General features: G+C 40.0%; 2 protein-coding genes across 9 annotated transcripts; one reads left to right on the top strand and one right to left on the bottom strand.

Annotated features, from left to right (window-relative positions):
* The first annotated feature begins 926 nt into the window (after window positions 1–926).
* Window positions 927–75,512, top strand: OSBPL1A (oxysterol binding protein like 1A). 5 transcript variants are annotated; one of them, XM_030500835.2, is made up of 28 exons: window positions 927–1,014; window positions 6,364–6,486; window positions 10,061–10,146; window positions 12,178–12,252; window positions 13,354–13,465; window positions 14,558–14,643; window positions 18,280–18,424; window positions 19,160–19,227; window positions 19,307–19,351; window positions 20,413–20,486; window positions 20,569–20,632; window positions 21,580–21,681; window positions 23,116–23,238; window positions 24,359–24,440; window positions 27,069–27,175; window positions 45,867–46,029; window positions 53,249–53,402; window positions 58,672–58,747; window positions 60,254–60,388; window positions 62,396–62,493; window positions 63,310–63,492; window positions 64,013–64,120; window positions 64,207–64,296; window positions 64,556–64,682; window positions 67,941–68,057; window positions 68,689–68,812; window positions 70,653–70,743; window positions 74,331–75,512. In XM_030500835.2, the coding sequence occupies exons 2-28, from the start codon at window positions 6,366–6,368 to the stop codon at window positions 74,431–74,433; spliced, it is 2,859 nt and encodes a 952-aa protein (XP_030356695.1). In that variant the 5' UTR covers window positions 927–1,014; window positions 6,364–6,365; the 3' UTR covers window positions 74,434–75,512. The 5 variants fall into 5 exon arrangements, with proteins under 5 accessions (XP_030356695.1, XP_030357538.1, XP_030358378.1 ...); XM_030501678.1 differs by lacking the exons at window positions 927–1,014; window positions 6,364–6,486; window positions 10,061–10,146; window positions 13,354–13,465 and having other exon boundaries at window positions 12,172–12,252; XM_030502518.1 differs by lacking the exons at window positions 927–1,014; window positions 6,364–6,486; window positions 10,061–10,146; ... (10 more) ...; window positions 24,359–24,440; window positions 27,069–27,175 and adding an exon at window positions 29,668–30,212.
* Window positions 75,513–79,997: 4,485 nt separating this feature from the next.
* Window positions 79,998–119,440, bottom strand: TTC39C (tetratricopeptide repeat domain 39C). Of its 4 annotated transcripts, none has more exons than XM_030505467.1 (14): window positions 119,047–119,440; window positions 108,308–108,356; window positions 106,593–106,721; window positions 105,506–105,620; window positions 101,590–101,944; window positions 100,051–100,219; window positions 92,973–93,066; window positions 92,100–92,207; window positions 91,465–91,574; window positions 90,708–90,831; window positions 88,116–88,213; window positions 87,286–87,390; window positions 84,261–84,299; window positions 79,998–83,584 (listed from the first exon to the last, which is right to left on the bottom strand). In XM_030505467.1, the coding sequence occupies exons 1-14, from the start codon at window positions 119,190–119,192 to the stop codon at window positions 83,495–83,497; spliced, it is 1,731 nt and encodes a 576-aa protein (XP_030361327.1). In that variant the 5' UTR covers window positions 119,193–119,440; the 3' UTR covers window positions 79,998–83,494. The 4 variants fall into 4 exon arrangements, with proteins under 4 accessions (XP_030361327.1, XP_030363878.1, XP_030362196.1 ...); XM_030508018.1 differs by having other exon boundaries at window positions 101,756–101,944; window positions 119,047–119,115; XM_030506336.1 differs by lacking the exon at window positions 119,047–119,440 and adding an exon at window positions 109,717–109,830.
* Window positions 119,441–121,896: the final 2,456 nt, after the last annotated feature.

Here is a 121,896-nt window from a genome sequence, read left to right on the forward strand (position 1 = left end):
AATTAGAAGTCTAAACACAGTAAATTTGTGTTCTCTCTGCAGGTGTGGAGCTGTTCCTTTTCCTCTTTTGGTACTTTATTCTTAAAACAGCTATAGACAACATAGGAAAATGTAGTGTGCCTCATTATTTATGTCTCAAGAGTTTCACAAGAATTGCTCAGGTTTCAACTTGCCCACTTTTGGAGCAGGAGTTTCATCTTAATCTTTTGAGATAGTTTCTCATGGCACCTGTGGCTCCTGCCCTGCTTTTTCAAGCTCTCCTTCAGCATGTGACACAGACTCAGTCATGCCTCAACACCACAAAGCTTCCTTAATAAACTCCTGTAGGATTTCAAAGGCATAGTGGGAGTTTTCAAAATGCAAACCCCTTCTCAGGTGCTAGAGGCAGAAAACCAAGGTGCTGGCTATTGACTTCAGGTGAAAGGTGTAGTGGAGAATAAATAAGGGCAGGACAAACAGAGAGGAAGGAGGGATGGACCAAAGGGGCTTGAATGAAGGGAATGCTTCACTTTTTGTCCCCAGCAGTACCCAATCTCTCACTCTTTCAGGTTGCTTTTGGCCATGCTGCTCTTAGGAGCAGTGTGTGCATTCGCAATCTCCTTTTACTTGCACCGGCAAGTGTATAGGAGACTGAAGCGATTGCCAACGCGACCCTCTGGTGATACATCATTCTTGAACTGTCACAGTCCTCTTCTGAGGCGTTTTGCCCAACCCCTCCGCATCTCTCTGAACGCCTATCCGTGCCTTCGCGTTCCCCGCTCTGGCGGCTCCCCTCAGCAGGGGCTGGGGCTCTCTCAGAGAGCGCAGAGCGGAGCGCACCCCGTGAAGCCCCTCTTCACCTTAGACGGCTCTTCGGACAAGCCGCCTCACCCAGGCACCAGCCCCCCGGCTCCGGGGGGCGGGGCCGCGCTGTGGGGGCCGGGCCTCTGCCCCGCACCGCCCGCCCTGCGCCGCGGGTTGTGGGGGGAGCGGCCCGCGCTGCCGCGACGCCGGTGGCGGTCACGTGCGGGGTCGGTGCGTATAACAACGGGGGGGAGCAGGGGTGGCGGGAGCTGCGCGGAGCGGTGACCCGGGCGAGGCTGGCGGTGGGTCAGCACACCGCCACGGGGGGTGCGGGGACATGGGAGCGGCGGGAGACGCGCCCTCTCGCTGCCGTGTTTACGTTGTCGCTGCCGTTACTACGCCTCACGCTGTTCCTCTCTCTCGTGTCCGCGGGGCGGGAGGGGACGCCAAGTTCAGCCAGGGCCGCCGGGCGGGGCAGGCTGCGGGGCTGGCGCTGCGGGGGGAGGAAGGGGGGACGGGGCGAGATACGTGCCGCCGCCGGGCCCCTTCCCGCCCCGAACGACTCCAGTTCGGGGCCCGCCTCCCTTCTGCCGCCGCCGGGATCATGTTTGGGGCTGGGGGTGTTGTTGCTTCCCCGCTCTGACCCTTCCGCAGCGGGACCCGGCAGGCCGCCCGCCGTGCGGCCCGGAGTAAGGCTCGGCTGGAGGCTGAGGAGCCGAAGCAGAGGCAGCCGGGGGAAGGCTCTGGCCTTTGGGAAGCGGCGTGAGCGCTCGCTGTGGGGAGCGGGTGGCCCTTCCTCCCCCTGCTCTCCTCAGCTTTGGAGCCTGGGTGTGAGCGCACTTTTCCCCCAGGCGAGAACCTGCCGTGACGCGTGATCCTGCCGCCTGAGAAAAGTGTTTAATTACTGGTACTGGAACGAACTGCTCGGTTCCAGCCGCTTGTAGGGAACTTGCAGGCTCTGCTGAAGTTGTTGCGTGCTCGGAACTGCCGTGCTTGCTGCTGCTCCGGTGAGGTCTCGCACTAGCTGTGGTAAGCTTGATAAGAGCTCCTGGGCTGAAAAAAGAGTCTTTGATGTTACAGATCTAAACTGTGCACACAAAGCAGCCAGGAGGTGCCTAAGAACGGGGATTAGTTGAAATAGCTATTGCCTTGGCAATGGTATTGAAGAGATACTGTGTTACTGTATCTGTGTTCATTGCTACTTACTGCATCTGTGTTAATTGCTGTGGAGCAGACTAACTTTATTTTAGATAGGTGATGCTTTCACATAAGGCTGTGTCATAGAAGCATGTGCAACTTCTAGATCTCTAACCGAAGATTGAAAGAACTGCTATTAGATAACATCACTCGTGATTCTAGTACAGCAGCTCTTTCCTCTTGGAGCAGCTTCTCTCAGTGCAGTGTGTTGTGTGGGTTTGTAGACAGGTTCTGTCTGTTTGTGCGGTTTGGTGCGTTTTGTCCTCCTCCTTTACTAGCATTGCATCGTAACGTGTGCACGCTGGGACATGTAAGAAGACTTCCTAAGCAAGGATCATCCTTTCCTATAGGAATCTAGTTTTCATTGCTAGAGGGAGATCTCTTGAAATACTAGCTAGTGCTGTGCTTTTTACCAACCTTACTATTTGGCACAAATAAAAAGCTTCCTACACAACCAGTGGCAGCTGACTTGGAGCCTTAACGTTGAATTGGGCAGTGCCAGTACTGCTTCTGCTGCTTGTCAAGCTGCAGCAGAGTGAAAACCAGCGGTGTTCTGCTTAGTAGGTGTTGTTGCTGTTCTGGGCTGTGTACATGGCAGGAGGCCTCAGCAGAAGAAATTAAAGCAAAAGCACATGGGTCTTATCAATAGTGCTGCCCCATGGTCGGGGTGGTGCTTTAGGTCTTTGTAGACTACTTTGTGAGAAAAGCAGCTGGCTTTGTTTGGGCTTTTCCCTAGCAGTTGGATGAAGTTGGTAGTTTATATGGCAGTAGTTAGGTAGCCTTTTGTAGTTTAGTATTGTGCAGACCTCCCTTAAGCAGGCATGCAGGCAGAATGGTAACCTGGGCTCTCCACTCTGTGTTGGAAACAACCCCCGTGTGAAGGCAGATGCTGTAATAACATGAGAAGATCGCTCTGGCATAGGTCTTGTAGAAGATAAAAGCAGAGCATCTCAATGCTATTTTTTTATGCCGCCTTAAAGGGTAAAAGTCAATTAGCCATCAAGTACTGCTCCAGTAGTCTTAATGAGTTCAGCAGAAGTGCTCTGCAGTCACATCTCGGCTGTACAGGAGACATTAAATACTGTCCTAGTGTTTTCTCAAGGCATACCAGTGACTGTAGAGACTACCATACGAGGCATAAAGCTGAGCTGTGAAAGGCAGTTTAATCTATATCAGTTGTTTAATGGAATAAGGTAATGATGGCAACACTACTGACTGAACAGATGTCTGCTCTCTTTAAGTGGCTAGTAGCTTTGTACAATTCGTATAGGCTAACCTGCGAGTAGTATCTTATGGCGAATAAATTCAAACTAAGCTGCTCTCTCTGTGCTGATGGTGTGGTTTGGTACCTCAAAACTGGTGGGTGGGGATTTTGGAGCTCTCTTGGTAGTCGGTTGTATGACCAAATAAAGTCCTGTCTCCAGGACAGTGTGTGAAGTACAGTTGTAAGTGCATAATGTTTGAATGCTTGTGTATGGATTTCTTTCCATACTCTTAAACTTGCCTCTCAAACTTCTGCTGGTGGTTGCTCATCTCCATTATGGAATAAATTCTGTTGCTTAAAACAGTATTTTCAAGATTATGCTCAACTCTATTAAGAGCCCCTTTGCTGTCAGCTTCATTTAGGCACTTAATTTAGCTTGTTAGCTAAAACTTTGTTCTGTATCACTTGTCTGATGAGTAACTGCATGCATATTCGCTTTCCAGCGCAAATTGTAGAAACATTTTCATGTGAATGATCCTTCTAACTATGATTAATAGTCAGACAGTTATGCTTCTGCATCGCTGCATGCTTCAAGCTTACAAAGTCTGTTTGAAATCGGAGGCTTGGCCCAAACAGCAAAGTCTCTGGGGACTAAACCAGTGAAGCAGAGAGGTCTTTCTTGGCCCTGTTACTATGCATGCCACTCTACTGCTAATATTTGCTTTAAGAGTACAAATAAATCAGTGATTTTAACTTAATGACTATTTGTGGGGAGAAAAATCCTGCAAGTAATTTCACAGTGATTCAGCTTTCCGTATCTTGAGCTATTTAAGATTCTGCTCATGCGCATAACTGGCCTTGCTGCATACAAGAGTTGTGCATTTGGATCAGCTTCTTGGTTCCCTTCCCAAGCAGTCTTTTCTTCCTTCTCGTCAATATTAGATGGAAACTGAAGGTTTTTAATGTGTTGAAGGCGCATTGCAATTCATACCTGCTGTGTATGTGGTATGTTGACAAATGATATGGGGTAATGATAGGAGTTTGTTTCATCTGAGACGTTTGAAAGGTTGCTAAAGAAATACTGTGAAGGATTGAGCTTTGCTTCCTGCCCCCCTCTATCCCTGATGGGTAGATCAGCAAAATGAGCTCTAACTATCCTCTTAGCTTTTGTCTGTATAATTCTTAGTCCTGCATTCTATGTTTCCCCTGGAAGACTATAACTTAGTTTCAGAGAATGTATTACATACCGATGAACACATTTGATTTTGATCTTTTAGACACTGGTAGAACTGATTCATTGAGGAAAATTATACCTGGCCCAGTAACAACAAACTGTGCTGTGTTACCTTGGACAAGTGGATAGACTCCTGTTTAAAGGAAAAGGTAGCTTCAGGGCTTGAAGGACTGCTACAAGAACTAGTACTGTTTTGTTTTTCTAGTAGAACTGAAAAGCAGGTATAAATGAGTATTGTCTGTCTACTTCTGGAAAAGGCATTTGTATCCTGTCTGTGGTAAATTGCAGGTGATTGATCCAGTCTGTTCTTCTGAAGCATGCTAGAAAGGGCTTGGTTAGTGTGTCTGTCAAATTATTTGAAAACAGATTCCCTCTCTCCCTTTCCTGGTTGAGCAAAAGGTAGGGGAAAACTTCTTTGGTAGTCTGCCCTGTTCTTGTCTTCTGTCTCAGTCTTGGATATTACAAGATCTGTCACTGCTACAGTATTTTTGCTGCTTACCCAGTGTTATTGCTGTCTCATCTCTTGCTGAGTGGCTTCTTGTTTAAAGTGGTTAAAGAGCTCTCTGCATCTGTTGTAGCTGTGAGTGTGTATGGTGCAGTCAAGCTACCTGTTCAGTGCAGCAGAGTGCAAACAGTGGGACTAATCAAAACCTTTTGTAGTATAGGAAAGCTATCTATGTGAGGCCAGTAATGTTCTTTGTAATCATTAACTGACTGTAGAAATCCAGATTCTGCAGGATCTGGTAAACCCAGTTTTGGGTGAAGATGCCAAATTGCAAACACTAAATATGGACAACCTCTGCTTTTACTGTTGTTTTTAGCGGCAATAAATGGTGTATTGCAGCACAATATTTTTGAGGCTGCTTTTAAAATTGCTTCTTGGCACCTCTTAAAAGCAGTGTATTTAAATAGGACATTAAAATTGATTTTTGCCTGTGCTGAGCTGCTTCTGGGTCCTAATTGTAATAACATAACAGGAAAAAAAAAAAGGGGTCTGTGTGCACAAAATGAAGTCAGATTGTGATTGTGTCAGTGTGGAAAAAGACTGGTTAGGACATCACATTGTAACTGTTTTCTGCAGGAGTCCTGGTAAGTAGCAGTGACGCTTGCCCAAAGGTCTAAGGCTCCCTGTCTAGTTGAGAGTTGTAAAAATAGCTGTGATAACAGGTTTTGTTTTCTCCCTTCTTTGAAAGATGTAAATACTCCTTTTTTTCATAGTTCAAGAGTAGTAGCAAGATGAGAATTGGCAAGTGATGTGTTACGGTTACATGTTAACTTCTTTATGTTGTACTGTTGTTTCTTAAAGATAAGATCAAATCTACAAAGCTGTTTTGAGTATCTGACCCCCTTCAAGTCAAGGTTGGAAGGGGTCAGGTACCTGAGTACAAGATCTGATAGTACCAGTCACTGATGGATATCTGGGGCCTCCATGTGAACAGATTCTGTTCCCCAAGGGTGGCAGCCAAAACGAGACTCGGGTAATTCTGAAGAAATACTTGGGCCAAAAGGTATACATAATACTTTTTCCTCATTGCCTCTGGCAATCTTAAGGGGTAAGGGTGAAAACCTTACAAGGAAAAAGTAAATGCAAAATGGTTATGCTTGTAGTAAAGCTTGTTTGTTTGTGGCATACAGTTCCAACTGCCAAGCCACACTTAGAGCTGAGAAAACTGCAAAGCAAGAAAACATGGGTGTTTTGTTATTTAATTGCTTTGTATGAGGAATTTTAATGCCTCTTAGTGGCATGACTGAGTCTGGACTGTTGAAAACAGCTTGCACATTGAATGGGTTCCAGAGAGGAAATGATCATCTTTCTCATAACAGAGAATGAGAATTTAATACTAACATGTTAGTATTAAATAAGGGAGAAAAGTGACATAATAGTAAGCCATAACTTATAGCAGCATAAGAAATTGCAATATTGGTTCTTTCCTATCTTTATTAGAGATGAGTACTGAAGCAGAACAGCAGCTTCTCCATGATGCTAGAAATGGAAATGCTGAAGAAGTTAAACAGCTGTTGGATACCATGGACAAAGGAGAAATGAGTTTTTATATCAACTGTAAAGGTTAGTAGCCTTCCTCAAATGTCTGTAATCTTACTGTTGAAGCCACATGTAGTGAAACTGTTGTTGACAGCGTTATCTTGCTTTCTTTGGAATGCTCAATAGAGTAATAATACCCACTTAACTGCTTTTATCCCGGGACTTAAGGCCATACTTGCATAGAGGAGAAATCATAAAAGCAGAGCACACACAGTTGTAATGTACAGAAAACCTCAGAGTAATTTGCAGAAGTGTCAACATGCTAAAGAATCAGTATCTCTTTTTGCCTGTGTTCATGCTTATGCCAACTTTGGAGCTTTATAATGCTGAACAAAACAGACTGTGGTTTCCAGGGAGCCTCTGGGATTGTTCAGGAGCCTCTGTCAGGGCTGCAGAGATAAGGTCATTTGTGCTCTGCTAGGTGTGATTTTATTTTCTTTTTTTTAAAGGCCTGTGTTTCATTATATAGTAGCAGGAGCTACATCTTTTGCTACTTGCAGGAATGGTTGGGACGAATCATAGAATGGTTTGGGTTGGAAGGGACCTTAAAGATCATCTAGTTCCACCCCACCCGCCATGTGCAACCTTGTGTAAGCAAGTGTAAGCAACCTTCCACTAGACCAGGTTGCTTACAGCTCTGTCCAACCTGGCCCTGGACACTTGCAGAGATGGGGCATTCAGTGTGTGCTTTTTGCCATCAGCAGGTACATTAGGTTACTTGGGAAAAGAAAGTAAAACTGCTAGCTACCTGTGTCTTGGTCTTTGGCCAACACTAAAGTTTTGGACAGGCATAGCTAACATAGCTATGGCTAAGCAACTTTCCTGCTGAGCATTAGAACTTCAAATTGAGACTGGATTTGCAAGCTTGCTATCAGTTGCAGACTGCCTTATTTCTGTATTCATTTGGTAGCGTATTTCCTTTTATTTACATGTGTTTCTGGTTGCTTCACAAAAGTGGATGTGTATCCCACTCTTTCTGTGGACTGGTGTTTCTTTGTCATTGTTTAACTGTTAAGCAGCACTGAGAAAAAGAGTGCTGTGAAGGGAGAAGGGAGAGAGCAACTATGCTTCCTCCCAGCCATGACAGAGGGAACGCCTTGCCCTAAGGAGCAGGGAAGCCTGTTACCTGAACAAGCTCTATCCCTTTCCCAAGTCTTCATTCTTAATCATCAATTTACTCATCCTTTTGTTTGACTACTCAGCCCTGTTTGTGTTTTCCCAATAGTTAATGTAATCACCTCAGAAAAAACAAGTTGTAAAATGCAAACCCTTGCTACTTCATCTTCAGGGAGCTAGTTCATAATTTAAAGGGGAACCAGACAGAACTTGATAGAGCTGAAGTTCTCCACCCTTACAAGTATGTCCTCTGCAAATATTCATGAGACTCTGTGTAGTGCCTAAACAGTTGGAATAAAAGTACTTTAAGATTCATGCAACAGTACCCATAAATAAGTTGCTGAAATCTTTTGTTAATGGAGGAGATTTCAGAGTTTCAGATGTGTTCCTATACATAACCTGAAGTCAAGAAAGCATAATGAAATAGCATAATCTGCAGTCCTGTATTATATCAAGCGAACTGGTCTCTGGTTAGCATTCCTGTTCAAACTCAAATGTTAGTATTGTGCAAGTGTGCGGCATAGAAGAGACTCTCCTAACGAAGGAAAAGATGGAGTTTAGCTGTTATCCTTCCAGTTTAGCGCTGCATGGCCAGCCAGCTAATACATGCTTGTCAATAGGAGGTCTAGGAAGCTAGGGCAAATGTGCTGGTGATAGTTCAGATTAAACAAAATAATTCTGAATGTGGAATCTGTACACAGTGAAATATGTGCTTTCTAAATTCTGATTTATTCTACTTTCCTATCCTTGCACCTTCCCCAGGGTAATGCTGTCCTGTTTTAAAATAGTAATTACAGGGCGAGGGGAGCAAACACTTGTGGTCACTTTAAGAGAAGTAACAAAAACCTCGACAGCTTGAGAAGTAACTGCTCAGCTAACATCAGAAATGCAAACATTCAGAGTGGATGCAGAACAAGGGCCTCTGGTATTTTATTCACAGAGAACTACAAATCTGGACAGGTTCCTGATTCCGCCTCCCCACCCCCCATGACCAAAGTCCTTGACAGCAGCACTGCTTTGTCAGTCCTGTAACTCATGACTTTCTTGGGCTAACTGTATGTATTCAGTGCAGCTTGGACCTTTTCTGTGTTCTCTGAAAGAATCTTCTTCCCTGCTAGACTGAGGGATGAATGATGTCCATTTAGTACATTATCCAGCATAAATAGCCTCAGAGTTAGTGATCCTCGCAGTATTTATCTTCTGTGGTACTTTTGCTCCTCAATCACATAGGGCAGCAACCCTCTTACAGGCCAGACTGGGATGAGGGAAAATACTAAATCTGGGGTTGAAACAGCAGAAGGAGTTAAGAAGAAAGAGACTCAAATAACAAAAGAAATAGCCAATAAAGGGCAGAAATGTTTAGCTGGAAACAGTTGCAAGAAATGGAAAAATATTTCAGCTGTGAACCACATTCTAATGTTAATTTGTAATACAGCAACAGAAAGAATTATGAACTTGCAAGACCAGCAGTTCTCTTTTCTCGTTGTGCTAATGGCTTGTCTCTCCTCAGGGTAAACTTATGTAGTGTTCCAAGCCTCAGTGCTTGAGGATACACAAAAGGGATAAACTTACTGGTGGCAGTAATTTCAAAATAATTTCCAATGCCTCACTTTCACTTTGCTTCCAAATACAAACTGATAGCTTTTAGGTGGCACTTGGAATGCTGTGGGTCTGTTGCTTAGTAAAAATAAAGCACAAATCAGCTTTGCCTAATACAGTTATGATTGGAAAGTAACATGAGTTGTTAAAGTAGTAATCTCTAATGCTTTAGTATCTTGCTTTTAAAGAAGTGATTGTAGGATAGTTTGGGAATTTCATTTATACAGCCAGTCCTCCACAGCATGCTTTAAATGTTCTTTAAAACAAATAATAGTTCTCCTTGCAAGGTCACTTCTGTGCCTACTTCCTGCCTGTACTTATCATTCCTGCAGAGCCTTAGAGCTGTAGGTGGTACATGAGTTCTACACTGCACAGAGCTTTCAAATCATAATACTTAGGAAGGCTATCATTATTAAAAATGAGTACAAGCACAAGATAACAAAACCCCCCTAACATTAGGTCATCCCTCCTGTTTTGTTTTGAATCCTCTGTTTGGCAGATGGGTTGTCCTACCTCTTATTTGTGTGCAGGAAATAAAATCAGGTAAACTTATGTATGCACAAGATAAATGTGTACTTGCATGTGCTGCTTTCATAGTGAATGAAACTGAATGCTGCTGTTGAACAAAATATTACATGGAAAAAAGTTTAATTCTCCATTAGGCTGCCTGACTTTCCTTTCAGAAGGATTTTGTAGGTTTCAATCTAGTGCTGTCAGACTGCATTCCAGTGTACTAATTCAGATGATATTAATAGTATTGATGCTTCCAGCCTCCTTGCTCCTTGTTACTATGCAGAATGATCATCCATGCCAACCTCCAAGCACATGACAAGATCTTTCTTGTATTGTGACCAAAACTTAATTTACCTGTTTTGTCTTTTAGGCAGAAGTAAATCCAATATGGGTTGGACACCACTTCACCTTGCTTGCTACTTTGGACATGCTGTTGTAGTAGAGGATTTGCTGAAGGTATATTTCTACTTGCTTCTATGTGAAGGCAGAAAATTCTTTGTTCTAGAAGCAGTTAGTATTCATTCAGGTTTTTGTGACAGAAGAAAGGCAGCTTTGCAGAGAGGCAGAGTCACTTCTACAGTTTATCTGCATGTAACATAGTGATAAATGATTGTTAAAACTCAGGAATGAAATAGTTGCAGTATGGGTCAGCCCAGTTTACAAGGACCCAAAATAGTGACAGTGGAAGTCTATACAGTGGTATACAGCTGTTACTCTGAACACTTTTTACAATTGTCAGTACTTAGCTAACTTTCTCATGAGTATGTGTGTTTGTATAACCATCTGATTGTAGGAATTAAAGATGTATAGTATCTAAGTATGCACTCATAAAAGCTTCAGCTTTTTTCAAGGTTAGTGGATATCTGCATATAATAAGCCAGCATCTGACAATTGTAATGCAAATGTTTCAAAGACCTGTCTAGCTTACTGTCTAGCTATACTTATACATGAAGTATATAGCTTAGGCAATTTCACTTACTGAGTTGTGAGAAAGGCTAAAGCAAAAAAAAAAAAAAGTCTGTTACCTAATTGTCTGTTGTGCATAGAAGTGTGTCCAGAACTCTGTGCAAAGTAACCTGTGTATGTTTCTTCCCAGGTGCAGCTAACATAGTATAATTTTTTTTTTTTCTACTATCATTGAAATAATGAACATGTGATGAAATTATGAACCTGTGTTATCAAAGCTGACCTATTTGTCTCTTTGGAGCTATATCTGTGCTGCATTTGTAATTGTTTCTGACTGAATTTATTTTTTTTTATCCTCAGCTCTCAGGGTAGCTTCAACTAATCCTAATTGATTTATACCCTATTCATGTTGGAAAGATTTTGCTGTAGATGGCAAGAACATGCTAAGCAGCCTCAAATACCTGAATTTCATTCAGAATAAAGGCTACCAGCAATAGTCATGACTCTAAAGGAGGAAACAAAGTTGGGATTTCTTTGAGAAGTTCTTCTCTAGCCTGCAGACTTACTCAGTAGATAATGCTGTTCTCAATCCAAGAGGGCTACTTTCTTTGCCCATAGGGCTCTTGAAAGACTATTATTTAAAGAAGAAGTTAAAGAAATAATAAAGGAGGCTGTGCATGTCTGAAAGCTAGGCATATATAGGTATGTCTGTGTACTTGTGCCTAGATTTTGTGCTTAAAGAGTAAGTGAATGAGGAATTACCAGAAACAGAACTCTGGAACTAGTCAGGTTCATCAGTTAACTTTAGGCAGGCAGCAGTGATCTGGGTAAATTATGTAATTTTAAACATATGTGATAAAGTTAAGTAAGTTCTGCCCTCTTTATGACCTTTTGAGATTAGGTAAAGCAGTGTAGAAGAAATTCTTAAGGGAAGGATAGGATTTCTTGGTTTCCTGGAACAGTGCCTGTGCAGTGTGGCAAGCAGTCTTCCTTTCAGATAAAAGGTGTGGAATGGAGAAATTGTGTGACAAGAAGAAAGGACATTCAAGCCAAAGATTATAGAAGAGAAAAGTGAGAAAGTTTCACTTCAAGTGAAAGAATAGCAATAGCTTCCTGGAGGGAACACCACTTGTTAAATCAGGAGCACCAGGAGGCTGGTACTACTCTATGCATCTGTAATAATACATGTATGCGTGTTATACAGTAGCACTGCAATTCTTTCATTAAGTTGTTTAGATTTTTTTTCCCCAACACCTACACCCTCACCCCAATAAATACCCCCAAAACAAACCAACGCCCCCACTCCCTGTGTTAAACTTATTTTCCATATACGTTCTTAAAAGTGAGATGCCGGGAAAACATGCAGGAGGAATTTCCTTTCGAAGCAGTTTATAGATGCTGGTTATAAATTTTACGTATGTAGTTTATCTTTGCTTCCAGGATGGCTGTATTACAGTTCTGATATAATTTGCCATGAGGCCTACGTTAGTGTCCTGTCCTTCCCTTTCCCCCAGTCAGAGAGAATAGCTATATAGTTCTTGCTGGAAGGACATTCAGATGTCTTTGGGTCTCACTGTTTAGGCTGGTGCAGATGTGAATGTGCTGAATGACATGGGGGACACTCCACTCCATCGTGCAGCTTTCACTGGACGTAAGGTAAAGTATGTTGGCTTTTTTAAGCTTCAGTTGTAGAATTAGGGAAATACTAGCAATAAGATCGCTTCAGAAAGATGTTTTTACAGTGTCTGAAAATGACTTACCTGTTTTGGTACAGTGCATTCAAAAGGACTAGGCACATTGCCTAGCTGTCATAACTGTCCAAAATGGTACAAATATGGAGAACACTGGTCCATGGCTTCCTTTGGTATACTTTATGTCCTTTTTTAGCTTTCTGTTGTAAAGATTTTGCTGGCAGATAGGAAAAGAAATAATAGTTGTCTTCACCTGTAGCACTGTGCATTAGTTGAGTTGTGTAACTAACTTATGTTGCTTGTTCTGCTGCTTCTGTGTGTCAGACAACACTGAAGCATAGTGCTACCTCTAGCTGCAGGTTCTAATTCCTGTGTGGAAACCAGTGTAAAGATTCCTGACCTACTACTGAAGTACAACAGATTAATTTGTGTTTGTGCCTAGTATGTTTGACACAGTAAAAGGATTAGGCATTGCTCCTCCCAACTAATTGCGTATTTACATAGAGAGTAACCACATTGTTTTAATCTTAGTAGCTTTTGGAGTGGAAAAAATATAAATTAGGACACATTGGTCTATTTGGTGTCTGGAAGTGCTGTTTCTTCATAGAAAACTAGAACTAAAGCATTTTTTTATAGGCCTATAATGTGAGACTAGTTTGATTGTCTCCCACAAGCCGCCACCACTCCCAAAGTAATACTGGCCCTATGGATAACCTCTTGGCCCTTCAGAAGGAGTGACTATATAGTCTCTCATCAGAAGAGCTATTCTTTCTATTTTTATCTGTCAAATTCAGCATTCACACCAGGTACACCAGCTTTTAAATCTGAGCAGGTCTGTTCAGCTAAAACAGATCTGTTAGTTCCTTCAGGATGACTGATGTGAGAGGGGAGGTTACAGTTGGTCCTACTCTCCAATCTCTCTAAAACATCCCTTCCTGTTTTTGTAAGTCATGAGTGGTGAGAAGCCGTGACACAGCTCATCTCACAGGATGTTAGTAGCTGCAAAGCCCGATTATGGCCTTGTGGTAGCACAGAGATAAGCAGTGTTTTTCAAATTGTTTTCCAGGAGGTGGTGATGTTACTCTTACAGCATAATGCTGATACTTCTATCATTAATGGGAGTGGAGAGACTGCAAAAGAAGTTACTCAAGATAAAGACATAAGGAATATGTTGGAAGGTAACTTTAATAGGCCATAGCCTGTTTTGGTTTGGTTTGGTTTTTCAACACTTGTACATTCTAAAAGCTTATTTTTCTCCTGCAAGTTATAGAAGCTCAATTGAATTTTTTTTTTTTTTTCCCCAATGACAGAATTTAAAGAGAAGTCATAGTTAATGCCTGCAAGCAACTTGGAGAATTAAGTGTTGTGAATGCAATAGCATTATTCAAGTAACTATTTCAGTCCTGCTGGAGTAATCCTTGCTATAGCTCTGAATGGTACATGGCAGTCAAAGCCTTAGCTCACTGTAAGAGGCAGAGCTCAAGTCAAGAGAACTAAGTGACTTTGCGTCAATGAAAGAATTACAAGCAAACTTCTGAACAGTTTGCAAAGGTGACCCAGTTTTGAATCAGATTTAGAACTTGCTATTGCAGTGTCAGAAGTTATGTCAAAAGGAGGAAAAAAAGTAAAAAAACCCCTTTGTTTCCTCCATTGCCTCACAGGTGTTGAAGGTGAGGTAGATGGTGTCCGAATACTTACATAGGCTCACTGCTTATAGTTCTGGAGAGTTCAACAGCTGTGTTGCTTCCTGGGGTTATGTAAATGCTGCTGAAGCTCTGTGTCCAGTACATATATGTGAAAAGTGATCTCTCTTCTGATTCTATATGCAAGTGCACAGGTAACTCCTTTGTGCTGCTCATCTACTGGATTGTTAGAGAAGACTAAAATTTCTGCAGGATGATAGGAAGAGTAGAAGAGAAACTGAAAAGAACACAGGGAAGATCTGATGGGAGTGTCACATAGTTCCCCTGTTTGCCCTTTTACTAGGGAGTGGGGCTGGGTTGTGTTTAAAAAAATAAAAACAACATATATATGTACAGGTGTTTATACACTCATGCATCTTTTCAAATATTACACGTTTTTGATCTGACACAGACTTCTGTGAATAAATATTCCATTTATACCTGTCCCAAATAAATAATACTGGAAACTTGTGCTTTTCTAGGTTTGTTTTGATATAGTTTCTTGAGCACTGTACCACTGTACTTTATATGTACTTGCTACTTTATTGAGACTGACCTTAAATTTGGGTGGCTTTTTTCTTTTTGTAGCAGTGGAAAGAACACAAGAAAGGAAACTGGAAGAAGAACTCTTAGGAGCAGCAAGAGAGGGGGAAACAGGGAAACTGACTGCCTTGGTAAGAATCCAAGTTCCTGTAATAATTTTATGTCAAGTGGTTCAAGCCATAATGCTAATGTAACAACATGTGACATTAGGCCTTGCATTTCAAAGTGCTGTGACTTCAAAGTATTAGTGCTGTGCACCTTGTTACCTTGGTAAGGTGCTGAACCCTCCAGGGTTTTTCAGCCTCCTTGTGGGAAGCTGCACAATAATGCTTTTTCAGCTTCTTTCATGTTTCTAAATACTCTGTTAGTTGTAAATAGCAGTGTAATGGTTCTAGATCTACTGGCTTAAGCTTACGTTTTGTGGATAGTTTAATTTAGTCATGGGTACCTAGGTTTTCACCACAACATAGCGTATTTTAAATCTTGAAAGTGAGCTTTTGTTGTTATCTGTTGCAGCTGAAGTCTTTACTTTTTAATGGACAGTCACCTGCACAGCATAATTTCATGCTGAGTAGGAACTGAAAAATGTGTGTGCACGCAGTCGTAGTAACTCAGGCTGAGCAATACCATGGTGTGGTGAGCCTATTGGAGAAGCAAAACACAGAAGAATTGAGACTGGAAGGTGTGTCTTGAGACTATCTAGTGCAACTCCTGTTCCCAGAGCAGAATAAAATAGAGCAGGTTACCCAGGACTGTATCCAGTTGGGTTTTACTTTTGACATATCCAGGGTCTCAATGCTTGAACTAAAGCTTTTGAGAGTCCTGAAGAGTTTATTGGAAGTAAGACATGCAGTATGTAACACTTTCTACCTAGTTAGCACCTTTAGTAATGACTTCTAAGGCATCAGAGCAGTCTGAATACATCTGTGTACTTCTAATGGAAAATTCACAATCCCTGAGACTTGTACATTGAGAAATTTGACATTCTCATCTGCCTAGAAGCCACAGTGAACGCCTGTTCAAAATCTGTTTCTGTCCTCTCAATTTCTCTCTTCTGGTCTGAAGAGGCCTTGTCCTAACTCCTGTTTGCATGAAAACTGTTTTAAAATCTTTGGTCATCCTTGCAATTTTTATTTGTACTTTTTGTACTATCTTCTTTGAAATGGAGAGAGAACCAGAGCTGTACACAGTACTCAAGATGTGAAAGAACGTTGCATTAATACACTGTCATGGTTGTATTATTTCTAATTAATACACTGGCAAAAGTGGTCTGTTCTTGATTCTGGTAGTTTTTAAGACTTGTTGTATTTGGTGTTGTGTGCCTGCTGACTAAGCTTTAAACTGATGTAGAAAAAGATGGCTCCTCATAGAAATTTGTCATTTAAAGAACTGTGCTTTCTCTTATGTGTCATGTAACCATGCATGCTCATGTAACTCTTCCTGTAAACATTTTCATTTCTAAATGTTTGGTTGTTTGTTTTTTTTTTAAACTGTTTAGTATCATTGAGCTCTGTATACGCGAGGATAACTACATGTTAACCTCTAAAACTTTTCAAAGTACTTACCACGTTTGACCCTCATGCAGTTTTTTACGTCAAGTCTAAACTGATGTTTCTTGGAATCATTTGGTGAATGTTTGGATCTCTGCCCACTGAATTACAATTTTAAAACTCATGATGACTCTTGAGGAAGTCCAAAGAACTTTCTCTACTTACAGCTCTATGGTGTAAACCTCCGTGACTTTCCTACCCTTAGGTTAATACCTCTGTGGAGAATTTGTGTATCTCTTCTGAAATGCCTTTATCTTGAGAATTCCTCATGCTTTGCCTACTGATTTTCAGGCCTTTCTGCTCCTACTGTATCTTTATTAGCTATTATGCTCATGAATAGCTGCTTACATCTACTTTTATTGTGAGACCTAACACACCAGAACTTGTTCTCTACTGCCCTGCTTTTAGAGCAGAGTGCCACTTCCATGAAGGATACTATTTTATTACTAGCTTTCACTTTTCTTGATTATTTTTACCAAAAAAGACCATACTGTATATTATAACACAATTTTCTTGAAGAGTAAGTTTAATGGAGCAGTTTATTTAAACCTTCTTATTGGACTTCAGACCATTTTTTTTTTTTTTCTCCTTTTCCTGCACACACTTTAACTTTATAACTGTTCCTTCTGTTGAAGTTTCTTGAAGTCAAATGGTAGTGGTGGCTTTGTGCTTCTCTTTGTCAAGATTCTCACTAGATCACAGTGTGTTTTGCTACTAAAAGCTAGATCTTCAGTAGCTGAATCTTAACTCACGCTTTTTAGTCTACTTGAGGCAAAACCTGTGTGTTCTTCCTGCGACTTTTCAAACATACCATATGCTTACTGAAATGACTTGGAGAGCTTTTTATCTCAATTAGTTGACGCATGAAACTTTCTTCAAAATATTGCCTTGTAACAAGGTGTGAGCTGCTGAAAGCTCAGGCTTAAAAGGTGTGGAGGCAAGAATTCAGGAGGCAGAGATAAGGCAGATGTAAACCAGCTGATTGGAAAGAGGTAAAGCAGAAATCCTCAGATCTCAAGTATTTGACCTCAGTGTTAATGAGGTTATAATTCTACAAGCTGTTTCTTTTGGAGTTGTGTTCTTTTTTCAGTTGAACTGTAAGTAACAGGACTACTTCTGAAGCACATTTAAGGTGGTTACTGCTGATGCTAACTTAAATTGCTGCTATGGGAATCCTGTTATGGAGTTTTTTCTCTAAGACAGCATTTGGCTAATGCAGGAGGCTGGAGTTTCTCTAAAACTGTTGTCATGCATTTGTGACTCTAGTCTCCTAAGGCTGCTTAAACTATAATGGCTGATGGTGTAAAACAGTTTGGGTAGGAAGGGACCTTTAAAGATCATCTAGTCCAACCCTGATGTACATATCCAATAGCTATGTATTTGAGAAGGAGTGCAGTGGTATTTTAGGATGGTTAGTATTGTTATGCTTAATGACCCTTCTCTTCAATGGTGTCAATTTCTCAAACCATTATACTCAAGTAAAACTCAGGGGGTTTTGGTTTTTGTGGTTTTTTGTGGGTTTTGGGGTTTTTTTTTTTTCTGTTTGTTTGTTTTTTTGTGGTTTTTGTTAGTTTTTTTGGCTTGTGTTTGGTTTTTTGTTTTTTTGACATTAGAGTGGCTGTGTAAAGTTAACACAGTAGTTAAACTTCAGAATGCAGCTAAACTGTAATTGTATAACAGACTGCCTATACTAAGAGCTTCTAAATGGCCTAGGATAGCTCAGTCACTGAGACTCTCATGCCTGCCACCCTTCTGTATAAAGTTTTTACTCTCTGAAACAGGGCGGCTGCACAGACTTGTTCTGGATTTAGCACTGGTCTGTGCTAACTCTCAGGCTGTGCTCAGGAGTCTTATACAGGGAACAGCAGATTTTGATAGAATCTAACAGGGCCATTCTAGCAATGTAAGTGACTGAACTTACAGTGCTGTGCAACTCTATATCTGGCGCTATGCAGTTGAGCAGGATAAATGTTTCCATGTTGTGCGGTAGAGGTGGAAGGGGTACAGCAAGCAAAAAACCTGAAGTGTGTTACTCTAGCTGAACATCTTGATTGTTGTAGCCCTTACCCTTCTCATAACACTTGCTACATGCCCTCTTCATTGCCAGACCTACACTGAAGCATGCTAGTTACGAACAGCTAACTTTGAAAAGAATGCACATGGCATCTGGCAAGGGATCAAAACTGATAAGTAAGCACAGCTTTGTTTTTTTTCCAGTTGAACAGGCCCAAACCACCTTATATCAACTGTACAGATCAGATGGGGAACACACCATTGCACTGTGCAGCCTACCGTGCCCATAAGCACTGTGCATTGAAACTTCTAAAAAATGGAGCAGATCCTAAAATAAGAAACAAAAATGGTGAGTACCAAATGAAAGTATATAAGGTATTAAGAGGAGACAGAAATTCAACAGCTTGTATAAGCTATGTTACCTACTGCTCAGTGTTCAGAGAAAATCTTGTGGTGCTTTACAAGCTTTGGATTATAAAGGAAGCCCAACATTGACTAAATTGCAGGAGATTTAAGACCTGTAGCAAAATACTTATGTATGCTTTTATTTTTCAAACTTACTTGTTTCTGAAAAATTTACCTGCTGTCTGTCTTAATTATAAAATGTGTCTGGCTTTTGTTTTCTTGATGCTACACACTGAACACAGGTAACAAAAAAGAGTGGTAAGACTGCAGATGTGTCCTAGACAAAGTGGCTATTCAGAAGGCGGCTTCTAATGAAAGTGAATCAGGAAAGCTTTATGCAGATGTTGTGTGAACTGCGTACTTGTCATCTGATTAAAGATGCCTCTGTCTTGATATCTGTGAAACTTCTGTTTTGTATAGCTGAAGAGCTAAAAACAAAACTTAAATAAGAGCAAAGGCCTCTCTGTGGCTAGTAGAACTCTCCAGGATGGTTTAGTGCACTAAAATTTAGAGCCTTTTTAGTCTTCTACCCTTGAGGAGCTTATATTCCACAATTCCAAGTAAACATAGAAGCTTGTGGGACCAAACTTCAATGGATAAACACAGTGTCAGAATATTTTTAAGTACATCTAGGTTCATTTGCATCAAATTCTCATGCTTCATCTTGGTTACTAAACAGATCAGACGCCCCTTGACCTAGCCCAAGGTGCAGAAATGAAACTGATACTGGGAGGTAAAACTGGAAAGGTAGGAACTTTTGTATCCATTTAAAATGCCAACGTGTCTAGTTGAAGCTATTCGTACATGAGCTTTAATTTCTGTGCAGGTTATCAACAAACCCTTGAGACGATACGAAGGTCTCTTGTGGAAGGTATGTCTTATTTGCTTTTCTAAAACAGCTTGTAAGACCACAAAGTATGTCAGTATGTCCTTTTTCTGTACTTAGTGAGAATTACTGTATGAGGGAACTTTTCAATAATTCGTTAAATGACTTGACTTTAGTGTAGTGGATAAATTGTAGATGGGCTGGCTAGGTGGAGCAGTTCCTAGATTTGTGGCACTCTAATCTTGACCTCAGTCCCTTTAAAACTGTCTTCATTTCTTAGTAATTTTTATGGCAAAGCTTTACTGTGGTAACGTTTTATGCCTTGTTTGTGTGGCAGGCAAAATGGTGGCTTTTGTGTGTTCGCTTTTTATTTTCCTTTTTTTTTTTTTCTTTCCTGAATAGATGTCTTCGATAGTGTATGAATAATATTTTGCCACAAGTTCAGAGTCTTCAAGAAATTTTAAAGCCTTGAGGGTAGATGTCAGTCAAATGGTTGTTTAAAGCTCGTTTTGCTCTGGTACTCAAGTGAATGTTTTTTCCCTTTTTTTAAAAATAAGAAATAAAAATTCTCAAATCTATTAGATGACTACTTAATTTTTATATTCCTCAATGAAATCTTCAGAGTTCACCTCAGTGCAAATTTTGCTATGTATTCACTCACAATCATAATACAAGGAACTGTTTTTAAACCAGAACTACGTACTGAAGCTTGTGAAAGGCAGTATGTTGTAGTAGGTATCTCTCTATTTTCTTTCTCATTTGATTTTATAGAGTAGAATTGTGTGGTGATCATCAATCCCTATATTAATGCAGCATTTTAGTATTTCAGTTTGTACTAAATAGCAGACTCAACAGAACTTTTGTCTTTGGGTATTTCCAAAAAAGAAAATATCACTGTATAGTCTCAGGTTGCTGTGATCACCGAGTTGCGTAACACAAAATGTCTTCCTAATGACTGCCAGTTTTATGTAATAGCCTTCAAGCTATCCAACTTACTGGGAATAGTAACTCTTCATCTGTTAACCTTACCTTATCTTTTTTGTTCTGTGGTTTTGGTTTGGTTTGGTTTGGGTTTTTTTGTTTATTTTTTAATGCTCTTTTTTTAGAGCTCACGATTTTTTGGTTGGAAACTCTATTGGATAGTTCTAGAGCATGGAGTCCTTTCCTGGTATCGGAGACAGTAAGTTCTGTGTTTCAATTTCTGAAAAGCAATTTAAATAATTCCCATCTTCACTTTACTAAATCTCTTTTTTCTTTCAAAGAGCTGATGCAGTGAATAATGATCATCGTCAAGGATGCAAGCATCTAACACAAGCTGTCTGCACGGTAGGAAGTGAAATTACTTGTAACTACTGTTGTGGGGGGGAGGTGTTTATGTGATGGTGGTCCATACACATAGACAGTGAAAACTTTAGGTAGGTTGGTAAGCATGCTTCTGTTGTAAAAAAAGGAAAAAAGCTCGTGCTGTTGCAGGAAGCACCGGTTCTTGTCAAGGAAATTATTCTTACATGGAAATTGGCCATAAATCTTAAATCTCCTCCACTTCTTTCCAAAGTCTTGAAGATTCAAGCATACATAAGGCTTCCTAACAGGATGCCTCTTCAGTTGTGCAAAACAACTGTTTGGAGCATATGATAGAGTATAGCAAAGGTCTAGTTCCTCCGGTAGCTGTCAGTGGTGACTTGTGACCGACTGTGTAACTTGAGCTCATCTCAGTTGGAGTACTGATCAATTCTGAAGCCGACTCACGGAAAACTTCCTTAAATTCTGTTATGCCTGTGTGAATCCCTTTTGGAAGGGGTGAACAGAGGAAAAACCGGTCAGGTATCATTTATAATACACAGAAAGATGAAGTGTTCAAGGAAAATGTATTTAGGATCATTTCAATACTTTTTCTTCTGTAACTAACCTGTCCTAGTTCTACAGATTGGCACCATGGGTTCTGCTAAACTATAGTTAATGCTCTTATTATATGAAAAGTGTTTCTTGCTTTTCTATATCTACAAATTCCTTAATATTGCTGACATTTTGTCTGAATCAAATGGTGCAAATATATACTATTTTGACATAAACCCCCTCTATATTATCATTCATGAAGTGCAAGACAGCATGGTTTGTGAAACTGTTCTGACCAAATTTTTTTGTAAATTATAGTTTTTCATCAAAACTGAGGCAAAAACTTCTGAGTCAATAGGAATTCTCTTGCTTAGTCTTAAGTTTTTTCTTTTCTTACTGATTCATTTTACTAATTTTCTGTGTTCTCATTGCTTTAGGTAAAATCTACAGACAGTTACTTCTTTTCTGTTAGATGTTTTGATGACACTGTTCATCGTTTCAAGATTCCTAAAAATAGCCTTCCTTCTCAAACTAGAGAGGTAAGAGACTCCTTATTAAAGGCTAAAATGTAGTAACTCCTGTAATGAATAATTTGCATACTACTTGCTGTGCATGCATTAGTAGTGGCTTCAGTATCTTGATCATCAGGACTTAGTAACATAAGTGCAGATATCGAATCTTCTAGCTTGACTATAGACTAAAGAGCAAAAATGGACAGATTGTCATTCTCTTCAAAATTAGTGTCACCTTGTTTTCCAGCTCCATGCCTGTATTATGCCCTGTAATTTAACTTCCTCTTTTTAACTTCTCCATGTGGTAAATACCTATTGCAACTTCTGCTGAACTTTCAGTTTGTTATCCCAAACAGAAGAATGCTTAATGGTACATTCTACTCTTAGCTATTCTCCCAGATGACTTAATAACATATTTTCTTAAAAGGTGGATCTGAAACAAGAGAATAACATTTTTTTTTTTTAAGGGCTATTTGTACTGTAGTTACTAATGTACTTCTGTAGGTGCACTAACTAGAGGTGAAGTAAGGGTGCAGGCAGCTTGGACTACTGTGTCCAGTTCTGGGCTCCCCACTATGAGAGATATTAACATACTGAAGAGAGCCCAACAAAAGGCCACTAAGATGATTAAAGGGGCCAGAGGATCTCCAATACTGAGAAAGGCTGAGAGAGCTGGGACTGCCTGGAGAAGGGAAGGGTCGGGGGATCTTATCAATGTATGTAAATACTTGAAGTGAGGGTGCGAAGAGGAATGGAGCCAGGCTCTCTGCAGTAGTGCCTGGTGATAGGACCGAAGGCAATGGGCACACACTGAAATAGAGAAGGATCCCTCTGACCCTGAAAATGTGAGGGTGTCTGAGCACTGGAACATGTTGCCCAGGAAGGTTGTGGAGCCTTCATCCTTGGAGAAATTCAAAAGCCATCGGGACATGGTCCTGAGCAACCAGCTCTAGCTGGCCCTGCTTGAGCTCAGGGGTTAGACCAGATGACATCCAGAGGTCCCTGCCAACCTTGGCCATTCTGTGATTTGATGAACAGGAAAAGACTCTGCCTCTTAGTTTTGATAGTGCTTGAGGTTTTGTGCAGCAGATTTTGTCACAGGGACCTTGCTGTCTGAACAGAAACCCAAAGATGCAAAATGCATTCCCTAAAGTCTTAATTGATGTGACTTTTTTGTGACCTTGGATAGACTGAGGGGTGGGTTACATTTGTGTTTGAACTTTAATCAAACTTGTGTTTGAACTTTAATCAATTTTAATTTAATGCTAAGTCTGTAGCACTCAATATATTAAAGATGAGGTAGTCTGTAGTCAATTTTAGAGAATCTATTTTCTGCTTATTAAGGTGTCTCAATTTACTAATGAATGTCATGTCAATAAAAAACTTTAATTTGTTCTTTGGCATGTATGGGGATGTGTATGAACTCTATGGTTTGGTTTTTCTTTTCTTTTTCCCACTAAGAGTTGGCTGGAAGCAATAGAAGACCACTCTGCATATAGCACACACTACTGCACACAGGAACAGTTGAGTAGTGATGATGAAGATGATGCAGTACCTGTTACATACCTACAGGATACTCTGAAAGTATGTACTGAATTTGGCTCATGCATCTAGGTGGCTGCAGATTAGTCCTGGTTTGAAATACTTTAGTGTACTTTTGGCTAAAAGTGATGATTCTTTCATCCCATGGATGCATAAATGCCACTTGTATTTGCACTGCTTGCTTCAGACTGTATGCAGAAAATGACATGTTTATCATAGCTACAAGGCTGTGGTTTTCAGTTTTACTAGCCCTACTGCAAGGTAGAAAGTTGCTTGGCTCTTCAGCCAGGAGAGGGAGCCTTGTGTACTGCACTTGGTGACACACAGACTGGAGGATAACAAAGCTAACCTTTACTGAGCTCTACCTCTATAAAACTGGCAATGAAATGGCTTAGAAATGACCTTTTTAACACCTCAGGCCACATTAGATGTGTTGTACAGTGACTGTTCAGACCTACAATGGAAGTGAGTCTTCCTTGATAATTCTAGTATTCAACCTGTGATTCTTGCTTTTTGGCATACATAAACTTCTGAAACTTTTTACTTTAAGGGAAAGTTGACACTGTAATGCAAAAATCCTCCTGTGTTCAACTCCAAATGGATTGTGCTATACCTTGTGGTACAAGAACTCAAAGTAGCCCATGGCAGAATAGAGATGAGAAGATAACTGGTGCTGGCAGTTCTCAGCAGCCTACAGAAGAAGATTGTATTATCTAATAGATAACTGTCTCCAAACTCAAACACTGGCTTGGAATATGATCTTGGGCTGGATTCTTGCAAGTTGCTGTACTTGCCATACATCAGTTAACCTATGCATTTGCTCATTTTGGCTTTAGGTTTGTGAAAGAACAAGCAAAGGCTTTTCCTGGGTTTTCAAACTTTTTAATAAAAAAGGGATGGAAATGCAAAAGAGGTACATACAACATAGCTTTGGGGTTTGGTTTGCTATGCTAATTTAAAGAGAAGCCAGTCAGCAGTATAATGTGCATCAAACTTCTGTTTGCTTGTGTGTCTTTGAAAGTACTTCAGGTAATTTCTTTCAGTTTTAATGTATCTGTCACTGGCAGTCTTTGTTAAGATCTAATGCTCTCCAAAGTTTAAAAATTTCAGAGAGTTCTTAGGACAAGGCACTTCTGAACTAGCTATCCTTGCTGTCTTTCAGAAAGCACAAGCTTGCCAGCAAAGACTTGGTAAAGAGATTTCAGACTTTCTTGCAATGGTTAAATCTTTGGATGCTACAAAAGGTAAAACTTACTCTTGTAAAATGCAACTTGTTACCAGGCAACTAATTTTCTCTTTTAAGCAGCACATGCTCATTGAAATTCAGTTTTTGGGAGCTTGAAAATATACAGAGTTTTCATCATTAAAAAAGATTCCAACAAAGTAACATTATAGTAATTGTTAAGAACTAAGATTTCAGAGAAACAAGTAAGAAGTACTTTGAAAGAAATTTTATTAGCGTCTGTAAATGTAGTGGAAGTGCCTTTAGATACAGTGCTTACTGAATAGTATCATAGGAATGTAATGGTGGGGTTCACTTTCAAGTTTTTGAAACATCTGTAGTTAGCAGCCTACTGCAGAGCATAAGTGTCCGGAGAGATAACACTTGCTAGCTGTCTTAGTCTAGCTTTCCCCTCAAAAGTCTTGTCTTGTAGTGAGTAGAAACACAATGAAATCTGAGACATGATAAAGGCATGATAGAGCGGCATGTTTCAGGGAACTGGAGGCATGGTGTGATGGGGTATATTCCACAGACTTCTGCCATGAGTTTCATGCCAGATTTGAACTTCTTGGGCTTCATTTTAAATAATAACTCTTAAATTAACATGTACCTGGATTTCTGCACCATAACTGCCAAAAATAAAAGCACTGGTATCAACCTTTTGAGATTAGAATGTTTCATCTAATGCCTTAAACAGGTACAGAAGCTGCTCACATATTAAACACACAAAGGAGTTCTGTAAGAACATCTAACTGTTGCTCCTTTCAGCCTGAGTCTTAGTTACATATTGTGACTGAAATTTATGAAGCTTAAACTAGAGAGTAAGTTGTTTATTTGAGTCTGTACTAGAATAGCAGTTTTGGGAAGAGAAAAGTTCTTCCTTCTCAATCCCTGTGCTTTCTGAAAAGGAGTCTTATTTCACAAAGAAAAGTAAGGTTTTGTAATAGATATTTTATTGGGAAGCCTTAATAATACAGTAAAACTGAATTCTTCACAAAAAAACAATTTGAAAATTAGTCTGAGGGGGTAAGTTCCCTTTGGTAGATGTAGGGGCAGTTTCTCCAAGCCCATATAGCTGACCTGAAGAACCAGTAAGGGCATTCACTTTTCTTGTTTGGGTTTTTTTTGGTTTTTTTTTTTTTTTTTTTTTACTAATGTACAACTTGAGTAACCAAAACCTACCGCAAAGCGAACGCAGATATTCTCTCTTTCCTAGAAACTGCTAGTCTCAGCTGATAGCAGGAGTAAGTTCCTGTTTTCCTCCCAATGAATGTTTAATTTGATGAGACAGTGAACTTTTTCCAGGCTCATGTGTAACCTCTAAATCTCAACAGAAAAAACTGCTGCAACTCTCCCAGTTCTCACACTGGGCTGATCTTTGAAGTATTTGAGTCCTCTGGCTCCAAAGAATGCAGATTTGAGTTGCAAGTCTTTCTATGTGGAACTTCTGCTAGAAGCTTTTAAGTAATATAAAAATATTACCAATATAAAAATATTGGCACCTGATGCTTAAATTTCTCTCCCTAAATGTCTCACCATGCTATTCTAATGTATCTTTGAGATACATGCATCTAATATATTATACATAAAGATTTATCCTGCTTCTGAACTCAGTGTGCTGGCCCTTGCTAGATGTTCTTGATAGCTGCTGTAAGTAGAGACTCCTAATTCCAGTGCAGTAGTGAGCTTTAGTATCAAAGACAACAATCTGTGGATATGTACTGTATCTTGTCATGCACAAGCAGTACAAGTTACAAAATTCAAGAACTGTCACTGTCAGACCTTTTAATCTTTGTTGGTGTGACATCAACTTGAAGCAGCTGTGTTACTAAATGGTGTCAACTGATCCTGGAGTCTGCGGCCACTAAATGAACACCAGTTTTAATTGCAACAAGTATGCTTCCTGAGAGAATGGCTTGCTTGACTTCTGAGGAATTGCTGCACATCACAAAATTTCAAAGGTGAATTTTTACCAGCTGGTTGGGTTATCATGATTTCCTGCTTGTTCTAGACATGTAGACCCTTCTATAAATGGTCATGGAAGTCAGGATGTGAGGTAGCATTGCCCTGCCGGCCGTACTACTTGTCTGGAAGATGAGTCCATGAAAATATGATCTCCTTATCTTTCTTTTATTGATCAGTGTCCTTGTAACTCCCCATCTATTTTTTCAAACCTAAATCTCCAGCTGCGCTGTGGTAAGCTTTTTCTCTTCTCTAGAGTACCATGGTATAAGTAAAAAAACCATTTCTCACTTTAACTTATATTAAACTAGTGCATACTTTATACTTGAATTGTCACCTGGCAACTCTGAGCCTTTTAAATCTAGAAAGTGGTTAAATGGAGATTGCTGCTAGTCGCTTTTGCAGTATCTTGCTGACATAGCTTACTATCTGTTTTCTAAGCCATGCTGAAAGAGAAACTCAATCCATTAATATGCCATTTATGCCAGTACTAGAGAAAGGATGCAAAAGAAAGAACTTGCATTCTCTCAGTGCTACTTTTGCTTGCCCTTTCCTCACACAGATCTTGCAGTGCACCAGCCTTCCTGTAGAATATGAACGCTATGTCTGTGTTACTTAAAAGAAAAAAAATTAAGAGCCCTATAGTTTACAGTGTCTCCCTAACACTACTAATCTTTTGTGCTTTCAGGAATATCTTCTCCCATCCTGCGAAAAGTTGATGTGGTCTCTGAAGTATCCCAGAAAACATGTGAGGCCCTGGCTGACTGTCTCAACCTATTTACAAAGCAAGAAGGGGTATGTATTGTGCTGTGCGGGTTTATAAAGGGTTGAATAACTTAGTGTATTTTGCTAGTTCCCTGCTTACCTCTTACAAAAGTAAATACACAAACCCATAGAACTTCATGTCGTTGGTAAGCTGTCCTTTTGCATACTGAATGTGATGAAAATTCATGCTTCTAGAGTCGCAAAGTTCCTCCACAAAAGTATATCTTAGTATAAATGTTTGGAAGAGGCAAAGATTTTGCCTACAAACTACTGCTTGTAATGTTCAAACTGAATGCTTGGATTCAATAAAGTGGTTGCTTATCTGAAGGTTAAAATATTGAGAAAATTCATCTCCCCCCCCCCCCCCCCTTAACTGGGTAACTGAAGTGTTGAACAATATTCTGAATTTATTTTTCAGACCATGTGCTTAGTGGGTGTGTGAATGCTATGTATTGAACTTCTGGCTTTCCCAGTGACAAATATCTTTTATGGTGTTAAACATAATGCAGATACTTCAATTTGGGAATATATGTCAAACTCATTAATTCCTGGAGTAGGAGGTCTGGTATTTTTCTTCCTTCTCAAAGATACCCTAGTACCATGGAATAAACTTGCCTTCCTGTATTATGGTAACACTAATCCTTCAGTTAGCCTCTTGTTGTCATCAGTAGGCTGTGTTTCAAAATGAGGTTTGTGTTGGTGCCATTAGTCTTCCAGTTGTTTAAGTGAGCTGCAAACACTGGCTCCATTGTCTAGGTTTGGTTTAAGATTTTTATTTTTTCTTCCCCATTCCTTTCCAGACCTTTTTGTCTCCAGTCACGAGTCTCCTAGACTCACTTGAGTCAAGCTCTAGCAGAGTGAAACAAGCATTGCTTTTTTACATTGAGTTTTTCCTTTAAGAAAATCTAATATTAAAGTTGCCAGTGCCATTTGTGGATGTGGGGGAAATTGTTACACCAGTGGGTGTTTAGTGCTAGTTAGTATTCCTTAATTGTGTTGGCATCTTGCTTCAAGCCAGACTAAAATAGCTTTCCAGAGTGGAGTATGGCAAAACATATGGTGAAATTGTGTTTCACCTTGCTTGAACTTGGATAATCTCAGTAGGTGTTACAGAGGCCTTATTTTAATCTGAAAGCACATAGATTTGGGCAGAGGGATAGGCTGAGGTGTGAACTTGAATTTCTACCATAGCTACTGAAATCAGTCGGTCATGACAGGAAGATGTGATCCTGGAGAGTTTTGTGCCTTGGTATTTTTAAACTTCTAACTGCTGCAATTTCAGAATATAATGTAGGCTTTTAAAGATGCCATAATCTTATAGGGAAATTCAGCAATCTCTTCCTGAGGCTTGAACCTTTACAAGAAGTTATGTTCCTTGAGTGTTACTGTCCTTAAACCCACCACACTTGGTTTTGTTTTCTTCTGTAAGACATTGCCCTGCTCATTGCCATTCAGTGTTGATTTCTAGACTGTAATTCTGTTGGCATTGCAGAAGCAATATATTGGGTCCCGTATTAGCAAGTGACAGGAAAGCAGTTAAATGCTTTAGTATTCTTTCCAAGTATATTGAATGATAAAGCGTAACTCTAAAGTATCAAGCTCGAATATAAAACACTTTGTCTAAAATATTCTTAAAAGAAAAAGATCTCTTAAGCCCTGGAAGATTTGGCTGCTGTGAACCTAAAACTGCCAAACTACCTTCACAGAATCATAGAACACCAGTTTGGAAGGAACCTCAAGGATCATCTAGTCCAACCTTTTTTAGCAACGCATAACATAGACTAGATGGCCCAGCACCATGTCCAGCCAAATCTTAAAAGTGTCCAGCAACTGGATAATCCACCTTCAGGAAGGATAATGCTACAACTGTTGTTAAAAGCTTCTCTCCTGCATGTCCTGTGGTCTCCAGGCCTTGTCAGCTGGACTGTTTGACTACAGCTTGTCTTGTGGGGACTCCCAGACAGGCCTTCCTCTGAGTAGAGAGGAACTAATTGCTCCACAGTACCTTTCAACTGTATTGTATGTGTCCCGCGTAACCGGGTTCTTTCTAGAACAAATGCTTTCTCAAGCTTGGTACCTTTTTATCTTTGCCTCTTTACGGAGCATTCTTTTCCCTCTAACTTAAACTGTCAGCATACCAGCAGCCACTGCTTGACTAATGGGGCGAGGCTGCTAACTTAAGTATGGGTAACTACAGCGAACACACTCATTGCCTTTTAGAGAAAACTTCGTGTTTGGTGTTGCCTGTCTCTGCGCTGTGTAAGCCGTAGCATAGTTGTGCAGCAGTCAGCACATGACACCACTAATCCAGCACTGAGGAAAAACGATATAAAGGTTCAACTCTCCTCCTCTCCACTCGCGTTAGAAATGTGCGTGAGTGTGAGCCCCGAACGCTCCATCTGTCCGCCGCTTCTCCGTTTTCCCCGGTGCCGCTGTGAGGGGCGGGCCGTGCACCGTGTCGGTGGTGGCGGAGCGGGGCCGGTTCCCCGCTCTCTCCGGAGGGGCCGGCGTGGCCCGCTGCGGTGCCGGTTCCGGGAGAAGGCGTGACCTCACCGCTCCGCACGGCGCGAGCTGCTGTGACGCCATACAGGGGAGCGGGGCAGCGTCCAAAAATAACTTATTGCGGCGGCGGCGGGGCCCCGTGCGGGGCGGCCCCGGCGGGCTCAGGGACCCGCGTACCCGGGGGTGAGCGCAGGGCGGGCGCCCCTGCCCCCGCGGCGGGGCGGGGCAGGGCGCGGCGGGGGCGGTGGCGGCAGCGCTCGGCCTGTCAGGCCGTGTTTACCCAGGCTGGGAGCGGAGTGGCCCCCGGCCGGTTGGGCTTGGTGTTCTTCCCGCTGTCCCTGACGGTGCGCGCCGCCGGGACGCGGAGCAGCGCGTGGGCTTGCGCGGGGCGCGCACGACTCCTCCGCCCTGCGCCGCGCTGTGCCGCACCGCACCGGGGCATCCGCCCGAGTCTGCGGCGTGGTGCAAGGTGAAGGGGCCGGCCCGGCCGGTGCTGCCGCCGCCGGTGCCGCAACCCGCGGCGGCTCTGGGAGCGGCTGTCTGCCCGCCCGACATCGGCTCGGCGGTACGTAGTGTGCGCGGCGCGCTGGGGTTGGGTTTTTTCTTTCCTGACATTGGGATGAACCCTTCGGTGTCGAGGGTTCTTGTCGGTACGGATAATTCTTGTCGAACGATTGAAACATGTGAGGGGAAATGGAAGATAATTTGATTGTTTTAATCCTAGTGCGTATTGAGGCGTTTGTGTTGGAAGTAGTGCAACTTGAACCGTTTTCTGCAGTGACTTTGGCACAAGGTTAGTAAGTGTTGTTTCAAAGCAGGACTTCCCTCGTACCATTCCCAGCAGATACCAGGACCTGCATTCCGAAAGCAGTTTGATTCTAGTGGTTTTGTATCCTAAGGTATTTTTTTATAGTTGTAGGAGAAGTTTAACTTACACTAGCATGAAAAGAATCTTATCAGCTGGATTTTCTGGGTGAGTTTAAAATTTACCTCCAGTACTTGAGCTGCATGCACTGAAGCTGTATGGAACTGGTAGGAAAGGTATTCTTTAAATAGATCAGCTTTATTTTTATTTAAGTTTGCATCTTCATTAACCAGTGCTAGGTAAAGTGTGCTGAGTGTCTTGGCTTTCCTAAGTCTCGATTTTACCATCAAAGGTTATATCGAACAGTAAATTAAGAGCTCGTATTGTATAAGTTTAGAACAAATAGCAGCTATAAGCTGCTATTATAGGCCGTGGCTTTGACCTTCTTCCTTTGTTTGTAGGTGGTGTCAATCTTTCTAGGTTTTTGGTGGTGGAGTTTTTGGGTTGTTTTTTCTTTCCTTTTTGAAACGGGACTTGTTTACAAGCTGGTGAAAACCCGTTGCTGATGAGATAAGGGATTCAGAAAGTGTTTCTTCATGTCTTGGTTTAAACAAGTTGTATACTCAGCTAGGTAGAATTTGTCATAACAACTGAAGCTTGCCATTTTTACAGAAACTTTCGGGTCAGAATGCTGGAGTCATTGTCCTTGAAGTCAGTTAGCTTTACCGTGGCATAACGTGCTCTCTTGTATTTTGTATCTGACGTCCTGTAAATAGAAAAATGCGCACACAGTTCAACTAGCAATCTCTACAAATTCAGTGTACTGCCTTAGTTTATCTCATATTTCTTGGAAACATAATGGAATGTCTGAGGGTTGGATGTGTCTGTGTGTGTTCTTGGCATGCATGCCTTTTGGGATCCACATAGTTGTCTTTAATGCGTGTCTGGTTTGTGGTCTGGAAGATATGTATGAGCATGGCTGTTACCACTTAAACCTGCTACCCTACTGGATCATGAATGAAGAAGGTGCCTGTAAGCTGTGTCCAGGTAGCTCCTTAATGGGACTTTTTATTATCTGTTTCCTTGTGAGGCTGGAGATGAGGGGGGCCGTGATGACAGTCTGCAGTTAAGGGTGAACTACTGATATGGGCACCCAGAGCAAATCTGTCTAGGAAAGTCCTGGAATCCATCAGCAGTCTTTTTCTGCCACCTGGCAATATAGTCAGCTGCGCTGACCTCTGTGAGGTGTTGGGAGCTGTTGGTATGGGGAGGGAGAGGTGAAAAGTGAGTGAGTCAAAATTAGGGAAGCTAATAAAGAGGTTAATTTTATGATTTCCAAGTTAGTTTTCTGGGGATGAGATTGTATCTTGGCTGGTTGTTGACTAAGTTGTTCCACCTAGAACTGTGGAATCCTTAACCCTTTAAGTCATGAAATCAGTGCCTGTGTTTCTCTGTTCTTTCCTCCTTGTGCTTCAAAACAGGTGACAGCCCTATTTTTTACTTCTTCCTTTCAACCACTGGAGCAGAGCATTTCTGTTGTCCATTCTGTCCTGCGGCTCTCACTGGAAGTAGTGGAAATCAAGGCAAGACCTCAGTGTGTCAAGGCCCGTAGGCAATGCCCTAAACAATTGAATGCTGTTCAGCTTGTAAATCTGGGGAAGAGGGGAGAGCAGTTTTCAGACAGTTGGGCACAGAGAGAGGTGTCCTGTGTTGAGAGGCTCAAAATGTGTCTGCATCAAGAGAACCTTTATTGGCTGTATTGAGTCTTTAACTGACTTGACCCTATTTCTTTCTCTCTCTTCCAAATAAGTAGAAATGTACTAGAAATACCTAGTGCAGCTTGAATCCTAATTGAAAGAGACAAGTTCGTCGGAAGGTTCTCTATGCTCAGACAGGTGCCTGGGTAAAGACTGATGTGTTTTCATTTACACAGAACAGCATGGAATATAATTGTTGTGGGGTTATGTGTAGGCATGGCATACAAGAGAACAAAGCTACCGACAGGAAAGTCATTTGTCGGGTTGTTTCTCCTGATAGAACATTGGCAGTTCTAGTCAAGCCTTGATGATTCTTGCTGTACTGAATTTTGGGTGCTGTGTATGCGTATGTCTTTCATCTGTGCCAGAGCTCTAAAGAGGAGATCTTCAAATCGGGGGATCTTGATAGTCAAATGTTTGTGGATGGCATAGTGTTCTACCTCTGGAAGAATTTTCTTTCTGCCATTGTGCTGCAGCCTAGCAGATAGAAAGCTAACTACAGTTTTGTGAAGACAGCGTCCTTATCGGTACTATGTAAAGGAAGCAGTTTAGTGCGTCCGAAGTATCTAGGAGATAGGGGAGTTAAAGAACATAATTTTTTTCAGAGAGTTTCCTAGAGCAGCCAAGATTGAATAGGTCACCAGAGTGGGTAGAGAAGCTAAGCAGCAGCCCAGACGGAAGCTTGTTAAAATAACAAATACTGGGACTCTGTTCAGGGAAAAGATAAGTAAATATTACTGCTTTTCTTTTTATAAAAGGGTATTATGTGTGTTGACAGAAGGCTTAAATTTTGAAGTAGCTGATAAGATCCTTGGTCAAGTGCCGTTTAGGAAAGGCTTCTGGGTGGCAGTCAGTCCTGGCTGACAGAAGGATGCCTGGATGTTACTGTAGGGCTAGATGATGAATTCTGCTCGTCTTTGTAGTACAGCAGGATCCCAACTTTTTGCTTGTTTGTTTTAGTTGTTTGTTGTCTTTTTTTTCTTCTTAAGAGCATGCACTTCAAAAGTTAACTTTTTTCTTTGTAGTTTGCGATATCTTTGAATAAAATATAATGGCAAAGTGACATACTAATTTCTAGTGACAGAGAAACTGTTCCTGACTTGTAGCTCTACAGGCCTATGTGAAAGCTGCTCACACAACTTGTCTGAAAGCATTCTCCTCTTGGTACTGTACTACCCAACTGAAAGCACATTGCTGACATGTTCTTGCACTTTCCAGAGTGGATTAATGCTTTTTCAAAGCTTGGCTTGTAGATAATTTTTTTTTTTCTTGGCAGTTGTTAAGCAGCCTTGTGTAAACATAACTTGGAATACATTCATGGGCCTCTGGGGAAACACAGTGTAAAAACATACTAGTTTGAAATGAGACTTCTCCTCACTGTGTTTCTGCAGTTCCCACTCTGAGATTTACTTCTGAGGTCTTGTCTACAACTTCTTTGGGGATTTTATTTTTTAATGCAAAAGCATGGAGAAAAGGGGCTTAGCTGAGGCTGCGGGGGGTGGGGGGAATGATCAAGCAGCAATCAAGTTTAAAGGGATGGCATTTGATATAGCAAACTTCTCAAATAGGAATTGGCAAGTCTGTTCTCTGTGAATGTAGTTGAAAATGATGCTCTTGCCTCTAAGCTGATAGAGAAGAACAAAAAAGAAATGTATAACATGGAAATTTTCTTTCTGTGTTCTTGCTGCTTACTGCAGTGAGGATATTGCTTGTTTTCCTCTCCGTCACGCTTGGAAAACAAACTGGAGTGAGAAGGGTTCACGCTTCTATTCTTCTAGTGTCACTGTGATTTCATAATGGCATATAAAGCTGATCAGCTTGTTATCAGAGTTCTGGCTTAAGGTGTATCCAGTGTGTTTTGGAAGAATGGATGAACAGCATTGTTCTAAAACTTCCTTGCTCCCAATGTATTGTCAGCTAAGGACTGGTAACATTTAACGAAAAAAATGAAGCAGCAAAACCAGGATTTAAGGCTGAACCTCTGTGCGCAGCGCTTGTTAACTTTGTTTGCTGGGATTTTGCGTGTGAGTGTGTGAGATACTTGACTGCAGCAGCAGTCTGGCTAGATGGTCTGGTTTTGTTCCTCAGCTGCTTAAAACATCAGAAAGCTGAACTGGATAACTGCAATCACACCCGTTTGTTAATTCTCTGGAGGTGTATTTTCCCTCTTGACCTTTCTTTCTTTAAACATAAGGTTTTTATAATGTCTCTTTTTCCTGTAAAGCTGATAAAAGCTAGTTTCTTAGAATTAATGATTTAAAAAAAAATGTTTCTACACATATGAAAAACAAATTTCATGTAGCCTGTCCGGTACTGGATATTAACATGTGCTTTGAGGGAGACACGATATTTAACTTTTTATTACCCATATGTTGTTTTAAAGGCATTGTCTCTGAGTAGCATAAGTAACTTAAGGCTTCATGTCATTAACTGTTGTCAAATCATCTTAAATTTGCCGCGTGGTGGCATTTTTTGCATGCTTTAATTGGCCTCCTTAAATGTCAGTGATTTCAAATGTCTTGCCTTATGGCCTAGTAGGCTGTCCACGTGCAGTTGCGAGGTTCAATGTAAAATTACTTTCCTGGTGTTCTTTGCAGTGTTTTTAATTGGTGTATTTTAGTCACTTCTAGTTCCATGTGGGCTTTTTGTTTGTTTGCTTTGTTGTTGGTTGGGGTTTTTTTTAACTTTACCTGGCCACAATCATGCTTTTCAACCAAAAGTGCTTTTTTTTTTCCACTTTTTTATTCAATGACTCCTCAGAGCTGATAACCATTTTTGTAACAGAGGTAAGTCATAGTGGAATTTGACCTCTTGTCTGATTTTTAATCTCATGAACCAAACATGTACTTGTTGGCCTCCCTCTTCCCCCCCAGACAGCCAGCGACTTCAAAAGCTTTTTTGGTTTTATTATTAATATTCCTAAGTGTATTACCTATGCTTGTTATGCTGTCCGGTGAAGAAATGCATCAGTATAATGCTGACTGCTGAGTCATGAGGTTATCACTAGACTTAGTGAAAGGGCTGTCTTTAGAAAGTGTTCATGTACTGAAAACAAATCACTGTTCTTACAGTTTTCCTTGAAGGTACATGCCAGGCCTGGTCATCAAGGAATGTTAGTAACCTTTTTGTCCGGTGCTTGTATTGTTCTTGACATCACCTCCTTTTAAATGCATCAATAATATCCTTTAAAAATAAATGTGTTGTTATGTACAAATGGGAAATGCAGGCCTATGCTATCCTATAAGGATAGTTGATAGGCACACACAAAGCAGATGATGATCCATTTATAGTAAAGAGCTGAGCTGAGCTGAATGTTGCTGCGAAGGAGTGGTAAGGTAGAGAGCCTCTTAAGAATATAAAGTTATTTGTTGTTATGAATATCCTGAAGAGTCCAGTATAAGAAGATACCCAGCTTTGATGTCAGCATAGCCCTCGTCTGAATATCTCATCTTTGTAGAATGCCCTTGGGAGCGACACCCATGCTGTGCTTACTTTGCCTAGTATAATGTTAAGCTACTGGTAAGGTAACTGTGGACTCAGCCAGTGATTTTGATTAGGAATGTTTTCCCTCTCTCATACTTGTCACTGCTACATTATTAATGTTAAAACTTGAACATCAATGCAATAACTCTGGGATCCGTAGGTACAGTAGGCTTTAAAACATACCTATTTGAAGGAAGTGTGCAGCACACACCATAGCATAGGGGTACTCTTTAGCTTAGAAATAGAACAGTTTAGTCACAGAAGCAAACTATGAACTTTTTCGTCTGCTTTGGAGAATTTTGTGCTGCCAAATCTACACTGCTTCCACAACATAAGCTCGTTCAGGTATGTTGTTTGACCTTCGAATAGAACTACAGCTTCCTGCTAATCTTAGATCAATGGTGTTGCTATTGCAGGTCTCTTTTTTGAGTCAAGAACTGTGGTGAGAGAAAGGGTAAGGAGAACAAAATGACTCTTGCCTTGTCTGGAAGCATTTAGTTTAGCTGGTCAGAGTATCAGCCTCTAAGCCTTGTACAGGTCTGCTGTAGCAGAAGGGCATCTGCAGGAGCTTGGAGACTGAACTGAGAGACAGGAACTAATGGGGCACAGTCATACATGGAAATTTTATCATGGTGGGGAGTAATCTCAAATTGTCAAGATGATGGTGTAGGTCCTCTAGATAATGTGATAATCCATATATGTCAGTAGCTTATACCTTTCTGGAAATGCCAAGAAGGCTATTAATTGTGAAAGTATTCCGTGTTATGAATGCGAATTGGATTGTCTGTTGTTCCAGTGAAATACCTTGCTGCAAGGTCAGACAAACGAAATTGAGGTGAAAATGAGCTGGCCGAGCCTTTTAGACAGCTTGAAACATTAGACAGTTGCATCTGTGTCTTATGGATAGCAGAAATCTAGTTTTGTCTGACCTGTATCTCTTCCAGCTCTGAAGCCACATTTCAGGCTAAGGACTAAAACCAGTGTGGAGCTTGTGGCACAGACAACCAGCTTCAGAAGTGTTAATTTTTGAATAGGAAGCTGGTTTCACTCTGAGTCAACAACGCATCCAGTTGTGTAGCGGCCCTAGTAAGCCAGTAAGAGCCAACAAAAACATAGCAAAAACATGACAGTTGCTTCAAAATAGAAAAGATTAGTACATGCATTCACTGTGATCCAACTGAGAAGTAGTGTGGGGAGGGGATACAAAGAGGTTGATCAAAGTAGTCGGTGGTGTATACTGAAAAATACTTAAGGGAAGTAGTTAGATCAAAACTGCCTTAAGATCTATTTTCAAAACAGTCCTTAAGAATAAAAAGGAAATGTTTCCTGCGTGTGTTCTTAAGAACCCTTACATCTTTAAGTCTGGTCTCTTTGTTTTTGAGACTAAGCAAACTTCAAAGATGTCCAGAGTCTCTTGAAGGGAAAATACGTCAGAAAAAAAGACCCTACCAGATCTGTATGCGTGCAGCGCTATACTGGTCTAGTCCTGTTAGTGTCAGTAAGACCCTTAGTTCAGGGAAGGTTACTTGCGGCACATGCCTCTGAAGTAACAGATGCTTAATCTCACTAGAGCAGCAAAACGTCTTTGGGATGTGGTGGGTTTGTTATTTTTTTTCTTTTCCTGGTAATCTTGTAGCTCTGCAACTTGAAATGAGCTTCCCCAACATGTACACTGCTGATGTCATTCAGTCCTGGCTTGTTTTGGCATAAGCTGTTGGCAGACGTGAATAGCAGCCATATTTAATTTCAACTTTACTCAGAATAGAAACAATACTTAACAGAAAAATGACAAAATCAGAAGGCTTTTGTTTGAACTCTTGATACTTGACTAGTTGTTGTTATAATACTGGAACACAAGTAGGGACAGAGTGCACTCTGAAAACTGGGAACTTCTGCAGCTATCAAACATAAGTAGATTTCAAGAGATTCATCATTTTGCAGTTAAGTTGTTTAAGTAAAATGTAAAATGAATATTTTTGAGAGGAATACTTAGAATTGCCATTATCTCACTTTAGAAATAAACCAGAAAAAGCTCTGTTAATTCTTGACTGGTGCACAATCACTTTGAAGAAAGCAGTTTCTCTGATAAAAAAGCTTAAACCCAAGCTTTTAAGCCAAAACCATCTTTCTAATCTGCCGTCAGAAATTAAGTATTTGCAGTTTGTTCTTGCATTCCTAGATGGGTTCTTGGCTCAGAACTGCAGCGTTCTCGGCTGGTTAAAACTGCTGTGCTTCATCAGTCTCCAAATAAACAAACTTTGACATAGCCAAATGTGGAAACAGGAGAGGGAAAGGAAGGCCTTGTTGAGGAGGAAGTGTCAGTGTCTTAGGGGGAAGGATGATAGGCAGTCTTTGTGCCTAGCATGTGGACAGTTGAGAAACCATTGATCCAGGTGGTCTTGAATTCATAGAATCATAGAATCATAGAATCGTAAGGGTTGGAAAGGACCTTAAGATCATCTAGTTCCAACCCCCCTGCCATGAGCAGGGACACCTTGCCCTAAACCATGTGGCTCAAGGCTCTGTCCAACCTGGCCTTGAACACTGCCAGGGATGGAGCATCCACAACCTCCCTGGGCAACCATGACAGACTTGTGTGTTGGAAGGAGAGTAATGACTGCTCTCAGCATCTCCAGCTCTTCTCTTGAATAACTGTTCTCTTGCTGCCTTAGTGTCTGTCTGTGTTGACATGATCCTGCCAAAGTCTGAGTTTCTTCTGTGTGGGTAATAGCTTGGCGCTTGCTTCCAGCGGTGGTTCCACTGCGTTTTTCTAAGTTTTGTGATTACATCTAGTCTTTTCCTTCAGCAGCAGAATTTTATTATTTTAATAAATATAGAGAAATATTGTAACTCTGTAGTCAGGAAGAATGAGATGTAGCCTTTCCAAATCAGCCCTGCTAAAATCCTTGTCTTGAACTTTTCAGGTGAACATCTGTAGTTGACTAACAATGATTCCTTGTGTTCATCTGGGGAAGGATTGAGGCAGAGTCTTATAACTTGATTTACGAAGTCTTTGGTTTCTTCTTTAGGCTTTGAGTTAGGTGTAAGTGAAGAGATTACCAGTCAGATGGGTATGTATGGGGTTTGCTTGTGTGTTTGGGGTCTTTCAGCCTTTGTACAAAAAGGAACTTTATTGGCAGTTTCCTATATATAGGTCTGAAAGAAAGCAAAATATTATGTCAGCCTTCTGGGGTTTTTCTCTTTTGAATTTAATGGTCTCTGTCAGATATGGTACTCTGATGCTATAGCTATAGAGTCAGCTGGCCAGGCTTCTGAGATGAAGATTGATGCTGTCTTGTGATACAGTAAGTAACCCTTTACTTGTCATCAGTGAGCTCAGCTTACCTGCTTGATTAACTGATCGCATCTGCATTTCAGTAGTTGCAGTAGCAGTAGTTCAAGTCACTGGCAAGTGCTATCTAACTATTCTATTTTTAACTAGAGATCTGATAGATCTCTGAAGCTGGGTAAAAGGTAAGCTTATAGCACAGAGAGAGAAAACCTGAGCAAGAAACAATGGTTGAAGTGTAAAGCATGACTTTTTTGGATCAGTCCTCTGTACCCTGGGGAGAGACGAGGCTATAATGAAGTTTACAAGAGCTAGTTTACTCCAGCAAATAAAGTTACGATAAAAGGCCTTAACATATGTTAAGATAGCAGATGTTTGTCACAAGTTTCTTGTGGTTGATGGTGATGGTTGGTGGTGAATCAGCAAGGGGACTCTGTGGAAAGGCCTATATGTAAACAGGTAAGAACTCTAAAAGTTTTGTGTAAAATATTTACATGTTTTAGGGCTTTAGGAGTCTAGTGATGTGTTCATGAAGCTGACTGCATCTGTTTGGGAACACTTTGTTTTTGCTTTAATGTGAGCTGTCACACTTGCAGTTTTAGGATGTGTCATAGGAATATTTCATAAAGCACTCGTTCCTTTCTCTGATACCTCAGATACCTGAGGTGTGCTTGCAAAGAAACATAGTGAAACTAAAACTGTTCCTGTTTTTGGGGGTTGGAGGGAGGGTTAGGAGAAAAGCAGAATTATACATATTCATATCATACACTAATGCCTGCTTAGTGGGAGTTAAGTCCCAGGAGTAGAGGTAAAAATCAAGCTTGTTTTAAAATTTATTATCTTTCTGGAAAACTTCCTCAATCGAAGCTCAAATGTGGTTAAGACGATGAGAACCATGCGTGAGAGGAACTGGTTTCAGTTTTCGCTTTGCTGGCAGTTTAAGCAACAACTTATCCCTGCTCTAGGTAGCAAAAAACCCAAAAGCTCTTTTTTATAGAAGCATATCCTGTAGAATTAGTGCTGCAGTAGCATGCTTCATAGTTAGCTAACAAAATATACAGAAGTTCTCAATTTCTAAACAGATAAGCCTCGGGGAAGATACTCAAAGTCTTTACGTTTCTTCCATGATGAAAAGGCAGATTTTGTTCAAGACGTGGAGGCAGACCTGAATCTTTTTGAAACTATGTAGTTCTCATTCTACATTAAATGTAAAAGAATAAAAGATTTACTCAGCGCTAGTTTAAACTGGTCACTACAAAGAACTGGCTTGTGCAGAGAGGCACTAGAAATAGGGACTGTATTGTACTAGCAGTAAAACTGCAACTATGTGAGCTTGTCTGTTAGAATAGACAAACAGTGTACATATCAAACTGTGCGTTGAAGTTGTGATTTGCACTATTAGCCTCACTCAGGGTTTATTGGTAGGGGTTTTTGTTTTGGTATGAAGATCACACAATAAGGAAAGTAATCCTTTCTTTGGATTCCCAGTGCTTCCTGTGAGTAGTTTTCCATAGTGTAATGTGTTACAGCGCAGAGCTTTGTAGGTTCTGTCTTTCAGGGTGGTATGTCCTGTTGGAGTAGCTGACCCTGGAAACTAACGGTTTCATATAAACGGATGTAGTGTGAAAGAAATGACAGGTTTTATTGGCATTTACTTCATTACAGAAAGCAGGATTACATTTCCTAATGTCAGGAGAAGTCCCCAGAAAACTGTCAGTTCTACTATAGCAGCATTTTTCTAATTCATTGGTTATGTGATAATTTTCAGCCAGGCGTTAGACTAGCCCTTAGCTTGCTACTGAAATTTGCACCTTGAGTCTGTGATTCGTGGCAAATGTCCCATAAGCAGTGATGTTTCTGGGAGGATGGAATTTTTGTGGGAGTTGAACAAAGTCATTCATTTTTGAAAACCAAAACCCCACTTCCGAGCAGTCGGAAACACTGGTGAGGCAGTGTCACAGGCTGCTCTCCTGCACTCAGCTTACTGCAGAGCAGAATCAGTACACGGTGTACTGACAATGCATCAGAATCTGGCTTCAGATCCTCTGGTGGTTGCTATGTGAAAGAGGTGGTTCTTCCTTCCTACACAACTCGAAAGTCTGCATATTTGGGCATTCTTATTCCTAACACTGAAGTTGAGTGGAAAGTAAAATGCAACTAAATCACACTGTGGTGTTGTGAAGTCTGTCTTCTCTCAGTTCAGGAGAGCCTAGAGCTAAGGTATGTTGTCTTTTAATTTACTATTCTAATGTTAAAGACAGCTAGCTGTACATATTGTTGAGGTGTCTGTATTTGTTCTGTGTCTTGCTTGCTGTGTGGTGTTTTTAGGATTTACTTGCAGCTGCAGTAGCATGTAGCTGAGATGATCTTTTATTAGCTGGGCATGCAGTGGTGTGACCCTTTCCTACCCCACAAAAGTGCCTCTGTTCTTGGGCATTAAATTAAAAGCATCCAGCACCAAACAAAGCAAGTATTTTGTGTATTGTGCTGAGATGTCTTCAGGATGGACAGAGAAGCCTTGGTTACAGCCTGTGCCGATAGAGTTCCAGACTTCAGGCTTTAAAAAAAAACAAGAAAAGGAGGTGGGAGAGAAAAATAGTGATTTGGTGCATATTACTGGTCTGTCACGTACCTCATGGATGCTGAGGGTACAGAAAGGAATGGGTCTGGTATTTGTTACACACAGATAAGCTTTTTGATATTTTGGAATAGGTATGTGAACTTTCTGCTAGTAATACGCAGTGAAGGAGTTCACTTTTAAAACATCCTCTTGTGCTTTGCAGAATTTCTAATGGCATGGAAAGACAATAGAAGTGCCTGCAAATAGCTTGTTGCTTTCCTTTAAAAAACGATAGAATAGAGGTCTGACTGCTAAAATAGTTACGCTACTTAAGCTCCCAATTCAGTGCTTACAGCCTGAAGGACTCAATCTATGGGAAGCTGTTGGAAGCAGATTCCCATTCAGTTAAACCAGAAGTGAAACCAGAACTTGGATAATCAAACCCCTTCAGCTAGAGAAGTGGTTTTTTATAAATTGTTGCACTGACCTAGATACTGAAGTCTTGGTGGTTCTGTGTCAGTGTATCAGGTTATAGCTGAGTCTGTAGCTGTAAGGTTAATGATTCAATGATTGTTTACTTCAGTGAGACAAAGCTAATAGTTTCCATCAATAATTATGAATCTGAAGTTTCACTATAATAATAATCTCTTTAGAGATTAAAAAGACTGATCTTAACTGTCATTGTCTAACAATGCAAGCACAAGCCCAATTTTATTGGTAACTGTATAATTGCTCTTGTGCAGAATAGCTCCTGACAAGGGTAAGGTAGGAAGCCTGAAGAGTTAAACGTTGGGAACTTGGCTTCATGGCAGGCTCACTAGAATGCTCGGTGCTGCTGTCCCTTTGAAGCTCAATGGGAAGCTTGTGATGCTGATGGTGGTACTGGCATTGTGAGGACCAATGACAGGGTTCAAAAAGAAAAAAGCTATTCCATAGCTGGAGGATGAGGACTGAACCCAAGATGATGTGAACTGCCATCTGTCTCAGCTCAGGCACCACTACTGAAGGTACAGAAACTATGACTGTGTCACAAGCTGTGCCTTATTCAGGCTGCAATAAAATGTCTCTTCTGATATTTTCCTGGGTATGTTCAGATTGGGTTTCCAGAGCTGTGTATTGGGATACCTGCATCATTTTGGTGTTGTATTTACTACCTTGTATAAATATTTGTGTCACCGTGTGCAATAGTGTCATATTCAAGTAATGCAACTTCAAGAAATCATCTGATATTCCACTGAAAAATACTGATCCGTCTGTTCAGTTCAATAGACTGAAGTGTGTATGCTTCTGCTTTCTTCATCATTTTATGTTTCTCTTCTTTATACATAGATCCTAAGGATTCTGTGTTAATAAACGTTTTTAAAACTAGTTTGGAAGTTCCTTCTGTAATCTTGCAGTTGTTTCTCTGTTGGAACACTGAAGAAAGACAGGATGGGGAAGAAAAGACTTCTAGAAAAGGGATAAAGCTGAAGTGTCATCTCCAAAAATGGTGGTGAAGTAGCCAGGAAGATGGAATAGTTCACCTCAGAACTTAACCATTGGCCATGTCTTGTGAATGCAAAATAGAGTATGGTAAAATTATGCATAACAGCAATCGACTTGCATTTTGGGAAAACTTTTCACTCAGCTGGTCAATTCTGTTGTTCAATAAACCTGTGCTTTGAAAATAGTGACAATCTGCCTGTATTCCTTGGTAAGCTTCATTTATTTATTATTTATTTATAGTTCTCACATTGACACTGTGGAACTGTTACGATGCTTAAGGACACAGTATAGTTACACACAGTATTTCCAGACCACTGCCTTCAAAGAGCTGCTAGTGTAAACTCTTACCCTTCACCAAGTACTAGGCTATAGAGGTTCATAGAGCCCACCTCTTGGCTCTCTGAACATGTGTGTCCACCCCGCAAGCTCAGTACTGCTGACAAAAGCTTTATATTGGACTTTAACCTCCAGCCCCCAAGTGTTGAATTAAGGTTGCTTTAAAACCAGTTCATTCAGATAGGAATTAGTATCCCAGAGGTTACAAGCAACAAACTTTGACAGGTTTCCTTTTTTCCTTAGCCTCTGGCTAATATCCTGCTCCTTATGTAACTGATGAAAAGGTTTTTTTTGTTACCAGCTAGTAGTGTGTAATTGCTGTACTAGTAAGTGTTTGGCAGCTAGGAAGCTTGGAAGTACACAGAAAAATCAACCTTACTGTAAAGCTGGCTGTTTGTTTTCCAAAAATTGACTTTAGTACACCTTCTGCAATTCTGCATAACTCTGCATTATAGTAGGGCAGAGGAACCTTCAAGTCAAAAGATTTTTTTGGGGGAGGTGTGGTATCTTAAGCCTATGTCTGTTGTTGCTAGTTTAATCACACTGCCATGCTTTTAGAGGATGCAAAAAAAGGTTCATCTGTGGTTTGTTAGATAGATTTTGATGATTTTTTTTTTAATTTTTTTTTTTTTTTTGTCCCCAGTTAGCTGTCAAATGACATTGAAAATAGTTTTAGGTAAAGCTTTAAATCACTTAAATCATTTGTGAAAACAGAATATTAGAGCATAAAGGCATGTAATTCACTACTGCAAAAAAAAATTTGCACATTCCATTTTCATAACTCACTTTGCTGTTTAATGAATGAAAAGGATCATTTTATTTTGTCTTCCACTCTTCATCTCAGGAGAGTGAAATACTGATGCTGTTTCTCTAAATGAGCAGTTTCTTGACTGTTTAATAGCATACGAAAGGTAAGCCCTGCAGAAAGTGCTTAATCACAGATTTTTGCATGTCTGATTTGTATGAAACATTGCGGTAATTGACTTCGTTGGTACTGCCAGAGTGAACTTTAAATGAAAGTGACAGTAACTAGTCCAGATCACTTCTTTCATTTTGTTCAGGGTAAAACTATTAGACAATAAGTGACTTACTGGCTTTGTTGTTTTCAATGAGCAATCCAATTTTATACTCTTTTAATTATAATTTAATTGCATTGCCCCTTTATACTCAGAGCCTGGCAGCCAAACCAGCTGCTTCAGTGTTTGGCACAACTGAGGGGGTGAAAATATCTTCCATAAATCTTTCTCCAGAGGATATGTTGCTGCCAGCATAGAAACTCTTCCCTGGAAGTGGCAAATCTGCTTTAATATCTCCTTTCAAGCCTCTGAATTTGTGCCTGACTGTGCATCTGCTATTTGAGTGGTTATTATAACTGAGGGGGCTGATGCCTCCGAAGTAAAGCTTTAATGTAAAATGTAACCAGATAGGACATAAGAACAGATCTTAAATTAGATTCAAAAAAGTAATGTTGGTATATGTATAAGTTGTCCCTGTAACTGTTCCAAGAGATTAATTATCATGCCCTTGCATGCTCTTAGTGAAGGGGGAGTTAGCATTGTAAACTGACCTTTGAGAGTAAACTAGAGGACAAGGCAGGGGTTGGGGATGCTTTTTAAAAAGGGACTAGAAGGGAGGATGAAAGAGAAAGGAAAGGAATCAATGGTTTAGGGACTGAAGGAGTAGCACGTTGAAGCCTTGCTGGGCTGGGAAGAGGCCCTTCAGTTACAGCCCTCTTCCCTTCCCCGGCAGAAAGAGGAGGCGAGAAAGCACCACCCAAAAAAAAACCCAAGGAGGAGATAGGAATGACATGTTGCTCTCCTGTTACTAGTCCTGGACCCAGAATGTGGATAACATCATCCTTCCTGTAGCCAATTGCATGTGTGGGCTTAAAAAAACTGTCCACCATCTGGTGGCTGGGCTGCTTTTTTTGTCAGCTTCTGGCTCCTCTGTAAACTGTTTTGGGAGTGAGGAGGGAGGGCTGTTTATATTGATGTTAAATCAGTAGGGGAATCTCTTTTTTAACCTTCTGTAATCCTCAGGGTTAAATGTTTTCATCTCATGGTTCAGTTGCAGTTATTTGTAGTTGGCATTCACATTTGCTTTGTAATTCAATTTGGATGATGCTGCTTGGCCCAAATTAGAGCAGACTAGTACAAGGAGCTTGGTGCGTGTGGAAAACGATTACTAACTCCATAGTTAAGGTCATCCAAGTAGAGCAGTAAATACTTCTCCTTGGTTTTAAGGTATGGTTTTCTGGTTTGAATTCACTTGTGGACTTGTGATTTATACTCTCAGCTGATAAACTTGATATAAGAGCTACTGAAAATGCTGAGTAGTAACCCTATTGTCGTCACAAAAATACTGTAATGTTCTCATTAATCTTTGTGGTTTCAGTTCCAGCTGTTTGCCAGTTTTATACTTATTAGAGTCTATTTTCTGAATAGCTTCCAGCTGCACATTCTTCAGAGAGATGAGATTTTATTCATACATGTATCTACTTATAGGTGAGGAATTTGAAACTGGAGCATGAGCAGGAGAAAAACAAGATCTTGTCGGAAGCATTAGAGACACTAGCTACCGAACACCATGAACTAGAGCAGTCGCTGGTTAAGGGATCTCCGCCTCTCAGCATCATCAGTGAGGAGCAGTTCTATGATGCTGTTTCAGGTAAGTAGGGATGTCCAGAATGTGAGTGTGTAGCCAGAATGTGTGTGGTGAATGCATTGCGAGGAGGTGAGGGGTGGGAAGAGTCTCACTTTCAGTGAAGTCTCTGCCTTTCTAATGTGGAACTAATTTTAGGAGAATGCTTCATATGCTGTTTTTAGCAGCCCTGTAAAAATTTTCTTGAGTTCACCTGTAGAATTGTGGTGTTTCACTTTAGCATGACAAAAAATAACCTTAAAAACCACAGGGCAGTGATGAAAGGTCTGATTGCTTGGGTGTCTACGCCCTTTTTTAAAATAGCAAAAGTTAAGGCTCCTATTTTAGATGTAACTGTATCTGGTAGTCTTCTGACTTGCTTTCTCCATGATGATGGGTGTTTTTTCTTTTGTTTTGTCGTTAAGATCAGTCGAAAAAAATCCCTGCTTTTGAGGGATAATGAGGTTAATAAAAGCTTGTGCTATTTCTATTTTGTATGCCAAATCACAGATGGAAGAAAAGGATGAATCAAAGTCTTTTGTGCATTTCTGAAATATTTTTTCTTCCCCTGTCTGCTCTTCAGTTTAGTATCTTTCATGTTTGCATATGCAGACCATGGAAGTAGTGATTTTAGAAAACTCTGAACTGCATAAGATGATTACAACATGCAGTTTGTATGGAGAGGCTGTACAGTACAGCTCAGTAATAGCTGTACTGTATACAGCTCCATAAGTGGGTGATCCCGGAGCACACAGCCGTCTACAACTATGAAGGACCTGGAAGAGCTTGAGGGTGAACATAATCTAACTGTAGTAGATAATTAGGCTGTGATGGCATACATCACAAGCAAGTATGGAGTTACTTTTTCCGTGATTCAAACTGTCTGATGCTTCTGACAGGTAAGAGAAGTGTTCCCAGACTCCTTGATAGGTGTTCTGCAGTGCAGAGCTTGGAGAATAAAAACAGGTGAAGTGAAGTCTGTGTTCAAGTATAGTGCTCAAGTATAGCACTAGCACAGAAACACAGTGAATCAATAGCAGACTTAGCTGATTGGCACGGTAACAAATTTATCAAGCCTTCAAGGAGGAGAAGAGATTGAAGACCACTAGAAACAGGTTCTTCAACCAGAAGCAAAAGAACAGTTCTGCTGAAAGGCCTCAGGCTCTTTTGCTTGTCTCAACAAGGCAGAGAATAGTTGTTTCTCTGGTGCTGCTGGAATGTAGTCGCTTCAGCCAGGCTTGCTTTGTGTATGTGAAAGAATATTCAGTTTTAAAGAGCTGTTTGTCTGTATATCTCATAACTCACCCAGTCTCTAAAGCTTCTTAAATGAAAGTGTCCAAAACCACCTCTCCAGCTGAGAGGTGGTATTTTTTTTCACTTGAAGCTGCAAACAAATCACATTGAGTGGGTTTGTATAACTGTGAAACTTGTTAAGCATATATATACACATATAAAAATTCTCTCTCCTTTGGGAGAAGTCACTTGACATAATTCATCTTGATTGCAATTTAAATAATTTTCCAGGACAGGCTCACTTTCTTGACTGCCTGTCAACTTCATCAGACTTGTGTTAGATTCTCTTCTCAAAAAAAAAGATTTGCAGTGCTTTGCAGTGATCGGGGTCCTCTGTCTTTGAAGGCACATGTCTGGGGGAAGGGCACTCTGTTTTCTATTTTTTTTGGGAGGGGGGACATGGATGGGGGGCTAGAGAAAGGGAAATGTGACATACTTTCCTGGCTTCTCGATGCATGTTATGACTTCCACCATAAACACAAAAGGAATTAGATTTTTGTGGGTGTGGTTGGGAGTGGGTTTTTTTGCTCATCACTGGGATCCTGGTAATGCTTTATAACTTGCTTTTCTGCCGTATCTGTGGAGTCTCAACTAGAAGGCTTCTTGTCTCGGTATGACAAGAATACAGTGAGAGGAGAGAATCCCTGCCCATGGCAGGGGGGTTGGAACTAGATGATCTTAAGGTCCTTTCCAACCCTATCTATTCTATGATTCTAATATTTGGCACTGGCTCAGAGTTCGGGCGTGTGGGTCTTCTTTGAGACAAGGGATATGGTGGTAAATATGGTCATAACAGAGAGCAGAGACTAGGCCTGATTGCCAGAAGATAAAAATTTCTATCTCCAAGAACTCTAAAGTTCTAAGACTTTGTTTTCATAGCTTTTGCTAAACCTGATTTTCAGTCTGGTAGTATTTTAAGTTAAATGGTACCGATTTTGAATAAATATATTCATGAATTAGCTTAGTAGGCTGTACAGGAGATTGAGCACGCACTGATGTATTTTAACAGGGATGCGACAAGTCATAATGTCTATCAGTGGAAAAATGCCACTACTTTGAGAGTATTTTTTCTGTTAGGATCTTTTTGTAATTTTAAATCTCCACCACAGAGGTGATTTTAGAAGTGAGAGTATTGCATAACTCTTTGGCTTGCACTTTGAGCTGGAGAATTGTTAGCTTTGACTTGACAGGTTAAAAGAAGCCTCTGCTGCTTTTTGTTTTGTTTTTTTAAAGAATGTTACCTGCATATTAGACACTTTTGCTTGCTTACTCTCAACAAAAGTATCACTAGCTGTGACAATTCAGAGCAATGGAAGACTTTTCAATCAGGTTTTTGAACAAGAAGTATATTAGAAAGGATATGTTCACAGCAGCAGCTACTTGTCCCCATTTACCATGCTCTGATTCACATTGTAGAGCAATCTGATTGCATGAACCTGACTCCTGAACGAAGCTGAATTGGAAGATACAGGCCGGTTGCTATTGGACACTCAGTCCATGGTAGGAGAGTAGAGCTAATCTGAAGAGAACGCCACCAGAAATGTTTTTAGCTCAAGTGTCAAGTCCTCAGCACCATCTGTTTTACTTGCAGATCTGCTCCAACTGAGCCATGCTACCTGCTGATGTTGGCATACACCACATTGGTCACTGATAAGTCTATGTTGGGTAGTTTTCCTTGTGGAAATTGTGGGCACAATTACAGAAACATCCTCCTTCTTTTCCAAAAGAAAAAACTGGGGTGAGGGACATGTTTGAAATGTGCTAGGATTGCTTACTGAAGCAGTAGTTTATTTGCTGAAGTCTCTCTCCTTTTTAAGTGATATGCTGTTACCAGTGCTTCCTGACTGTTGAGGTAAATCCTAAATCCCTGCAATTGGAGAACAGTAGACACTGAACATGAAAGGAAGAACCTACAGGAAATGGGAGTTATTTGTGTAACCGAAGCATGGTATCCAGTGTTAAGAACAGCCAAGTTAAGGGTATTATTAATCTGACCTCTGATAGCAATAGGTCAGTTAACAGCGCTTCCCGGTGTGCCGATGGTGTGCTGATCCTCTCACCATGGGAGTGGTGGAAATGTGTAATTAAACTTGATAGCACGTGGAGTGCTGGAGCTCTCAGTTTCAGGATTGAATGCTATGTTTAAAGCATGGTGGGATGGGGAGGGGGGAGTTTGGGGAAGGGAAGCAGCACTAAACAAGTAGCAAAATTTAATAAGGCCAGTGGCATCTCCTAGAGAACTGGAGAAGTTATTAGCTTTGATTAAGTATGTAGATCTCAGGAAGCTTGTGAAAACAGAATAGAAATGCATAGTCTATCCACAATGCTGAAAAATGGCTAAGCAGGCCAAGAATTAAAAAGTACTTGATTTTTGCCTTGCAGATAAGATTCTCTGATTATATGCAAAAATTGCACACTCGATTTGGGAAGAGTTTAGAAGTATCCTGATTTTTTCTTTAACAGATTTTATCTGAGAAGTGGGGGGTTTCTGCAAACACAGCTTTGGTGTGTGTTGAGTTGGGTATTGATGTTTTTACATAGATGGAATCTTACTATAAAAGCAGTTATTTAGCTACAGGAATATTTAGATTATACTAAAGCTAGCCCATCATAGTACAGCTTCAGCTGTTGTGTACCACTAATGGGTGCTGTTTTTATGAATAATGCTCCTAAATGGTACAAGAAGTAGTAGACCAGTTCTGTTGCTTCTGCTCGCTTCCTAGTTTGTCACCAGTTACCAGCTTACTTAAAAACTGCACATAAAGCATAGAAACTTACTGCCGTTCCTTCCATGTTTAGGGTAGTTTGTCAAGTGGCTTTTTTGGAACATATACCAAAAATACTGCACAACCTCTGAGAGAACACTGCTGCCCATTTTTAACTATATTCTTGCCTTGAATATAGTTAAAAGAATGAATTCAGGTGTCTCAGAGAGATGGGAAACACCTAGTCAGAATTCAAACCCAACTTTGCCAGTGGTTAAACACTACCTTTCTCAGGTGTATTTATTAACCAAATACCTTGGCCAATCTTTTTTTATCTGGAACTGAAGAGTTACCAGTTGTTGCAATAGGAGATTAACTTGCCTTGAGTTAAGTTTCTTCTGTCATTGCTTCTGCTGTTTCCCCTTGGTCTCCCACTCTTGCAAAATGTAGCTGGTGTTTTTACTGTTACCTTGACACTTCAGGTTTCATGAGCTGGAGAGCTTCCTAGTCTTGTCTCAAAGATCACTTAAAAATTTTGGCTTCTGAACAGGGACTCTTATTCCTTCTCCCCCCCATCTCAGCCCACACTCCCTGAGTTCAATAGAAAAAAACCCCTCATTTTCTCCTAGTCATCTGTATGACAGCTGCTCTCTAGCAACTTGTGAATATAGATCTTTTTTTGCAGTGACGGGGGAGTATGCAAATCTTAATTCAGAAAAGAGTTAGCTGCAAGTACGCAGGGAAAAGCTCAGTCTGAGTTAGTTGCCTATTGATCTGTGCTCACAATACAATACTAGGCTTGCTCAGTGACACCTAAACAAACTCTCAAGGCTTGTGAAGCTAATTGGGTCAAAAGAGGTTGCTGAAGTTAAGGGATTGGAGATGGAGATCTTTAGAGGAGCTGTTGTAGTCATACTTTCTCAATGAGAGCCATTTCCCAGGAAAATGGGAGAGATGTCTCTAGACAGCAATTTCTCATAATGGTGTCTGTTTTCTTTCTTCTACTGTTCTTTATTGTATAACATGCTCTTGTATTAAGCAAGGCACATGCCTTGGAGAAAGGTGGCTGGTCATTGTCTACAGCTCTGGAGAGGTCTGCAGGTGCTGAGCTCAGTCCTGCATAATTGTGTCTCTGCACTGTAAGGTCAGCATTAGGAGAACTGATCCTGTGTAGTGTTTAAAAATCCTTGTTATACTGAGAAGCATATCAGAGAATGGTCAGTGGTTCAGGTGAAGCTTATGTATTCTTCCCTTTCCGCCTCTGGAGTCCTAGGTCTGTTGCAGAAACTCAGATTGAGGGCATTTGTGTTATAACTCTTCTACCATCCAGGACTGCCTTGTTTTCAGACAGGAGAAGGAGCTTTACAGAAGGCAGACTCTTTGCTTTATGTTACGGGTTTGCTTCATGCTTTTCTTGTCATGGTAACTGTTAGCACAGTTGAGCAGCTCTTGCAATAGAGGTGGAATATAAATATATAAATAATATAAATACCTTGAAGGGATTTATAGCTTGTCATGCAATCAGGATACTGAAGCCCAAGTTGTGTTTCACTGATAGAGCATCTCTTCCTCTGTGATATTTGGATATGCAGCAGTGTTTTCCTGACTACCTGAGCTTATGATCTCTGGAGAAACCTGTATTTTATGTAACAGACTTGTCCACAAGTATAAATGTTTCTCCTTATCCTACTTTTTATATATAGTACCCACCAAACTAATGCTTTGATATGTTATACCATAATTTGGCACAGACCCAGACAGACAAATTTGGGGAAACTTGTGAGAAGATTCTCTGGAGTGCCAGTCCACTTTTCTAGCATATCCTTAGCACCAGCTGGCAGTTCTTTTCATTCCCTAGCAACTGGCTTAATATCAGTACTGTCTTGCTGAGGAATAGGGATAGATGTTTTTAATGAAAGGAAAGATCTCCTTTATGCTTCTAGATCTCACTCTCTCTAGAGGGAATGGAGACACTATCATATATCCATTCATCAGGATTTTTTCTTCTTCTTGACCCTTCTGTAATCTGGATGTAGTAGAAAGTGCTCTTGTCACTGTCTACCTAAGCAACATGTAATTTACATGTTCAGAAGCTACTGGGATAGTTTTTTTAAGAGAAAACAAGAAAGCACCTGGCAGTGGACATCTGTGACTGAGATATTCTTTTGAATGGACTACTACTTCAGCAGGTTTTCATTACTAGTTTTGAATTAGAATCCGTGTGTGAGAGATGACTAATCTTGCAATTATTTCTCTGGGTATTTGCAGCCAAGAGCAGTAGCATATGCTGACAGAAGTACATGGCAGGAATGGTGTCTACTACAGTTTGGGTGTGCTTTTTTTCAGAAGCAGTGGGGCTTGCTTTAAGCTCTTCACCATTCAGTATTATACGTGGTTTCTGCTATAGGATTTCCCAAATGTCATAGAAATTAGTGCATCTTTATTGGTCTTGAGCTGGTCCCCTGCTTCCTGGAGCTTGCAATTGGATAATGCTTTGACAGTCTTGTCAGATTTGAAGGAAAAACATGAAACAGAAATACAGCCTTTTGCCAGGAAATATTGACTTTCTGATTTGGAGCAAGAATGTCTTTTCTCCAGAGGTAGTCAAGCCCTACCTAACCGAAACACTGGTTGGACATAAGGTGGTGTGTTGATATTTTTAATTTTAGATGTGATATGGATTGTACTATTAACCTACCTTCCAGAGTACAACGTTTATCTTATTGATTGGCGAGCTTATCATTTAGACTTTGCTGGGACTTACGTGGCGAATATAATCCACTGCGTACAATACCTCCTTCTGTTCTTTGATTCTTGTTCAGTAAGCTGGGAAGTGAAGGCTGTGAGCAGCACCAAATGTCCAGGAATTTAGAGCGAACTTAAATCTTATCTAGAAGAAGAGAGTTAATGCTTGAATGTTGAAGTAACTTAGGTAAGGTACTGGCATCTGTGTGACACTGGCACTTGTCCTGAGCAAGTTGTAGTAGCTTCAATTTAATAAAAATGACAGATTTTGTCTCTGTATGGTAGAGGATTTTTCATGTAGTGTGTTCTTGCTTATCATGCAGTCTCTTTGTATCTAGAGCTTCAGCAGTCTGTGGCAGTACTGGTTACTTACCAAATGGATGCTGTCATCAGGACACAGTAGCCTACTTAGGTTTCAGTTTTGTACAAAGAGGGAAGATCTGCTAGTGACTGAAGTCTAGCACAGGCGGTAGATTCATTAACATGCACCTGCTTTTTTGCAGATTCAGAATCTGAAAAATCATTAAGTGGGTTTGAAACAACGGCCTACTCGCTGGAGGACAGCATGGATTCAAAAGATACAATAACTTCAGGCATGTCTGAAGAAAAGGTTTGTGGCAGTGGGGAGTCACTGTCTAACGGGATCAAGAAACACAGGTAAGATGTTGCCCGTTCTTAATGGCAAGTAAAAGTCCACAGGAATCTCTGAAAAGCTAACTGTGAAAACTTTTTAAACTTTGTTAGGGATGATTGACAAATAGCTGGTTGTGCTATGATTTCATAAAGAATATTTTTTCAAGGCTAGTGTGCTCCTTTGCATTTTGTTTTTTGATGATCGAATCTGAATAAGTAAAAATAAAATATAATGTGCTATGTAAAAAATGGACACACTTGGTTTTTTATAGATCTTATTGAAATCTATGTGGATTTTAATTCCTTCATGTATTTTTAATGATCTATGCCTCCTATTGCCTCTGTAATTTCCAGACACTTGATCCTCCTGTTGGTATGGGGAATGAATGAAAAATATTGTTAGCCTGGCATCAGAAATTCAAATGTGAACAAAGGGAGTCTTATTCTAAAAGTCTCATCCATGTTTTATGTGCTTATTTTGTGTTGTCAAATGATCCATTTTTGTTTGTTTCCTTGCTGATAATGGAGGACAATAGGTCTGGAGTTAATGAGATGTAATAGACACCACTATGCTCGGGTTTCAGTGAAAGGGCAATATAATGTTTGCACTAGAAATCAAGCCAGACTTAAGCATGTTTCAGAAAGACTAGTTTGGAAATGTTTTGGATATGCATAATCATCATGGGGATTCCAGATTTGTGTAAAACCAGGAAATTATTATTTAATTTTACAGAAGCAAGCAAGACTTACTTTAATTACTTGGTATCCTAAATAGTTAAATTGCAGTGACTGTTGAAGTATGTGGTAATGTCAGAGACCTGATGTTTCAAGGTTCAACCTCTGCATGTGTATCCCTCCCACGCTAGGCAAAGACTAAGGCAAATAAGGGCTTGGGTGGAATAATGGGGTGGTTTGGGAAGGTAACATAAAGCAGCTGACTAAGCGTGTTGCTCTGCACTCGTGTGCTGTTAGCAAGGCGGTATTTATGGCCTTGGCTAAGTGCCTTTCCTAATTAGAGCAGGAAGTTCAGGTTTGCGGGGGAAGCACTAGGTAAAGGTGGACATCTGAATTGCATTTATTGCCTTGGAAACTGTGAGGAGAAAGGAGGCAATTCATGATCAACATGAAAATGTTGACATGTATTGTTTTGAAGAGTTTTAACAGGAATTGATCTTCTGTTTACTGTACAAAAGAAATAACTTGGCCAAGTTTCGATAACACTGTATTATGGTGTAGTACTGTAGGGAGCAGGTGACTGAAGAAGCATTTAAGATCTGTTGGTGTTATAAAGGGGAATGAAAAGTAATAAACAAGAAATCTGGAGAGGGACTTTTTACAAGGGCAGTTAGTGATAGGACAAAGGGTAATGGCTTTAAGCTGAAATAGGGGAGATTTAGGTTAGATATTAGGAAAAGGATTCTTCAATGTGAGGATGGTGAGGCACTGGAACAGGTTGCCCAGGGAAGCTGTGGTGCCCCATCCCTGGGGGGCCAGGTTGGGCAGGACTTTGAGCAACCTGGTCTAGTGGAAGGTGTCCCTGCCCATGGCAGGGGGGTTAAACTAGATGACCTTTAAGGTCCCTTCCAACCCAAACCATTCTGTGATTCTGTGATCTTTGTTTATGTTGTTTCTGAGCTGTTTGTCTTTTAGCAGCAAAGAGAGTAGAGGATGTTGGAGTAAAATGGGTCTCTGGCTAATAATAAATTGCTAAAGAAAAGTGAAAACTATGATAATTTAGTACTAAAGAAAAGTAGAAATTTTTTGCATATAGATAAGAATGTATCGTCATATTTTATGTGACTAAATGGCTATAGAGCACATTCTAGGTTGAGCTGTAATGTCAAGCTTTTTTACCTGACATCTTGGTGACACATTGGGATTTGTCCACAGATATACTGATGCAAACTGTTTCTCCCCAATGCTCAGCCAATTTAAACTTAACCTCCAAGATAACCTCAGTGGGTGGGAGTTGTGTGGTATTTCTGGCCTTGTTTCTGAGTCTCTTGGTGTCAGCGGTGTTTGGCCTGGTACAGGATCTGTTTGACATGACTTCAGGACCGTTATCTACCTGGAGCTGCTGGCTTCAGTTTGTGCCTCTTGCTTTTGGGGCTAGTTAGAGAGCATGTGGTCAAATATGCATTTTCTGTAATGTTACCTGTGTCGTTTTTGGAGCAGAAACCTTAACTACTTGATGCTGTGCAAAATGAGGGGGTCCAAATGTTTTGACAGCAGTTAATTCCACCTTTACACTCTTGGGTTTGCTATAACTTGTTTGCTTAACTTGCATTTGTGTTAACCACATGGAAGCAAGTCACTTGGAGAATAGACCTGATTAAGTTACTTTGCTTAAAATCTTGATAACTTCCTGTAGTACCTCAGATGAACTGCAGCTGCATTTGGTTTGCACATAACAGTACCTGCACTGTTTAGCAGTCAGTGTAAGTATTTCTTACCTTCATCTAGAAAGCCTGAGCTCTCATCTGGCTCTCCCATTTGAGTGGTGAGGATTTTGCTCAGGGTGGTGGAGGTCAGTTTTTATTGTGGGGAGCATGTATTTTAGTTTTGGAGATGTAGGAATAAATCTGTTGGTTCCAAGGAATTTAAAGTGTTGGGATGTACATACAAAGATAGGTGAAGCCATCTTTGATTATAGTGCCACTTATAATCTGATGTTTTACTCTGAGTTTTTTTTAATGTAGTTTCCATCCTACTGATTGCTCATAGAGTGTTTTGATAGCAGACTTAATTTTTGAAAACTTTTTGGGAGATGATTTCAGAGATAGGAGAATAGCACATGAAATAATCTGGAAGTATTTGAATCACTTCTGTTTAAGAGGGAAACCTTTAATCTAAGCCAAACTTTAAAAACCAAAATCAAAGAAAAACCCTCCCAAAAAAACCCACAACAAAACCCCAAGAATAAACGCCCCCCTCCAAGCCCAACCAAACAAAACCAAAAAAAAACCTTGCACAAAAATGAAGCATCAGCCCTGATAAAGGTGTTTCAGTAGCATATAAGTCTTGGAGGTAACACAGCAAGTAGGACTGCTGAAACTAACAGCCTGAATAGACTGCATTTAACATCCACTTGTCACTGCTGTTTCCCTGTTATTGCTGATTTTTTGTTGTCAGGTTTCCCTTTGGTTCCCTCACTGGGGGCCTTTCAGAATGCAGACATGTTTGTGTGTAGCTTTGGGGAGCCAGGGCTTTGCTTAGGTTTACATGAAAAGGAAGCTAAACATGCCTTTTTTCACACCATATGTCTCTTTCCCCACAAGATTCCTGTAGCAGCTGATCTACTATAGGTAATGCTTTGGACAAGTGTTTTTGTTTAAGTGAATGATCTTAAACACATCTTATCTGTTCTACTGCACAGAAATTCCAGCAGATGTTTTTGTCATTTAAAGCTAAAGTTAACTTCCTGAGTACTTTCTAAAATTGACATCTGGAAGGAAATTTTTGCATTCATAAACCTTTCCCTTAATCACAGGGAGTGTGTCAAGGTTAGTAGGCCTCAAGTCTTGGCTGCCTGTCATTTTTCCACATGTCCTTACTTGTCCCTGGGATCTTTCTTGGTGGCTTAAAATTGGTGTTTTCTGACTCCCATATCAGGTTTGGCTGATGTAGGTAAGAAGTATGGGTAAATGGATGAAACTGAATGCCAACTTTCAAGTAGTTAAACAAATCGGACAGGTTAGCTTTAATGAAAACGTAAGTTTTTATATGCAGGGAAAGCAGTCCCTGTATATAGTTTAGCAAACTAGAGGCATGTGAAGGGCTTACTCAAAACACAAATACCGCGTCTGCTAACTGCCTTCATTAAAGAATACACAGAAAAAAATAAGTAATCACTACAAATGAAGGTAAGACTAAATACTTGGTGGACACTGTCCTCTCCTGGACATTTGTATCAGAACATCTACACAAGTGTTTTACACCTAATGTTATTTAAGATGATCTGTTTCACAAAATATTTTTGTATCAGTGGAAAGCTAGAGTAGGGAGTGAGTGATATCATGTTGGTCAATTAAAATAAATCCTCCTACCCACTCATCCCTTGCATGGGAGCCGAGTGGAACAAGTCAGTGTTAGGGTCTTAGCTACTTGCTAACAAAACATAGTTTGCTACTGTGAGGATTCAGGCATATGACTTGGTTTTCTATTAGATGGGGCTGCTTGTATTTTAAGGAGCATTTGGTTTGGTTTTGTTCTTTCTGAAAACTGAAGCATCAGCCCTGGTAAAGGAGGTCTTTCAATAGCAGGTAAGTATGGGAGGTGACACAGTAAGTAGGGCTCCTGAAACTAACATCTTGGCCTGAATAGAATTTGTTTTAATTTTTATTTCTTCTTTTGGCGCACTGTTTACCAGAGAAGAGGCGTGGAGGAGGCAGCTACAGCCTGTTCACACTCTAAAAATGATACTGGTTTAGCTAATTTGAGGGGAAACAAAATCTTCTTGGTTAGGAGGGCAACACAATCATTTAGAGTTAACTAAACTTTGAAATTCAAATAGTTCATGCATTTTGAATGAACTGTAGGTAATAAGTATCTTTTGATAATTTTTCTCATTGGTAGTAGCTTCATGATCCAAACACAAATTTTAGTAGTGTTGTGGACAAATTGCTTTGACCTACATTTATGCTTTCCCATAGGTAAATTGGATTAATAATTGAGCTGGTCAGTAGCAGTATGAAAACTGAACAAAATCTGTGCCTGATTTCTTGCAAGGCTGAGAAATACAGGCTGTCTTACACAGACTAAATGTTGGTTTTGAAAGTATGTTTAAGATTCGCCTCAGGATGTGTCAGCCCCCTGTAGAATAGGCTGCTGTGTTTTCTGTTCTTTAATGATGCTGCTTCTTCTGTTGTTCCTGAAGGCTGATTTTAACATAGGCACTAAATGTCATGGCCCTTCATTGTCAGTATACAGGTGACTAGCAAAAAAAATACCCCACTGTTAAACCCTAAAATCTGTTCAGACATAGGTATGTTCACTATGTACCTAACTCAGAAAGAACTTACACTGTTCTGGTAAGTGGTGTAGAAATTCTCTTCCACTGCTCTTATGCACAATGAAAGGAAAGGAATTGTTCTGGTTTTGGAGAAATTCAGGTTTCTGTGCAGGTAAAACAGTTTAAGTGCTCCAAAGTAGTGCTGTCGTTCCCCTTTTGGTTTTTTTTAATTTAAGAATTGGAAAACTCTTACTTTCAAAGAAGAGTATTTGGGTTTCTTAGTCATGGTTAGTAATGGAAAACTTTTCTTACTTCTGCTTTCTTTCCTGTTCCTTTCTGCAGAACAAGCTTGCCATCTCCGATGTTTTCCAGAAATGACTTCAGTATCTGGAGTATCTTAAGAAAATGCATTGGAATGGTAGGTAATCAGAAAGCTATGATAAAAAATGTGAAGTGATTGTTTCACTTGAGGCCCAAATGAAAACTTATTGGGGAAAGGCACATTTTTAATTTGCTGCTTATACTTTATTTGCTTTCACAACTCAAGAAGGTAAGACTTTGTCAGAGCAATATTCCTTCAATAAAAGCATTTTCTCTTGATTTTTAACCCGAAAGTATTTTGTGGTAGCATTTTTTTTCTTTGTAAAAAAACAAAATGGAACAAAAATCCCAACTACTTTAGTTTTGCTTTTCTCCCTTCCTTTTAATATCTCAGTCTTTCCCCTGTCCCTATGGTGTTTACTAGCCAGACGGTTGCCAGCTCAGGGGTTACCTGGTTGACACCTAATCTGCTTCCAGCTAAGGGTGGATTGAGAAGAGCTCTCTCCATCAGATCCCTGCAGTAGGCTGAAAGTACTTACTGCTGATAAACCTCTGCCAGCCTGTAATGTGTGTTTAGTCACTGTTTTTCTCCTCCTCCCCTTGCTGTAGTTATAAACAGCACCAAGCAATGAGATGTGGAAGTGCTGGGGAATACCTGTATCAGCAGCTCCAAGTCTCCTGAGTTGTTGTGAAGCATCCAAGCCTTCTCACAGTGGCTTTAGTGGGAAAGTGTTATAACCTTAAAATACAAAGAGAGCAGGTTGAAAGCCTGTCTTGCATAAGGTGTGTGCAGGAAATAAAGCCGTAAAGATCTTAATTCTGCTTTGCAGAAATGCTGCACAGACGTTGGTGGGGGGAGTGGAACTTGGAGTCGATTGTACCAAAGTGTCTGAGAAAGCTGTTAGTGCCATATGCTGCTATTATGGTTAAGAACAGTGCTGTTTACCATGCACATTGCCAGTGGTCATACTATATGCTTTTTTGCAGGCAGCTTAAAACATTGCTATGTTATGCCTTTAGAGGGCATGCTTTTTCAAAGTGGGAAAGAGAATAAACGGCATCAGAACTGTAGGACCTCTATTAATTTTTTTTTTATTCCTTTTACAAAAATTCCCTTTTTCTTCTGAATACAGGATCCCTGTTTTCACTCCTGTGCCACCACATTTCCATGTCCTTTCTCATCCTCCTTCTCCGCCCGCCTGCCTAACTGCCTCCAAAGAAGATAGTATGTTTAAGTAATTAGATGGCCTGTATCTAATTTAAAAGTAATAAATAATTTAGTCTTTAGAAAGGTCCTTAATACACCATTCTTCCATTGTTTCATCTCACCTTAATGCTTTCGTGATAGGAAGTTTGTTTGTTTGATGTTTGGTTTTCTTTTTGTTTTAAAGGTAGCATGAATGTCAACACAGATAGGCTTATCAGGCTCATAGGGATGTACAGGGTTTTTTCCTTTCAGCATTAGCAGAGCCAGGTCAAGCACATGGCATTAGCACTTAAGAGCATCATTTATTTTTGTTTTATAAGCCAGTTACACTTCGGTCACTGCAGGTCAGTGTATCTAATCATTTGGTTTTTAACACACGTTTCATTTGTGCATCAGGAGTTGTCGAAGATCACAATGCCGGTTATCTTCAATGAGCCGCTGAGCTTTCTACAGCGACTTACAGAGTACATGGAGCATACATACCTCATCCACAAAGCCAGCTCACTTTCCAGCACAACCGAGCGAATGCAGGTACTTCGGGTGTGGTAATTTCTGCAATTTAGCTCTTGATGAATGTGTGGGGATTTTTTTCTTCATAGATAAGTCTCGTCATAGGAGGAACTCCCATAACTTGCTGCATGTCAGATTCTCTTACTCATTAACCAGTTTTGCTTATTGGCCTGGCTTCAGCTGGGATAATTTTCTTCTTAGCAACTGGTATACTGCTGTGTTTGGGATGAGAATAATGTTGATAATACATTGGTGTTTTAGTTGTTGCTAAGAAGTGTTTACACTAAGTCAAAGGACTTTTCAGCTTCTCATACCACTCCACCAGCAAGTAGGCGGGGGGGGGTGGGGCACAAGAAACTGGGAGGAGACATAGCCGAGACAGTGGTCACCTCTAACATTTTGGAATTTCACCTCTGAACAAATGCAGGATTTGAAAAAACTAGTAAAATACATAGGAAAAGTGTGCTATCACCCTAGCAATTCCAGAGAAACACAAATCACTGCAGTGTGCTGGGGCCTGGCCCGTGCCTGCTGAGCCTTTTTCAACACTATTTAGTACCCTCAAAGGGAAGGGAAGGTCTCTGGATCTGACAACAAAATGACGGGCAGCTACTCGAAGCCCTGCACCTGGCACTGCAGCTGAACCAAAGAACCAATCTGTGCTGGTATCAGTTGCCTGTATACACAAAAAGAAATATGGGAAGCTGAAGTCAACTTGATTAGTAAAGGAGTAAGGAGCTTCTTCTAAAAGCAGGCAGGCAGAAGGACTGGACGAGGCAGACTACTTTGAAGCATGGCCATCATGAGAATGGGAGGAGCGAGAGAGGTGGCCACTGATCTGGGAGGAGGGAGAGGAAGAATTCATAAATGAGGTGCTAACTACCTGATCCCTATCCCTGAGTGAGCCACAAGATATGCAAAAAGATTTCAGCTTCATCCTAGTCAGCACATTATCACCTGGCTGCTCAGATGTTGGGTTTCTGGGGCCAGAAGCCTGGAATTAGAGGGTGTAAGGAAGCCAAACAGCTGGAATCCCTTTCTACAGAAGATGGCAGTGACGAAGTGTTTTGAAAAGTGGCACAAGTCCTCAGCCTCTGGCTGTGACTCCTGTGAGGCAGGAAGGAAAAGTATGCCTTCAAGGAAGATGTTTTGTGTCACCCAAGACAAGTGGAGAAAGGTGTCCAGTATCTGAGGGAATTGCTGAAGGTGATTTATGATGACCTGGTCGACAGCAGTTAACCAAAGATCCAGATGAAGTCAGGTGCATGCAACCCATGTGGCCAGGACTGTCATGGGTTAATCTGGCAGGTAGCTAAGGTAGCTAAACACCACACAGCTGCTTGCTCACTCCTATAAATGGGGAGAGAACTGGGAAAAAGAAGTAAAATCTGTGGGCTGAGATAAAGACAGTTTAATAGGACAGAAAAGGAAGTGAAAATTATAATGATAAAAGAATTAGAATATACAAGTGATAATGCAAATGCTCACTACCTGCCAATCAGTGCCCAACCAGTTCCCAAGCAGGGGCCTCTGGCCAGCTTTCCCCATAGTTGATATGCTGAGCATGACACCATGTGGTACAGAATATCCCTGTCAGCTGTCCTGTTGGGGTCAGCTGTCCTGGCTGTGTCCCCACCCAACTTCTTATGCACCCCCAGCCTGCTCACTGGTGGGATGGGGTGAGGAGCAGAAAAGGCCTTGGCTCTGTGTAAGTGCTGCTCAGCAGTAACTAAACATCAATTTGTCACCAACTCTATTGTTATTCTAAATCCAAAACACAGTGCTGTACCAGCTACTAGGAAGAAAATGGCTCTATCCCAGACAAACCCAGGATGCTTATCTAGGAAAATGCTTTGCTTTTCCTAAGGCTTGTTTTTTTAACTGTTTGATGAGAACTGTTTATTCCCCTGCCTTGCAAAGAGAACTTTGCTGAGCTATTGCAGAAGATTCATTCTGTAACACCATGACTGTGGTTGATAAAGACTAAGATCCAGGAGATTAACTGTGTGCTCTTACTCTTTTGAATAGTGTGTTGCTGCATTTGCTGTGTCTGCTGTGGCCTCACAGTGGGAACGTACAGGGAAGCCATTCAACCCGTTGCTTGGAGAGACGTATGAATTGATCAGGTAAAAAGATGCACTGAAGAGTCATATTCTGTGTGCCTGATGTTTCATTAGGCTTGTCAGGTGGCTTGCAGAATGCTCTTTAGCTCGTAGGATTCCACTCACTCTCCTAGCAGCTGCTGGAGTTACTTGCAGTGCATGTTGGTGTTCAGCAGTGCACCTTCCAGAGGAGGGAGACTACTTAACTTTTCAACTCATAGCAGGCAAATGAAATTTGTCAGGTTTAAAAGCAAGTTTTATTTACAAAGATGACTTTTTTCCCTGAAACCTTCTGAATGAAAAAATGCATGGTACATAAGGGAGGTCTTATAGTTGTAATATTCATTATGTGAGTGCCCAGAATACAAATAGGCAACGTTAGTCTATTAATGTGCAGCTGCAGTTAAGGTAAATTTTTCTCTTGGGTAAGGTTTTAGCCTATGTCTATGTGAAAGCTTAAGAAAGAGGTCACTATGAAGAGTAAACACAGTGGCTGATCAGATTTAATAATTCTTGTTGTCTTTTTACATTCTCATAGGACCGTAGAATGGTTTCGGTTGAAAGGGACCTTAATGATCATCTAGTTCCAACCCCCCTGCAATGGGCAGGGACGCCTTCCACTAGACCACGTTGCTCAAAACCCCATCCAATCTGTCCTCAGTTATTTAGAATGAGGATGTTTTATGTATTAGTTGATCTTTTTGTTTTATCCCACGGTTGTGACTAACTCTTGCACTGAATACCACAACTATGCATGGGTCCAACCACCTGGGGAAAAGAGCTGCAACTTCACTACACTAATTACATAGATACATGCTTTTGGTTATCTTTATTTTGCAGAGATGATCTTGGATTTAGACTTCTCTCAGAGCAAGTTAGCCATCATCCACCAATCAGTGCTTTCTATGCTGAAGGTTTAAATAATGATTTTGTGTTTCATGGATCAATTTATCCTAAACTCAAGTTCTGGGGCAAGAGCGTGGAAGCAGAACCAAAAGGCACAATGACTTTGGAGCTTCTTGAGTAAGTTGATAAGTAATAATTGCAGAGGCACAGTGGCCACATCAGTGATGATTAGTGTGCATTAGAGCCTCATAGCTTAGGAATGGACTTGTTTAACATCCACATACTAATGTTTGATGTTTTGATCACTTTGTGGGGAGGAGTGTATGAGAAGATGAAAAGAACTGCCATCGTGTCTCCTAATACACTGCATAGTAATAGTAGCAATAGTTGGGGCTTGTGTCTGCATGTTCTACAGATGCTTGGATGTCAGTCCTACCATGACTAGCACGCTTGAGTCCTGTTCATGTCATTCAGTGCTAACAGTGACTGCACTGAAGTGGCCATTTTAAAGAATTGATAAAATGGATTTTTAAGGAACTGATAAAATGTGTAGCAATAGGATAATAAATTTCTTGAGTTTCCTGACTTATTGCCATGTCCATTTCAAGACTTAGTGCAATTTATAGATGATGGCTGTTTGCAGCAGTAACGTCCAATACAAAGATGCAGTATTTCAATTTTTGTTTCCCTTCCTTAGACACAATGAAGCCTACACGTGGACAAATCCTACATGCTGTGTGCATAACATTATTGTGGGAAAACTTTGGATTGAGCAGTATGGAAACGTAGAAATAACAAACCATAAGTAAGTTAAGAGTGTGAGTGCTTTCACTTGCTAAAAGGTTGAAAAAGTATTTGGAAGTAATTTGTGCCCTCTTGTTCTGCCTTTAGAACTGGTGAGAAATGTATACTGAGCTTTAAGCCCTGCGGCCTCTTTGGGAAGGAGTTGCACAAAGTTGAAGGCTACATTCAGGACAAAAGGTAACAGCTTCATTCCTCATAGGGAACAAATGGCTGCCCTCTGTTTCTGATGGGAGCTGTAGAACTGAATGCCTTTTAACATAGTCTGTCAAAGGCATGAACCTGCAACAGCAAGGGTATGAATTGTGCAACATCAATAATGGAGTTTTAAGAGTTGCTCTCAGAAGTTCTTCTTTCAGATGTTTTTGCCTGAAATGATGAAATAAATCTCTTTAAGCTCCTTTGTAAACTTAGTCTTTTTTTTTTTTTTCTTTTACAGCAAAAAGAAACTTTGTGCGCTGTATGGGAAGTGGACTGAGTGTTTGTACAGTGTCGACCCAGCCACATTCGATGCTTACAAAAAAATTGACAAGAAAAATACAGAAGAGAAGAAAAGCGGTAAACAGGTATTAATCACATAAAGAGGTGGTGTCTCAAAAGCATAAGACAGCTAAAATAATTATTTTAGTAGCATTTAAGAGCATTAAGATTTATTTCACTTAATTTCTTTTCTAGTAGGATACAAAACGTATTGGATGAGTACCAGCATTAAGGAATTAAATGCTTTCTCTCTCAAGGATTTGTATTCAAACTATCCAAAACTTGGAGTGATCTAAATGCTGGCTGGTTCATTACCCGGCTCTTTCTCCCAGGTTGTGTGGAAGAAATAGGATACCCATTAGTTGGACCATGGTTCTGATGATATATGATAACACTGGTCTAATAGGAGGATTTCGACCTCTAGAGGCAGGGTAGTCTAATTTCTCATCTTGATAGAAGATCATATTTTACCGCTTTTACAAGGAATTTTTGTATTTCTTGTGGGAAAAAAACCACCCAAAACAAAGAAACCCATACCATTATTCTTATTTCTTCCAGATTTCTGGTCAGCAGTGTGCTTTTTGTTTAAGGTGTATGATGATGGTGACAAAAAACAGCTTGATGAAGAACAACACTCGCATAATAGCTTAAAACAGGGATTGTTTCCCTTTGACTGGAGCCAGATTTTTTTGTTTGTTTGGTGTTAGGTTTTTTTCTGAAGAAAAAAGAGACAAAGAACTCTGAAAACAGTTGTTCCTGTGCAGGTTCAGATTGTTGCTGTACCTGAGATTGCACCAGTGTTTGTCGTCAAGAGAGCCCTAAAGCAGTGGGGATTACTGCTTCTCTTTGGGTCTGATCCTGTGAGCTCTAAGGAGAAGGAGCAAAGAAAAACACACCCTGTGTCTTTGTTCAGCTACCACTTTGCATTTCCCAACAACGCTTAAGACGATTACTTGAAAATGAAGCATCCTGTTGCATAAAGCTCACGTTGCAGTGTTGCTCTGACTCTAGAAAAGCAGGCTTTTCCTACTCATTTAACAGACTATTTCTGTGTAGAAAACTGAAAGCTTTGTAATGCGCGCTACGAATCGGGCAGTCTGCTGAATGTGTATTTCCACTGCCCCCTTGTGTTTGAGGAGTTGATACTGTTTATGGGTTTTGAGCATCTAGGTGAGCCAAGTTTCATGTATCATGTCTGGATGTGGTTTGTTCCTTCATAATAGTGAAGGATTCATTCAAGCATGAAACTACATGGTCTTTGAAACTTCTCCTAATTAGAATTTTCAGATTTATTTAGTTATATTCCATCTATTCTTCCATGCTGCATTGCTACAAATGAAGGATTGCTTTTCTTTCTCCCTTTAGGGGATCTGCTTCAATGTGAGCCCTTTTGCAAATTCTCCTGGATTTTCCCCCAATCCCTTTATTTTTTTCTTTTTTTCTTTTTTTTTTAATAGGGATAGAATTTAAGGAAAAATAATTTTACAGGAATTAAGGCAATCCCTCATGTATGCGGAGGTGATATTTTACTGACATCAGAAGAGTTATTTGTAGTAGAGCTGGGGTTAGACCAGGATGATCCTGATCTGAATGAACTAGAGCCTATTTTAAATCAAGATAAAGTACTTTGTGCAGAATTTCCAGTGTAAGTATATGGAGGAGCATCATGTAAAGCAACAGCAACTGCTCTTGTTTACAGACATCAGAAGTCTTGCTTTGGCAAAGTCTGTTACTATCCTCCTAGCAATATACTGAGAGGTTGAGCAGCGCTGAGCACAAAATGTGAATCGTTGTGGCAAGAGCACATCAAAATCCACTTTTTAACTAGTTCTTTGTAATTCTTACAACATTTTTAAGGTTATGTATCCACCAAGGCACAAATGTCAGTGTGCGTCGCCTTTCTGTGGAAGTTGGTTTGGAGTTGGACAGTCTGGTATTGAAATGTCTTTGTTTTGATACAAGGATACCTTACTCGTCTGTTCTGCTTCAAACTTTTGACTTCTGCAGGATTGATTGGTGTCCTTTCAAGGACAGAATGTCAGATTGCCAGCACAGTTCAGAGATAGTTGGCTAAACCCCCTGTTTATCTTCCAAATAGCTGAGGTACTGAACCCGGTCTGCATGTTGTTCTGGTTACTTTCCAACCTGTTTGTTATTAAAAGCACTGTATCCAAGCACTCCACAGTGAAACAGAATCCTTAATTCTTTGTCATTTTCTCAGAGGCGCGACACATGAATCATCTCAGAGGACAACCAAGCCTAGTTTGGGTACTGGCTTTTTTTGCTCTGAAACATTGGTCTGTATTATCTGACGCAACCATCAGAAAGCAAAGCTTGTTAGCAGCAGGATTAAAGCTGTTGGCATGTAGCCAATGTATTTAAAGCATTAGTTGCCTTTAAGTTGAGTTTTAATCTCCAGTGCTGGTTTTAATCCAGTTCGTTTTTAATCTCTAAAACGTGATGCTGGGTTTAGCTGTGATAGCAACACGAAGTTTTCTTGGTGGAGCCACATGCATTGTCAGCCACATGCAGTCCGGTACTGTAACATAGCTTGTGTGGCAGAATTAGTGTGAGCAGCATTGGACCCCACCTGCTTTAAGGCTGTGCGTAAAACAGGTGATGGTTTAGAACTAGTTCAGGTCACATCTACACCAGTTATTTTCTACTGCCCTAGCAAGCCTGGGTGAAGTTTTTCCTCTTCTGGGAAACGTATTTCCCAGTGCTGTGGCTGCAGCTGTCTCAGGCTGTATATGTCAGTCTTCACAGCATACCTTTCCCAGAAGAAGTAGCTAATCTAGGATATTCATTTAATGTTTGCAGTTTGCCATTGTAGTAGCGTAGTGGTGAATGGAAAGGAAGGTACCTCTGAGCAAAGAGCGCTAGCATAGGGTTTTGTTGTGTGCAAACTGAAGACAGCATTTGCATCATGAGCTGGTGTTTCTTTGATGTGGAAGGATGCGGAATGTGACTTCTGTTCTTATACTTTAATGAAACGATAGTGGAGCTAAATACCAGGCATGCAAATGCTTGTGTTTGAGGAAACAGGACATCTCTGTGGTAGAAAAATGGACATTTCTTAAAGCTTGGAACATCCAGATTATATATATGAAGACGTTGACGCAAGAAGCTGTTTATAATCTTCCACTGGGAGGGATTTGGGAGTATGTGTGCTATGTTAATGCTGTTATCCTTCTTGACAAGCATCTAGAAGAGTTTTTGTGGCTGAAATTACTTACTTGTGGTCAAGGAAATAATTTTATCTAAGTTCCAGTGTTGGAATGAATGAGTGTAAATGGTTTATGATTTACGTAACTCCTCTTCTTTTCTTTGTGTGCTGCCTTCAGGTGGGAAATACTGAGGAACCAGATGAGATGCCAATGCCAGATTCAGAGAGTGTGTATGTTATTCCTGGAAGTATTTTGCTGTGGAAGATAACTCCAAGACCTCCAAATTCAGCACAGGTCAGCTATGCTTCTGCTCACTGAAAGTGTGTGCTGTCCCATTATTGTGTGTCTTCAACACAAAGCAAATCCCTTTGTTGTCTTTTTTAACGAGTGTGGATTTGCCTGTTTATTGCAACAAACTTTCCCACTACAACTGTAACTCTGTAATGTGGGGTTGGATGGACAGATGCTTGCAAAGCCTGCACAGCTTGAGTTGGTGTGTGAAGGGCTGTGGAGCTGGAGAGCCAGTGGGCAGAATGCAGGGGTATGTGTGCAATTGGAAAGACCAAGAATTGGAACACAAAAAGGTGCCTTCAGTGAGTTAATCAAGGGGGAAATCTCTCTACAGAGATAGGGAAAATACCAGTAGGACTGGAAAAAGAAGATAAGAGAGAAATAGTGCACTGAGTAATTGGATGCTGGCCTGCTTAAACAGAACCACCGTGGATCACCTACACTCTGCCTGACAGTGCAGTTTTGCTGCTGTCTTGAGTATTCCTATCTTGAGTGATTAAACGATAAAAAAAGCACTTAGCTGCTGTCTAAAAACATCATAAAATTTTAAACATCATAAAATCTTTCTTGTGTATTAAGACTAGCTGCTGGAGACATTGTAAACTCACCTTTTATCTTCGTCTTTGAATTTCAGATGTATAATTTTACTAGCTTTGCTATGGCTTTGAATGAGTTGGACAAAGAAATGGAGAGTGTCATCCCCAAAACCGACTGCCGGCTACGACCAGATATCAGAGCCATGGAAAATGGAGAAATAGGTAACTTCAATTATTGGCAAAAGTGTTTTTATTTTTGTTAAAACTGAGGGACTAGAAAAAAGTAAATTCCACATAAAAGTTTTTAGATGAATTGTGAGTAAGTAGCTACCCATAAAGATACATTCCTCCATGCTGCAGACAATAGCTCTTTAATACAGTACAGCCTTCTGCAGCTTCTGGTATGCTTCTGGTGAAAGATGTGTCACCCACTTCTGCTGGGGCTGCTTGGGATAGAGTTAATTTCCTTCATAGCAGCCCGTATATGGTGCTGTGTTTTAGACTGGTGACCAAAGTAGTGCTGATAACGCATCAGTGTTTTGGCTATTGCTGAACATGTGCACAGTGTTAAAGCTGCCTCTGTTTCTGGAGTTGGCAAGAGGCTGGCCCAAACTGACCAAAGGGATATTCCATGCCGTGTAATAACATCATGCTGAGCAATAAATTGGGTGTGTCGGGGGGAAGTAGCTGTGGCTTGGAGACTGGCTGCATATACAGATCTGTTGGTGAAGGTAGTAAGTGCTTGCCTTTGCATCACTTCCATCCGGTTTTTTTATTTCCCTTCACTTACTAAACCATCTTTATCTTGACCTATGAGGTTTTTTGGGTTTTTTTGCTTTTGCTCTTTGATTCCCTCCCTTAACCCATTGGGGTGGATGGGAGAGAGCAAGTGGCTTGTGGGCACACAGTTGCTGGCCAAGAACCCACCACATCACCTACTTGCTTATGGTTCTTCCACATAAGCAAGAATCTTAAACTTCATGATGCTATTTTTTTATTTAGCTTTAGGCCCTCTGCTTCTGATAAAACAGTCTGAGATCTGGCTATGAAAAACAAAAGCCAGTGACACAGGTGTAATACAGTACAGTTGAACTGTACAGTTTTTTCTCAGAAGCTGAAAACCACCTCTTTGAGGCTTTTAAAAGGCAGGTCAGTGAATTCCCACAACCAGTCTCTCCAGCCCGTATGATTCTTTTGTGGCCACCAGGACAGACATACTTGCTTCAGACATCCCCAGTAATTTGTCTAAACTTGAAGTGCAAAAACTATGCTATTATCAACAGACCATATTCCTTAACTATACTAACGGCATCAAGTTTGTGTAGCAGATAGGCTGGTAGCATGTAGTATGTAAGGAGCTGGCAGGGTAACTGAGAATGTCTTCCAAAAATGAACTTCCAAAAAAACTACTTTTCTCTAAAATGTTAATGAAATGCTTTTCGAGGATTCGTGTAGGAAAGAGATGAGCCTTCACCTAATCTGCTTCTTAGTATGACTTAGTCCTCAGACTTTCTGACCATACTTTCTGCCAAATAGAAGCAGTCATTCTGCTTGTTTAGGACCATGGTCCGTGCTACCTTAGTGCGTTAACAAAAAATGAAGGATGCTGCAAAGTGACAATTTGTGGTTTGGAAATGAGTATTGCAACCCCCTGTTGATCAGCAACTAGGCACTAGTAACAACTTATCCCAAACCTTAAAGCAGCAGGTGGTCGGACTTCTGAAATGAATCCAGCATATCTTAATCAGTTTTCCTACTGAAATAAATTCTAGGTATGCCACCTCCCCTAGCTCACATTTGGTGTCACATAGACACATTTTCAGGGGCCTCAGGTGATGGATAAACATGTATTTAGCTGTCTTAAAGATTGGAATTTCATTGACTGATCTCGTGCCACAGCTAGCCTGGCTTTGCTCTTAAGACAACCAGCTGCTCTTCTGTGTTTTTAAATGGACAACATTTACTGCTTCCCTTATTTGCCGGGTCAGATGGTAATGTCCCTGTCTTATATTACGTTTTAATGTCTTCTGTATTTCCGTTTGTGTGTACTTACTCTTTCAAGATCTAGCTAGTGAAGAAAAGAAGAGGCTAGAGGAAAAACAAAGGACTGCCCGCAAAAATCGTTCAAAGTCAGAGGAAGACTGGAAAACGAGGTTAGTGTGTGCTTGCCTCTGTGTGTGTGTGTGTGTAGTTATATAAAAGGTTTTGAACATTCAGGTTAACTGCCAGTCCATGCTGGTGATGTGCAGTGCTGCGTCCGCATGAAGAGCTGGCATCATCAGGTTCGGTAGTGCCACTGTTCTATTTGCAGACTTGGTCCCTGCAGGCTGTAGTGCTTCCAGAGAAAAGTGTCAGGCTTGGTCTCGCTCCCTTCCCTCTCGCTGCTTGCACACCCATATTCAAATTCAAACTGTGCTGTCTTTTCTGAGCGCCTCTTGGTTCTGACACGAAAAGGTGTTGTCACTGATAGCTGCTTGTAAGGACTGTTGTTGCTGATTAATTTATTATCACCTCAAATTTGCATGCTTGGCCAAAGAGAGGAGGAGATGCTTCCTCCAAGTGAAGTGAACTTGATAGCTTGGCTTCTCAGATCAGTTGCTTTGTGCTGGCAATACTGTATTCCTACTGCATAGTTAGTTATTCTCAAAGCTGGCAAAATGACTGTATCACCCAGCTATCAAAATCATGGTCTCCTTTCTGAAAGGGCTACTGACTGCTAAAGTTAGAAGAGCTAAGGGAGAAGTTAGCTTACAAGGATGATTGCTTTTTTACTATGAGAGGGGTCATTTTGGAGTTCCGACACACATGCTAAGTAGAAGCTGTGAAAACATGACTGAATGAATCTAGTTTGACCAGACAAAGTCTATCCAAAAGTATAGTAATAAATTGATGGTCTCTTCACAGAAAAAAATTGTAGGGCTAAAGTCTCTAAAAATAAGCAAGCATCATCTTTTCTCTATTAACTAGCTATTAATACACCCAGACACTGTGGATTAAATCTTTAAAATGCCTGTTTGTAACTATAAATCACTTTTTTCTTTTTTTCAAATGAAGTCACCCATCATCCCAGAGTCCCAGGTTTGGACATGTCTGCCTTTGTCTTTTTCCTGTGCCTGCTCTCCTGAAGTGTTTGGGTTTGTTTGCCCTGAGACTGGTGGAAAATAACATCTTTGTAATGCTTCCAAGTAAACGTGTTGAGTGCTGGACAGTCTTGCACCTCCTGCTTCCTTTCCTGAATTCAGAGTGCTGCTAGCTCTCACCAAGTGTTTTCCAAGCAAGGGATACTCATATTCTGTTCTTCCAGGTGCCTGAAGTAGCTTAAGGTATAGCTCAAAGCACCTGAGGTTAGTATGGGAAATTGGGGAATTCCCAGGGGGCAACTCAGAGCAGTAGTTTTCAAGGTATATAATTAGTGCAGACACCATTCACAAGGTTCTTCAGTTGCTGTTGTGGAGGTACTGTAGACCTGCTCAGCACTGGTCTTGCGATATCGTTTTCCAGGATGTTTCTAAAGCTTTGGCAGAAAATTCCTAGTCTCTGATCTCTTTAGTAGGAATGCCAGGTCTGACTCCTCCAAAGGATGAACATAAAGCCTGTATAGGAAGAGTTGTGCTTTGAGGGTGGGAAAATGCATACCATGAGGGGAAATTCTCCTACTCCCAGATCAACTGTAGGTCTTATCTACAGTATAATATAAACTCTGGTGTGAACTACTGCAGTTTCCTTGCCACAGAAAAGCAGGCTTCTTTGGCTAGTAGTGTTCCTTCCTTGTAGGACAGTTCTCCAAAGTGCCTAGTGATTTTTCTTAAATTATTTTGAATCCATTTTAGAAGTGATGTTTTGGTGTTTCTGAAGAAGTGATTCATGTTGAACACTGAACGTTTTAGAGACTGATCAGTAGTCTCAAGTCTTGAGTAGAAGACTAATTCAGTTTTGAAACCAGATTATCTGATTGCTCTGGGTCTCCTAGGTCTCTCAGACTTGTTTCTTCCCATTGCCTTTCCCATCCTATTGAAGTAGGTGGTTGCTGGAGGAGGGGCACATTGTCCTGACCTGTGCAAGTGTTGAAGACACACTAGTGAGGTATTGGGTGGTAGAATTCTTTAACCTGAGAGATGAGGTAACTGTGCTTTTAGCCCTGTCTCCCAGCAAATGCTTGGCTTTATGCTCCAGAGTGAGCTACACTAGACACACGCATACACTTTGGAATAGCTGACTCATCTTGTGTGGAAGTGATGCAGCAGTTTACCATGTACAGTACTGGGGTGAATGACTTCTGTTGACTTCAGTTCACTTCACCAGACAGAGGAGAGAACCACTGAAGTGTTCTGCAACTGTTCAGTTCACCACCGTGAGGATGGTACAAGGCATTTCTTCCGATGCACATCTCAAATCTTTTGAGCCAAGCAACACTTGCCCATTAGCTGCCCTGCTTTGTAACATAACACTGCACTACTGGTGGCCTTCATGCTGTTGCTTTTTAAAGAGATCAAGTCATACTTGGTCCAAATGTCCTTAAATTTCTGTTCTGAAACCTTATGGTACCCTAGAAGGGAAGAGATGAGTTAAAATGGGCTGCCTTGCACATGCATGATTTGAGTGTGTTTGCTGCAGTGAGGGATATGAAGGAAGTACTGGCTTTTGTGGCCAGTGAGGAGGTGAAAGGAAGCCGTGGAGCCTATGAACAGAAACAGCTTCTAGCAGGCTGACTTGTGCCATAAGCACAGCTTGGCAAAATACAGCAAGAAGTTAAAATGCTGGAGGTCTGGTACTGTGTAGTGTGTGCTGTTGAGGCAGAAGGTTGAGTAACTGGGGCCCCAACCGAACACAGTAACAGCAGCAGGATTGCCAGAAACAGTGTAGGAGAGGAGGGAGGAGGACAAACTTCTGTGCCATGGTGATTTGACAGGGTTGTACTCCCCACTGGGGAATACTTGCCAGTAGTATGGCCTTGAAAGTGCACCTTATTTTACAGATGATAGTCCTCCACAGCAAAAGGCTGCAAACACATGCAGGGTGTAATCTGTGCACCTCCGTATTAGGTGAGAGGGCAGGAAAGAAAGAAAGAAGGTGCTAAACTTCAGTATTTCTACCCACAACCATCTTAGCAAGTGCTTGCAAGTAACTTCCTGCAGATGGAATCAGCTTTCTGGGCATTCAGATCAGGCTCCCAGCACTAACGGTGCAACGCAACACAGTGACATTACAATAAGCCAGGACTGTTCCTGCGGCCTGCGGGCGATACTTCACCTATGCGGAGGGTAACAGGCACACTTGTTCAGAGTGAAGTGCACTGCAAAACAAGGCTGTAAAAAACAAGGGGAAATGTAGATCCCTGGGAAATAATGTTTTTCTGTTTTCAGGACTGCAGTGCTTGTGGTGTTTACATGTCTTGCAAAAACTGTTACTGCTTATGCATGCCAAAATGATTGTTCACAACTGCTTTGAAGTAAGACTCTACCTGCCTTTTATATGTGATAGTCTGGACTGCTTCGAGTGACAAAATACTGTCATCAGTAATTTCACCTGGGAGGCAATTTAAGCTGTGTGGTGGTGAATGGAGAGATCCACCCACTGAAGATGACTTTAAATTCACTTACAAACTTAAATGTAAGAGGGCTCCTGCAATCACAACAATTACTTTGAACAATAAACTGCTGAAGAAGCAGCAAAGCAGTTCTGAACTTTTATAAAAGTGTGTGTTAATAACTTCACTTACATGCTTTATGTTTCCTTGCAGATGGTTCCACCAAGGTCCCAATCCCTACACTGGTACGCAGGACTGGCTCTATTCTGGCAACTACTGGGACAGAAACTACTTTAACTTGCCTGATATTTATTAAAATGCAATAAGGAGCCTGTGACTGCTACAAATAAGTCTTAATCTGGTTTAATGTTTTACTTATCTCCTGAAAAAACTGACAAGTTATCAAGCAGAATATTAAGCATCTCTCCACAGTAAATCTGGTGGTACATGATCTGCCATCCCATAGGTAGGGGAAAAATTTTTCTGGCTGATGGTGGGTCCTGTGTGGACAGAGTCGCCATGGTTTCAAGCTGCCCTGTTTGCTGAATACACCTATATTAGGTTGTGGTGTATGAGGAGTAGAACACCTTCGGCTGTTCTGTGAATACTTTCTTTCATAGAGAACATTGGCACAAATAAAACTGGTTTTATTTATTGTGACATGGGAATGTTTAAAAGCACCCAGAGGAACTGCAATATTCTGTTCTTAGATGAAGAAGGATGTGTCACTTTTGTAAAGATGTAATTTTTCATAAAGTTGACTTTTCTTTTACTAAAAAGGAACTCCCTTGAATCCTGAGCTCTGGTCAGAGATTCCAGAAGCATTCCTGTCTCTGGAGCATTAATGCAGTTGTTTAAGCTGGTAACATTACTCAGAGGTATTTATTCAATGTTTTGTGCAGTGTGTTCTGAATTTTGCTCTCCTGTTTTGCTACCAACCTTATGGTTTAAGGAATTAAGAGCCATTTAAATACCTACAGATTTGATTTGAACTGCACACTAGCAACAGGTTTGAAAAGAATCTGTTTCATGCACTAAAAGTTCTGGTGCCCCGCACCACTGTATAAAGACAAGAACCTCATCAGTCCAGGACCCAGTGGGACGTGGTGGGGAGGGACAGGACTTGTGTCTGTACTGTGCAAACTCCCTGGGAGGAAGTCTTGTGCATTTCAAAGGTAGTACAGCACCTCAGTGAGGCCTCCTGTGCACAGCTGCTTTACCCCTTTTCAGTGGGGTGCATTCAATCTTAGCATGTAAGTTTATATTGAACTGTGTACAGAGCTTCTAGAGGGCAAGCTGCTCTTTGTACAATATTTTAACTGCTGTCTGGAGGTTAGTGTTAATTGAATAATTTAATTGCTGGTAAATAAAGGCTTCAAAACTTCTTGCATCCCATCTAAAGCGAGTGGTGTTTGACAGTGCTGATTGCTTTCTGAGCAAGCCTACTCCAAAAGCTGCTGCAGTGAAGTTGCAGAGTGCGCTTCCCTGTGTTTAGATGGGGTGGGGATGTTTGGGGAACCAGGAGCATCCTCCTTGAACATGCAGATTGCAGCTCTTGGTTTGGACTGCTGATGCTGTTCATAAGGCAATGAGATGCTTTCTATTTTTAGGCTTTGTGCTACTAGGATTACCAAGGTAGTGATGCTGAGATGTATGTGCATAGATAACGGAAAGCCTTTTCTTTGGCAGCCTTTTGTGTGAGGGGGCAGTTCTCACAGTGACCTGTATCTCTGAGCTTACACATACACTGAAGAAGCTGGGCCACTGCAGTGAAATTCACATGAAGGTAACATTCAGGATATTGTGCCATGCTAGGAAAATATAAAATGCATGAGCATGCTGTGCCAGTTGCTGGCTTTATTGGAGCATTTGCATAATGTATTACAGTGTAGACTCCATTCTTCCTGAAGTCCAAACAGCCTGTTTAAAAAAATAACGTGGACTTAGTGCCCACAAGAGGGCAGGAATCCTAGCCCCAGTGCTTGGAACAGGTGTCAGCAAGATCTAACACATGCATACTGGAGCCAAGAAAACCGTATTGGTACAGTAGTTTCTCAGAAGTACAATACAAGTACCTGTATTGTACTGACAGAGGTGCTTTCCATTTACTGACCACTGATGAAGCTGTAGAGCTGGAAGCTGAAACAGGAAGATGACAGAAAGACCCAAGCTTTCTTACCTGACAAGGCATAAGCTTGCTCAGATGATTCCACTTGTGCTGTAGATTCCATTCTCTGAGAACGGCACAATAAATCAGCTGCAGATGGGCCTAAGGTTGTAGCACTTGAGCCCTGCATGTAATTGCTGCTCAATCTTTAACAGAACAGGTCTACAAAGGGAATGATTATTTTCTATGGAAACTGTTCTACATAAGGTGGAACCTCTGCATCCAGCATCAGCTCAACATGCCAACACAGTGATACAACCTCAGTGGCTGAGGTAACTTCAGCTTCGCTGCAGGAAGGCACAGCCTATAGTGCATCTTTAGGAGCAGGTGACTGTGGTGGTTCTTACCACCTTCATTTACATCATTTGCTGCATCAGCAGCACCTTCTACTAGTGTTAATTCACCCTCTGAGGTCTGAGAGTCTTCACAAACAGTCTGCACACTGGTTGCCACATGCCTCCCATAATAAAAAGAATCACTGTTACCTAGGACACGGGCAGCAAACTGTGCTGGCTCAGCAGGGATATACACCAACAGTTCAGGTTCCTCAGGGGATGAAGCCCAGGCAGATCCAGGGTGGGATTTGCTTTCTGCAATGGAATTGTCAATTGATGGGTGTTGAGTTCCATGGAGCTATATTAAATATCAGGTTCTTCAAGGAGCTGGTCTTCCTCTGTGTCAGTACACTTGTCTCTTTGCTTGGGCTCCCCAGAAAGCAAAGTATTTATGTACTCTGATGTCTTCTCTTCCAGTTCCCTCTGCAGTGGGAGGCATGGTCAGGGGTGCTGGCCAACTAGGGAACCACAATGTGAATTCAAACCCGTGCCCTGAATTCACCTTTTTTAAAGATGAACCCCACCAAAACACCCCGTGATAAGTGTAAGGTTGTGCTCAGTCTTGGGTTACTTCATGCGATCCAATGCTGTAGCCTGCAGAAAGCAGAACAGCTGAGTGACTGACACAACAGACTGCAAAATACAGCACCTGAGAAGTGATGTTCTGTGGTGACCTCTGCCAGAACCTCAGAGGAAATGGCTGGGGACTGCAACCTCTTCAGCCACAGCAGTGTGTGAAAAGAGAAGATTATTCCTTAATACAGCTCCGTTCATACTGCAGAACTTTATGGTTGCAAGGGCAAAACCTGAAACAAACCTCAAAGCCCCAGCGACAGCATATGCTTTCCAGTACACGTTTTCAGTGGATACACACAAGATCATTTTCTGTTCCAATAAAACAAACCCCAGAAAAGTAGCTGCATAGTGCTGTATCCTCAAGGCTACCACTAAATGCACTTCTGAGAATCGCGAAGGCAGGAAGATTGTAGGGACAAGCTGTGACCAGGACTCTGCTGTAGGATAAAAACTCATCCACCAACAGTGCTACAGTCTTCATCAAAAAGTTGTAAACCCATCATCTACCTACCTGCTCTGGCACTGCTGCATCTCTAGAAATCCCCAGGGGAATTCCAGCAGCACTGAAGATTTAAGACTCAAGTGTCACTGCTGCTAAAAAGTATCTAGACTATGTACAGTAACTTTAATAAGTAACAGATCCAGAAGAGGTCATTCAAAATTAACAGAGTATTATATCACTTTCAATTTAGTTCACTGGAAAGTATGTTAATGGTAAACTCACCACAAAATGCTTCTTCCATAAAAGAATCCTTAGAAAACAATTTCTCATTAAGAAAACTCCCACATGACAGCTCGTCAGTCCTGGAAAGTGACAACACAGACCATAATATTAAAAAAGTTAGATATGAATATGCTATGGACTTACGAAATTAGTAAGAATAGCTTTTCTATAGAAAGAATAATATATACTTCAAGAATATGTATGATGATGAGAAAAATACATCACTTCTGGAGTTGGGATAGTAATCTAATCTGAAGTCTAGATTTCTGTATGGAGAACATATGGAAGCAGCAGGACTTCATAAAGACATTCAACATACCTGGGTGCAGAGGCAGTTACTTTCAGACCATTCCTCAATTAACACAATAAGAAGTAACTGTAAATTTGCTTCCCGAAGAGTTTCAAAATTCTAGGTCTGCAGAGCTCCGCACAGCAAAAGCCTCAAAGATGTTGAAGTGCAGATGTCATAAACCACAGAAAAAGTTATTATCAGACGTAACAGAAGTATGAACCTACTTAAATATTTAAACAGGCTTCAGCCCCTGACACAAAGCGTGTCTGTCAAACTTAAGAACAACTATCAGGAAAAACACATCGGTCCAAGCTGGAGGGCCAGTCAGCCTAAGAACAGTTTGCCCAACGGAAGATAATCACCTTGTCCCACCATCCTTTGCCCACCTGCAGAAGTAACGGCTTCCAGACAATGTTTAAAGTCTTAGAAATTGGACAGAAGTTCAGCAAATCGAAGTCCCAAATAAGCCGTATTTTTCTGCCAAAAAACAGGCTCAGGTCATTCATTAACTCTTCATTAGATAGTTCATAACAGGTTAATGTATCACACTGCCTGGGGGTACGTGGGGTGGGCTCAGTTTTTGGTTTTTAACTCAAGAGTATCTTTCAAAGCTTCAGATAAATAGGCAGAAGAGGACTCGCATTTTTTGCAAGCACCACCTTCGTATTTCTACCTGCCAGAGACTTCAGTAGAATTCTAAGTGGGAGTTTGCATTCATATACAAAAATCTCCATGAAAAACTTCTTGGTTTTCATATCAAAGGTACAAAATAATGTTTTTATTTAAAGTGTCTTTGTGTGTTTGACTCTGTCAGCACAAAGTCAGAGCCTTTGCTACAAGTGGGGAAAGTGTATGTCCCAGCAGTACAATTATCTTTTCAATACAGGCTTTTAGTGAAAAACTAGGAGGCACTTGTTGTTATGTAATGGCTTTGCTCTGTGAAGCCTGACAATCTCTCTCTCCTCTTCCCCTCTCAAATATTCAATTCAAACAAGCTTTTCTTTCCTCTTAGCCTCTTCACCTGGGAGCCCTTCTGGGCATCTCCTATACATAAGCACAGCTTCCCAAAAAATGACTGAAAACCATCAAAGACCAGACAGTCCTGCTGAACTTAACAGATTACTTGATGTGGAAAAGTCACATTAAAGATAAACAGCATTCTGGAAAAAGCAGCAATGAAAAAGTTAGGGTCTGACAGTAAGACAACTGCACATGAACTTCCTGTGGCTGAAACAAACACACTGGTGGGTAGAACACAGAGGCTAAACAGGTCATGAAAACCTTGGGTGACCAAGCAAAGATTCTGAGCAGCAGCAGGGAGGCAAGATGCAGCTCTAATACACACCTACCCTGGTAACTTACCCTGGGTCCAGTTTGGGGGCCCAAACATACTTTAAAAAAAAAAAAAAACCAAGTGGTCAAAACTAGAAATAATTCAGTATTTAACTCTGGAAAGCCTGTCTCAAGCTGAATTTCTTACTGTCTCAAGAGAAACAGTGGGTTTGGTTGTTTTAATGCTACGTCACTTGTTTGGGATTGCAGAGTTTTTCTTGAAAGCGATTGCTGCCACTGTTCGTATTTTGTAATGATGACTGGAAAGGGAACTGGAGTCTTGTTTATGGGCTCCCCTGCTTTGACTCCACTGGTAGGTTCAACTGGACCCTCAGAACACTATGTATAAGCCCTACGCCAGCCTAACACTTGCTCCCATTCAAACTTCAAACAGTTACAGAGCAATTTTTAAACATGAGTAGGATCAGTTGTTGGAAAGACAATCACACTGGTGTAAACTGAAAAGCAATTCAATACAACATTTGGGGTATTTTATTTAAGAACAAAGCGTAAGTGGACTATGAAACAAGCATTCAAAGTCAGAGAGAAGAAATTAAAGTGCTTGCTTTAGAGCAAATCAGAAACATTTTTCAAAGGTGTAGGAATACAACAAATACAATTGTGTGCGGTTCTTTTTCTTTAATGAAGAACAAGTAAATTTGATGTCTTAAAAACACATCTTAAATCTTGTTCGCTCTATAGCTGATCTCAACATGACACATGTAACTCACTTTCTAAAGCAGAAGACTATAATTATACTGGAAGAACAAATGCTGAGGTAATTGCTGACTAGAAAACTTTGTTACAGTCACCTGACATCGCAGTTTTCCCAATGCTTGATATCATTTGTTCAGGAGGCCACCAACTAAGAGACAAATTTGAGGAGCGAGGGAACAAAACTCATGTCCACGTTTCTTTTTGTTTTACCCAGAAATATAAAAGTGCAAGTTCTGTAAATTAACAACATTTACAGTACATCACAATAAATATGCCACCTTGTGACATCTAAAAACTCTAGTTATTTGAAATTAGTCATATTGAGATAAAAACTGCATCGACGTCAACAAAAATACCTGACCCAGTAAAGATAAGTTTTAACATATTAACTAGCAAGATGCATATTCCATTATTGCTATTAGACCATGCCTCCGAGTTCCAAAGTATAAAAACTTAGCAGTTTACACAAAATACCATTGAAATTTCTCTCATCACAGGCACAATCTAACATAAAAAATAAATTTTGACATTTACAGTGTAGGAGATTCTCCTATGAGGGGAAGAAAAAAAAATAATACAGAAACAGTTCTATTTCAGTGATGACTCGCTAAATCCACAGAAAAGCTGCAATTTGCACAGAGTTAAACTGTTATATGAATATATAGTGTCTTTCCATACCCACTCCTGGCCTGGTGAGAACAAAAGGCCTTTTAGTACATTTACTACAACTTGCTAGCTACTTCTGAGTATGCAGACCTTAGGTATCCCAACACAAATCACATGCAGGTGCTTTGTGTCCTGAACAGCCTAGCCTCACATTATACTTAAGCAGTGCACTTAAAAGGAATTTTGTCAGTAGCTCTATCCTTTCTAACTGTGTCTCTGATTGCAAAACAGTAAGAGTCAGATAGGACAAAATAAGATTTCAAGTACATTAAAGCCCATTTTTAAAATCATTACTGAATTCTAAGTAGTCACTACATATACACAATATATTGTTTTCTAGTCAGTACTTACTTGGATTGACCAAATAAGGTTGAACACTCATTCATGACTCAGTATTACTGTCAAAGTTGAATAAAAAAAAAAACAAACAGTGCACTATCTGTAACACATCTAGATTATAGAAAAATAAAACTGCTTTTGTAAGAGTTAAGAGTCTCTCCTCTCCTTCAGGAACTGCAACAGAAGCATTTAACAGCTCTAGGAATGCCTTTCATAGCAGGAACTGTGTATTTCTGGAGAAAAATAGAAGTGTCTCAACCACTCCATCTGGCCCACCAAATAGGGTATTACTTTTTTCCTCCATATCAGTCTTGCTTTAGATGCAACCTCAAAAGCAAATCAATGAAGGTTAGGTGTGGGCAAGGTCTAAAACTTTGGCAACATATTCTACAAACAGGTAAGGGGAAAAGAAAAAAAGTTTAAGCTAAGGAATTGTTTAAGGCAACCTGACCAAAGTAAATGTAAGGCTTTTGGATAACTACTTCCAAGAATATCCAGTTTTCTTAGCTTTGCAAAGTAACATAATTCTACTAACTTTCTGGTCAGATTTCCATTCATAAGCTTCTTTAAAAAAATATTTACCTTCCTAGAATATGATATTAACTGAATATAAAACATAAGGAGATGCTACGTATTACAGACAAACGTAAAAAGAAAAAAGCTACAAATGAGCACGCAGATGGCCAAGAATTAAAAATTACATGGTCATGATAGAAGATCCAAGCTCTCTGAGGTATTTCAGTATCTTAACACCACAGGTTTGGAACACCACAGGTCTACCATACAGAGACCTAGTACTTTCTCGTGAGACCTCACTTGGAGTATTGCGCACAGTTCTGGTGTCCTCAACATAAGAAGGACATGGAGCTGTTGAAGCGAGTCCAGAGGAGGGCCACGAGGATTATCAGGGGGCTGGAGCACCTCCCATATGAAGACAGGCTGAGAGAGTTGGGGCTGTTCAGCCTGGAGAAGAGAAGGCTGCATGGAGACCTTAGAGCAGCCTTCCAGTGTCTGAAGGGGGCTTACAAGGACGCTGAAGAGGGGCTCTTCATCAGGGACTGTAGTGGTAGGACAAGGGGCAAAGGGTTCAAACTTAAACAGGGAAAGTTCAGGTTAGATATAAGGAAGAAGTTCTTTTACTGTCAGAGTGGTGAGGCACCGGAATGGGTCGCCCAAGGAAGTTGTGAATGCTCCATCCCTGGCGGTGTTCAAGGCCAGGCTGGACAGAGCCTTGGGCCACATGGTTTAGTGTGAGGTGTCCCTGCCCATGGCAGGGGGGTTGGAACTAGATGATCTTAAGGTCCTTTCCAACCCTTACGATTCTATGATATCATGGTATTGGTGTAATTATCAAAGTAGATTTTTGGGTTCGTGTTTTGTTTGGGGGTTTTTTATACCTTTAAGAGGTCACTGCTATAAAGATTCAGCAGCTTGAATGAAAAATATGTAAAACTACTCTGTCCCATATATTTTAATGTAATATTCAAAATATTAAGAGCAGAAATAAGAACAGCCCATACCATAACTGCATGTCAAACAAAGTATTTGGCTGGAATGTACCAGAAGCAGAGATCCTAAATATTGGCATCGTTTATATCACAGTTACGAGCTGGATTGGGAGGGAGGAATGAAGAATGGAAGGAGATGTGAAGCTTAAAATTCACATATTAATCATCATGAAGTCACTGAGATAAGCCACTAAAATTTAGTAAGATCTGCTTTTTGTGGCTCAACAGTTTTTGTCCTCCTGTGTACTGGCTTACACTTGAAGAAAAAAAAAAAGAAGTGTTCTGACCATTCCCAACTTCAACATTTATACCAATTACTTTTATTGTATTATTCTAATGAAACCAGAAGTGTTCCCCTTTCATTTCAGATCTAGATCTATTTTAAAAGGTAAAAATTACACCTGCCAATATTGCTGAAATAAATCATGTATGCTTATTTAGGCTTACCCACAATGTTACAAGCAATTGCGTTCAGCTTGGTTTAAACAAAATAAAAACTGAAGAGTTAGAAACACAAGGTCACTTAACCTTCTTCCTGGTTGATTTACTTTTAGTTAAAATCATAATGTTTTACTAAGCCGTACCAACCCTGACCGTACTAGGAAAGTGTCTCTGGCACAAGTGGTTTTCAGAAGAAAAGCTGGTCTTCCCAACAGCTTTTTCTTCTGCTTCATCTTAAAGTGCAGAAACTGTGGGAAAGGATAACAAGACTTGCTGTCCGTCACTGTGGAACTACTTCCCTTAGAGAGGCTAAGGCTGCGTGTATGCGGACGTGCAATCTGTTCTCAAAGTCATAGCCTGTAAATTCCTCCTGGGGGGTGGAAAAAAAAGAAAAGCATGTAAGTATTAGCCTCCTTCAGTGTAAGACATGAAGATAATTTTACTACTAATGCTTAGGAAGTCATGTTATGAAAGACACTGAAGAAAAGAGGTGAACTGGAGACTGCATGTTGCAATTACCAAAAGCAACAGAATTATTACAGAAATTCCCAGTTGGTGAAGAGAGCAGAAAGCTTCCATTTCCAACATGCTGTTTGGATACCATGTAGTTGAACAGCAACTGGAAAGTTCTGCAAGTCCAAAAGCTCTAGAAAATCCCAACGTGCCCAAGGCAGGAACCAGTTGGAATAGACAAGGAGTGGAGAGTTGTCATTTTCAAACCTACTGTAGCCAAATCTTAGTTGAAATACTTGGCAAGGTTCTAACACTCCAGGAGAGGTCACTAATGAGGGCTCTTCTGGACTGCCCTCGTGCTATGACTGACCCAGAAATACATATCTACATAACATACATAAATGTATCTTTTATACATTCATGTATATTTTATACATTAATATATATCTACATGATAGTGTTGTGTTGTAGATTATAGATAAGGGACACCAACACTCAACATACACATACGCCCTGCCCCAAACTCCCAAAAACACAATCTCCCAAATACCGTCATCTCAGAAAGAAACATTTGCAAGTGTCACAGTTTTTACCTTGGCTTGGAGAAGTAAGGTTTTGCCTCTCGGCACAGTCTACAAAAAGACAAACATTATATTAGAAATACACTGCCAATGTTACAGAATATAACTTTAGCATAAGGCCTGGTCAGTCTGGAACAGTATCTCTATTTTGAAAACAAGGTACCGAGCAAACAAAACCCTCTCAATCCTCAAATTAGGAAACCAGAAATCCTACTGAAGCACCCAGGAAATGCAGTATTACATGTTTTTAGTCTTCTACAGAAAATGAAAAGATTACAGCTTTAAATGCAAGTTGCTACTGATGATGGTGAGCTACAACAATGCAAAGAGAAACAAACAAGACTACAGATAAATGACTAACTGATCCATAGAGTAGTTTTTGTTTCTTAACCAAATTTCAAGCCATTTATTTACAAAACAAGCTATTGGATTTTGAGCATCAAAAGTGGTTCAGAAATCTCAATTTCAAGCTCTTAAGGAAAAATAAAGTATTTTCAGATTAATATTTACTGCTGAAAAGCTCATGTTTTATTTCTTCTCATACAATAAATTTTTATTCTAAGCCTTACAAATAAATAATTAGCTGCCTGGTAAGAGACAAAAAAATAGGTTCTTATTCAAATATATCTGAATATAAACATATTTATTTAGACACTGAATTTAACCAATATAAGACATTTACAAGGAAAAAAATAATCTGTAAACTTGTCGACATAACCATATTAAAATCTTAAAGAACTTTACAAGAATTAAGTTTAAAATAACAAAGATGTTTGATTTACCACGTTATCTGAATCACGTAATTAAAATAATTTTAAAGTTAAGTAAATTTAACAGCATGCTTTTTATACTAAAATGCATGTTCATATCTACACATGTTGTTCAGGTCTTTAATACGCTCAGCTGCTCAGATAAATGTGTTTTATAAAATCCTATTCCCTTCTGTTTCTCATCCATTACAGAGCTCTCACATGACACCTCAGCTAGTAAATGGAATCTTCTATAAACAGCATCCACTCGCCTCTAATTCTAGCTCTTGCTTTTCCCCACCCCATCCCACTTTATTCAAGTCAAGCATCATTTACCTCCTCATTATCCGAGCACCACAAGAGGGAGTTTCCTGCACGTACTTCAAATACTAAGCTCTACCATAGCTTCTCAGTAGAGCTACAAGCCAAGGCTTGTTCAGTCCTCAGCACCCAGCATGAACACTTTTGGTTACTGTGTGCAGTACATGTGAAGCAGGAAGGAAGGAAGGACGGCTTCTACATTCTCAAAATCTTCAGATAACCCACCACACAGTTTTGAGACACTTGATCAAATTTAAATACAAACATCGAACACTACTGGACTCAGAGCTCCCTACCAGGCTTCAAGGCCCTGTTTTAAGCCGTAGAGCAGCAGCGTTTTCAGAAAAGAAAAAAATATTTTTAAAAGCATTTTCTAGTTTTGTCTTTTGTCATGATAATCATTTCTATTGAAAGACTTTCTTTTCCTTCCCTCCTCAGATGATCAAATCTTACAAGATTAAAACCAACTGAAACCAGAATCTTAAGAACACAAAGCGCTATCAGCCCAACTACTTCATGCACGACATAAAGTGATGGGTGGGTTCAGGTCATTAACCTGTAACCGCTTCCCCTAACTCACAACTCGATTCACGAAGTACTACACAAAGTGGCATAAACTCCAAGTAGTGGTGTTTGAGGAGGGAAGCAGCACCAAGAGCGGTGCAGAAGTCACCCTAGTTTAAGATTCTCTGGGCTCCCTAGGAGACAGGGTACATGTAAAGACCTGAACAATCAAATGTATCATCAGCCAAACCATCTGGACAGTCTGAAGGTCAGGTGGATTATTCTCCTCTTGATCCTGAACAACAAAAACTTCACTACTCAGGGTGAAAGACAAAAATGCCAACTCAAACAGCTTTAACAGAATTTAAATTACTGGAATCTCTTTACTTCTACATCCCCTGCAATGAAATGCTACAAAGGTATGCATGCCCTCAGTCCAGCTAGGTTTCCAAGATGCACTGATGTGCAGGACTAGGAAGATACTTGTTCTAAGAGTGGGGATAAATAATCCCTAAGTAAAAAGACTTCTGACATAACATTTTTCCAAATAAGAGTTTGATCCCCAAAACATGGAGCTATTTTAGGAACGCATCAAATTCTATTTGGAGAAGATAGCTATAGGTAAACTTTTGAGACTGAACAGCACCCCACAGAAAATTAAATATATAAGAAAAGGATTCCAGGCACTCATCACACTATATACCACCTGCAGACAGCAAATCCCTGCCTACCCAAGGCATTATTGTCAGGCCTCTGCTGCCACCAGCAGCAGGAACACTAGGGCAAGTGAAAGGAGAGAGAGGTCTTTCTGTCTGGAGGAGTGACAAAGTATTTCCATACACCAGTATTTATATATACTGTTTCTGTAAGGCATGTATGAAAAAATTAGCATCATGGCATGATCAAAGAGATGAAAACTGAAGTCTCTGTGGTGCTTTTTGAGGTAAAGTACTAATTAAAATAATCAAAACAATGTGGTTCTACACTCAGAATTCTTGCCCTACTGCTTGCTGTAGTTTTGCAGGTATGTTCATTTTGCTGTTGAAGACAGACACGAGTAATGGTCAGGAATGTAACAACTGCCCTGAAATATCCCAGAAACTTCCAGGCTCTGTTTGTTTTATTTATTTGGAAAAAAACCCCAGTAACAGCAAAACAAGTCACTGCAATGTTACCGACAGATACACTGAACTGCTCAGAATGTCCTTATAGCTCTTGATATTGAAAAATTAGATGTTGTTACCTAAAATGCATTTCATTTCTTGCTTTGCAAAAAAAAAACAAAAAAAAAAACAAAAAAAAAACCACAAACCCAACAAAAAAAGTAGTAAGTTTTTTCACGTTAGCTATAAAACAAATTTGTAATGCTTCATTTACATTATCATCTATAAACTTTAATAGTTTGTATAGTGGTATGTTGACTCCCCAACCTAATTTTAAAGAGTTTAAAAATAGGTTATTACCTCTGGATTGTCTAACAGAAGACAGCCAAGTTCATAGCAAGCATATGGCTGGACATATAAGTTGTTCTGACGGCACAGTTCATCTTTAGCAGCTCGCTGAAAGAACTATAAAAATTAAAGAGAAAAAAAAAAAAAAAGATTGCAGTAATACATTAAAATTGACTATTTGATACTTAAAAAGATCCAAACAGAAGTACCATTCATTCAACTTTAAGCACTAGATATTAGCCCAAGGTTAAAATGAGAACACATTAAAAATTTCCAATGGTAGAGATTCTTTCAGCAAGGACAGACATTTTTACCAACACTACTGTATCAAGGCAGTAAAATCCAAACAAATCATTCTAATATATTGACTGTTTCAAGACTACTCCAGCATCATATTGAAAAATATTAGATCTAACAAGGATCCTTAACATTAAAGTACCTGGATTATTTAAAATATGCTTGAAAGAAGCAGGAAATAAAAAGGGGGAGTGGGGGGGGAGTAATATTTTGAGCCAGCATCAGCTCCCCTGTTGCTTCTGTGAATTGCATTTTACTATGGGGAGAAGAAAAAAAGAAAAAAAAAAGAAGTTGAATTTTCTTTGTTGAATAAACTAAATCCAGCACAGCAAGACCTTTTCTGTTGTTCTTCCCAGCTTCCCCTTAGCTCTTGCTCCTAACAAGCCACTTTAGCTGTTACGTTCGTTCAACAGTTGGAATTCACAAAACAGAATGATCAATAGCACTGCAAACTAATGGCTTGCCTAACACACTTACTCAACAATATTCAACAGAATAGCTCATAAAAGAGGATTAATGGTGGAAATTATCATTTAACAACTTACCTGAACAGCATCTTCAGAATTTCCTAAGCATTTATGTATGGCACCAAGAAGCAAATTCCTCAAACCAACAGCCGATGAATCATCAACATCCTGACAAGCTTAATGAAAAGATTCCAGTAAACAAACAAGACGGATTGAAATCCTTCCTTAGACAAGAATTGTGGTCTATGGTGATTTAGTCTGATGATTAAAATTAACCAGAAAAAGGAGATGCCAGTAAACTTCATATAAATCAAAGTAATTTGGTTCATTTTAAATAAAACCAATTTTGCATGAACCACATCAAGCAATCTGTCACTCACGAGTACAGTTCTTAACAGGAATGAATGGGCTGCTGTCAAATGCAGTTGGTGTTCTTCTCACAAAAAGAGAACCCATTTCTCTACTGGTCTTTGAAATACACACTAAAAGGTAAAGTTAAGATACGATCACCTCTTCCTAGTGTTATGGAAAACTGGTTTGTCCCAGATTTTGGAAGGAAAATGCACAGTCTGAGTTATACGGAGCACAGGGCAAGAAGTTCAGACAAAGCTGATTTGTTCTGAACTGAAGCCAAGTGACAGACGCACAAAAATCTGGACTTAAAACCCCAGACTAGCGTAGTTTGGCATCACAATTCTCAATGCTGATGAAAGGATAAGGCTTATCTGCCACAACTTAGCTCGTCCACAATCTAGGGACAGACTGTGCCTCAGCTGAGTAGCCCTCTGTTTCCAGGAAGAACAGAATCATGATGCACATAACTGTCTCTAGATGAATTTGGCTCCATTTTGACCAAGCTTATTAGCACCAGCTCTGTTAAATCAAGGCTAGGTCCATGAGGAGCCATTTGCGCTTGTCTGCACTGTCGCCTACAGAAAGGCCAGGTACTGGGAGGCCTGTAAGGCTCTTAATCCCATCAGAAGGGGCTGAAGTGCTGTGCCTGGAGCAGCAGAGCTCTCTTAACTTCACATTCAGCCTCATCTCCTAAAACCCTGCCAGGTCTTAACTAGCTCTGCATTCACAACACAGTTAATCCACAATCCAAATAAGCTATCTATGAATAACTAAGAGTTGGCTGCACGAAGTATTTGGACATTACACAACACACAAGGCTGTCAACTCTTGCTTGTCTTGCATGTCTCAAGTTACTTGGCATTTTACTTACAGAGATACATGTAGATACAAACTAATTCCTTTAAGTCAGCTTCTAGCCCTGATGAAAAGCCTGGAAACTCAGCCCTGCACATTACACTCCCATTGTTCAAGAGAAGAGGAAGCAAATTAAAATAAAATAAAATCCCCTATCATCTCACCATATGGCACATCAATAACGCTCTCATTGTGCAGAAATCTTCAACCAGGGATCACTGATGCAGACACATCTGTCAGTGTCATACAAGAAGGGTATCTCTGAATTGTAGTCTGTACTGTTATTTCACATTAAAATGTGAACCACTGGCTAGGAGATTATACAAGGAAGACCTACACTGCTTCTGAGTGTGCCAGAGAGAAGTATAACCTCTAAAGCTGATTGTTCTGAAGGCAAATGACACACAAAAATTCTCAAATTTACCTTTACTTCACTATATCTAACTTTAAAGCCTTCACCATTCTCTTTGGGACTAGAAAACTAGGGATCTGAATATAACCCTCTGCCACCCAATTTAAATGGAGAAATTATCTTAAATTAAAACCAGAACAAAACCTCACTACTAGCCCTGCCTCTCGACTTAAAGACCAGTAGTTTTCTAGCTTAAGATGAAATCCCCAAAATTTCATAATTATAGGGTAAAAAAAAAAAAAAAAGGAAGTATCTTGGTGGCAGGGGTTTTTGTTTTATTTTCTAAATGAGCAGATAACAACCTGAAACTCAGGCTTCAGAATGTTTGCAGAATGCAAACGAGACTGTTGCATGGAAGGTGGAGCACAGAAAACTTCACGATAAACACAGCTATCATAAGCTTCATGTGACAGACATCCAAAGACATCTGGAGACTAAGAAAGAGCCAACCACAAAATGCTCCTTTCACCACTAGGATGGTCCCAGCAGCCAAGATAAACAGAACCCCTTATGTCATAGACAACCTCACAGACTACATATTTCCTCTTATAAAACCAACACGCAGAAATGAATTGGCAGGGGTTTTATTTGTAGCTAGGTTTGAATAGGTAGCTAGGTTTAAATAAGTTAAACTTTGCTACAACTAAACTTAACTAAGTCAAAGTAAGTAAAGTGACTAAGTAACTAAGTTAAAGTAACTAAGTTAAAGTAACACTAAGTTAAATTTGCTATAACTATAATCATAGTTATTTGAACAATAACTATGATACTATTGTTTCATTTTAAACAATGGGCAAATGCAACTGAGTAAAAAACAACTATATGCAGCAGGCAGTAAAACTTCTCCCAAAACCTATAAAAATGGTAAAAATGAATTACTAAGCTGAATCTTAACATGAGTTGTTATGCTTTTGTTACTCAAACTGTTTTGCTATGGCATGTGCACACAAGTTTAAATTTTCATGCTACAACAACCAACTACTCCACACAAAAGAAGAAAATGATACATCTCATTAAAAAACTACAGAAATCAAGAAACCATATTATACCTTGGCTCATGCGCTGTAGGTTCGAGAGGGAACAGTTTGGAAGGGCTTTCCATAAGTACAATACTTCAATAGATGCCAGGACACAGAGCTCTTTGGTCGGCATTTGCTTTCTAAATCTATCTGCCTGTAAAGTGGGGAGAAAGAAGGATGAGAGATCTGTCATCTGTCCTTTTATAGGGAACATAATATTCACAAACAATATATCACAGACAGTAATTCTGTTTCACCAAAGCATCCAACAATTTTATTAAAACACAGTCAGTGGCAACTTATCTTAGTCTTTAAGTCTGAAAAAGCAAAATCTTTCAATTAATTTAAGGGCTTACATATTGATCAAAATTAAAGCCTCCTTGTATGCAGCCTGATTTGTTCTATTGTATTTCACAGTCCCAAGTACACACTGACTGGATGCTGAAACAGTAACATCTGCAAGAGCATCAGTTGGGAGGTATTTCCTAGACAATTCCTAGCTTTCAAAAAGAACTAAGGCTTTGACAAACAAGACAAGATAAAAACGAGTAAGAAAGGCAAAGATAGAAGGAAAATGTATTTTTATCTTTAATTGCAAGTTGCAAAGCAAATAGTCAATCCACATTTCCTTTGCTAGGTCCTTAAAACACATGACACTTATTTTTCCACAGATGCAACACAGCAAAAAACAGATATATCCTTCAAAAATAAACATCAGTAAAGAATACAATAAAATTATCAAGTGTAATTACTGTACTGAAACAAGTTAGCTTATGCTAAACCAAACCTTTTTCACTGAAAATTGTTCAATCTGATTGTTTTTCCTTTTGAAAAGCTTCTGAACTTCCTTGAACACATTCTGAGCACCACTGACATCACCAGTGGCTCCTTGACATACTAAAGAACACAAACAAGAAAGTGTTAACACTACTGGGATATGAAACAGGAAACATGAAGATTAGATATTACACAGTCACAGGGAAACACAAACTCTCTTCCAAAAAGGATCCAGACCTGAGATTCGACAAACATGCAAATCCCAACTCTCCAAGCACCCCCCCGTAATCATTAACAAGTCAGTGCTCTTTTTTGTATCCATTAAAAGAACTAACACCACCCAATTTCTAAGGATTTATTTATTAAATCTTTGCAATACAGTTATATGACCGGTCACTACACTGACAATCATAACTACTATCAACACTGGGGGGGGGGAAATGTATGCACATGCATGTACATGCATGCATATGCAAGTGTACATTCTATAAAACCCCCAACATTAAGTAAGTCTGGCATAAAGGTGCATAAGCAGCAGGCAGTGTGGAAGACACTATGTGCACTAGTAAATATCCCAAAACAAAAGTGCCAAAACCTTATCACATCACTGATTTATCACTTATCCAACACATCCATTATACTCACCCGCTGTTAAATAAGCATAGTAGCACTGGGACCACCTGGATTCATTTTTAAGCCTTTCAAAGGATTCAAATGCATCTTTGAAATTCATCTCTATCATGCTGCACCAACCTAAAAGCAAGACTAATTTAACTTCAGAGAAAGCACAGTAATTCAAATTTAGAGTCAGTGTTACTGAAACACACAGCCTGCTACGACAGCTGGAGCTAGCTCAACATTTGCAACAGCAACCAGAAAAGTTAAACCCAAAACAAACCAATAGAAACACAGTTAAAGCCTGGTTTAAATTTATTGGGAAATGTTGAATTATAAGATTCCATATAAAGCAATGAATCCACTTCAGAGCAATGACAAATCTATACAGATACCAAAAGCTCTCTTTTAAACACCATATTTTGTAGGATACTGAAACTTAAAAAGCTACCACTTGCTCCCTTGTTCTTCCCACTGTGACAAGATCCCTTAACAAGACACATTTAAAGTTTGAAGCAACATTATCTTCATCACTTTAAAGACTTGTATGCAAATTGAGCACATATTGCTATTGATAGAAGGAAATGAACATGAAATATAGGTCCTGCAAGCTGTGAAGCTTCACTAGACTGATCTGGTTTTGGCACAGAAATGGTGATTCTACAGACAAATCAGATTAATTAATTTCTCCTTTTAAATAATATTCTGGAGGTGAACAGTTTGCCCTTGATTCTACTTGTTGAATTCTACTTGCCTAAACAAGACAGAATCATTACCACAGTCCATCCAAGACAAAAGACCGTATTCTAAAGCCTTTTTTAAAATCCTAATAAAAATAATCCAATTTTGTTATTGAAGTTGCTAGTGTAGACTTGAAAGTGAGTGTAAACACATCCAACTTACCTATTTCATATAAGCAGACATGTTGAATCTCCCTTTGGTCTGTTGCAAGTTCCAAAGCGGTATGAAATGAGGCCAAGGCACTATTGATTTGACACTAACAAAAGTGAAATAAAGAAAAAGAAAAAACAAAACCAAATAATCAGATGTCTGAAATTTAAAATTTGTTGGATACTTTGATTTTGATAAAACATTCAGATTTCTATTAATAGGTATTTTAAAATAACTATGGTTAAAAATATTAATACTGAAGTGTCTCAGACTGCAGACTCTGATTTGATTAGGAAGTCACCATATCCCATTGAAAGGAAAACCTCCAAATTAATTTCAGACTCCACATTATTTTAAATAAGCTAAAACCCACCATAACGCTAATAGTTTGGAAAATGGCCAATATTAATTCAATATACCAGCTCCACACTGCAATTCCTTTGGCAAAATTCCCTTCTCCCAGCTCCCTCGACCTGATCACTGTTGAATGGATGTCTGGGCAAATTATGACAAAGTCTTTATTTACAATAATAAATGAGCATCTTAAAAGGTCCCATAGTGAGCAGATTTTTTCATATATTTTGTATTCATGATATGAAACATAATACAAAAGCCAAATTATAATAGACAAGGGAAGTAAGAATTACTAATACAAAGCAACTCAGTTTTATATTTAAATGAAACTTCAGACAAGAATGCAAACTGCGTGCTTGCAAGGTTCTAATAATGAGTTCCACCACGTGCAGCAGTAAAAATTTAAGACATATGGTATGGAACTTGCACTCTGAAAGTCATGGGAAGTGCAGAACACTACAGAGTTTAAAAAGGCTGGGAGAGGGATAGTAGAAAAATTTAATACCGTAATAATTATCACCAATAATTTACAGATTAAATTTACAATTTCATGATCATCTATCAACCTTAAAAAAAACAGCGTCTGTATTCGTTCTATTTGCTATTATGTTTGAAATTGGTTTTGTGCAGTAAGCTTTTGAGTAGTTTCACTTCTACACTTACAAGTCATACCACCTTTAGAAGTCATATTTTTAGCATTTGCTATTTTTCCCAGTATAGGATGGGACTGCGCCATAACAATCATCATAAAGGGAGTTTTATTAGTGTCATACACAGACAGACTATTTATCCTGCTTTAACAGTGTTCCTATATTTGTCCTCACATACAATTATAATAATTTATACGACAGAAAAATCTTTAAGCCACACTGCTGGCTAAGCATGTAGGTGAAAGAAACCCTTGAAAAAGTAAACCTGTCATCACACACAAGCATAACTGAATTCAATAATTCCTGCAAAATCTGGAGCATCGTATCTTAAGACCGCACACACAGAGAGCTCTAGAGTGATTTTATTTGATTTTGTTATTTGTCTCATCAGGAAAAACTCTTTTAGTTGCTAAGAAACAATTTAACCATAAATCATGTATATTGCATCAAGAGAGTAGAACTGCCAGCAAAGGAATCCACAGCTGTACCAATATAAACACTGTACACTTAGGAAATAAAATAGTGATTAGACTAAGATGCTTGTTGGCATGACAGAAGAATAGACTATATAAAAAGACAGGCAACTTGTATTTGCCCCCAAAGTAACTAGGGAGCCTGAGCAATGAACACCTTTTTTACTTTTGTAGCAACACATTTTCTCCACTAGCTATTACCCCACTGATGCTACAACACGCAACATGACTACCTGGAATGTGTTACAAGCCCCATCTTACAGATAAAATAAAACAGCTCAGTAAACCTGTTTTGAATGCTTCTGAGGGGGGAAAAGAAAATAATCTAAATATTCAGTCCTCTGTGAAGATACTCTGCCTTCTAAAAAACTTAAAAATTTGAAAATGTATTTCACTTATTTGTAGGGCATGTTATTCCACACAATGACTAATGGCAATTACACCACTGTCTGCAATGCCATACACCAGCCTGGGGCAGCACATGAAATACTGACCATCTAGTATTACGCAAGTCTGGTTAGTTGAATATTCAACCTTCTATAATTTATTTCTCTGACTAAATCTCTCAAGTGTTTTGACATCTGCTTCAGTTTTCCTTAAGCATCAAGCTCAGTAATTGTGTTGCTCAGCAAGTACGTTTCAGAGATATTCCTTAATAATTAAAGTCTTCATCATCTCCAGGGACTGTAACATGCTGGAATATGAATTTCCACTCCTAGTGTTAATTCTTCAAATGAATTATCATCAGTTTACTGTTTCAGAGAATAAGCAGAATTATAAAGTCCCAAGAGTCCGCATGTATAACATCACGGCTGACACTTGAAATTTATGTTCCTGAGATTTAAACATATATATATATATATATATATATATACACACACACACATTTGTAATTCCTTCAACAGGCATCACATGTGCCTCTGGGACATAATACAAAGACAAAAACACAATTAAGCCATAAAATGTGTAATATATAGAACTACATAATCATACAGAGGATTATTAAAGCTAGTGTCAGAACTTTAATCTTACATTTCATGACTTCAAATTAAAACCAAAACTAAGCATCTAGAGAGTTTACTGAGCCAAGGCAGCTTCCTGAGCCAACACGTTTCCCCCCAGAGTTGTTCTGAAATCTCAGGACACTTCCCCTCTCCCAGGTCCTCTCTATTCTTGATCAGCACTGTGAATCTGGAAGGCTTTTAAAGAAGTCATGCTCATTTTTAAGGGGAAACCAGCAAACTATATCTAAAAGTGGACAATGTGCACTGGAGGATACTATGGAAATTTCAGTCTCTATTTTCTATTCCCTAACACGCACACGCCCCAGACACCCCCTCGCCCTTTTTTCCTTAGACACACCAGAAAAATCAAAATAGAGTAAAACTAGGAGTCTGTACTTTATAGCCTAGAACAAACAACTAGAGAGGCCCACACAATTGCTGAAAATAAACTTTGACATTCATTACACAAGCTCTGAAAATTTCTTTACTTAACACATCACTGTGACTTTATTGCAGAAAACTCATTTAAGACTCTTCAATGCTTATTATTACTCTTGCCCTCAGACTACTTTTCTGTGCCACATCTTCCCACCCCTAAATAAGAATGATATCACTGATACCAAGATGCCTACAAAAGGCAACTGAAATGCAGGAGTACTTGTCAATATCACATTTAAGCCTGCAATACCACCCTGCACATCAAACAGTGTATGCCCAAATGTACCACTGGTGTTTTGCCCGTCAGCTGGAGTACTTGGTATTTTTCCCTCCAGACTCTTAACATACACTTATACCAACTGAACTCTATAGACCAAGCCTCAGAACCTAAGTTTTCTGTCCCAGCCCCAGAGATTTGTTGTTGTTTATATATACACATCTGGAGTCTGTTCCCAAACAAATAAAATCTTGCCCAGTTCATGATTTTGCCAAACACTACTTTTGCTTTATACCCTTACCACTCTCCACATGAAGCTATCAATCTATTTAACTATGTCTGAGTGGGGTGATTTGTACTATTTAAAAAAATTAGATGAAGATTTTTTTTTTTAATTATGCTAACTGGGGGGGGGGGGGGGGGAGGGAGAGAAGAAGAAGAAAGCAAAATTGCAAGCTGAAAAACAGAAATAGGTAAGAGTCAGAACACCACCTTTTACTCCTGCCACTATATGCCCATCTTTCACTACTGGCCACAATAGCACACTTGAATAGTCTAAGTCACAAGTAAATTGGTATTTATTAACATAATTATAATATTAGACAATACACATTTAGAAAATGGATGGCAATATTTTTATTTTCACAGTAATAAGAAAGGCCCAAGGGTACAGCCAGAAACTCTGAATTTCAGAACAGTGGGTTTCAGCAGCTATTATACTAATTACATTTTAAGTACCCTTTAGGCAAAAGTACAAAACATTATTCTCGCTTGGTTTTAATGGCTTAAGCTTACATGAAACATCATTATCAGCTTCAGCAGAAAATATTTCAAAGATAGAAATACTTGAGGCTGGAATACGCAGTATACCATCATAAGTCAAACATAAAAACAGCCGAAGCGTAAAAGTCAGGAAAAATACTACTTTTAATACGCAGCCTCTTAACTCACTCTTTGAATAAGAGAGACATGTGATCAGCCTACCAGTGCAACCTTTAACTTTCTGGTGCACTTTCATTCCAGCTTTCCCAGATCCTTCTCTCCTTTCCCCTAACTCATTCATTTTAACAGTCTCCAAACGCTTTCAGACTTCATTTCTCAAAAATGTGAATCTGGGAAAAAAGTTGAAAGATAATTTGGTCCACGTTTATAGTACCTGTAAGGCTACTTCTTAGAAAACCAATGTCTGTTAAGGCTTTTATTGACTAATATTCATACATGCTTCTTGGTGCACAAAGCACTATAGAGTCACATGCTCTTCGTTTGTCTTTCATAGCACTGTCACTGTGAAATCTTCCTTTCTCCTCGACTGCCTCCCTTGGCAACTATCTCCTTTGTCAGATCTGTGTCTCACTGTCCAGTCTTTCATTACTGCTTCTGCTTTTTCAACAGCTTTCCCGCCTACAGGTGTCCTGTCCATGGCTGCACTATGCTCCTTACTGTTTCTTTTCCTCCCTAGAAAAGTGAAAAATGCACACATACAGATCTATAGGTGTACGCAGACTTGCTAGTGGAAACTGAATATACATACCATCAGCTGAAATGCAGGATCGAACGCTATAAAAAAAAAAATCCAATGTACTGAGTGCTAGCAGGCTGTAGTAGAAAGCCTATAATGACCACTACTGATCTGTACTTTCGGAACACACAAGCTCTTTTGTATAACAACATCTAAGCTGCCTTTCATCTGTGCACAATTAAATTTTATCACAGAACTGTTAGAAGATGATAGATGTTGAAGACCATAAAATAAGTAAGCTTCATCTCAAGGTATACTTTTACATGCATATAGGTTAAAGCACAGACTTCCCAATTTTGGCAAGCCATCTGAAAATAGTATTTCTGTGCCAGCTGGGAAATATTTAAACCCACCTGTGTATTAACAATTTCAAGGCAGGCCATAATAGCACTTCCCAGGCTTTGCACAAGCTCTCTTCACCTGTCTTGGAAATGATGTGGACATTATAACTCAGCATATCAGTTTGTAATCTAAGAATTTATGTGCACTTCTGGCTCAGAATGTGTGAGACACATGTAACCACAAGTGCATCATGCAGAAATCCAGTGCAGCTCCCTGTGCCATTGCCACCAGATACGAATCTACCTTCGCTATTAATTATTGGCAAATTAAGCTTGTAAATTCCTCGAGTCTACAGAAGAGCCTGAGACATTTAACCAAAACATTTAGACACAGCAAAGCCTGAGTGATACAATACCACTTAGAACAAAGCAATGTGGGACAGGGAGGGCCAGGGGGAGGAGGCTGCTGAATGGAAAAGGTCTCATGCAAACAAACACATGAATAGCAAAGGGGCATTTTAATTCCTGTTAGCAACCACTAAGCTTTCTGCTGACTAAGGGTATGGCTACGTAGCACAATGCACAGCATTCTGCCTGCCTAAGCTAACTAATTTCGTTAACATGGCCAGGCTGTCTCTGGCACAAACTTTCACTTGGAGATGAACTTTGGTATTTATATACTGCATCATTTAATGCACAAATACTATAAGATAACATGTAAAAAAACCTCTCATCTGAAACATAACCATGCTCCAGAAAGGGACTGACTACACAAAACTGACACTCATCCCAAACCCATCCTCTGTATTTACACATAAAAACATATACTCAGCTTACTTACAACTTAAACTTTTGCCCTGCTTGCCCTGGAAGTCAGAAGAATCAGCTGTATTTTATTCATTACACTAAACATGAAATTGAAGGAGGGTGGGGAGTCGTAAATACCAAGTCATATTCTGGCAATCAACGTATTTATATTTGTAACTGCACTTGCATTCATTGTGTAGCTAGTCCTAACATATTTGATTTTTGCCACTAGAATGGAATAATCATGTAATTGAACAAAGACCATTAATGTCTTTCCCACTTGGAAAACAGCCATACTTCCAAAGACTGACAGCTTGTCCATGACAGTGTAATTCCCCAAATGCACTACTGCTTTCAGAAAGACAGCTAAAAAAAAAACCAAACAAACAAAACACAAACTACCAACCAAATCCTACGCAAGAATATGCCTGCAAAATCTGACAGGCCTCTGAAGCCTGCCCCTCTGTTCTGTTACTGTTGTTACCTCCCCCAAAATATTAAGCTGTATTTGAGAGTAAACTGCAAATCCTAGCAAAGAATGACCACCAACATTGGAACTGGATTAGCTCTTGTAATTATGACGTTGAGATGAAGGGTCTGAACATTCTGGGTTTGTGCTCTTGTGTTGGCTTTTCTTGTTAGTGTGACTGCTCTGGAAATATCCTAGTCTGATAAAAGCAGCAGCTAAGAGTTGCCTATTTTGAAGTACTCACCACCATCTTGTATAATCACAGATTCTTAAAGAATAACTCAGCCAAAACCCACGATGCTACTGCAATGTTTGAATAACACTCTGCAACAGCATTCACAAACACATTTTCCGTGAATACATTTCTGTTTGGGTCAGAGCTCAACCTTTGCAATAGAAAACATCCTGGGTTGACATCTTAAAAGCAAAAGCAGTTATCTGAGGGCAATTACGGCAGGGAATTATCTGTATATGAACAATGTATAAAAACGAAAAGGGGAAGAGAAATGCTGTGTACTCAGCAGATAAATACTCAGATTTTAGCTTGACAAGCAAAACTGAAAGCTATTTATACTACAAGAAACTCATGAGTGACCAAAAGCACTTCCTTTTAGCCTCCTTTATACTTTCCAAATGTATCAAGCAGCTGAAAAAGAATTTCAGAGTGTCATTAATTCAGACAAAAGTAGTGGAAGAGCAGGTTTGGCGTGTGAACTTGAAACTGGGAAAGAGTTACTCCTTTCTTCTTATTTATCTATGTTATCTGTTTCTTCAGCCACAATTTGCTGAAGCTTGCACAGTTCATTCACATCAGAAAAACATAAAATAACCAAGGGTGGGGAAGAGAAATCAGTCAAGAAGAAGACAACATGCAATACCTCTAATCGCTGTATCCTTCCCTTGAAGAACATGAACAGGGAAGAATTTGGATAAGCAGATTCTTTTTTTGCAAGAATTTCTTTTGCCTCTTTCAATCCTGCCTTGTTATCGCTGCCATCAAGGGCAAAAAAGGGACGAACAACTGTGTGGTACCACAACAGAGCTAATCTAAAAGAAACATAAGGGTAAAAAAGGATTACAGCTCATAAACAAAAATTTAAGGGTAACATTCTACACAGTAGAACATTCTACAATTTAAATTTCTAGATGATCCTGAAAGAAAGATAAATATGAATCTTTTCCTATACAACATGGCTTTAGAACAAACACGATACTATTGCCATATATCAATGTACTTCTAAACTGCACCTGAACATACAATTCAATGCACATTACTCAAAGGTAAAGTAACAATCAAGCTCATACCATCAAAGCAGTTGAGCCTTTAGAACTCTAGATTTTAAAAAAGAAAAACCCACAGGAAAACTCTGAAGATGAGTTGTTTGTTAAGGAGGGGGGGGGGACGGGACGGGACCAACCCAAAAACAACAAAACCCAAACTAAACAAAACCAACAAAGCTAAACGCATCAGCAGACACACTTGAAATCAACGTCAAAAAGAAACACATCCATTGTTCAGAAGAGCAGACATCTACATGACCTACATTGCTCCTGAAAACAAGGGCAGACCACAAAGACTTCCAAGACTATCTGAAGGAGGAAACACCCTGAAAAATACGATTTTTTTGTTCCCAAAAAGGAGAAAGAACAAATCAACAGAGCATTTAATCTTAAGCTTTCTTAACCAACCAGAAATCCAATTCTTCTCCTCAAAGAGAAGAGGCAAGAGCTCTGCTGTCAATGTTTCAAAAGTGACACCTGATGGTACCTGCAGTAGGTCCAGTAATAAAAGCATTAATTCAGAAATAATGGAATAATAAACCCATTTATGAGGGTAGTTTAAATTGGGTCCAGCTAACCCTTCACCTTATAAAAAGACCTGAATGCAGTATGAATGCTTAAGGGGGGGGGGGGGGGGGGGGAAGTACACAAAAGAATACTCCTCTAAAAATACTATAAGGGAACATCCCATTTTACCCAGATGCTAAAATTAAAAATAAACTCAAAAAGATCTTTGGCTAATAGTAAGGATAAATAGCTAAGTGAGCTCAGTGACTCATACAAGATAGTATACTCTCCATAGTGGAGAATATAACTCAGATAAATTTACTCAGCCTTCAGGGAGTGCTTTCATTTACTCTGCTGGCATGTAAATTACTAGACATTAGAAGAGCAGGTACTGAAGAATACAGCAAAATACTGACAAACCCCAAATATACATAAATAACTAACAGCAGAGAGATCTTGCACATCAGTGACAAATTTACTAAACCATGGCATGTTAAACAGCAAACAAGTTTATTTTACCTGCTGTTGTTTCCTTTAAAGCAACATGACTTTTTGCTTTTGACTTTTTTTCCAGTTACTTACTTCTAGTACTAAGTTATCTACCAAAGCATTTCAATATAGCTACTCACGTAGCTAAAGGGGCCTTCATGTCCTTACTTTCACTTGCATACATCAGTGAAGAAAGCCCCTGTAGGCGGTCTCCAGGAAAACCCAGCAGGTTGATGATTTTGAGCAGGTTTGGGGGCACCATGGATATGCAAAGATGAAAAAGTCCATATCCAAAGCTAACAGCACCTTTCAGTCTGTTTAGCGAATCCTCCGTTACACCTTCTGCAGCAATATGATTATCATTTGCAGCATCAGAAGTCAAGGATTCCCGAGTTGTTTTCTTCTGATATATTTCCTGAAGTGTATTAATGTCCGTGTAGCACTTATTGTAAATTTTCCAGGCTTTTCGGAGTATCCACCCACCTTTTATGTATGCTAAAAAAAAAAAAAAAAAAAAAAAAAAAAAAAAAAAAAAAAAAAATATCAAGGAAAAACTGTTTTAAGGACATATTTCAGAAGTGGCTCATAGTAAGTAGTAAATGCTATTTCACAAATGCTAAGATGTTCTATTTGCATTAACTTATTGTATAAAGGATTCTGCCATAGCTACTGTCCTCTCAAAGAGCTCTTTCATACTGGGCACTACAAACTCAAGTGCTTTTCAACCAGAAACTTAAAAGCAGCATGCAACACAAAGGGACTTCCCTTCAGCTATGTAGCAATACAACTGTCAGAAAGAAATGGAGAAATCAAAGAACTTCATGCTGGATTCTGCTCCACTACAGAGCGGAGATGAAATGGCTGCCTGGCAAACAGAGAAGCAAAACTCAAAGAAGAGATTACACCTCTTAAACCCAAAAGATGTTAAGAAGACAGTTGATGGGAAAATACTAAGAAACCTCCTTCCTTTGGATAAGATTTTCAACACTGTTTTCTTACCCCTCATATGAAGACAGTGCCTTATAATTAAGAAAAAAAAAATAGGAAAAAAAATAAAGAATGCATAAATTTTATGGTTTAAAAACATTTTTCAGTTACCTAACTTTCTCAATTTCAAATGCAAGCTGGGTACCTAAATTTCAAAAAAATCTGGTCTTGAACATTCTCAGTTAAGAATGAAAGAATTCTCAGCCTCATTACCCTCTATACAGGAGGGTAAAGAAAGGCAAGACACCAAAAGATGAAGATGTCCAGTTTGCCTATTTACACAGCATTCATCTTGGTTATAGCACATCCTTGGATAATGACAAGTGGTAAACAGATACCAAACCGAGAATATACTTGTACACATTAATTGAAAAAGCAAACACCAGCATTTTGTCTGTGATAGAGCACTGAGAGTTAGGAACTGCAGTGACAAAGGAGTTCACTAAAACTGAGAGAAGACAAAAGCATGGTTATAGCAGCGGCATTCTAAACAGATTACCAAATTTACAGGGATCAGTGTTATAAGTGATGCCAGAATTAGATCGCAACAGGTGGGGTGTTTCAATGAAAACACTATTAAGACCAAACCACTCTTTTTAAGCCCCTGACATCTTTGACAAAATCCTTCCAATTAAAAACCAAAATCATTTCTACAGAAAGTACCACCACAGACCAGACTACCTCCTTTAAGAGACAGTGAAGCGGTCTGACAGTCTTAAGAAATTGCACTGAGAAAAACTGCAAAATTTGTATTCTCAGTTGTGACAGAAGGGTTCTGTCAACATGAACTTAAAGTATTAAAAAAAAAAATCCTCTGTCTTGAGTTCCATATTAAAGTGCTATAATAAAAAATGTAAACCCCTGTCATGATTCAGCTGCATTATAAGACTAACGTTACTTCAGTTTTAGGAATTAGGTCACTTTCTGGCTGCACATAATATTTTAAAAGTGATGTGGTTTACCACAAGATGAATGTCCACATGACTATGCATAGCAATGCAGCAGACAAATGAGGGAAAACCCCACATTTTACTTATCCTACAGATAGTGTTTCAGCTAAAAGCTAACTACTGTGCTTTCAAATGTAAAGGGTACAATGTGGAAAAAAGTATAGTTTTAGGCTTTACTTCTGTAAGCCTGCTGTCATTAGCAGTTCACTAACACAGCATAACCCAAATAGACTTGATATACTAAAATAAAGCAATCTAACAAATTAAAAGAATGTATTTCTGACTTTTAAACATAAAAATTAAATCAAGCCCAACCAGTGAGCTGATTTCCCACCATGGTGGGCAAGTGGTCAGACCCACAACAGCAGTGGTAAATATCAAGAAAAGGTAGTTCAATATTGCTGTGGGAAGCTGATGTAAGTTGCTGTGTTACTAATTTTATGATGAAACTATTTGTATTTCCATGAGGGCGGAAAAGAAAATCTACAATGTGTTAGGCACATGAGAAAGCAGCCTGCATGTCATCATATGCTTCTTGTCAAACTGTTCCAGGAAGAAAACCAAGAAACATTTCACCCATCCACAGATCAGAAATATTTGTCTGCCTCTGAAGAATGGCTTTTTTTTTTTTTTTTTTTAAATCACACTCATTTCAATAATCTGGTTGCTATTTTGGTACAGACACATGATAAAAACAGAAGATGTTTATACATAATCAGAAAGATAATATACTCAAAAACTGAAATAATGGATTGAACAGTTCAGCGACGGCAGTAACTAGCAGTTGCTGAGGTGGTATTTAACAGCTTGGAATTTTAACTAAAGATTTCAGGTATAGTTTTTACTGAGTAGAGTAACCCAAATATATACTGCATGTTCTGCACTACTCTGCTACCCACTTCAGTTCTCTGAGCAGCAGAGGAGAAAGGGAACAGACACCCCCCTCAGTTACAGCACCCAACCCAGTTACACAGCTGCAGAATACACACTGAAATAAGAAAACAAGAAAACAACTTCAAGGGAGAGGCCCAAAAAAACAAAACCTCAACCAAAGGAACCACACAAACCACCACCACCACCAAAAAACAAAACAAAACACACCACCACAAAACAAAAAGAAGCCCCAAACACAAATGAAAACCCAGAACTGCAGCGCTACACATGCAGCAGACGGATAAACCCCCTGAATTTTCTGCTAGCTAGAACCAACCACTTTCTTGATGGCTTGGAAGAAACCAAGTCTTCACATCACAGAAAGCATTATGCCCTTGACTGAAGATCTTGGTGTTATTTTAAATAATCTGAATGTTATTTCCCCAATTCCCTTCAGCGGGTTTTCACTGACAATCTGATCTGACTGATATAATTTATTTGGTAAGAACCTGGGAATGTGCTCACTTTGCATATGACCTTGACCTCATTTTCTATAAACTAACAGATGAAGGCATGTTTTAAGATTATGCAAGAAATCCAGGAATGCAAGAGAACATTAGAAACAGCTTTGCAGCTGAGACAAGGAGGTTTGTATTCAACATGACAGGATTAACCTCTTTGGCATGCAAGGACACACTTTGATGACCAGAGAATAAGAAGCAATTCAGCAGTTCCATCTTCACCACAACTCCATTTAAGATTACTTCCACTGGCAGTTTGCCACCTCCCTGAGTTGTCACGAACATAATGCATATGGGACATTAGGATTTTCCCTAATGGGGAAAATATAAGTCCAGTGGCCTGGACTTACAACCTCTTTTATCTTATTTGCCACACAAAGCATGCAGATGCTACCCATCTTTGCACCAACTCCTCAAATGCTTCTATGGGAACATGCAAAGGATTCCAGCCTATCTAAGGAGAAGAGGCTGAATATGATTACTGGTATGAAAAAAGCGGAAAGCTGTAATCTGTAGTAATACAACTCATTTTATGATACCACTACCTACACATAGGTAAGTAATACATCTGCAAGTGTACCAATCTTGGAATGTTTCAAATGGAACTATGCTCTTTCTTACAAAACAATCATCTTTACTGACAATCATATTGCCACTTTATGATGAAACTTTATTAAAAAGATATCATACAAAAAATGTATCTAAACCTTAAAGCCCCAACACACCTGATAACTCCTGTTTTACAAATGAAAGCACAGCCAAGTAGACTTGACAGTCTGCTACAATTATTTGTCTTTGTAGACGATCTATCATGGATAGAGTGGATTTTCGTCCATCAACCTGTTTGGAATATACAAACACAGAGCACAAAAATGTTAACAAAGATAATACAGAATACTAGTCAATCTGAAAAAGTAACAAAATCCAAAGTGAACTTCAAGTGGTAGTATTGCTACTCATTTAACTCAGCATTCTGAAGCGCAAAAATTTCTTTGACGGGTCATCAAGCAAGATCCTACTTAACAAACAGGGAAATCTTACACATATACTACCAAATATTTTTCTTAAGATTCTACAAATACTCAGAACAGATTTAAATTTCATTTCATTATTATTAACGGCATCAGACATGCAACTAAAAGATGTCAGATAGGAAGAGCACAGAAAGGGGTATATGATAAGTGACAGAGAAAACGCAGTTCCTCTAAAGAGCAGAGAATTAAATATGTTGCATTCAGTACTTTTTACTAAAGCAAACTAAATATTGAAGAGAAATGGCTGCTGCTTCTGCTGTAGATCTGCTACGTCACAGTAGGCAGGCCACTCACTGGACATTTCTGTGTGACTACTTCAACTAGTTCTCAATCTGCAATGCTTTATTCTTATTTAAAATGAAAAGTCTAAAAAAGGAAAGAAAATTCCCTAGGAATATGCCTGGCACACAGCACTATGCAGCCTCAACACCACAACTTCAGACCATTACTAGAGCATGTATGAACTAAAAGTTACCCTCAATTAGATGGGCTACACGCTTCCTGAAATAATTCCAGTAGGACACTAATTTGACGTGTTGAAGACATTACTAACATCAACACAACCTGCTGCTTTAGAAGTGAGATTACTGACTTTGAATGTTTATGATAATTAGGAAATCCAAGCAAAATATTTTACTTAATTTCTAAATTTACTACTGATCTCAACTGCTCTTTACATATCAAAAATCATCTACTCAAAACACAAACAGAACAGAAAGGAAGGTCCAGAAATTTTTATCCAATACACAGTTCCGTGTCTTACAAATAATATTCTTACATTCTTTTTAATTTTATTCTTGATTGTTTCTATAACTCCGGCTTCTTCACTTTCACAGAGTTTCTCTGTAGCCTTTAAGTCATCACAGGCCAGCTGCATCTTTTCTTCTTCAAATGTCATCATGGCATTCTACCAAAACCCAAACACATTTGACTGATAAAAATCACAAATATTTTCATTTCTATAAAAGCTATAGGATAGTAAAAGTTTGTATGAAAGCTTGGCAATAAAACTTACTATTAAGAAAAAAGTATTAATACACACAGATCAGTACACATACTTCTACACAGAAAAAGCAAACTAGAGATTTGAGAGTACTTCACCAAGATTTCAAGACAAATCAGAACACATTAAGTCCTAACCCCTTATCTTAAAGTTTCATATGCAGTCGAACTGAATGTGCTGTCACATTACATTAATCAGAAGAAAAATTCATATAAATTAATTTTTAATCATGGTTTTCTAAGGCATGATTTGCATCTGTGCAGGTACTGCTTTTATATAATTCATCAATGTAAGTAACAAACAGGCCTCCAAAGCCAGTAACAAGTAACAGCTATTTCAAAATAATAACCACAATTCCTATACACATAGGAAGAAAAAAAACCAACCTGCATCCGACTCCAGCTACTGCTGAACCAATTTCGAAAGAATTTCAGGACAAATAACTTCTTTTCCCAATGCCTTATTAAACAAAAGCTCTGAATGACACCGGCACAGAAAGTGCTGCTGCTATGTTTAGAACAGTAGCTAAGAAAGGTATTTTCAAGATCCACTGATGCTGCACTGTGATGTTACCCTGGTTCAGCGCATCAATTCAGATAAGCAAGCCTGAGAGTCTCCCTCTTTCCTTTCTCTCTCCATGGACTTAAAAGCAAGCATATGTCCCAGGAGGTTTCCCAACAAATAAATTTTATCCATATTGTAAGGTCTACAAACACTAGAGAAAATTCAAATTAATTTCATTTGCAACTTACTATTTCTGGCATATTATAATAAATTTGGCCTTAAAAAAAGGTAATATTACCATAGATGATTTCCATTGTTATCTAAGATTAAGCACCAAAGTCAGAATGAGGACAGTCTAAAAACCAAGATCTAAATATTTGCTAATACACCTGCTCATTTTTTATATAAGATATTCTCCTTTTTAATACATTAAAAAAGAAAAGCATTGAACAGACTCATTATGACTCTTTCTTGATGGCTTGGAAGAAATGAAGTCTGCACATCACACAAAGCATTAACAGGCCCATTATGACTCTTCAGTCAGTCAATATTGTCAGTTCTCATCTATTCAAAAATGAAGCAATGTGAATGGACTGAACTAAGAACTTTCACTAAGCAACACGGATGGAGAAATTTTCAATAGCAAAAGCTATGAAGAAAATGGCATTTATGAGTATTATTTTAATAATACCTCTAGTGCTCATTTAAGAGAGGGCTTTATTATGACTCTTTTAATGGAACACAAATATTTCATACATTTGAGAAGTGGAATCACAGAAACTTCACCTTCTATTTAATCACATGAATAACAAGTTTCATATAATAATGACTTGTTTTGTCATTACAGCTACATTTAATCTAAAAATTTGAAAAAAGCCTCCCAAAAAGAAACAAATTAAAGTACCCACCATTAAGAACACATGCAAGCACATATAAACATTAACTACAAGAGAAGAGATGTATACTGTCTGCTTTCAACTACTCACCAAAAAACTGACAAAACTGGCTCCAAAACTCATTAACGGGCTATGGTTTCTGCAAAGAAAACAAAATATAATTACTATATTTGCACATATTTCCTATCTTAAAGATAGATATTGCATTTCTTGATTTTAACTTAGACATCTGTAAACAAATCTTGAAGGTTTGTATCAAGTTACAAACATATTCTGCAAGATATAATGGAAATGGAAAGCCAAAAAAAAAAGCATCATCATTTCTATTAAACTGAATTTATCTTAAAAAAAAAAAAAAAAAAAAAAAAAAAAAAAAAAATAAATCAAGCATTAAGCTGTAGATATTAAGAGGAACCAACAGCGTCAAAATACAGCGCAGGTAAAAAAAGAGCTGCAGAAAATTAAAAATCTGCTAATTCTACTCTCCTCTTGTGACCCATCACCACGATTTTGACCTAGCAGACATACGTTACCTGATTCTATTAAGTGATTCCCACTTCTCTGTGTTCCCATGAATTTAAGTTAATCTACCCAGATTTAAAAAAAATATATATATATACATATATATATCTATATATATGCGCCACATAACGTAAATTGTTGGGAGTACAAGATTTATGGGTTTTATAGCTGTATTGTTTCAAGTCCAGAATACATATCTTACTACACTAGGTGGAATAGTTTTTTAAGAAACTTCATCTATTCTGTCTGTGGGAGTATTCCAAAAGGGTGAAATCAGCTGCTAGATAAAAAAACATGCAGGCAAGCAAAATCTTGGTAATATATGGCACAGGCTGTAAGCTGCAGGACTACTGTAGTCACACAGACCACAAGGCTCCAGCAATGTCACAAAGGCAGCACTTACGTAAAACAAAACAGTAATTTCAGGATCTCAGCAGTACTACTGACCCACATTGTTCGGCAGTGGGCTGCCAGGTTAATATAAAACACTGACTTCCAAGATTTAAGAATAGGTAACATTTATGCTACAGGTACATATATTGCTATAGTACAGGATTTAATACTGCTTCCAACTTAACTCCATAAGCTTCAGATTAAAATAGCCTTTCAAAATAGGACAGGCACTTGAAAAACATGGAGAAAGTTGCATATTGTTTATTACAACACAGATTTCCAGTAGTAAACCCATATTCTAATACGAGAGTTTGTTAAAAAAAGGAAAACAAGGAGGGGGGGGGGGAAACACCTACAACCAAACAAGGTAATTTTCAATAATTCACACCCCCCTTTTTCTCACTTTTTGATTTAGCATAAATATCTAAAAGAAAGTACATTAACAAAAAAAAGAAGAAAGATAAACACGGAAGACAAGCAATGCAAATTAGAACAGAAAACATTTCCCTTTTCATATGTACATCCAGAATTGAGCAATATGTGTAAACAGAAGATCAACATAACTTGCCACATATCTTCATTACTTTTTCGAAAGAAAAACAGGTTAGGTTTTTCCCCTTCGTTGGCAGGCTATCAAAGAACAACTGCCAGCAAACGCTTCAGCTATTCAGAAGCTGGACTGTTCTCCACCATTTGTGTTACACAGAGCAGGAGAAATCAGCTACTGAAGTTAGACTTCTGCAACTGGCATTTTGAGCATGAACTCTTGCTGCAGAAGGCACATGGCTATCTCCTAATGCAGTTTTCAACTTATGAGGCTTATCGGACCCATTCAACAGCCAGTCTTATCACCTTACTCCACAGCACATAACCATACTTTTCAGGGTCACACCTACTGCATTATCAACACCAATGAATCTAAAACTGCAGAACAGATCAGTACAAGCAATTTTACGCCCTGATGTAAAAACCTGCACTTACATCATACTTTCAAGGAACCTCAAAATTAAACCAAATGTTTCATTTTGTTTCATTATTAAATGTTTCAGTAGGCATCTCTAGATAATGTCTTTCATACTGAAGGCCATTCAGAAGAGAAAACTGGCAGACAAATATTGTTTATCAGAGTGAATTAACTTAGCCACAAGAGTATTTGAATATAACCAGAAAAATAAAAATACATGATGTAAGAAATAGTTAATTAGGTTTGCACTTCCCAGTAAGACCCTTAGATCAAGTTTGCATCCACACTGACAATGTTACTTCACTACCAAAGAAATTATATTAATGAAGTAACTAAGATTTGAGGATCTGAACACCTGCAAAAAAGATTTACTCGGAAATTTTGTAAGCGTTACACTTTCATTAAAATTTCACACAACGGTTCCAAGATTTTGATGTGCTTTTTTTCCCCCCTCTGAAACGTGCATAAGCAAATCAAACAAGCTTAGCAACATACGTATTTGGCTCTCAGAAGTAGCATCCAGGCATTCCTTAGAACTTGGCAAGAAAGATGCAAGTTTTATTAACAAACTATAAATATTGTGGAATTATGGAATAAATAGTAAAAGCACTGCATATGAAAACATTTTAAGTTCCAGACCACTTTTCATTTTCTGTGAATTTCTAGAAAAAGATACTCCTGTTGTTGAAATAGTTACTGAAGCTTAAAAAATAAAAAAAAAAAAAATAAAAAAAACCCAAGTATCAGCTTTAGAGGTAAACTGATTCCCTGTCTATGGAAACAATATTTTCAAAAAGAGCAACTTGAATAATGGCCATGTTTGAGAGTGAAACTACTAAGATAGTATAAACAGGAATACAGTTGAAAAATCAAACAGCATACACATGCTGTTTCAACATACATGCTAGTTCAAGCATACTATTCAGACATTTTTAAAAAGTAGGTTTTCTTTTCAGGACTGCAAGAGCCTGTTTCTAAGTGTGCCCAAAGAAGTGGTAAATGCTCCATCCCTGGCAGTGTTCAAGGTCAGGTTGGACAGAGCCCTGAGTGACATGGTCTAGCGTGAGGTGTCCCTGCCCAGGGCAGGGGGGTTGGAACTAGATGATCTTAAGGTCCTTTCCAATCCAAACCATTCTATAATTCTATGTGTGTGAAGGTATCAACATTTACATAAGCATTTTGAAAGTTTTTATATTTTTTTGTTAAATTTTAATATAATGTTAAAAAAGAGGCAGCTAGTTACAGTTGAGAGCCAACTGGTCTTCCAAAATTACAAAAGATATTGAAACAGTGACTGCAAGCAATGAAAATTTGTCCAAGTACTTTTACATATGTTTGTCCAAGTGAAGCAAAGTTTTTTCACCAAATAAATATTTATCTTTTCAACTGATCTTTCAAAACTGCTTCACTGTTTGCACTCTGACACTCACAGCTCACTTTGCGAACAGTTCATCCCCCACAATCAAAGACGACAAAAAACTGGGGAGCTACATCACTCTATCCTGAGATTATCACCAGCTACAATACATGAGGTAAAACATTGCACATTACCTCTTTCTAGTTTTCAGTCACTCCGTCTATAAAAAGCATTGTCATTACAGCACATATGGGCTGTAGCACATAAGGACCCTGAAGCAAGAAACACGATGCATAATATTATACTGTGTCTGGGAGATGCTTTTGTTGAGACCATGGAGTTTGGCAAACAAAACATGAGAACTTTACCACAGGAGCTCCTCACACAGAGTTTTTGTGCCATCGCTAAAGAAAATAAGAGACGCTTCTACCACATTCCTACGTAGTCACTAGGTAGAGACTATAGCTGCAGCTTTATGGAAGTTCACTTGTTAAGGTAACTTCTGCATTTAAAATCTATTTTGAACAACTACTGCGTTTAGTGCTCAATCTTTGCCAAAAGTCTGTTGACTGACAAATTCTTCAACAGTTTAGGGTTATCTTTTCCTCGAGAGCTAGGAAAAAACACTTTGCAGTGGCACAGTACTGTCCCAGTAAATACTAAGGCATGACTAATGATGACAGTAAGTTTCTGAGAAAAGCACAATTCCATGAAAATAACTCTCAGCTCAAACTCCTTATAAATGACCTTCAGCATCAGACATGATTTTACATCTTTTGACAGATTCCAAAAAGTTAAGATACAAAAAAAATGAGGCAGCAGTCAAGAAAATACTAACAGCAACCCAATGGCCATATTGATGTTGACACAAGTTATGGAACTGAATACAAATGAACACTGGGGAACTGCACCACCCAAGTTGTCCGCTCTACTCTGAAGCGATAACCTCCGTTATGAAAAATCTCAAGGCTTTTAATTAGCTCAAAGATGAAGAAAAATTGTTTCCAGACATATTTGTAAAATAGTTTGCACCTCGCCTATGAAACAAGGACTCAGAAGTTATCTTTATTGTAAGAAACTGTGCTATTAACACCATTTCCACAAGATACCACAGTAAAAGGTTGTACATATCAATAAAGTTGGTATGCACAACTATACTTACGTCATAAGCTTAAGAGCGCTGAAGCAGACCTTTCTCCCAGATGTATGAACTAGTGTTATATTGCTCCTCCCAATAAACCCTGAGTAATTCGCCTCATTTCATGGTGTATCTCCAAGATGTTAATTCACTTTCACAAGAAAGGTGTTTGCTGTGCCCCATTTTCATACTCACAGAATTGTAGAATCAACTAGGTCAGAAAAGACTGCAATGGTAATATTCAGAAGTTTTAAGCCTTGGTATAAGGCTGAGACCATACAGACCAATTTTAGCATTAAAAAAAATCAGAACTGAAGCACACCAAAAGAAAAATCACTCACTACTCAGTATTTTCTTTTTTCTACAGCCATTTCCATGATAGTATTCCACTTACAAATACACCACTTCTAAAGCTACGACAGCCTAGCTCAGGTTTAAATTTATGTAATGTAATTAACCTCCTAACATTTCCTCCTTGCTCTTCTACGCACTGCTATATTAACCACAGTCCACTACGAATTCCAGTCATCCTACTCACAGTGATGCTAAATTTGAAACAAGTTATTTTCCTCCAAAGCATGAAAGTAAAGCATAATGAAAAATGAAGAATTCATGTAAGTTCACAGATAAATATAGAAGCAGCTACTGAATATTTTAGAACAAACAGAAATACATACAACCTATACATCAAGGTTAAGGAATTTACTGAAACGACTTACAAACCCTTTGGTCCTTATTCCATCATAGATTATTCTAGAATATATTCTAAAAAAAATATTTGTAAGACTACAAACATAAGAGATGTTTACACAAGCACACATCTAATATTGGTATAGGAAATTACTAAGGCAATATATATGTCATGAAAGCATTACAGTTAATTAAGATACATTGAGAACTGCAAATGTCAGATCTAGGGTTAGTTTCTATTCCATAATCAGACCAAATTTATTTCAACTGCTAGATGAGCTCTTAGCATACACTTCTATTTTCACTAGAAACACGGAACCAAAAGAGAAATTCAGTAATACAAAGAGAGTAACTCTGTGGCCCTGTCCCATCCAGTTCTTACATTATTTGTCTTCTCTTTTTGTAAATCAACAGGGAATTGCTTTGCTTTAACTCCAGGCTGTTAAGTTTAGATGCACAAGAATATCAAAACAGTGGGAATTATGAGAAGGATTTTAAATTGGACCTTTATTTTGAAAAGTAGTTACAAAGCTGAGACACAATCTAGTTATATCAACTGATTTGTACTAACCGTCCAATTACACACTCTTTAATCCATGAGAATTATGGACTTTTCCAAAATATTTTTCCACTGTAGGTTCAACTAACCTGACCAAACTTACTTTCCAGGACAGACTACAGTAACTTCATAACAACTCCGAGCTCCTGAAGTATATTAAAACAAAAACATATCCATCCCATCACAGTAACCTGAAATAATTTACTAGTAGATCAAAGAATGGGCGACTAGGAAGCGTGAGGAGTCTTAACCATATCCGTATCATTCACGGAGTTAAAATAAAATCTGCTTGATATCACACCTCTTCTACCATTTCCACCAAATCTGACTTCTAACTTCCAAGTTACAAACTCAGATTTTTGTTTAGCTTTCTGTCATCTTCCCTTAGACTTCTAGCCACCACATTTTGCTCTGTATGGAGATCCAAATGGATGTCTCAACCTCCCTCTACCCTTTCTATCACTTCTTTTGGCAACAACACCCGTGTCTGCCATGAGAGCCACAAAACTAAGCGTCACATTCAATGCAATAATCTCTATGTACCCTATGTCTGGAAGATTTAAACTGTAGAACACTTAAAATTTTTCTCATCTATCCACATAACTGGAAAATTGGTACTGTGTTTTATTTGCCTCACTATTACTCTAATGTGCTCTGCCTACCCTTGAGCAATGAAATCCTACCTCACTTAAGGCACATATTTATTACACATTTAGAATATTGCTGCTAAAAATCACTCCCCTCATACATAACTCTCTATACATCCATCTAGCAACTGCTCATCTGCCTATCACTGCAATAAAAAAAGCAGCACACAGGGTTGCTACGAGGGCACACATGACTTACTCTCACACTGCTGATCAACATGCCATCATCCTTCTCTCAACTGACTTACGTCAGTTCCCACCCTGCAGTCCTTATCTTTTCAGAAGCTATCAAAACATCTACTAAACTCCTACATTTTGTTCTTATGGTTCCTTTGCTAAACTACATAAATAAGAATTTCAACAGCAGTTAGACTGCCCGCACATGGACAATAATCTACCTGCTGATCAATGCTGGCCTAATGTCACCTTGTCTCAACTTCTATTTGGGCCAAGTATCTTGGCCACAGACATCATTTTAAATTGCTAGTATTAGGTTCAACCACCCACAATGGAATTTCTAAAGTTTGTATGTCTGTTAATATGCAACTGTAACATAGAATCATAGAATAGTTAGGGTTGGAAAGGATCTTAAGATCATCTAGTTCCAAACCCCCTGTCATAACTTTAAAAATTTCAGGTTTTTAAAGTAACCACACTAAGCTTTTTTTCATTCCTTTCCCATTTCCTCCAACTTTCCATTCTTCTCCATGTCCTGCTTTATCCTCTCAGATTGTACGGGGTGTTTTCCTACACTGACCCCATTCTTTGAATCTTTACACATTTTGTCTTAGAATCACATCTCCTCAACATCATCCCCATTTTCCTCTTTGGAGATGACCTTATTACATACATTTTACTTCTCCATCTTGTACCATTTTTCTTTTCATTCAGATGCAAGCTGAAGACTTTATCAAGCCTTCTCAAAAGTCATTCATGCAAAGAATCAAATGTTTCCCTGGTAAGAGATAGAAGATTGTTGGATTTCTTGTAAGATGATATCCCTGATCTTATGCTTTATGTTGTAAGTCAACATTCAGCTACAAAGATCCTATTTTCTTTGACACTGTGTTCTCTCCTCTTAGCTGGAGGAAGTTTTTAAATCATTTCCAAATTGCAAATGCTCCTAAGAAGTGAAGAATCAGCAAAAAACCAAAAAAATTCTTTTCACAGTTTCTTCCTTTCTTAAGTGTTTAGGAATCTACAAAGCTAGAAGAGGAAAAACAACACTCCAATTACAGCTTTCTTGCTAGTGTCAGGGTTGTTCACCAAAATTATACCATCCCACAGGCGGACGGTGGGCTCCATCTCCAATGCCGATGTCCTTAGTTAACCTTTGCATCTCATGGCTTTCAAAGGTACTCAAAGTTTAAACCGATGAGAACTGGAATGGTGTCAGCAGTGCTCCAGCTGAACAGAAAGATCAATACCCAACAGTTCCAGATACAAGTTAGCAGTGTTGGGACCCAAGACAGCTACAAGCATTAAAGACAGTGGTGCTGTCCGTTGCTGATTTATTAAAAGATTACACCCATTGGTATTTGGTTCACGTTCAGAACATTATCACCACTACCTTGTGGAGGATCTGGACTTGTTAAAAAAAAAGAAAATAAACCTACAAAAAAGCATGTTGATGCTATTCCAGGTGATTTTTCAAACCCTGACATCTTTCCTCAGGTATAATTTAAGACAAGTCACAAACTACATGTGACAAATCATTTTATAGTGATACTCAATGCAGTTGCAACTGCATGTTGTATGTGACATACAACAGACACATTCATCTGACTTCTTCAGGTTCTAAAAAAGCATATATGAGCGCTAAACACCAAAAGACAAAACACTATTCTCCCATGACCACCACCGAAACAATGGTTCTTTAGCCCGTAACTTCAAAGTACCACCACTCTTCATAGGCAACACTTTACTAGTGTGGTCATACATATGAAACACAGCTGCAATTTCTACCCTGGTTTTCTCAAGGACTGCATTATTATCAGCTTTAAAATATAACTGACTTTGGGCTCATCAGCCAGCTTTCTAGAAGATAAAAAACGCAGAATAGGAACGAAAGCATTCCTGCTTTGGAAAGATAGCTGTCCTTCGGCTCATCAAGGCTGTCTACTGGCCCACAGAGATAGCAGCATTGATACGAGTCGATTTTTCACAAGATCCTTCATGTGGTATATGAAGAAAAAAAATCAAATTAAAAAGCAGAAGCAAAACAAGTAGTTTCTAAGGAACAGTTTTAACTAGTTTAAATAATGTGGGTAATGAAACTGAAGTTCTGCTGAATAACTGAGTTTCTAAATAGATTTGTAGGTTCTTGAACAGTTCCCGTAAGAAAAAGTAAAACTCCATTCCTCCCTTCCCTGCTAGGATTCATCTGACAACTGTTCAGGTTCTGAAACAAAGCTAAACTACCTGCTTAGGCAGCAGCCTAGAATTTCTATAAGAAAGAAATTTCTTTTCTATAAGAAAGGTCATTCGAAATACAGCACTCACTTACACTGAACTCAAAAAGCTGTATTTCATCAGACATCTCTGAGCTCTAGTACTGCAAATTACAAACATTCACATTGAACTATGGAGAGCTCCCAAAAGCTGCTCATTTGGCTTACCAGCCCCATTTAGGATGGGTTCTATTTCTTATTGTCAAGCACATACCAGCAAAAATATACTCATTTAAGACTGTGTGTAAAGAAACGTAACAACATTACTTAAGTCCTTGGAGGAAGAATGCATCCAAAGACATCCAAGCATAGAACCAAAAACCATTAGGAAAAAAAAGTGGACCTCACTGCACGTGTCTCCCAAAATCCTATTTTATAGGAAATTGAGCATACTTTGCTGTATCTTCTCTCTTATGTCTAAAGCAAAGTTTCAACATACAGCTAATCTGCCATTCAATAAAAGTCTATTAGTTCACAGCAAAAAGCAGCCTGCTATGAATTTGGGGATGAAGTAGACAGAACTGGAGATTTTCATAGTCATTTAAAAACTACGACAGTGATTATCAATTTATGCACCATAAAAACTACTTAATCTAATCAAGGAATTCCTATTCACTCCTGGTAGGTAGTGTTTAAAGGCCAAGATCAAACTCTGAACTCAAGGGCACTTCTTGATCAAAATCAAAGGAAAACCCACACCTGGGAAAAAAAAAAGATAAGTTTCTGCATTTAAAAAAATCATCAGTAATAAGCCTTCCAGATAGCCAAGAGAGCAATTTGCAGAAGAGATCATTATTCACCCTTTCAAGGAAAGATTTCATTCTGAAAATAGGAATTATTGAAAACTATTTTACTCCCTAGCACCACTATACAATATAAGAAGCACAACGTATTTAGAATTCCTAAACTACTTCCAGATTCACACTACTAAGAGAAGGCAATGGCACAACACAACCAGAAAGTGAGGAAGAAGAAACCTCATCAAGTGCTCCTTAACTGGCACCTTAAAAAAATACACAACACAAAAGCAAACAACCAAAACCAACAAGTTCCTTAGATACCTAGAACAACTGAGGACCAAAAGAGAATGGCATGTTTAATATTAGACTGTGGCATATACACAGTGAAGTTATGATTCCATTATTATTAAGGGGGGCTTTGTTAATTTGCCTCACTGCCCCCACTCGACATCCAGACATCCTTCTTGTGAGATTTAAGTACATAAGTACATCATTGCTATGAAGTGCTATTTTAAGTCCAAGTCTTCTTTAATCATGCAGACAACAGCATAGTGCATATTAATTATTTACAACGTTTGCGCAATTACAGCGGCTCAATCTTGGGTGGAACGCATTAGTCCTCAGACAAAATGCAAGGGCAGGTATGGGCAATCTTTTCTTTAAGACTGACTTACACAGCTGCATTAACGCCATTCCTACCGGATGACTACTTAACGCACAAACCTTGACACGACGTACGTAGGAATTATAAACATAATCTTACAGCCTGAAGATAATCACAGTAGCGTTCGCGGATCAGATCACACATGAGCACCGGAGCGAAACCCTGCTTCCTCCCCCGCGGAGCCGGCTCCAGGCGCACGTGTGTGTTTACTCACGGCCATGAGTGAAACGCGGCGGCTGTCACCGAGGCACCAGCCGGCCGACCCCTGCCCGGCCCTTTCTTCCCCCGCCCTTCCCCAGGGCGACACCGCAGACACCGCAGCACGGAGCTGCAGCCTCTCACCCACCGCCACGACGGCGAACCACGCGTGCCCCTTCCCCACGGGAGCGCCGGCTGAGGCGGCAACCGGGGACAACCCTCCCCGCTCCGAGGGGCCGCGCAAGGCGAGGCTGCCCGCGCCGAAACCCCTACCCAGGGCAAGGGGACGCGGCGGGGGGGGCTGCGCGCCTCATGGCCCTGCGGAGGAACGGCGGCCGCCTGAGGCGAGAGCGGGGCCGGCGCGGCCGCGCAGGTGGGTGGCGGGGACAGGTGCGCCGAGGCCGGGCCGCCGGCGGCGGCGGGGGGCGCCCGAGGCCGCGCTGGGGGGCTGCGCCCGGGGAAGAGAGGGAGGGAGCGAGCGGTCGGCGGAGGGGCGGCCGGGGCTACCTGTATTTCTTGAAGAGCTGGTCGGACTCGCGGAAGCCGTTGTTCAGCAGCATGTTGATGCCGGCCAGCGCCAGCTCCGCGTCCTCGATGGGCAGCGGCGCTTCCCCATCCTCCCGCCGCGGCGGCGGCTGCTCCGAGCCGGCCATGACGATGAGGAGACAGCGGGACCCAAGCGGCTCTCCTCTACCTACCCACCTATCTGTTTATGTATCTCTCCTCCTGCCCTTCCCGCCTCAGCGTGCCTGAAGGGAGAAACCGGGGGCGCCGGGTGCGCGCCGCGGGGCCGCGCTGCCCTCACCCGACCGCGCTGCAGCGACGCGCCCGCCGCCTCGCGCCCGCAAGCCCTCCAAAAGCAGCGGCGCCCGCCTCGCTCGCCAGCGCGCAGGCGCCGCGCAGGCGCGGGAGGGCGGCGCGCAGCGGGCGCAGCGTGAGGGGAAGGGGTGTAGCCGTAGCGGTGGGGCTGGTTTGCCGCCCCGCGGGACTCTCAGCCGCCCTTGGTGACCGCTGCCCGAGGACGCTGTCCCTCTGGCACTGAGCCGAGCCGAGCCGAGCGCTGGTTGCGCGGCTCGAGGACGGCTTGCGTGCAGAGCTGGCTTGTTTTGTCCCGTCCCCCGTTTGGGTTTTCATCCTCCGCCCGCACGCCTCTCCTCTCCTCACCGGCGCAGCGCGGGTGGGTGGCTGCTGGCTCTGAACTCCTCCAGCTTCTCGCAAAACTAGCTGGGGTTTTTCACGGGTGGGAAGCGGGAGCTGGGGTTGCAGCAGGGCTTTGGATGTGAATGGGCGGAGAATGGGTTGAGAGCAGCCCTAGGAAGGACTGGGGGTTGGTGGTTGAAGAGAAACTGAGTGTGACCCGGCAGTGTGCGCTTGCAGCCCAGAAAGCCAACCATATCCTAGGCTGCATCAAAAGAAGCGTGACCAGGAGGTCGAAGGAGGTGATCGTGCCCCTCTCCTCTGCCCTGGTGAGACCCCACCTGCAGTGCTTCGCTCAGCTCTGGGGCCCCCAACACGAGAGGGACGTGTTGGAGCAAGTCCAGAGAAGGCCACGAAGACGATCATAGGGCTGGAGCAGCTCTGCTATGAGGACGGGCTGAGAGAGCTGGGCTTTTTCAGGGAAGAGAAGGCTCCATGGAGACCGTAGAGCAGCTTCCTTAGAGCCTAAAGGGGAGCTACAAGAAAGATGGAGAGAAACTTTTTACAAGGGCAGGTAGTGATAAGACAAGGGGAAATGGCTTTAAACTGAAAGAGAGTAGAGTTAGATTATATATGAGGAAGAAATTCTTCACTGTGAGGGTGGTGAGGCCCTGGCACAGGTTGCCCGGAGAAGCTGTGGCTGCCCCATCCCTGGCAGTGTTCAAGGCCAGGTGTACGGGGCTTGGAGCAACCTGGTCTAGTGGAAGGTGTTCCTGCCCGTGGCAGGGGGTTGGAACTGGGTGATCTTTAAGGTCCCTTCAAGCCCAAACCATTCATCATTCTGTGAAGCAATGAAGGCCTCCTCCAATAATGGCAACTTTCCCTTTTCCAAGAAATTTTTTTTTTTTTTTTTTTTTTTAATTAAAGTGGTTTCAGTCACTGAAACTGACTCACTAGCAGAGAGACTGAAGTTCCTTATTTGTACAGTGGTGACTTTGTGACCTCTCGAGTGCAAGTCTGGGAAACAGGAGTTTGTAGGAATTTACTCCCTAACTCTTGACACCTACCTCCATTAGCAGCAATGTGAACTTGCCTGTGATACTGACAGCAAAAATCAGTGTTTTCCAAGTTTGGTTTGGATACAGGCTAGTCTGGTATGTGTTTGTAAGCACAGGATGGGTGAGAAAAGTACACATGCATAGATGTATTCATTCCAACCCAAAATGGCCAAGTACCTGGACACCAAAAATACACCCACATTGTTTTCACTCTCCTTTGCAGGAAGAGACACTCTTTTCTGTGCTTAAATTTAGTTGAAGACAAAGGCTGTTACCTACAACCTGGTCTCGCTTCCTGTCAGGACAGTGCTACAGCTGCTTTTGTGAGAATTTAGGGATCAGGCTTCCCCTCCTTTAGTAGTATATGAAAGAATGGGACCACGCTCTGCTTTTAGTGGCAACCCCTCTTCCCTGTCAAGAAGAAACATCTGTCTTCCTCTGAATCAAGTAGCATTATTTCTGTACATGTCTTATGGGAATTGCTACCACTGCTTCGGAAAATACTCTGTACCAAAAACCTCTTGAGATGATACTTTGTGAAAGGTGAGGATTGTGTAATGCTGGGAAGGTTCTGAAATCTGTCAGGTGTGAATCGGGCCTTTTGGCTGATTCCCAGCCCTGCTGTCTTACTGAGCAGAGCTGGATACTCAGAGGGGTTTTGAAGAGAACATGCCTTCTGTTACAATGCCTGTCTCCAAAACAGCATGATCTACATAGCCTAGAAATCCTCTAGGGCTCCTAGGAAGTCAGCACGGCGTGAACGGGGAATGATGTGTTCTTCCATGTGTTTACAGGTTACTTGTGAAATTTGGACTCCAGAAATGCAAGCACCCTTTGCTAAAAGGAAGTTGCAGGTTGCAGTTTCACCACCTTTGTTCTGTTTCAGGTGTGCGCAAGACACTGCATTCCAGATGAAAAAAAAATTGCTTCTGTAGGGTTATCTCCCACACAGGATTCAGTGGGCACGGATTCATGTGGAGTGATTTATGATATCCTTTCCCTTAGTCATGTGTAATTGATTTGATCAAGAGGCAATGAATCTTCTTGTGGATTCCCTGAGACCTTGTCATAGAGAAGGCTGACTCCTACCTCCAAGTACCATTTCTAAGAAGCAGAAATGAAACACCTACTCCTTTGTGAAACACCTACTCCATTTCTCCAA

The sequence above is a fragment of the Strigops habroptila genome, chromosome 1 (genome assembly GCF_004027225.2).
Source record: "Strigops habroptila isolate Jane chromosome 1, bStrHab1.2.pri, whole genome shotgun sequence".
Taxonomy (NCBI): Eukaryota; Metazoa; Chordata; class Aves; order Psittaciformes; family Psittacidae; genus Strigops; species Strigops habroptila.

Excerpts from the sequence above, each read along its gene's own strand:
- OSBPL1A (XM_030500835.2), top strand. The coding sequence starts at position 6,366 with ATGAGTACTGAAGCAGAACAGCAGCTTCTCCATGATGCTAGAAATGGA. Across the intron at positions 13,466-14,557 it reads CATAAGGAATATGTTGGAAG|CAGTGGAAAGAACACAAGAA; the intron begins GTAACTTTAATA and ends TTCTTTTTGTAG. Across the intron at positions 18,425-19,159 it reads TAAAATAAGAAACAAAAATG|ATCAGACGCCCCTTGACCTA; the intron begins GTGAGTACCAAA and ends GTTACTAAACAG.
- TTC39C (XM_030505467.1), bottom strand. The coding sequence starts at position 119,192 with ATGGCCGGCTCGGAGCAGCCGCCGCCGCGGCGGGAGGATGGGGAAGCG. Across the intron at positions 93,067-100,050 it reads GAAGGATACAGCGATTAGAG|TGTCAAATCAATAGTGCCTT; the intron begins GTATTGCATGTT and ends CACTTTTGTTAG. Across the intron at positions 87,391-88,115 it reads ATTCTGAAGATGCTGTTCAG|TTCTTTCAGCGAGCTGCTAA; the intron begins GTAAGTTGTTAA and ends TAATTTTTATAG.